We start from the raw sequence: 144,179 nt of genomic DNA, 5'->3' as shown, positions 1-144,179 counted from the left end.
TGGCTGCATATATATACCGATTGTCATTTGCTTACCAATGTGTTCAGTTAGATACTAGTAGTGCATTGCTGCTCCTTTAACAAATGATACCAAAATAATGAAGCAAATTTTATAATAGATGTAAACTGTAAAGTTGTTTAAAATTGTATGTTCTTACTAAATCATGAAAGAAACATTTTGGGTTTCATGTTCCTTTAAGTGGTAACATACAAGCAGACATGTAAGATTTGTTTGTCTTTAAATGATTAACACTTGATATTAATTATATTAGTATGATCCTTCTAGTGCTCCTTTAAGTGCTCCTGTTAGTGGCTTTGAAGAAGGTCATTAGCTGAAATACCTTTTGTTATCATGTGAAAGAAGCTTAGTGAAGCAATTTGTGGACACTTGTTCTCCTGAGTGCTGAAAAACTTCCCCAGTGGCAAACTGAAGCTAAGATAAATATTTCTAAGAAAGCAACAAAAATCAAACTAAAGAGCTTTTCTAAAACCAAACATTTTTTGTCCAAAGCCAGACCAGGCAGACCAAAACAAGTGACCACACAACCAGAAAGCCAGTTTATCAAGTTATTATTTCATAATATTTCAAAATGTTGGAAAAGAACCACATCTGCATCCATAATCAAGCTGAAAAACAACATCCAACCACAGTAAGCAAATGCACAGTCAAAAGACTTTTGGCAAAGTACACTCTTCATTGGCGAGAAGAGAGTAGAACTCTTCAAATTACTTTTTAGAAAAATACAAGTCTAAGCATTTAGAAATTTCACAGCACACGACTGTAAAAATGTCCCATTTGCTGATGAATTAAAAATGTAAAATTATATTTATATTTACAACTGGATATTGTATGTATAAATGGATATCGTAAGTAGAAGTGGTAAGCGTTTTATTTTAAAGAGTTAATCAACAATAAGAACCAATTATACAATGCAGTAGAGAAGAGTACATTTAAACTGTTCTTCCTTCAAATAGCACTACTAAAAAAGGACATATTTAGCTGTAATTAGCTTGCATAATGTATCAACAGTTCTGTTTTTACCCATGTTGGGGAGTGCTGAATGTGCAGTTCCCTGTGTGTGTGTCTTTGTCTGTGTTTGTTTGTGTGTGTGTGTGTATGTGTGTGTGTCTGTGTGTGTTTACATGTGTGTGTGTGTGTGTATGTATGTGTGTCTGTGTGTGTGTGTTTATGTGTGTGTGTGTGTTTGTATCTGTGTGTGTATGTATGTGTGTTTGAATCTTTGTGTGTGTATGTGTATGTATGTGTGTGTGTTTGTGTCTGTGTGTGTATGTTTGTATCTGTGTGTGTGTGTGTGTGTGTGTGTGTGTCTGTGTGTGTGTGTATCTGTGTGTGTGTATGTGTGTGTTTGTATCTTTGTGTGTGTGTGTGTGTTTGTATCTGTGTGTGTGTATGTATGTATGCATGTGTGTGTTTACATGTGTGTGTATGTATGTATGTGTGTGTTTATGTGTGTGTGTTTGTATCTGTGTGTGTGTATGTACGTATATATGTATGTGTGTTTGTGTCTGTGTCTTTGTGTTTTTGTGTGTGTGTGTTAATGTGTGTGCGTGTATGTGTGTGTATTTGTGTGTGTTTGTATCTGTGTGTGTGTGTTTTGTACAAACAAACTTGTACCACTTCAGACCAGTACAATTACATACATATTAAATAATTCACTGAAGACTCACACATCGTTTAAAAGTTCACATGAAATAAATTAAAGTCTATAATTTAAGTGTGAATCATTGATACTTTGGTATTACTGAAACTCATTGTTCATTATATAGTAAATACAAAATGGACCAATTTACTCTCTCCCTATTAGCAAAATTTATGAAAGTAGCAAAATAACAATATATTTAGCCCACAGCATAGGTGGGACTAAACTTCCCTGTAGCCAGATTCACTTTTCAAGAGTGAACAAGATGGACTGTTTTCTAGTACACTAACACTGGCAATAATTCTTGTTTTTGCAGTATACTGCTTTATAAATTGGGGTAATCGTTATTTACTATCTTATAATTCAGTGAAAGAACTTTGCTTAAGCTTATGCAACAGTATCATAGTCGGTTTAACGGTACTTCCTTAGTGAAGTATTATTTGAATATGAAGGTGAGTACTTCTGTACTAGTGTAACTCACTAAGGCCTCGCTTCCATTGAGTCGTTAAAAATGGAGCCGTAAGCTACCGAAGCGGCCGACAGCTAAAAGTAATTTACGGCTCCATTTTAGTACCATGTTTCCATTGAAATATTTTGCGGATAGCGTGCAGTCGCTCTTTTCGTGTAGCTGTAAGTTAACATTGTGTTAACGCTTCCATCTGATGTCGGATTTCTTGAAAATCAATTAGTTGCTAAGGTAACCCGACCTTACGCTATAGAATTTACGTTTAACGTCCGTGCTCCTTACCGGTGATCACCTCTCAAGAAAAATAAAGATACACTTATCCATATGTTTAATAATCAAATACTATTTTTTAATATAATTATATTTACCACTTCATAAATATAAGTAATATGTATTGCTGCCCTAGGCATAGGTCTAGTTTGCATTCTGTAGATATGTTCTTGCATATATTATTATATTGAAATATATACTGATATTTCTATTAGAATATACGTTCAACTATTTCTATACATGAGACAACAATAAATATTACTTATAACAATTTATTTCTACATTAAAACACTTGCATTATTTGCAAGTTTTATAATTTCAATAGAAAATAGGTCTCAAAAAGCACAATTTTCCTCTTTTACACCTAGTTGAGCTGGGTGTAATATTTCTCAATGTATCGACAGCCTCCGACAGTATATTAACGGTTTGCGCTTTCATTGGAATCCTGGTATAATTTATCGATTAACGGCTTCTATTACTTTCTATGGGACGCAAAGATTTTTTCGGCAGCCGGAGTCCAGCTGCCAATATTGAGGTATAACGCGCTATTGGAAACAGTCGATAAACGATATTGCTTTCGACAGCATATTTAACGGTTTGCGAGTGGACGCAAACTGAATTACGACTCAATGGAAGCGAGGCCTTAGATGGTAGGGAATGGTAGAGATAAAGGGATCAGCTTGTCAGATGATTGGTTAAGTAGTAAAATTACCAGAAATGCAATAGACATTTCCTAGGTAATTGGATGATATCAAAAAGTAGATGTTTGATAATGTTGCTATCAGGCATGGCTTAGTATTGTATAAATAGCTACATGGCTGCTGAATATCTGGCATTATTATCTCTTTATACCCAGCAAAATCCTGCCTAGGAGCCACAGCATGCTGTAGCTGCTTAACAATAAACAACCAGGGAACCAATTAGTTGCAGCATACGCATGTATCTGCCAATCGTTTTCCATCTCCTCCTCAGAAGCTGCTGGCTTTCAACACACTCTAAGACAACATTCACAAGCTGTAACAAATTGTAACAAATTGGAACACCCCTAGGCAGCTGCCTCCTTCACCTAATGTACAATACAGCTCTGATTTAGTGTTGTAAGTTTCATGGGCTTTACTCATTACATATAAACTAAACTACTTGTAGAACTGTTGTATGCACTGAGTCACTTTTTATCTAGCTTATATTAGCATGTCAAAGCACTATGCAAGTCTGAGGTGTTATACAAAAACAAAATGGTTATATATATATTTTGTGACAACTTTCAAAGAATGTTGTGGAGACAAAAGCAAAACGAAACAACGAAAAGAAAATACCTGTCAAGCTCGCTGCCTACATTTAATGACTCAAAAACATAGAGATGGGACGTGTGGGCGTTTCGTGCAAAAGCAGAGTTTCTAAAGGTTAATTTACAGGGAGTTGCTACTGGTATCACGCATAGCCTTTGTTGGTGCTTCTACAATGTTATTGAAAATAACCCAAACAGGTTATGTAGTAACTTCGATATGATCTAGGTAAATTTTACCTCAGGGGATTCCTTCAAAGCCAAAAATGTTTTACTCTGTCTGCACGAAATTTGCTGGAGGGTAGTTTTTATAAGCAAACAGGCTGAATACCACAAAAGCAAGCAAAAGAAGTAGAAAGAAAAATCCTTTCACCCTGGTTTCTAATAGGTTTTCAAAGGTTTAGCATAATTAAAACTCAAGTTCAAAACACACAAGTGAACATGTTAGAATGTTTTGTTTGCATTTTTTTTATTAAATTATTTTTCCCTGTGTGTGTGTGTATATATAATATATATATATATATGTAGTTCTGGGAATGTTATCCCCTATGATTTTGGTATACCTTATCTATAAAGTAGCTGTTTGTATTTTCTTTATATATATTATATTTAGTCTGCATACCTTTTGTCTCTATTTTGTAGCATCTCAATATGTAACAATACTATGCACCTGCACTTGTGCATCTGTACCTGCATTATTGCATTATGTAATAACTTTGTTAAAGGGACAGTAAGCTCAGAAAATGTCAAGAGAATCTGGAAAGAAACACAGCGCAACCAGATTCAAGTGTACCGTAATGATATAAAATATATGACACTGTTAAAGATGCCCTTACAGTGTTAAAATTAATTTATTGCATAACATCTTAAAAATGAAATCCTTCCAAGGTATAAGAGTAGATAAATTGATATAAGTTCTGTATGGCAGTCAGCTCTATCTGTGCTGTGCTGGCAGCTCTCGTGCATATGACCAGCATGATACCGATGTCGGGCAGTGTTTCCTTGATTCAGAGGTTGATGACATCAGGAGGCTACGGGTCCCCACTTGGTTCAAAAAGCCTTAAAGCGTTTCTACCGCTAAACATGCGGTCTTTCTCAAGAGGTACAATGATCTGATAGTTGGACAGCCTGTGATTGCCTTTAACCCCTTAACGGCCAATGACGTGTCAGGCACGTCCTACAAAAAAATACAGTTAGTGACCAAGGACGTGACTGACACCTCCTCTAGGGTTTGAAGCTCTGAAAGTGATCATGATCGCTTCCAGCCACTTCCAGCAGCTTCCAGGGTAATGAAGTGATGCCTCCATATTGAGACATCATTTTAATACCATTTTTAAGCATCCAATCCACTCTGTGGCCCTCTCTGCATCGGCCAGCGATGGTGCCGATCGTTGGTGGGAGCCATTGCAGGGAGGTGGGTGGGCAGCACATCGCCTGTGCTTTTTCCGGATTCTGTAACCCAGTGTCCGTGAGCACGCAAGGAGGCAGGGCTCTGGAGTGCACGCACGCAGGGACATTGATCATAAACGAAAGGAGAGAGAGGGATAGGGAAAGGGAAAGGGAGGTGGAAAAATGGTTTGGAAAGGGATCCGGGAGGGGGAGAAGCTACACTACAGAAAATGGGCTGTTTATATATTTTTTATTAAAAGAAAGGGCAAATTTGTTAGTAAACCTAAGATGGCGGCCAATAGGTTGAGGGGGGAGGCTTAGTGAGCTGTTGGGGGGGGGATCAGGGCGGTTGGGGGATAATGGGGGATCCTACACTTTATAAAAATCTTTAAAAAAAAAAAGACCTTTATTTTTATACTTGCAGACTTTCTGCCAGTACTTAAGATGGCGGTGACAATTTTGAGGTGGGGGAGGGAAGAGAGCTGTTTGAGGGGTTCAGGGAGGGATCAGAGGGTGGGATGTGTCAGGTGGGAGGCTGATCTCTACACTAAAGCTAAAATAAACCCTACAAGCTATCTAATTTAACCCCTTCACTGCTGGGCATAATACAAGTGTTGTGCGCAGTGGCATTTAGCGGCCTTCTAATTACCAAAAAGCAACGCCAAAGCCACATATGTCTGCTATTTATGAACAAAGGGGATCACAGAGAAGCATTTACAACCATGTGTGCCATAATTGCACAAGCTGTTTGTAAATAATTTCAGTGAGAAACCTAAAGTTTGTGAAAAAGTTATCGATTATTTTTATTTGATCACATTTGGCAGTGAAATGGTGGTATGAAATATACCAAAATGGGCCTAGATCAATACTTTGGGTTTTCTACTACACTACACTAAAGCTAAAATTAACCCTACAAGCTCCCTTCAAGCTACCTAATTAACCCCTTCACTGCTGGGCATAATACAAGTGTGGTGCGCAGCGGCATTTAGCGGCCTTCTAATTACCAAAAAGTAATGCCAAAGCCATAAATGTCTGCTATTTCTGAACAAAAGGGATCCCAGAGAAGCATTTACAACCATTTGTGCCATAATTGCTCAAGTTGTTTGTAAATAATTTCAGTGAGAAACCTAAAGTTTGTAAAAATGTTTGTGAAAAAGGTAACGATTTTTTTTATTTGATCGCATTTGGCGGTGAAATGGTGGCATGAAATATACCAAAATGGGCCTAGATCAATACTTTGGGTTGTCTACTAAAAAAAATATATACATGTCAAGGGATATTCAGGGATTCCTGACAGATATCAGTGTCAGCTAATTTTGGAAAACAAATTGTTTGGAAGTAGCAACTTGTATTTATTGCCCTATAACTTGCAAAAAAAGCAAAGAACGTATAAACATTGGGTATTTATAAACTCAGGACAAAATTTAGAAACTATTTAGCATGGGTGTTTTTTGGTGGTTGTAGATGTGCAACAGATTTTGGGGGTCAAAGTTATGATAAAAATAATGGTATTTTTTAGAAAGTCCATTTAATGGCAAGAAAAACGGTAGATAATATGTGTGGGTACAGTAAATGAGTAAGAGGAAAATTACAGCTAAACACAAACACCGCAGAAATGTAAAAATAGCCCTGGTCCCAAATGGTCAACAAAAGGAAAAGTGGTCTGGTCACTAAGGGGGTAAATGTCCACAAAAGTTTTCTGATTGGTGCAGCCACGGCACTTAGGAGAGTGAAATATAGTCCTTCTCTTATGACATCGCACATATTACTAGGCCGTGGACAAAAACCTTACACTTCAATATTAAGTTTTAGGCAGCTCAAAATAAACAATATTAAGGCAATTTATGAAAACTTAAAGGGACACTGAACCCAAATGTTTTCTTTTGTAATTCAGAAAGAGCATGCAATTTTAAGCAACTTTCTAATTTACTCCTATTATTAATTTTTCTTCGTTCTCTTGCTATCATTATTTGAAAAAGAAGGTATCTAAGCTTTTTTTTGGTTTCAGTACTCTGGACAGCACTTTTTTATTGGTGGATTAATTTATCCACTAATCAGCAAGGACAACCCAGGTTGTTCACCAAAAATGGGCTGGCATCTAAACTTACATTCTTACATTTCAAATAAAGATACCAAGAGAATTAATAAAATTTGATAATAGGAGTAAATTAGAAAGTTGCTTAAAATTTCATGCTCAATCTGAATCATGAAAGAAAAATTTTGGGTACAGTGTCCCTTTAATATCAAAACCTATTAAACTATAAGTAGTGTTAAAAATAAGATTATATGGATAATGCATGTAATTCGTTAATGGGTTTCATACATATAAAAGTAAAATTCAATTTATCCTCTATAATGAATACATGAAATGTTAAAAATAAATCATAAATGTATATACACACATAGAAACAAGATCCCATTTTATCCCTTATTACATCATGACTTAATTTAAATATGATCTTGTATATCTTACTAGATGACATTATTATAAAAAATAAAATATTAAGAATTAAAAATGTATATATAAAAATATACCTTCTATAGTAAACTGTCACCAAGGAGAGTTTAACCAAATGAATGCCCAGAGTTACATAAAAGCAGCTAAGTCCAGGTCATTTAAGCCCATAGGATGCAAACAGTTTAATTTTTGTATCCAGAAAGTTTCCTGCTTCTTAAGAGTCAATAATCTATTCTTTTTTTGCTGGGGGGTATCCAATCAATTATTTGGACCTTTAAAGTCCTAGAGTCACTCCCATGACAGTGTCTGAAATGGACAGGAACGCTATATTTATCTAATTTGGATTTTATGTTGTATAAATGCTCAGAGAATCTACGTCTCATCTTCCTTTTCGTGCAACCTACACAAATTAGGCCACACCCACATGTTAAAAGGTATACTACAAGTACACCGGCTTTTTATATTAAATGTTGCTGTGTGATCACTATTGTTAAATAAAGGATTCATATGTATATGCTTACACATTGCCCAGTTGTTTTTACCACATTTATACATGCCTTATTTAAGGCTTAGACAGTTGCTTATTGTGGTTTTGTCTTTCTTAATTGGTCTCAATTTACTGGGGGCCAATAGATTTTTTAGGTTTCTTCCCTTTTTAAAAGTTATTAACGGTTTATTATTGAGATTCAGAGCTAGGATAACATCTGATTTGATTAAGATTCTCCAATGTTTGTTGAAAACATCCTTAATACTCTTATTACCCTCATTATAAGTGGTTATGAATCTAACTGCGTCCCTACTATCTTGTTCACTCTCGTTCTTCTTACCACATATATCTTTATTTAATAACTGGTTTCTGTCTTGATACTGTGCTCTAAGACGGCACTCTTCTATACAAACTATAGCCTTTTTCACAGAAATTCCTAGTCATAATTTCGGCTTCTCTATAATCTTCCAAAGAGGAACAATTCATTCTAAGCCTTAGAAATTGCCCATATGGTACGTTTTCTTTCCATTTCTTATGATGGGCATAAGTTAATATAACTGTTCCTATCAGTAGGTTTTCTAAAATTAGTAACTGCACAAACATACTTAAGTCTAGGAACTCAATTTCAGTTTTAGAGTGTTTTTCCGTGAATTTTAAGTTATAGTCATTGTCGTTAATATATTCTATAAAATCCTTAACTGTGGTGATATCTCCTTCCCACAGTATAATGATATTGTTAATGTATCTTTGGTATTTAATTATATTACCATTGAAACGATTATCACTCAGAAAATGTGAATCAAATTTATAAAATGCCCTATGTATTCATAATTTTTCATTAAAATTATATTTTTAGTATAGAAAAACTTTGGTAAATGGGGAGTTTAGCATCCCAAATTATGTAACCATGTTATATTTTATTCCCAAATTATGTTACCATGTTATATTTTATTTCACCTGCTCACTTAGTACCTGTCCTACATCAACTATTTGTGGCGGGATTCCCTTCTCCTTCCCTAATAACATGGCTACATAATTTGACCCCACAGTGGGATTCCCTTCTCCTTCCCTTATAACATGGTTACATAATTTGCCCCCATGGCGGGATTCCCTTCTCCTTTTCTTATAACATGGTTACATGGTTACATAATTTGGGACGCTAAACTCCACATTTACTAAAACTTTTAAAAATCTTCTCTACATGTATAACTGCCTTTCCGCCCACACCTTCGGCATATTTTTTAATTTATTTTTAAAGATTTTACCCCATATCCAAATGAAGACTTATCGATCGCACTGTTTCGGCATTTCGTGCAGGGCAATTGTGTAAGTCTTCAACTCTGATTTTCCTATTGTACTTAATCTGCGCATGCACAAGTTTTCCCGCAGTGTGATCCTGGTGATGCAACAGATGCTAGTGTACTGCACCGGGGTAAGCTGTTATGTGTGAAATCGCACTATTACTCATAGAAGCGCCGATGCTCTGACGAAACTGTATCATGTCATTACTGACCCTTTAAGAATATTCATAAAAACAGGTATTCTAAAAAAATAATGTGTTTTTTTAACAATATAGTATGCCGTGTGACAATTTTGTATTCTTTCGAGGTGCTTTACAGTTTCCTTTTCTAAGATATTCTAATAATAATAAATTATTTAATCCACACAATTTACAAACAGGATATTGCAAGAAAGTCATGTTTTTTTATACTCATATTGAGTAAACAGGTGAAAACTATAATGAACAGACCTCTTTCAGCCTATTTTTCTGCATACCTGTTATTCTGAAAAGCAAAACATGGCATCTAATATAATTAATATATACAGAAGTGTCTTATGAGCTCTATAGTTGGCCTCTGTGCTTGCGTAGACGGTCCCTGACATGCACAATTTGTTTCAAATCCACAAAGTTGGAAAAAAGCACACTTACATGAAAGGGGCATGGAAAAAGACTTGCCAAGTCCAAATCAAATAAAAAAATCTGTATAATTCCAGCCTCTAAAATGTTAACACACCTTTATTTCTTTAGTTTGGGTCCAAAAGCATAGTACAACATTTTAGACCTGCAATAGGCCCTTAGTAATGACTAAGGGTCTATTGCAGGCCTGACACTTTGTACCATTACTGTAATTTGTTGCCATGATGACTTGTGAGCTTACATATCTTTCTTTTCCTTTGTTGAAATTGCATGTAGCATTTTCTTGGTGATGCACTTCGGCAGATATAGGTTGCAGCAATAAGTGAACAAGTGAAGTAATATTGTAAGACACATTTTGGCATTATTTGTTTTTTAATATGGTTAAATGAGAAGTCACATATTAATTGTGGTATTTTGAGGCACACATATTGTAGAACAGAAACTTTCTAGTAAATTTGTTTGGCTCCATTTCATTGCATCATATTATAATTTGATTTTTTCTCTTAGTATTGAAAAAAGCTGTCAATCTAAAGAAAATTTAATAAATGATAAGGAGAAAGTCTTACATTATTTTTTTCAAAAGAATTATTATTTAAAAACCAATAACCACAAATCCACCTTTAAAAATAATATTAGCTCTTGTAGTATTGGAATGTATTTAAAAAGGTATAATAAAAATATATTCCCATTTTTATAAAACAGAAATGCTCTTGTATGAGCCAAAATTTTAATACAACACCTACGGTTATAAATCACCTTCGTATATATAATTTAGTCACTGAGTTAACAACATGAAACCAGATAAACACATTAACATGATCCAGAACAAGTTCTTTATGGAAGTAAATTTGAATGTTCTCATCCTTAACTACACACTTAATAATAAAAATAGCCAATTATAGGATAAGTGAAATATAGAGACATGTTTTTATATAGGAGTCAAAACTTTACACATGGGAATGAGCAAATCAGCTTGTATTTGGTTAATAAAATGATGGATTGAATACTGCATTTTGGGTGGGTCTAAATTAACCTTCGAAGCATTTTTTTCCTGAAGGGCACATGAAAACGTGTTGACACATGATTTTTATGATAGCGTTTTCTGCTTGCTAAAGTTTTATAACAGCTGTCAGTTTATGAAATCAGACTGTAAATCAATGGACTAAAATGCATTTTACTTCTGTGAAACTTCAAGAAAATTAGTCAATAAAAGTTCAATAAAATGCAAGAGAAAATTATTTTAATTTTCCCTATAGGGCATTTATAAAACATAAGTGACATGAGAGTTGTGTTACCACTTAGTTCAGGTGTGCCCAAATAGTAGATTGCAATTTACCACTTGATCGCCAAGGGCTGATGAGTAGTTCACAAGATTGCTGTACGATTTGCCAGTAGAGACAATATGGCCTAAAGTTAAAATAAATATATACAATGAGTTTTGCAGAAGTATTCTCTGTCACAAATATGGCCTCAAGTGGAAACAGGTGTTTTGTGTGACTGAGCACAAACCTATTAGATTATTTAGTACTAAAAACTTTCACATTTATATTTTATTAAGACTGTTACATCCATAAACAGGTTACACTGACACATTTCAGAAAACATGGTTATGTCTCACTAAAGCTTAGGCACTCCTGATTTATTTGTTTGTCTCTGATCCCCAATGGTGGACTTTATATTTGTGGAAATGCTCCATTGGCCATCCGGTATAGTTTAGCTACACCCATGTATGGGTAGCAATGGGTCTTTACTAGAATTGCCAGGTGTCCAGTATAGAACTGGATAGTTTTGGTATTTAAAACAACTACCAGATAAAATATATATAAAAACATAATAAGCACTTAAATGTTCTCAGGTTCTCAGTAGAGATGAGGGCTGATGCGAGGGGGATATGACTTTTGGTGCCACTTATGCTTTTCCTATGTTGTTTGAGTCTGCCTGTCAGCTATTGAATAAGCCAGGCCAGCTAGCTCTTTTATTAGACCCCTCGTACACACAAGTTCCATGTGCATGAGATGCATTTTACAGAAGATGTAGCTATAGATCTTTAGTGTAATGCAATGCATATCTGGTGATGTTGGTACCACTAGCAGGGGCAGAACTACTATTGGTGCAGCAGGTGCAGTGGCATCAGGGTCCAAGTGCTGGGGGGGGGGCATAGAAGCCAGCCAATACATTGACATGAGCATAATGTGTACAATCCTAATGCAGGGGAACATTTTATAAGTGCAAGTTGCTGGTCCATCTAACTATCCTCCATAATCATTATACAGAGCAGCATGAATATTTTTACTATTGCTTACTACTGAGTTATCTTTGGGGGTGCAAAAATATTTTTGCACCAGGGCCCTCTTCTGAGTAGGTCCGCTACTAGCTTAAAGGACAGAGTTTGGACAACCTTACCTAAACTGCTCTGCTGTCCCAGCACTCCCTTTGCACTGCTTCACACATGTGCAAGTCATTCTCTATATTCAAAACTGCAGCAGTGGTAAACAAGTAGGTACAGCATTATATGCCTTTCCCTATATATGTAAAGACACTTCCCGTTGAAATTGTCTTTGCATTAAATCATTCTGTCTCATTCTGAATTTTCATGTCTTCTGTTTATGCCCAGGTGATTGTCAATGCCCTGGCTATCCTGTCTAAAAATGACTGGCCTGTTCCATTATGATGAAGAATTTGTTCTGTCCGGTTCTCTGCTGTCTAAGAATTAGGTTAAGAGAAGAGTGCAATTTATCGTATTACAAGTTGAAAGTAAAAAGTATTCTCACAAGCGCTAACCCTACACTCACAAAAATAGGAAGTTAAAATATAGAGATTGCATTTAACATATTCGCCCATAGAAGTCAATGGAGAAAGAAAAGTTGAATTAAAGCTAACAACCTACTCATGCGCAAACCCAATCACAAGTTTGCAAGCCGACATGAAAATATGAGTACCAGGTTGCAAAATAGGAATAATAAGTTAGCAAAAAAAAAGCACTCACTGGTTTAGAAAAACAAATATTATATTTTACTAGCGGAAGGGGTAAATACCTCGAAACGTCACACTAGTAAAATATACTATTTGTTTTTCAAAACCAGAGAGTGTTTTTTTCTTGCTAACTTATATATATATATATATATATATATATATACACACATATATATACAGTATATGAGTTTTTTGGTACAATCAATATATACTGTGTATATATAGATATATATATATATATATACAAATATATATATATATACCAATGTATAGATGAGTATATATAGGTATAGCTATATACAGATATATATATATATATATAAATATCTATTTTAAAATGCTATAACATATTCCCCTATGTGAAGAACATCAGAATGTGAAATATTTACAGTAAATACACTAAACACTTTATTAAATATGAATATTGCATAATTATTATATTCCATGTTTTTATCTACTTGACTGCAAGGTGCTTCAATGCACTTAAATATATATATATATATATATATATATATATATATATATATATATATATATATATATATATATATATATATATATATATATATATATTTATTTATATATATATGTGTGTGTATACATATGTATTTATGTGTTTATATGTGCATATATGTCTGTAAATACATGTATACACATATAAATATATAAATACATATATATATAAACAAAGTCCTATGTAGAACTGCACACCATATATATTACAGTATCTGCCAGGGTGCAATGTCAAAAAATAGTATTTATAATGCAAAAAAGGCAGCACTCACTGGTCTTCCATGTAGGTCAAATTTAACTTTTAATAGTACAAAAAGAGGTTTAAAATTCAGGGATAAACATGACGTTTCGATGCTTAACTGGGATCTTTATCAAATGTCCCAAAGACAAGCAAGATGGTTCCTAGGAGGTCACATCAGCTATGTGATGTTCCCAATGGGAGCATGAAGATACTGGCTGTGTGCGCTATATATAGCGCACACAGCCACACATGCATTGATAGGCTGAAATACTGTGTGTATTTCAATCTATCAATGCACGTGTGGGTGGGAAATGAATACCAAGAGAATTAATAAAATAATAATAGGAGTAAATTCGAAATTTGCTTAAAATTTCATGCTCAATCTGAATCACAAAATACATTTTTTGGGTACAGTGTCCCTTTAAGGTATCTATTAAGCTATACAAATATAAGCAGACAAAACCATAGATATTTATAGAATTCTGATATATCAGCTTTAAACATAATCAAGGAAATTACTGAATAATAATCAATCTATGTAATCAATAATAAGTTCAATATTGCCAAACCATTGTTTAGCCCAAAATCAAAGCTATATTATAGAATGTGCAGTTAATAATTCTAGAGAGGAGTATGAAAAATACTGGATATTTAAGTTTAATAGTACTAAATTACTATGCAATCATGAATGGTTATCACTTGTATTTTAATGGTTGTCTATTGGGGAGAAATATACAAAAATAAAGGGGGCCAATTTATTATGCTGAGAATGCAACTGTTTCCACGCGAGCCTTCAGGCTCGCCGGAAACATAAGTTAAGAAGCAGCAGTCATAAGACTGTTGCTCCTTAACTCGTCCGCCATCTCTGAGGTGACAGAAAGCAATCAACCCGATAGGATACGATATATATTTGTAATGGATAGTGCAGGGGAGTGTTATTGGTGCACTTACTGCGCTCCTATTACAACTGGTGAGTTAAATGGATATGAAACCCTACATTTAGCCACCAATCAGCAAGCGCTACCCAGGCGCTGAACAAAAAATGGTCCTTCTCTTAAGCTTACTACATTCCTGCTTTTCAAATAAAGATACCAAGAGAATGAAGAAAAATTGATAATAGGAGTAAATTAGAAAGTTGCTTAAAATTGCATGCTCTATCTGAATCATGAAAGAAAAAAATGTGTTTCATATCCCTTTAAGTATTGTACTCAACTACAATTCAAACTACCTCTGTGAAAGGGACAGTAAACAGTTTTTTTTATCACAATGAATTGAGACATTGTGGCTGCAAATACATATACCATGATTTATTACCCCATTTTATACCCCCGAAATCACCAGTGCTAACAAATACCAGGCCACTTCTCTTTTCTTTTATCACTTGTGGGACAGCTAATGATATACATATTTGATTTGCGCTATTCAGCGAAGAGGAGCGCATTCCCGATGACGCAACACCAGGATGATTGCCCGAACATAATTCACACAAGTGCAGTGTGGCTGCCACAGTATAAATAGCAACAAAAGATCTTTTCTCATTTATGCTTTCAGATGTAATTATTTTGATGCACTGATTTGCTGTTGCACTTTCTCAATCATCTGGCGGTGGTTGCCCTCAGTAGTATGCTTTGCGGAATGCTGTAAAAAAAAGCATAAACGGAGGTGCCGGCTTAGTATGTATTACCATAGATTGCTTTGAGGTTTAAAAAGGCGTTACAAAACAATAGTGCTAATCATTTTTCATTCCACTGGTAGTCTAGATTTATTAGGCTATAAGAGTATCTTAAAAAACAGCTACTTCATTTGCAAAAATAAACTTGAAAATGCAATTTCTCAGACATTTTATACTCTGCAGCTGGTATAAGAATTAATTGAAAATACATTAAGGGAAGAACAATTTTACAGTATACTGTCCCTTTAAATTCTGTCTTCAAAGTGTAAGGACACTGGTGTAGAGTTTGTTAGTCTGTTTCCTATGAAATTCTTCTACTTATCGAGTTAAGCTCACAATTTCACCATATTCTCTATCCCAAAATTTTTTTTACATTATGTTTATATGTGTGTACATATGTATTAATATGTGTGTGTATATATATATATATATATATATATATATATATATATATATACACACAGACATATATACACATAAATACATTTGTACATTTGTACACACATATAGACTTATATAGAAGTGCATTGGAGCCCTTTGCAGTTAAGTAGATGAAAACATGTAAAAACATATTTATGAAATATTTATATAAATAAAGTGTTATACTGTGTATTTACTGCAAATATTTCACATTCCAATGTTCTGTACATAGGGCAGTTATGTTCTATGTATTTTTAAATTGATCTATCTATCTATCTATCTATCTATCTATCTATCTATCTATCTATCTATCTATAGGTATAGATATATATATTGTACAAAAATACCATCAGATATAAATACAAATTTGTTTATGAATAAATGTGAAGAACATTGGATTGTGAAACATTCATATTTTCATGTCGGTTATCGCACTCTAGAATATGCACTCGGGTTTGCATGTTAGTTGGATGTTTTCTTCCACACTTTTTTGCTCCATTGACTTCTACTTTGATGGGGGAATACGTTATTGCACATGCAATATTCTGACTTTGGCTTTTTTTTTGTGCATCGGGTTAGTGTGCAATCGAAAACAGTTTACTTTCAACTTATAATACGAGCAGTACCCAACACGCGCAAAAAGCTTACTTCTAGCAGAGTTAGAGTTTGAGCGGGAATGTTAAATACTGCTCCACTTGTAATCTGGCCCTTTATGTGTTTAACCCCCGCAAAGTGGTTAAACACATAGTTAAAATATCAGCAGAAACTATCAATGATCTAATCAACAGCTATGCGACAGTTTCAGCTCTGAACCAGCAGTGTCAAGTGATACTTTAACTATCTGTTTAGCACCCACAAAGGTTGCAGTGTTGCTAGTGAAAAAAAGTTATCACTATAATGCCCCTTTATACAAAAATGACCATCTTTCTATTAGAAGTATAGTAAAGAACCAACTAACTATTAACTAACCTACAAAATCTAATTAACTAAATAAAATACACTTTAAATGCATAAATTATATTTTATATAAATAAGACTGACAAATGTCTGCATAAAAACAGAATTTATGCTTACCTGATAAATTACTTTCTCCAACGGTGTGTCCGGTCCACGGCGTCATCCTTACTTGTGGGAATATCTCTTCCCCAACAGGAAATGGCAAAGAGTCCCAGCAAAGCTGGCCATATAGTCCCTCCTAGGCTCCGCCCACCCCAGTCATTCGACCGACGGACAGGAGGAAAAATATAGGAGAAACCATATGGTACCGTGGTGACTGTAGTTAGAGAAAATAATTCATCAGACCTGATTAAAAAACCAGGGCGGGCCGTGGACCGGACACACCGTTTTCTCCAACATTGGTGTGTCCGGTCCACGGCGTCATCCTTACTTGTGGGAACCAATACCAAAGCTTTAGGACACGGATGAAGGGAGGGAGCAAATCAGGTTACCTAAACGGAAGGCACCACGGCTTGCAAAACCTTTCTCCCAAAAATAGCCTCCGAAGAAGCAAAAGTATCAAATTTGTAAAATTTGGCAAAAGTGTGCAGTGAAGACCAAGTCGCTGCCTTACCTATCTGGTCAACAGAAGCCTCGTTCTTGAAGGCCCATGTGGAAGCCACAGCCCAAGTGGAGTGAGCTGTAATTCTTTCAGGAGGCTGCCGTCCGGCAGTCTCATAAGCCAATCGGATGATGCTTTTAAGCCAAAAGGAGAGAGAGGTAGAAGTCGCTTTTTGACCTCTCCTTTTACCACAATAGACAACAAACAAAGAAGATGTTTGTCTGAAATCTTTTGTAGCCTCTAAATAGAATTTTAGAGCACGGACTACGTCCAAATTGTGTAACAAACGTTCCTTCTTTGAAACTGGATTCGGACATAAAGAAGGTACAACTATCTCCTGGTTAATATTCTTGTTAGAAACAACCTTTGGAAGAAAACCAGGCTTAGTACGCAAAACCACCTTATCTGCATGGAACACCAGATAGGGCGGAGAACACTGCAGAGCAGATAACTCTGAAACTCTTTAGCAGAAGAAATAGCAACCAAAAACAAAACTTTCCAAGATAGTAACTTAATATCTATGGAATGTAAAGGTTCAACCGGAACCCCTTGAAGAACTGAAAGAACTAGATTTAGACTCCAGGGAGGAGTCAAAGGTCTGTAAACAGGCTTGATCCTAACCAGAGCCTGAACAAATGCTTGAACATCTGGCACAGCTGCCAGTCTTTTGTGTAGTAAGACAGATAAAGCAGAGATCTGTCCCTTTAGAGAACTTGCAGATAATCCTTTCTCCAAACCTTCTTGTAGAAAGGAGAGAATCTTAGGAATTTTTATCTTATTCCATGGGAATCCTTTGGATTCACACCAAAAGATATATCTTTTCCATATTTTATGGTAAATCTTTCTAGTTACCGGTTTTCTGGCCTGAACCAGAGTATCTATCACGGAATCTGAAAACCCACGCTTTGATAGAATCAAGCGTTCAATCTCCAAGCCGTCAGCTGGAGGGAGACCAGATTTGGATGTTCGAATGGACCCTGAACAAGAAGGTCCTGTCTCAAAGGTAGCTTCCATGGTGGAACCGATGACATATTCACCAGGTCTGCATACCAAGTCCTACGTGGCCACGCAGGAGCTATCAAGATCACCGAGGCCCTCTCCTGTTTGATCCTGGCTACCAGCCTGGGAATGAGGGGAAATGGTGGAAATACATAAGCTAGGTTGAAGGTCCAAGGTGCTACTAGTGTATCTACTAGAGTCGCCTTGGGATCCCTGGATCTGGACCCGTAGCAAGGAACCTTGAAGTTCTGACGAGACGCCATCAGATCCATGTCTGGAATGCCCCATAATTGAGTTAGTTGGGCAAAGATCTCCGGGTGGAGTTCCCACTCCCCCGGATTGAATGTCTGACGACTCAGATAATCCGCTTCCCAGTTTTCCACACCTGGGATGTGGATCGCAGATAGGTGGCAGGAGTGATCCTCCGCCCATTTAATTATTTTGGTCACTTCTTTCATCGCCAGGGATCTCCTTGTTCCCCCCTGATGATTGATATACGCAACGGTCGTCATGTTGTCTGATTGGAATCTTATGAATTTGGCCTTTGCTAGCTGAGGCCAAGCCCTGAGAGCATTGAAGATCGCTCTTAGTTCCAGAATGTTTATCGGGAGAAGAGACTCTTCCCGAGACCATAGTCCCTGAGCTTTCAGGGATTCCCAGACCGCGCCCCAGCCCACTAGACTGGCGTCGGTCGTGACAATGACCCACTCTGGTCTGCAGAAGCTCATTCCCTGGGATAGATGGTCCAGGGTCAGCCACCAACGGAGTGAATCTCTGGTCTTCTGATCTACTTGAATCATTGGAGACAAGTCTGTATAGTCCCCATTCCACTGTTTGAGCATGCACAGTTGTAATGGTCTTAGATGAATTCGTGCAAAAGGAACTATGTCCATTGCTGCAACCATCAACCCTACTACTTCCATGCACTGCGCTATGGAAGGACGTGGAACAGAATGAAGAACTTGACAAGTGCTTAGAAGTTTTGACTTTCTGACCTCTGTCAGAAAAATCCTCATTTCTAAGGAATCTATTATTTTTCCCAAGAAGGGAACTCTTGTTGACGGAGACAGAGAACTTTTTTCTATGTTCACCTTCCATCCGTGTGATCTGAGAAAGGCCAGAATGATGTCTGTATGAGCCTTTGCTGTTGACAGGGACGACGCTTGTATTAGAATGTCGTCCAAGTATGGTACTACTGCAATGCATCAAAGAAAGTCAATGCAGCACCTGTGTCACAATGCAGGGTAATGTTACTATATTATATTAAACTCACGTCAGTCCCACATGTATGCATAGGTGCCTTGAAAACTCTCTCCCCCATAAACGAGCTCCGTGTGGTCTGTAGTATAAACCTCCGGTATGCACGCTACTGACAAAGGCTGATTCTGGGGACCCACCTCTGATATCCTGCTCCGGATCCTCTCGCGAAGGTATCTGTGCGATCAACAGTATCCTGGAGGTCGAGCAGCCGTGTGGATCCCTACAGCGTGTCAGCGTCTGAGCGGCTGATCCGGGGAAGACGTGACGTCACGATATGGAGCCGGTGAACTAAACAGAACCGGGGAGAGTCCACAGCTTCACGAAAAGATTCCAAATTCTTATGGCACCTTGTGGGGAGAATGTTCTACTGCCAAATCACCTTCCGTGCCTCAACCATATCCAAATGGTATCAATAAGAGAAAAGAAAAGCGTAGGCACCAGAAGGTTTTTCAAAAATGCAAATGTCCTTTATTAGGTGATAAAATGCAATGCAACAACGGATGTTAGGAAAAGCATAAACCTCAGGGCTTAGGTGGAGAAGTGGTCACCCACGTACCCCATTGCTGACATGTTTCGGCTTAAGCCGTAATCATAGCTAAAGGGTAAGAGTTATGCCTGCCTTATAAAAGAACAGTTCACCTGTGATAGGTTAAAAACAAAATTGTCACGTGGTTGATACACACCTCCACCTGTAGGTCAATCTGTAAATTTACACTGCCCTGTGTGGAAGTTAACTCTTTATTTTCCACTTAAACACATGAGGATAGTTTATTTGTTTTCATAATGACCAAAGATCCTACATTAAAATGGTTCAATATATATCTTGTTATTATGTACTACTTTATGTGAAAACATAGCTAGTTTAACATAAGTCATATATATCCGCTTGCTTACTTAGCATTTTGTGCAGTTGTACCATTACAAAAATTGGTGGCTCTATATGAAAACAATCATTACCTATCTATCATGTATTGAAAATATCTAAATTGAGGATATCGAACGATAATCCACATAAGGGAAAGGCTGAAAAAATGGTAATAACAATAACATTTACCCAAATAATAATAATAAAACCCTTTATAAAATGAACTTGATGACTGACTTAGTCTAAGTGAAATATTTATGATAACTGTATGCTATAATGTTTATAGTTCACCCTTTGTAACTATATAAACTTCATCCAATATAACATATAGTATTAATCCTGTATATATAAGGGGACACAGGCTAACACCAGAAATTAATAAGGTCATATTCAGAATTCAGCCCTTTGGGCATTCTGGTGTGCAGCCTGTGTATCCAAAACACCTCCCTTTTAAGAAGCAAGGTGTCCCTGTCACCTCCCCTGTTGTTTGTACCAACAACCTCAATGATCGTCCATGATAATGTCCCTGGATCTTTATTGTGTTTAACCTTGAAGTGGTTCACCAGGGGGGTGGTGAGTATACCCCTTTTGATGTCATTAATATGTTCCCTTATCCTAGTCCTTACTTGTCTAGACGTTTGTCCTGTATATTGAATGTCACAGATATCACAGTTAAGAAGATATACTGCATAAGTTGACCTACAATTAAAGAGCGCTCTATGTGCAAATGTCTCACCAGAGTAAGAGCTTCTAAATATATTACCCAATTTGGCATGACTACATGCTATGCAGTTTCTAAAGCTGCACCTATAGACCCCTTTGTAGCTAAGCCAAGAGGATGTATTTGTCTCACCCGTTTTCAATTGTGTAGGTGCCACATAGTTTCCTATGGTTTTGCCTCTCTTGAAGGCAAATCTCAACTTCTGTGCTGCAAGTCCCTGGAGAATGTTGAGGGTAGACCCATCATTAGTGGGATTGATTCCATGTTGGAGCCATTATCCAAGTGGCTTGATTCGATCCTTCAACCCCTGGTGGGGGAACTTCTTAGTCACCTTAGAGACACCAAGCAACTATTGAAAGAGATAGAAGTAATTCCTTGGAAGGAGGGCTATGGATGGTTATCAGTCGATGTAAAATCGTTATATTCGTCAATCCCACATAGCTCTGGGCTAGAATCCATATCCTTCTTTCTAAGGAGATCCACTGGATATAGTGAGACATTTATTAAATTTATTCTCAGAGTAACTGAGTTCCTGCTTACTCACAACTTCTTTGTATTTGAACGCGTGTTTTATCTCCAGAGATGTGGCACAGCCATGGGGGCCAAATTTGCTCCCTCTTACGCCAACCTATATATGGGTTGGTGGGAGCTGTGCCACATCTTTGGAGATATAAACACTTATAGGGGTAATATCGTCTATTATCGTCGTTATATAGACGACCTGTTGTTTATATGGGATGGCAGTCAGAATGAAGCACAAGAGTTTGTAGGGCATCTCAATGTCAATAATGCAAGCCTACAATTCACTCATGAATTTGGGCACTCTAAAATTAATTTTTTAGATGTCACCCTCATTGGTGAGGGGACTAACTATATAAGGGTAGAGCTCTACAGAAAACCCATAACCAGGAACACCCTATTACACGCACAGAGCAGCCATCCCAAGCAGGTTTTCAAATCGGTACTGAAAGGCCAGTTCACTAGGGTAAAAAGGAACTGTACCAAAACTAGTGAACATTCCAAACATGAGATGGAATTGTGTGAAAAATTCCTCGAGAGGGGGGTACCCCGAACAGGATATTATTAGGGCCCGGGATGAAGTAAGGGCCATAGAAAGGGCCAACCTACTCAAGGATAAATTCACAGAAAGTAATACAAAATCTGAGCAACTTACATTCGTGACCCAGTTCAGTAAACAGTATTACCAAATATGCAATATCATACGTAGACACATGTCCCTTTTAAAGTCAGATGATGATCTAACACATATTGCAGCACAGAAGTTGAGATTTGCCTTCAAGAGAGGCAAAACCATAGGAAACTATGTGGCACCTACACAATTGAAAACGGGTGAGACAAATACATCCTCTTGGCTTAGCTACAAAGGGGTCTATAGGTGCAGCTTTAGAAACTGCATAGCATGTAGTCATGCCAAATTGGGTAATATATTTAGAAGCTCTTACTCTGGTGAGACATTTGCACATAGAGCGCTCTTTAATTGTAGGTCAACTTATGCAGTATATCTTCTCAACTGTGATATCTGTGACATTCAATATACAGGACAAACGTCTAGACAAGTAAGGACTAGGATAAGGGAACATATTAATGACATCAAAAGGGGTATACTCACCACCCCCCTGGTGAACCACTTCAAGGTTAAACACAATAAAGATCCAGGGACATTATCATGGACGATCATTGAGGTTGTTGGTACAAACAACAGGGGAGGTGACAGGGACACCTTGCTTCTTAAAAGGGAGGTGTTTTGGATACACAGGCTGCACACCAGAATGCCCAAAGGGCTGAATTCTGAATATGACCTTATTAATTTCTGGTGTTAGCCTGTGTCCCCTTATATATACAGGATTAATACTATATGTTATATTGGATGAAGTTTATATAGTTACAAAGGGTGAACTATAAACATTATAGCATACAGTTATCATAAATATTTCACTTAGACTAAGTCAGTCATCAAGTTCATTTTATAAAGGGTTTTATTATTATTATTTGGGTAAATGTTATTGTTATTACCATTTTTTCAGCCTTTCCCTTATGTGGATTATCGTTCGATATCCTCAATTTAGATATTTTCAATACATGATAGATAGGTAATGATTGTTTTCATATAGAGCCACCAATTTTTGTAATGGTACAACTGCACAAAATGCTAAGTAAGCAAGCGGATATATATGACTTATGTTAAACTAGCTATGTTTTCACATAAAGTAGTACATAATAACAAGATATATATTGAACCATTTTAATGTAGGATCTTTGGTCATTATGAAAACAAATAAACTATCCTCATGTGTTTAAGTGGAAAATAAAGAGTTAACTTCCACACAGGGCAGTGTAAATTTACAGATTGACCTACAGGTGGAGGTGTGTATCAACCACGTGACAATTTTGTTTTTAACCTATCACAGGTGAACTGTTCTTTTATAAGGCAGGCATAACTCTTACCCTTTAGCTATGATTACGGCTTAAGCCGAAACATGTCAGCAATGGGGTACGTGGGTGACCACTTCTCCACCTAAGCCCTGAGGTTTATGCTTTTCCTAACATCCGTTGTTGCATTGCATTTTATCACCTAATAAAGGACATTTGCATTTTTGAAAAACCTTCTGGTGCCTACGCTTTTCTTTTCTCTTATTGATACTACTGCAATGCCCCTCGGTCTTAGAACCGCTAGAAGGGACCCTAGTACCTTTGTGAAAATCCTTGGAGCAGTGGCTAACCCGAATGGGAGGGCCACAAACTGGTAATGTTTGTCCAGAAAGGTGAACCTTAGGAACTGATGATGTTCTTTGTGGATAGGAATATGTAGGTACGCATCCTTTAGATCCACAGTAGTCATAAATTGACCTTCCTGGATAGTGGGTAGAATCGTTCGAATGGTTTCCATCTTGAACGATGGTACCCTGAGAAATTTGTTTAGGATCTTCAAATCCAAAATTGGTCTGAAAGTTCCCTCTTTTTTGGGAACTACGAACAGATTTGAATAAAATCCCATTCCTTGTTCCTCTATTGGAACTGGGTGTATCACTCCCATCTTTAACAGGTCTTCTACACAATGTAAGAACGCCTGTCTCCTTATTTGGTTTAAGGATAAGTGAGACATGTGGAACCTTCCCCTTGGGGGTAGTTCCCTGAATTCCAGAAGATAACCCTGAGAAACTATTTCTAGTGCCCAGGGATCCTGAACATCTCTTGCCCAAGCCTGAGCAAAGAGAGAGAGTCTGCCCCCTACTAGATCCGGTCCCGGATCGGGGGCTACTCCTTCATGCTGTTTTGTTAGCAGCGGCAGGCTTCTTGGCCTGCTTACCCTTGTTCCAGCCTTGCATAGGCTTCCAGGCTGGTTTGGGTTGTGAGGCATTACCCTCTTGCTTAGAGGATGCAGAATTAGAGGCCGGTCCGTTCCTGAAATTGCGAAAGGAACGAAAATTAGACTTATTCTTCGCCTTGAAAGGCCTATCTTGAGGAAGGGCGTGGCCCTTTCCCCCAGTGATGTCTGAGATAATCTCTTTCAATTCTGGTCCAAATAGAGTTTTACCTTTGAAAGGGATGTTAAGCAATTTTGTCTTGGATGATACATCCGCTGACCAAGACTTTAGCCAAAGCGCTCTGCGCGCCACAATTGCAAACCCTGAATTTTTCGCCGCTAATCTAGCTAATTGCAAAGCGGCATCTAAAATAAAAGAGTTAGCCAACTTAAGTGCGTGAACTCTGTCCATAACCTCCTCATATGGAGTCTCTCTACTGAGCGACTTTTCTAGTTCCTCGAACCAGAACCACGCTGCTGTAGTGACAGGAACAATGCACGAAATGGGTTGTAGAAGGTAACCTTGCTGTACAAAAATCTTTTTAAGCAAACCTTCCAATTTTTTATCCATAGGATCTTTGAAAGCACAACTATCCTCGATAGGAATAGTAGTGCGCTTGTTTAGAGTAGAAACTGCCCCCTCGACCTTAGGGACTGTCTGCCATAAGTCCTTTCTGGGGTCGACCATAGGAAATAATTTCTTAAATATAGGGGGGGGAACAAAAGTTATGCCGGGCTTCTCCCACTCCTTATTCACTATGTCCGCCACCCGCTTAGGTATAGGAAAAGCGTCGGGGTGCACCGGAACCTTTAGAAACTTGTCCATCTTGCATAATTTCTCTGGAATGACCAAGTTGTCACAATCATCCAGAGTAGATAACACCTCCTTAAGCAGTGCGCGGAGATGCTCTAATTTAAATTTAAATGTCACAACATCAGGTTCAGCTTGTTGAGAATTTTTTCCTGAATCTGAAATTTCCCCATCTGACAAAACCTCCCTCATGGCCACTTCAGATTGGTGTGAGGGAATGACAGAACAATTATCATCAGCGCCCTCCTGCTCTTCAGTTTTTAAAACAGAGCAATCGCGCTTTCTCTGATATTCAGGCATTTTGGATAAAATATTTGCTATGGAGTTATCCATTACAGCCGTCAATTGTTGCATGGTAATAAGCATTGGCGCGCTAGATGTACTAGGGGCCTCCTGCGTGGGCAAAACTGGTGTAGACACAGTAGGAGATGATGTATTATCATGTCTACTCCCCTCATCTGAGGAATCATCTTGGGCAATTTCATTATCTGTGGCAGTACTGTCCTTACTTTGTTTGGACGCTATGGCACAATTATCACACAATTTTAAATGGGGAGACACATTGGCTTTCATACATATAGAACATAGCTTATCCGAAGGCACAGACATGTTAAACAGGCTTAAACTTGTCAATAAAGCACAAAAAACGTTTTAAAACAAAATCGTTACTGTCTCTTTAAATTTCAAACAGAAACACTTTATTACTGAATATGTGAAAAAGTATGAAGGAATTGTTCAAACATTACCAAAATTTCACCACAGTGTCTTAAAGCATTAAGAGTATTGCACACCAATTTTCAGAGCTTTAACCCTTAAAATAACGGAACCGGAGCCGTTTACAAATTTAACCCCTATACAGTCCCAGCTACAGCCTTTGCCAAGACCTAACCAAGCCCAGAGGGGAATACGATACCAAATGACGCCTTCTAGAAACTTTTCCAGCTACTTTCAAATCCTCACACATGCATCTGCATGTCTTGCTCTCAAAAACAACTGCGCAGTAATGGCGCGAAAATGAGGCTCAGCCTACAACTGGGAAGGCCCTCCCTGACTGGAAAAGGTGTCTAACATAGTGCCTGCCGTTAAAAAACGTTCCCCAAGTTTATAAATGTGAATTATCAGCATAAACATGTATAAAATGTCCAAATAAAGCAATCGATTTAGCCCATAAAAATGTCTACCAGTTTTATAGCCCATATTAAGCCCTTTATTCTGTTTGAGACTAAGAAAATGGCTTACCGGTCCCCATGAGGGGAAATGACAGCCTTCCAGCATTACACAGTCTTGTTAGAAATATGGCTAGTCATACCTTAAGCAGAAAAGTCTGCTAACTGTTTCCCCCAACTGAAGTTACTTCATCTCAACAGTCCTATGTGGAAACAGCAATCGATTTTAGTTACTGTCTGCTAAAATCATCTTCCTCTCACAAACAGAAATCTTCATCCTTTTCTGTTTCAGAGTAAATAGTACATACCAGCACTATTTTAAAATAACAAACACTTGATAGAAGAATAAAAAACTACATTTAAACACCAAAAACTCTTAACCATCTCCGTGGAGATGTTGCCTGTGCAACGGCAAAGAGAATGACTGGGGTGGGCGGAGCCTAGGAGGGACTATATGGCCAGCTTTGCTGGGACTCTTTGCCATTTCCTGTTCGGGAAGAGATATTCCCACAAGTAAGGATGACGCCGTGGACCGGATACACCAATGTTGGAGAAAAGAGATGAAGGGGCCGAATGCCCCTTGTTTCCGGCGAGCCTTCAGGTCTAAAGACCGCTGCCCCATAACTTGTCCGCCTGCTCTGAGGTGGCAAACAGAAATCATTGTCAGTTGACACCCCCTGCTAGCGGCCGCAAATCTGCAGTGGGTGGTATGGCACAAGCAGTTCTGGTGAACTGCTTGTGCAATGATAAATGCCGACAGCGTACGTATCATGTCCGCTCACACTTTGAAAAATATGCCCCGTAGTACAAGTTGGCATAGCAGTGTACTTTTAGTTTATAGTCTATAAATATATCAACTCATATTATAATCATAATATTATAATCATATATTCAGTGAGGGATCAGTGCTACAAAAACACATAGAACTTTACATTCAAAATCAATAACGTGTTAATTATTCAAAATCAATAACGTGTTAATAACGTGTTCAGTTTATGCAATAAAAGTGTTTGCTTTAAAGGGACATAGAAGTTAAAATTAAACTTCCATAATTCAGATAACGTGAGCAACTTAAAAACAAAATTATAGTTTACTTATATAAGCAAATTAACCTTTTTTTCTTGGTGTCATTAGTTAAACCATAGCTTCTTTATATGGGGATATATTGGGATAGGCTTAAGAGGTTGTGCACGTCTTCTTAAGCACTACATGGCAGCAATGTTTGCAACAATGTTTCTATACACATAGTGCTGAAGACACATAAACCCTCCTGAGCCTTACTCAGTATGCTCTCATACAAAGGATATAAGTTTCAACAAAAGGTTTCAAGAAAGAGGTAAATTAATAAAAGTAAACTGGAAAATTTTTTTGTTTTTATTTTTAACTTGTCCACTCTAACTAAATTATGAACAGTTTAGTTTTGGTTTCTATGTCCATTAACTTTAAAATGTGAAAGCAAAATAGTATGAGAAGACTATGTACACGATTATCAATAGAAAGTGGAAGACCTCGCCAACACTCACAGAGGCTATACTCAGGGAAATCTATAAAAAAAGAGGCTTTCCCTCCAAGTTGCGATATGTCTCACATAGAAATGTATGAATCTTGCTAGAAAGGAAAATGTTGCTGGGGAGAGCAACGTTAGCAGTAAGCATCTTGGGCATTTGAAAAATGACATACTGCAGCCAATACAGATCAGATTACTCTACTGTGAACAATCTCCTCTATTCTCATATACATGTGTTTTTCTATTACGGTAATAAATGTTTTGAGTATTTTTACATAATCTTGCCACCTATTGGTTTGTGAGAAAAAACACTGAATGCCCCTGTTCAGCCCACTATTGGTGATAGAACTCATTTTACAACAAGGAAATTAATACTCTAAATTTCATATTATAAATACAAATTTCACTGTGTTTTTTGCATGTGCAGTGTAGTTTTAGTATGACTTCTACTATGTGCCTTAAAGTGAATGTAAAGTTGAATGAATAAGTGCCCGGTTTTTAAAAACACTATTAAAAACTGGGGCACTTTCATTCATTAAACTTTACATTGCAGCGTTTATTTTTTTAAATACCTTTTTCTTTAGCAAACCCGGACCGGCAATCCTCCGTCCGCTTCTCATGCTGTACTTAGCACCTCAATGACGAAACCGTCTTCCTTCAATTGTTGCGTGGCCTCACCAGAAGGATGCTCTGGGGTGCACGTCATGATTGGAGGAAGCTGGTTTTGCCATTGCTGAGGTAAGTACAGAGGAGCTGCGAGTGGAGGATCACCGGTCTGGATTTCCTAAAGGAAAAGGTAAGTATTTAAAAAAAATGTTGCAATGTAAAGTTTAATGAATGAAAGTGCCCCTGTGTTTAATAGTACTTGTAAAAACCGGACACTCATTAATTTTATTATTATTATTATACTTTATTTATTAAGCGCCAACAAATTCGGCAGCGCTGTCCATGGATACAATTCATTTAAATAAAACAATACAAGACTTGTAAGAGACAGGACAAATTTTACAAACACATACAGGAGGGATTGAGGGCCCTATTCCCGTGGGAATTTACAATCTAGAAGGGTAGGAGGTTGAAAAACAGAAGGTGAGGACTGCAAGATTGAGAAGGATGTTAATACAGAGTTAGATGAGGAAAATGTTAGGTAAGTGAAATTAATTTATTATTGAGTTGGGTGGTAGGCTTCCCTGAACAGAAAAGTTTCCAGGGAACATTTAAAGGAAGAAAGATTAGGGCAAAGACTGGCAGCACGAGGGAGAAGTGTTCCAGAGGGTTGGTGCTGCACGACAGAAGTCCTGCAGTCTAGCATGAGAGGAGGTGATAGTTGCGGATGCAAGGAGCAGGTCATTGTTGGATCTTAGTGGACGGGCTGGAGTATACTTGTGTATTAGAGAGGATAGGTATTCAACTTTACATTCACTTTAAATAGTTTTTTTTCCTACACAATGTCAATAAAAATTTTAGTTTTCCATACAATCCTTACAATTTCTTTATGATTGTTAATGTGATTAAACAATAAAAAATTTTACTGCAAATTTTTATTTTAAGATTTTATTTATTCCTTTTATACAATTTTTTAAATTACAATTCTTTTGCGAGCCTTGTTGTAATGTATGCATGACCTTCACATACTATATGAAACACAAAAATTGCCTTTGTGATTCAGACAGAGCATACAATTTTTAAAAAGTTTCCAATTTACTTCCATTATAAAATTTGCTTCGTTCCCATGATATTCTGTGTTGAAGAGATACCTAGATTGGCATGTGGGGCACCACATATAATGTAGGTGTCGGCGACATTGGGGAAGGCAGATTAGAGGTTAATAAATATAATGTAGGTTTCGGCGATGTTGGGGGCAGCAGATTAGGGGTTAATACATATAATGTAGGTGGCGGCGGTGTCCGGAGCGGCAGATTAGGGGTTAATAATATAATGCAGGTGTCAGAGATGTCAGGGGCGGCAGATTAGGGGTTAATAAGTGTAAAATTAGTGGTGTTTAATCTCGGGTTTCATATTAGGGTGTTATGTGTAAACATAACTTTCATTTCCCCATAGGAATCAAAGGGGCTGCGTTAAGGAGTTAGACTTTTTTTCAGCCGGCTCTCCCCGTTGATTCCTATGGGGAAATCGTGCACAAGTACGTTACACCAGCTCACTGCTGACTTAATCAGCTCTGGTATTGGAGTGCGGTAATGAACAAAATTTTGCTCAATGCTCACTTCTTGTCTTTTAACAACGAGTTTCTGAAAACTTGTAATAACAGCACTGTTGGTAAGTAAGCGGTGAGGGAAAACTGCTCGTTAGCACCGCACAGCCTCTAACGCAAAACTCGTAATCTAGGTGTTAGTTTTTTTTATTTTTCGTTTATTTTATTTTTTTTAAATAGTAATGTTAAGTTAATTTATAGTTAAAGCTTAGGTTTTTTTTATTTCACAGGTACGTTTTTATTTATTTTAAGATAGTTAGATTGTAACTTTAATTTAAAGTTAGGGGGTGTTAGGCTTAGGGGTTATTAGTTTAATTTAGTGTGTCCCGATGTGGGGGCCAGCAGTTTAGAAGTTAATAGGTTTAGTTTAGTAGTTGCTATGTGTGTGTGTGTGTGTGGGGGTGGCAGTTTAGGGGTTAATAGGTTTAGTTTAGTAGTTGCTATGTGGGGGGTGGCAATTTAGGGGTTAATAGCTTTATTATAGTAGTTGCGATGTGGGGGGCCTGCGGTTTACGGGTTAATAGGTTTAGTTTAGTATTTGCGATGTGGGGTGTTGGCAGTTTAGGGGTTAATACTTTATTTTAGTGTTGGCGATGTAGGTAGGCAGCAGATTAGGGGTTAATAGGTTTATTATAGTATTTGCGATGAGGGGGATGGAGGTTTAGGGGTTAATATGTAGTTTATGGGTGTTAGTGTACTTTGTAACATTTTTGTTATGAGTTTTGTGAAACATTTTTGTTTTGCAAAATCCATAACTACTGGTCTCTGATCACGGAATGGATCGTGGCGGTATAAGCTATAACGCTAGCAAAATAGCCAGACTGCACAACCTGTAATATGGGTGAGCTGAAAATCCACACTCAAAAGCCAATTTTTGAGTGCGGAATGGAGAGTTGCAGTACAGGCTAAAACGCTTGTGGCCACTTGTAATACGGTAGACCTGCCATTCCGCTCAAAAAGGCCAATTTTTCAGCGGTATAGCCGTACCGCAAAACTTGTAATCTCCATGATTCTTAGTTCTTTTTTTTTTCGGGGCCCTAAAGATTACTGCAGAGGGCCACATGAAGCCCTAGGGCCACCAGTTGGCAAGCGCTGGTCTAGAGAATGATGACCGTACATTTTCTAAATGAACTTAATATACAGTATTTTCTTTGTTTTCAAAGACCTAATGAACTCTCAAATACCTCTCGTTCATGAGAGAACGCAGCATGTTTGTTTGAATAAAGGAAAAAGTATTGAAGTATTTATAGATCATTTCATGGTTTATATATGCCTGTGGTGAGTGTATGATTTGGAAAGCTTTACAACTTTTTCTTGTATTTTATATCAGGACTTTTTTTTTATTGTATAATTTTTACATTACTAAAGTTAAAACAGGAATTTTTTTGGGCTAATTTATTCTTTTTAAGCAGCAGCATTTTTTTTGCTGAAAATTACCATGATTGTCATGGATGTTATTAGCTATAAGACATGCGTATGTATGACTGTATCTCAATGTTAAAGACATTTGCCTGCTTTATATTTTCAAACACCTGAGACCTAATTTCTTTAAGCCGTTATAACTTCTTTGTGCAATATTTTTTTAATTAATTTTTATGAGATGGTGTTATTATGAGTGTAACTGTACTTTCTAATGCATTTTTGATGTGCTTTGTGACACTTCTTTGTTTCGCAAAACAATTCTGAGGATGTGTTAATAGCAATTGTGCACAAGCGATTGCATCTACTTTCAACTTGTAATACGAGCGAAAAACCTGGGGCGCGATCCGATATACGGCGTAGTTTTTGGCGCAAGCGAGGGAACCCGCGTCGCCCGCAGTTTCAGCTCGCAACTCGAGCTATCCAATATCCAGCGCCGTCAGATGCTAAACTGGCGTAAGTAGGAAAAACCGGCGATCAGCTAAAATGTGCGCAAATACACATTTAAGTCGTCGCAAGTACTTACGCCAGTATTTTGTTCACGTAAAGTCTCAATAAAGTGTAGTTTTATGCAAATTAGCCTACGACTCGTAAAAACTTACGCCAGTTCTAAGAGATGCGCCATGTAATGACGAGATTCAAAATTCATACTTAAACCCCTGCGCAGCCGCCATTTTCTTTAGTGTGTTTGGTCGGTTCTTGGAGCTACAGCACACTACAGTGAGTAGGAGAAAGTCGTTAGAGTAGAGAGAGAGGCGCATTGCATAATATTTAGTTAGGTCGGATTTGGTGGATTTGTTAAGCTTGTACATTACTGTCACTTTTTTACATATTGCACACATTTTGCATACACACATATACAAAATACACCACACTTTTTTTTTTATAACACCTTACACATTTTATTTATCTTTTACAGTGTGAAAGGCTGAGTGTTTGGTTGTGATTGTGTGTGATTGAAGTGGGAGTGAGTGTGTGAGTGTGTGTAGTGTGAGGATGTCAGGGAGAGCTAAGGCTGGGGGGAGGAGGGAAGGGGAGTTGCAGGGAGAGGATTATGGACAGGAGGAGCAGCAGGGTCCCCGTCAGGGAGTGAGCGGAGTGGGGAGAGGGAGAGCTAGAAGGGAGGATGGGAGTGGGGTTGCCCCAAGGCCAGGCACACTCAGAAGAGGGATAGAGGGTGCACATGGGGATAGAAGCGGGGAGGAGGGAGAGGATAGGGAGGAACCCACACCAGGGACATCCCAGGGAGGGAGCCAGGCGGATCAGGACGATGAGCGTATGAGGTGCCCCAACTTCACATTCGCTGAAAACCTCGCTCTAGTCCAGGCTGTCCTGGAGAACCATACCGCTCTCTTTGGCCAAGAGAAGGGCAAAGGAGTTGCCCGTAGGCATAAAGATGCCTGGCAGAAGGTGGTGGAGGCCGTTAATGGTGTGTCCCAGCAGAGGAGGAATGTGGATGGCCAAAAGAAGAGGTGGAACGACTGTAAGAGGAGAGTTAAGTAGAAGATGGGCCAAGAAGCAATGTCCCAGAGGGCAACAGGAGGTGGGCCTCACTATGAGGTGGAATATAACGAGTGGCAGGAGCTGATTCGTAGGTCCCTGAGCATCACAGCAGTCCGTGGACTTCCAGGGGCTCGTGACTCAGGGATTGCAACATCAGCACAGCATGCTGGTGAGTAACATCCCACACACCAGTATTATATGTATTTGAGTTATAACATCCTATATTGTCACACATTCATGTACACAATGAGGAGCATGGTATTTGGCCTACTAACAAAAACATCTACAATTAGATTTAACATTAAAAGGACATGAAACCAAATCTTTTTATTTCATTATTCAGATAGAGAATACAGTTTTCAACAACATCCCAATTTACTTCTATTATCTATTTTGCTTCATTATTTTCTTAATCTTTGTTTATTAAATATCAATGCACATGGGTGAGGCAATCACATGAGGCATTGATGTGCAGCCACCAATCAGCAGCTTCTGAGCCTATCTAGATATGCTTTTCAGCTAAGAATATCAAGAGAATGAAGCAAATTAGGTAATGGAAGTAAATTACAAAGTTGTTTACAATTGCATGCTCTAGCTGAACCATGAAAGAATCAAAATGGGTTTAATGTCCATTTAATGCTACTTAAAACATTGAAATTCATGATATTAGGTGGAATAGTGAAATACTAACATATCTCAGAGTAACACAGGCCACAAGCCACATGTAGAGTTTTCAGTAAATGGACACTATAGTCATCACAACCATAGTGTCACTTAAAGAACACATTTTCTCCATCACTGACATGTACACAGAACTATTGTATGAAACACATACATGTATACTTTGCATATTAAAAACCCTCATATCACAAATCTCAATGTGCACATGCATGTTATAGAGTTTGACATGAGAATGTGTATAGGCCCTAGCATGTACATTGTATTTCCACATGGATATATATCTGACTGTACTAATCCCTCTCATCATTTGACTCCTCCACAGAACCTCCAGTCACCAGGGTGCCAACGCCCATGCATCCCCCTCCACCACCGGAACAAAGTATTTCTCCACCTCGACCACCGGTCTGGAGAGTGCAGCAGGAGTATGCCAGGCATGACCTGGGTTGGACTGCCTCAATTGACAATCCGAATGTCATGCCGCCAGCATTACAGGAGGATACCTGGCAGGAGCCCTGGCCGGAGGACTATTCCTTTGGCTTGGAGGGGGAGCCAAGCCAGCCCCGAAGGGTAGATGCCTTTACCCCCCCCAACAATATCAGGCCATTCCGGGATTCTACCAGCAGGCTGAGTGCGTGCACACCAGCAGGCAATGGGACTATCAGTCCATCCGGACATCTGCACCATCTGCTGCACTTGGAAGAGCTCCACCAGCTGAGATTCCCCAGCCTGCACCACCAGCTGAGATTCCCCAGCCTGCACCACCAGCTGAGATTCCTCAGCCCGCACCACCAGCTGAGATTCCCCAGCCCGCACCACCAGCTGAGATTCCACAGCCCGCACCACCAGCTGAGGATATAGAAATGGAACCGGTGCCTAGAGTCCCTGCTGGGGAAGAGCCCATGGATCCGCTGACTTCCGCCATGGGCGATGAATACATTGCCCTACAGAGGAGGCAAACAGTAACCTGCGAGAGTCTCACATCAACCTGCGAGAGAATGCAGAGGGACCAACGCAGGTTTTACAGGAGTCAACAGACTTTACAGCAGCGTTCCATTGAGCTGCAACGGGACATGGCAGCATCTTTAACTGCTATGGTCCAGAGTCAATCTCAGATGCTGAGAGTAATGTCTGACATGCAGATTCAGAGTGACAACAGATGGAGGGAACAGAACCAACTGTTGGGTGTGTTGGTGGAGCATTTCACCCACCAGCAGGACATTGCCTCCAGCATCTCATCTGTGGCCAGCACTCCTGCAGGATCCTCAGAATCAACACAACCCAGGAGAGGCAGGAGACCCACTCCAGGCCCCTCAGCCCCCTCATCTAAGAAGCCTAAATGAAAATAAATCTTGTTTTATTTAATCCTAAATTTTGTCCTCTGTTATTTACTATATAATTGTCATCCACATCCATGTGAGGGGTGTTTTAGTACACTAATATCTTTGAAAAATATAATAAGGCCTGTGTGGAAATGGCCCAGAAAAGGTAATATCATCATGTTTATGACATGTTCATGTTCTATAAACCACATCACATAGTTGTGTATGAAGGGTACATATAGTGATATTCACTTTTAAGATGTAAATGAAGGTTTCTCACATCCAATAGAAATTGACCCATGTGCAGGGATAGGCATGAGCCAAGGCTGTTGCTGACATTTTCGAAGGTAAAGAGTTTTAGTGAAGGACACCTTGCCTATCCCTGCAAATGGGTATATATATCTAAATAATAATGTTTTTACAGAAGGTGTGAACATAAGGTATAAACATCCATTTTCATTCCTCAAAATGATAGTCAATAAATCATAGTGAACAAAACATGAATTGAACTAATGATATATTTTCAGTAATTAGGGTGGTTAAGGGAATGGGGGTGGGATTTAGTAGTTTCCCTTACATGCAGTGGAACTCCGCAGTATGTAATTCGATGACCAGCTGCAGCAGGGGCAGCACCATCACCATGGACCTCAGCAACAACTATAGATTCAGCATGTGTAGACAGAACAACAGGGGATTGTAGGGCTTCCAGCACCCCTTGGGCCCCATGATGTCCCCCTGGGCCCCATGATGTCCCCCTGGACCCCATGATGCACCTCTGGGCCCCATGATGCACCCCTGGGCCCCATGATGTCCCCCTGGGCCTCATGATGCACCCCTTTGTGATTGGTTTGACAAACTTGCAGGGGCAGGAATATTAAATGCTTTTAAGAGGTCAACTATTGTTATCAAGCTGCTGATATGCATGTTGTTAAGCATGCACTTGTTAGGCCTACCGAGAGTTACGTTGGTTTCTAAGTCAGTGCAAGGGTTCCTGCGGCTGAAATTTGTGGCGAGATGAGATTGGAGTAGATTTTCTGAAATCTGCGCGCGTAAGTACTTACGACGTATATTGTATACCAAACTGCGCATGTTTTGTATGTCAGTCTATGGCCCAAAAAACTACGGGCGACGCCAGAAATCTATGCGCGTAACTTCTAAGTTACGCCGTATATAGGATACCAAACCAGCGCCAATATTGGCGTCGCCAGCTTTTGCGGGCGACGTTTTTATCGGATCGGGCCCCTGATGTGCACAAACAACCATAATAAACCCCTTTTCGTTTGTGTGTAATTGTTAACGTGCCACTCGCAATCTGATCATAAGTGTTGTTAATGATAAAATGATATGCTCTAAAGAATTTAAGCATTTAAAGGATTAGAAAACATTGGTACATTGTACAATGTCTACATGAAAACTATTGGTCTAATAATAATTAAATATTTATAACTTTTTTGTGCAATATTTTTTTAATTAATTTTTATGAGATGGTGCTAATATGAGTGTAACTGTACTTTATAATGCATTTTTGATGTGCTTTGTGACACTTCTTTGTTTCGCAAAACAATTCTGAGGATGTGTTAATAGCAATTGTGCACAAGCGATTGCATCTACTTTCAACTTGTAATACGAGCGAAAAAGCTGATGTGCAGAAACAACCATAATAAACCCCTTTTCGTTTGTGTGTAATTGTTAACGTGCCACTCGCAATCTGATCATAAGTGTTGTTAATGATAAAATGATATGCTCTAAAGAATTTAAGTATTTAAAGGATTAGAAAACATTGGTACATTTATTATAAACAACATGTATATATATATATATATATATATATATTTTTTTTTTAATAACGATAAGTACAATAATGCCAACTTACTTTTAAAACGAAGCTTGGTTTTAATTTAAAAACGCTATTTTAATTTTTAAGATTGACATCATGTTTGATAGCCCACAAAAAAGGGCTGCTGGTCTACATGAAAACTATTGGTCTAATAATAATTAAATATTTTGGATATAATTATCTGCAGGGATCACTATGAAGCACATGCACAGTAGTGTTAACTGATTTACATACAAACGGTCACAGACCGTAAGAAGGACAATTCAGGACAGCTTTAACCACAGCCCAACAGACATAATGTTATCAAACGGATACACTATAAGGTATAAAGGGTTTGATTTTCACTGCTAACCCTTATATAAGCTCGTTAACATCACCAATATACTGTTAATAGACTAGAGAAACCAAGTCACAAAGATTTTATATCAGACATAAAGGAAACGGCCTTATTACGCTAGAAACCACTCTAGTATATCAAGTATATCAAATGTATTTTGCACTATTTAGGAAAATATCCGTTTTATATAGCAATTTGTGATACTTTTTATGTATACTTTTAACGTCTTAATACAGTAGACACATATGAATGTCTTTTAGATTGTTTACTAATACTTAGCCGACACCGGTGTCAAGTTATGTCAATTGTATTTTAATATTTTACTTTAATTTCAATAAATCTGTGTAACATATTTCATACTTACAAATTTGTCTTGTGTTAATTACAAAAGGAATATTCAGATAGAGGGGTGTATAATATCCCACTATTTTTATAAAATTTAATTACAATACTCACATTGGGAATAGCATTTTTTGTGCCACCTCATTCTACATACTATTTCTAAACTATCGGGATAACAGTTTTAAGGTGAGCAATTATTCCCTACCAATCTCGCAGTCTACTCCATTTTTTCTAACTGATTTACATGCGCCTTGTGTTCTGTGAAGAAGAACATGCCAGCATACTTTGGGATTGGCACGTGCCCAAAATGAAGCTGGGGCGGTGACTTCAGAGGCTACGTAAGCTGTGCTGACTGACCTGACTGTGCACGCCATATTCCTACCCAGGTATACCCCCATAATAGGACTCGTATAATGAGTTTCACGGGGGATTTGGAAAAGAAGGCAAAACGTTAACATTCTTTTGAATTATCTTAAGCTTTTTTTTTTACGTTTCATGTCCCTTTAATTTTATCACTATAATGGCTTTTAACAACCAACTTTATTGTTGGGCTTTAAAAGTTGGTTTAAAGGGTAACTTAACTAATGACTTGTACAGAGTAGCTGAATTTTTGAAGAGCTCACTATTTTCAGAGTTCAATTACAGGAAAAGGGGACAAAATAAATAACAAAAGTAAATTGCAAATGTATTTTATTACACATTATTTAACATTTTCAAAGTACAATTGCAAAATGTTTAATCTTTTTTTTAAGCTTAAATTGTTTATCTTTATTTTATTTAAGAATATTGATGTCAACTTGGGCATACTCATATTTATGGTTCTGTTTTGAATAAATTATTTTGAGGATAGTTCTAGAAAAAAGTAGTTTAAAGGAAAGCAGAGGAAGTGAGATGAATATAGAGGGTTGGAGCCTAAATTAGTAGTGAAAATTATGAAACATAAGCACCTTGTAAGACAAAAGAAGCTGACCAAACCCTTGTATTTTTCAACTTGTTTGTTCTAATGCAACATATTAGTAAGAAAAGTATAACAGGGCAATAATAATCAAATCTCTTTACTAATCCTCACTAAAGAGGAAGAGCAATGGGCTGGGTACTTGTAAAAATCTACACAACTCTTGCACTATAAATGGAAGCTTAGAGACTTATCATTAATGATGTATAGAGGTAGCTTTACATGTTTTATTAAATTAGTGTTTGTGTTTGTCCTATGCCTTATATTTTCATTCTTGTTTTGCTATCAAGGGATCAATCTACTTATCTGTGAAAAATATTGAATATTCTTTTTAATTTCAGTACACATTACTGTTATATACCTCTGAATTTGTGCTTTGTAGCTAGTTGATATTTTTTATTGTTGTTTAGTGAATATGATACTCATATAAATAAATATATATATATATATATATATATATATATATATATATATATATATATATAAACATCAATATGGAATGGAGGGCACTCACAGGTCTTGATTGAATTTCAACTTTTTATTATCAATAAAGATTTACATAGGTCAACGTTTCGGCTGCACAAGTGAGCCTTTCTCAAGACAATCTACAAAGATGATATTTACATATTAAAAATAGTTCATTATACATATAATGTATATAGGGGGCAAATAATTATGTAAACAACAAAGTCAGAGGTGCAAGATAATCTGTGACTAATATTACATTTTTTTGATCTATGGGGATGGGAAAACGTGTCATCTGATAATAGGGCATTAAAGGTGACGCAGCTCCCACATTTAAAACAACCTACTTTGCAATTTGGTAGCCAATTTTGGGTTTCACAAGTAATACCATGCTTTACCGACAATGTTTTTATACTATTACCTCTTTTGTATACCATACAGGGACTTAACTCCAGCGAAAGGTAAAGACAGATCTTACCAATTCTTAGCCAAGGTTTTCTTAACTAAAGAGCTAGCTGGAGTATAAGTAGTAATGTAATTAATTACCTTACTTTCTAGTTTCTCCTCTTAAGTCCTAGAGATAAGAGATTGTTGGTCCAGGTGTGCAATATCATTCCATACTCTAATAATATCTGATTCCTAATAACATCCTCTCTGTAAAAACCTGTTTTTCATGAGGTTGTATTGAAACAACTTGTCTTTCTCATCGGAGTTGTTCCTTATGATCCTCATTAGTTATGATTTTAGAATACCAAATTTTAATTATGGTGGATGGTAACTGTGAAATTTCAGAAGAGTGTTTCTATCTGTGGGTTTGGAATATAACTTGGTTTGTAATTTGCAAAAGTTGTTATGTAAGTTTTATAGATACATAGGTCTAAATATTTAATGTCATTTGAATCATGCTCCATAGTAAACTGAACATTAGTTAGATTGCGATTTAGTTTAATATACCATTCTGTTAGCTTAGTCTCATTGCCACCCCACACAATTAGCAGGTCATCTATGTATCTACAGTAGTATATTGGGATTGTTGTCAGAAAAAACATATTTATCTTCATACCAAGCCATGAAAATGTTTGCAAATGCAAGAGCCATTGGGGAACCCATGACTGTTCCTATTAGTTGTAAGTAGCAAGTATTCTCAAATCTAAAATAGTTGTGGGTTAAAAAAATATTTAATAGTTCAATAATAAATATTATTGGTGGACCCATGTACTGCTGGTCTGCCACTAATTTCTGTCTCACTGCCTCCAACCCTAATAGGTGTGGGATAATGGTATAGAGGTTAGCTACGTCTAGAGTAACTAGTATGACATCCTTATTGAACATATGTTGACTGAGTAACTTGATTAGATCCATGGAATCTAAGAAAAAGGCCTTAGTTTTTTTGACAGTATCCTGTAGGTTGTAGTCCACATACTGGGCAATACTCTGGTATAGAGACCCTATTGCTGACACTATTGGACGTCCTGAAGGATTTAACGGGTCTTTATGGACTTTAGGGACACTGTATTTAAAGGGGTATTTTGGATGTTCAGTAATCAAACATTTGTAAACAGTTTCATCTATGTAACCGCTTTACAAAGCCATATTTAGTGTGTTATCTAATACTTTCTTATATTCCCTTGAGGGATTTTTTGTTAGCGTCAAATAAGTAAGTGAGTGTCACTCAACTGTTGTAATAACTCATTACTTTAGTATGAGTGGTCAAGAATGACCACTGCCCCGCCTTTGTCAGCAATGCGAATAACTATGGTATTGTCATCTCTAAGGCCATTTAGTGCTTCTCATTTCTGACTACTCATATTACTATATTGTTTAGTTATTCCTTTACCACCCTGTTGTATTTCCCTAGCACAAATGCTGGTATATGTTTTAATTGCCAGGTGGGTATTGATTGGCTCAAACTTAGATTTTGTTTTAAATTGAAACTTAGGTTGGGCATAAGTCGTATTGGTTTTTTTATACATGTCTTTGAGTTTTTGGATAGGGACATAATTCAAACCTTTACTTAGTAGAGAGATTTCTTGTGCATTTAATACTCTCTGACTAAGGTTAATAACCACACATTCGTCTATTGAGTTTTTGATTTTGTTTTTGTACCACCCGCCCTGTCTGGCATGGCCTCTTTGTCTTTGCCTACCTCCTTTTTTGAATAAAATGGAGGTTTGTTTAGGGACCTGGTCTGTACTCTTCATGTCTCTCTATTTGTATTAGTGTCTGAACCAGTGCACTCAGGGCCACTAGAGTCCCCTCTACTTGTATCTATTGTTAACATGTTCTGTTGGGTACGTTTATCCTTGAACCTTCTACAATAGTGTGTTAGCTTCCCACTTAACCAGGGATAAACCTGTTTCTCTTTATAGTCTAATTCCATAGTGTGTCATTTTTTGTTTTTAAAGTTAATCAAATCGTTTTTATATTTATCAATCTGGATTTTTAATTTAGCTAACCAGTCTTCACTGGTGTCATTGATTAAACAAATTAATTTTTCAGATTCATTTTTATCTATTTCAATCTTAGTGAATTTTTTTAAACGTGTTACTTCCTCGATTACTAATAGTACCCAATCAAAAGAACACTTATTAGCAATATGACATAATTTCTTACAGAATTCCACATTGTTCCTCCCAATGGTAGGCATATTTTTGATTCTAAAACCACGGGGGATATGTTTTTTCTTGAAATAGTCTGCTAAATAGAGTGTATAATATAGTCCACCTATATATATAGTCCAATCTGTGATACAGATTTAATGGTGATTCACCTATTGTTTCCATACCACAGGTTTCTAGGATCCGTTCAGCGTTCAGTATAAGCAAATAGTCTATTATCTTCATCATTTTCTATTAGTACAGTAGATGTTATTCCAGAGGCAAAGGTAGCTTGGTTATCCATATTTTGTTATGTTTAAGGCAAATCCAATCCCCACAATAGATCACAATCAACGAAAACAGAGGTAAGTGGGAAGTGTTTGAAAACAATCACTAGTGGACTGCATCCCCAGTGTGATCCACAAGGAATATCCAGGAATGTAGCCATTTTCCTTTTCTCTTTGGAGGGTGCAATGATCCAAATACTTTGATTTGAGCCTTTCTCAAGACAATCTATAAAGATGATATTTACATATTAAAAATAGTTCATTATACATATAAATGTAACATACAAAAAACAAGCGCAAATTTTATTCCCTACTAATATCCCGATAGCCCTGTGCAAATAAAAAAAATAAAAAAATTCCCAGCTTATCTCTATGATTCGTACATATGACAAATATCTACATATATATTTATGTAAAAACAATTTTATTACCAAGATAACAAGCAACATTAGATTCATCTATCACATTTGTATCTCTTTATATGTATCTTTATATTTCATAGCAAATGTAGAGGTTTTATTTAAATGTAACATAGCACCTTGCATGTTACTAAATTACCTTATGCGAGGTTAGAGAAATTTTAATTATCAATGTCAGGCACACTGCTTAGCCTGTTTACCTTAAGAAACCTCAGCAGTTGTTATAATGTTGTTTCTGTTTTATAATTACAGAGTATGACCAATACGCTCTTATTATTCTATATATATGTGCAACAGTAGCTAATTGTTCTGTTCTACATGTAGCAATAAATACATCTTGGTAAATAATTTGTATCTAAATGCATACCTTATTTTTCGCCTTGGCGTGTTCAAGCCGCCATTCCCAAATGTTGTGTGTCTTTACTTGTTAACAGCTGACTTCAAATACCTGTGATTCAACTATCTGATGTCAAATGCCTCCTGAGTCCTTTGGTCCCCACAGATTACTTATAAAGTCAACCCTGTACTCATTAAATACAAGCTCCTCAGGCATTTGCTGTGTAGGCTTGCTCATGCAAGTGTGCAAACAACGAGTTAGAAGGTCGCATCCATTTGAATGGACAGGCCCTGTTCTCATGTATGTTTGTGCAATAATAAATAGAAGCTTTGCTTGTTAAAGCGACACTGAACCCACATTTTTCTTTTGTGATTTTGGTGGGAAAATGTATCCACCAATCAGCAAGAACAACCCAGGTTGTTCACCAAAAATGGTCCGGCATCTAAACTTACATTCTTGCATTTCAAATAAAGATACCAAGAGAATGAAGAAAATTTGATAATAGGAGTAAATTCGAAAGTTGCTTAAAATTGCATGCTCTATTTGAATCATGAAAGAAAAAATTTGGGTTCAGTATCCCTTTAACTGCATTCTTGCCTGAATGCGGGAGGACAGATTCCCTATCAATAACTTTGTCCATCTCCAAGTTGATAACTGGAACCCAGTGACACTTTGGCAGCTATACAAGCAAGTGAGATCCTATATTAAACAAATGCCCTTGGGTCACTTTCATGCTTCAGCACCCATCTTTATGCCAGCTATGTGCACAAGGGCAGATGAATAGCTTAATAAACCCCTCGATTTCAACTATATGCTGACTGCTGGATACTTCAAGTTGGAGGTAATAGATAGTAGCATCATCCTCTTGCTCTACTCAGTGGGCCTGATAGGTGGTTGTGGGTTGCAGACCCCATGCTGTTGTAGGTTGCTTTTGGATGGGGGTCCACTTTAGTTGGTATGTAAATATGTCTTCCTGTTGTTGTGTGCAGGCTGCTTTGCTGTTGGGGTTAGGTATGCTGGTAGACCCTTCTGCTGCCATGAACATAGGCAGTGTTGCATTGCCTGTTGTTATACCCTTGAGATTGTCTATTTCCTATTACAGGAAATGGATGGCTGCTATTCTTATACCTATTTAGCAATCAAATGATGTATAATTTGCAAATTAAAGAGAGACTGAATTGTAATGTTGTATAAATTTCCCTATAGATGTAATTTCATCAATGCACCTGTATAATATTGGTATTGGACTCACTGCCTAAGCAGTGAATGGAATAAAGTTCAAACTAACCAATGTGAATTAATTGTATCATCAAAAAAATAATACAATGTTTTACACTATATAGGACCATTTTAATAAGATGGATTTTAGCTGAGTATGCATGAATCAATTGAAAAGGGCATGGTGGCTATATTTCAGAATAATAAAAAAATAAATATATAGATATTTTTGGAAACATTTATTTTACACACACTTTGTACACATACTCAAATACAGCAGAATTACAAGACTACATTGAATGAATCAGTCAAACACACACTTTTTTGTTTAAACAGTTTAATTTTGTTTTCTAGTGCAATAGAAGGAGGAAGTAACAGAGAGAGAGTGAAAGGGTGTGTGAGAAGGGGAAAGACCGAAGGGCAGACAGAGGAAGTGATAGAATAGGTATTCTAGGGAAACCAGGGACACGCCCCTTTAGAACCCTTTTCAGAGCTGTATAAACAAATCTTATCAACTTTTCTGTGGCTAACTAAGCACAGATATAAATGTGCTTCTGCACATATCACGTAATAATTGTGCTGCACGTAGGAAGGGTAGGATTCTGCATTCCAGAGGGCATCACTGAGGGAGAGGAAAACCTCAAATATTCAGCTTTAAGTAACAGGAAAAACGTGCAAAATAAATAATTAAAGTACACTGATATCTTTATCATTTTGCATAATTATACATTTTTGGCTAGATTACTAGTGAAGTGCGCAGTTGTGCGCAATACAAAAGGGGTTTATCACATTTTTTTGCCCGCATCAGGTTTTTTACTCGTATTACAAGTTGAAAGTAAATGCGATCGGGTTAGCGTGAACTCAGAGCTCTAATTAACTGCTTTGTTAAAGAAAAAGGGTCACAAAACACATCAAAAATTCATTACAAAGTATAGTTACACTCATAACAACACCATCTAATAAAATTATTTTTAAAAATATTACACAAAAAAGGCTCAAAGTTTCGAGACCTCAGGTGTTAGAAAAAAGAAGCAGGCAAAGGACTTTAACATAGAGATACATACATATACATGTCTAAATATGGATATGCTTGTATATAAATATGTATTTACATAAATATATACACATATAAACACATAAATACATATGTACACACACACACACACACACACACACACACACATATATATATATATATATATATATATATATATATATATATATATATATATATATATAAAATACATTGGAGCCCATTGCAGTTACGTAGATGAAAACATGTAAAATCATATTTATGCAATATCCATATTTAAAAACGTTTTAAACTATGTATTTACTGTAAATGTTTCACATTCCAATGTTCTGCACATAGAGGGATATGTTATAAGTATTTATAAATAGATATGCCTATACTGTATATATACCCCTCACATTTTTGTAAATATTTTATTATATCTTTTCATGTGACAACACTGAAGAAATTACACTTTGCTACAATGTAAAGTAGTGCGTGTACAGCCCGTATAACAGTGTAAATTTGCTGTCCCTTCAAAATAACTCAACACACAGCCATTAATGTCTAAACCGTTGGCAACAAAAGTGAGTACACCCCTAAGTGGAAATGTTCAAATTGGGCTCAATTAGCCATTTTCCCTCCCCTGTGTGGACTCATTAGTGTTGCAAGGTCTCAGGTGTGAATGGGGAGCAGGTGTGTTAAATTTGGTGCTAAACCTCTCACACTCTCTCATACTGGTCACTGGAAGTTCAACATGGTACCTCATGGCAAAAAACTCTCTGAGGCTCTGAAAAAAAGAATTGTTGCTCGACATAAAGATGGCCTAGGCTATAAGAAGATTGCCAAGACCCTGAAACTGAGCTGCAGCATGGTGGACAAGACCATACAGAGGTTTCACAGGACAAGTTCCACTCAAAACAGGCCTCGCCATGGTCGACCAAAGAAGGCCTCGCTTCCATTGAGTCGTTAAAAATGGAGCCGTAAGCTACCGAAGCGGCCGACAGCTAAAAGTAATTTACGGCTGCATTTTAGTACCAGGTTTCCATTGAAAAGATTAGCGTGTTGCGCGCAGTCGCTCTTTTCGTGTAGCTGTAAGTTAACGTTGTGTTAACGCTTCCATCTAACGTCGGATTTCTTGAAAATCAATTAGTTGCTAAGGTAACCCGACCTTACGCTATAGAATTTACGTTTAACGTCCGTGCTTCTTACCTGTGATCGCCTCTCAAGAAAAATAAAAAACACTTATCCATATTTTTAATAATCAAATACTATTTTCTAATATAATTATATTTAACACTTCATAAATATAAGTAATATTTATTGCTGCCCTAGGCATAGGTCTAGTTTGCATTCTGTATATATGTTCTTGCATATATTATTATATTTAAATATATATTGATATTTCTATTAGAATATAAGTTCAACTATTTCTATACATGAGACAACAATAAATATTACTTATAACAATTTATTTCTACATTAAAACACTTGCATTATTTGCAAGTTTTATAATTTAAATAGAAAATAGGTCTCAGAAAGCACAATTTTCCTCTTTTACACCTAGTTGAGCTGGGGGTAATATTTCTCAATGTATCGACAGCCTCCGACAATGTATTAACGGTTAGCGCTTTCATTGGAAACCTGGTATAATTTATCGATTAACGGCTTCTATTACTTTCTATGGGACGCGAAGATCTTTTCGGCAGCCGAAGTCCGGCTGCCGATATTGAGGTATAACGCGCCATTGGAAACAGTCGATAAACGATATTGCTTCCGACAGCATATTTATCGGTTTGCGAGTGCACGCAAACTGAATTACGACTCAATGGAAGCGAGGCCGAAGTTGGGTGCATGTGCTCAGCGTCATATCCAGAGGTTGTCTTTGGGAAATAGATGTATGAGTGCTGCCAGCATTGCTGCAGAGGTTGAAGGGGTAGGGGGTCAGCCTGTCAGTGCTCAGACCATACACTGCACACTGCATCAAATTGGTCTGCATGGCTGTCGTCCCAGAAGGAAGCCTCTTCTAAAGATGATGCACAAGAAGCCTGCAAACAGTTTGCTGAAGACAAGCAGACTAAAGACATGGATTACTGGAACTGTCCTGTGGTCCAATGAGACCAAGATAAACTCATTTGGTTCAGATGGTGTCAAGCATGTGTGGCGGCAACCAGGTGAGGAGTACAAAGACAAGTGTGTCTTGCCTACAGTCAAGCATGGCGGTGGGAGTGTCATGGTCTGGGCCTGCATGAGTGCTGCCGGCACTGGGGAGCTACAGTTCATTGAGGGAACCATGAATGCCAACATGTACTGTGACATACTGAAGCAGAGCATGATCCCCTCCCTTCGGAGAATGGGCCGCAGGGCAGTATTCCAACATGATAATGACCTCAAACCCACCTCCAAGAAGACCACTGCCTTGCTAAAGAAGCTGAGGGTAAAGGTGATGGACTGGCAAATCTTGTCTCCAGACCTAATCCCTATTGAGCATCTGTGGGGCATCCTCAAATGGAAGGTGGGGAGCGCAAGGTCTCTAACATCCACCAGCTCAGAGATGTCATCATGGAGGAGTGGACGAGGACTCCAGTTGCAACCTGTGAAGCTCTGGTGAACTCCATGCCCAAGGGGGTTAAGGCAGGGCTGGAAAATAATGGTGGCCACAAAAAATATTGACACTTTGGGCCCAATTTGGACATTTCCACTGTGTACTCACTTTTTGTTGCCATTAATGAAATTAATGGCTGTGTGTTGAGTTACTTCGAGGGGACAGCAAATTTTACACTGTTATACAGGCTGTACACTATGTTTATATCTATACTATACCAATATATTTCCATGTATATATAGCTAAAATATATATTTTACCAAAATACATTTATATTTATATATATATATATATATATATATATATATATATATATATATATATATATATATATATATATATATATATATATATATATATATATATATATATATATATATAAATAAATAGAACATATTCTTCTATGTGAAGAAAATTGGAATGTGAAATATTCATATTTTCATGCCGGGTTAGCACACTTGAGAATATGGGATCGGGTTTGCACCCAAATAGGGTGTTAGGTATTTGCCACTTTTTTTGCTCCGTTCACTTCTATGGAAGAATAGGTTTCACTTTTTATGTGCGTCTGGTCAGCGCATGAGTGAAAACAGTTTACTCTCAAGTTGTAATATGAGCACAACCCGATGTGCGCACAAAGCCTATTTCTAGCACAGGTAGCTTTAAATAGCACTTCACTTGTAATCTGGCCTGTTATGGAGAATTAAATTTTGAGTTCATTGTTTGTTGAATTAGTCATTAATTATAGCATTATCTTCATACATAAGTTAACAACTAAACTACCTGATTCATGTTCTATATTGTTATATGAGGTAATGCAATGCAAATATAACAGGAAATTTGATAATCTATGACTAAAGTATACTGCTCTTTTTATAGTTATTAAAAGTGCATATGATTTTTTTTTCACGTTGACAAAAAACATAATATCCTATAAAATAATTGTTATATTTATATGGAGTTTAATGACATGTATAAGATAATTAATGGTTAAAACAAACACTTGAAGCCTAGTAAGTTAATTTAAAAAAGAATAAGTATTTCCCAATAGTCTTTTGCTAATACATACTAAGGGGCCGATATATTAATGTGCGAGCTGTCTGCATTTATCATTGCGCAAGCAGTTCTTGTAAACTGCAAAGAGTTAATGAAGAAAAGAGGATATGCAAAATAAGCAGTATCAAAAAGACCATGGGCCCTGGTCTTTTGGATACTGCTTATTTGGCATATCCACTTTTCTTCATTAAAGGGACACTCAGGTTAAATAAACTTTTCATGATTCAGATACAGCATGTAATTTTTAACAACTTTCCAATTTACTTCCATTAAAAAAAACATGCACAGCCTTTTATATTTACACTACTGAGCATGTGCAAGAATTCACAGACTATACGTATATGCATTTGTGATTGGCTGATTGCTATCACATGGTACAAGGGCAGTGGAAATATACATAACTTTGAAATTTGTTATAAAAAAATCTACTACTCATTTGAAGTTCAGACTAAGTGCTATTGCATTGTCTTGTTATCTTGCATTTGTTGATTATGCAAATCTTATGTGTTGACTGGTCCTTTAACTCTTTGCATAAATTGTTCCCAGGTGGCACCTCCCTTGTATATTTTATTATTATTATTATTATAGATGAGCGAGCTACTTTCTCACTGTTTCTGTTTACATAGTTATTGTGACCCGCTTCTGCAATGCCGCCCCCTGCAGATTCGCTAGCAGAGGGTGTTAACCAGCCCGATCGTATAGGATCAGGTGGATTGATGTCCGTAGCCTCAGAGCAGGCGGACAAGTTATGGAGCAGCGGTCTTTAGACCACTGCTTCATAATTGCTGTGTCCATAATTGCTGTTTCTTGTGTGGAAACAGGGGCATCAAGCTCCATTCAGAGCTTGATCGGCTCCTAAAATTAGTTTTTAAGACATCAACATTGGAACATTATTGGTATATGGGCCAAATTAAGCTATCAAAGTACAGCAATGTGATTTTGTTATACATGCAGTATTTACATTGCATTATTTAAATACTCTGGGGCCGATTTATCAAGGGCTGAATGGCCCCTGATGCCCCTGTTTCCGCGCAAGTCTTTAGGCTCGCCGGAAACAGCAGTTATGAAGCAGCTTAAGACCTCTGCTCCTTAAATGGTCTGCTGCCTCTAAGGCTGCGGACATCAATCTGCCCGATCCTATGCGATCGTTTGATTGACACCCCCTGCTAGCGGCTGATTGCAATGATTGACAGCGATGTCTATCGGACATGATACGCTACAGCGTATCATGTCGGACAGACATTGATAAATCGGTCCCATAGAATATAAGATAAAAAGCTACACTTTGCTTACAATTAACAATTTTTACAACAAATTTACAAGATTTACAAAATAAGTTAAAAGAAAACAGTATAAATAACAGAGAGAAAACAAAATTAATTGTGCATACCAATGTAGCATTTCACATTGATTCTGTAGCACAGCCATTGAGATAGAATACATTTATATATATATATATGTGTGTGTGTGTGTGTGTACAGTATATACATACAGTAGGACGTTGTATGTGTAGATTACCACAAGACAGATATGACAATGCTCCATGCCACACAGCTAGGTCAATCAAGGTGTGTATGGAGGACCACCAGATCAAGACCCTGTCATAGTCAGCCCAATCTCCAGACCTGAACTCCATTGAAAACCTCTGGAATGAGATCAAGTGGAAGATGGATGGTCACAAGCCATCAAACAAAGCTGAGCTGCTTGAATTTTTGTTCCAGGAGTGGTATAAAGTCACCTAGCAGCAATGTGAAAGACTGGTGGAGAGCATGTCAAGATGCATGAAAGCTGTGATTTAAAATTAGGGATATTCCACCAAATATTAATTTCTGAAATATTGCTATATTGACAATATTTTTATTTTGAATTTGGGAGAAATGTTGTCAGTAGTTTGAAGAATAAAACAAAAATGTTCATTTAACTCATACACATACCTTTAAATAGTAAAACAAGAGAAAGTGATAATTCTTGTGAGCTGCTGGTGCATCGCCACCCCCTGCAGAGTTGGCCGCCAGCAGGGGGGTGTCAATCAACCCAATCGTACTCGATCGGGTTGAATTCCGGTGATGTCTGTCCGCCTGCTCAGAGCAGGAGAACAGGTTATGGAGCAGCGGTCTTTAGACCGCTGCTTCATAACTGGTGTTTCTGGTAACTCGCCTGAAACATGGGCCCTCAAGCTCTATACAGAGCTTGATAAATAGGCCCCAATGTGTGCTTAAGAGGTCATGGCTGTCAAAATGGAAAATCTGAAAATCACATGAAAGCTTATTAAAAAGTGTTTTTTGGTGGTTTGAAAACCTGCTGTTAAAGGACCAGTCAACACATTAGATTTGCATAACCAACAAATGCAAGATAACAAGACAATGCAATAGCACTTAGTCTGAACTTCAAATGAGTAGTAGATTTTTTTATAACAAATTTTAAAGTTATGTATATTTCCACTCCCCTTGTACCATGTGATAGCAATCAGCCAATCACAAATGCATATACGTATAGTCTGTGAATTCTTGCACATGCTCAGTGGGATTTGGTGACTCAAAAAGTGTAAATATAAAAGGCTGTGCACATTTTTTTTAATGGATGTAAATTGGAAAGTTGTTTAAAATTACATGCTGTATCTGAATCATGAAAATTTAATTTAACCTGAGTGTCCCTTTAAATAATATCTATGCAAGTACTGGTGGAGTTTACACATTATAAAGCTACTCAAAATCTACATGACATACATGCAGAGGTGTTTTTAGTTTTTGTGCTGTCCTAGGCATTGGACAATCTACTGTCCCTGAAGACCCAACAGAACTATTTTGGCTCAAATTTACTCATATATTTCTCACAATTGGAGGCTGGGGACACATGGAGGGGTCATGTACAACCACAGATCTTGAATTTGTAACAATATTATTAAATAAATCATATAAAGAAGAGCAAAACAGTGGGAAGACATCATGCCATATAACTTCCCCTTAAAATCTGCTGCCATCCCTAAATCCCTAGGCCAAAACACCACCCCTGTGCCTGTGCATATCGATTGGAAAATTCATGAAGAGAATTCCCACCACTTCCCGTAGGTTTTATTATAGATTTAACTAAACCCTTTGGTTATTCCATTGCTTTAGCTACTGTACCATTCTTTTTTTTCCCCTTATGTCATAGATCTCAAAACACAGTCTGATTTGTATTTGTTATTATTATTTATGAAGTGCTGCTAAATGTGTCACTGTTGGGTATGTCGGTAGGCACACTCAATGACACTGATTTATGGTAAAAATAAAATTACAGATACATAAATACAGATTCATACATCAGACTAGACAAAAACAAATCTGAAGGAGGAGGAATCTGCTCCAAAGAGCTTGCAATCTATCCTCAAACTCTCTATTAATATTACAATTCTAAAATGTTTAGTACATTTGTTCTTCAACATAAAAAAACTCAAATTGAAAATAAAAATCATATGATAAAAATCAATCCTTTCTTGACTAAACGTAGGATATTATTATTTTTTTAAATGCCAGTGAATAATGAAAGGAAGTAGAGACATTGAGATATCATAATGACACCAAAAGAGTAAATATTTTCTGATGTGATTTAATTAATTTTTACAACGTTGAAGTACTTATTTAACTTGATATCTATCAAACATTTGTCTGAAATATTGGTCTACAAACAATATTTAGCTGAGCTGATCAATACTTTGCTTGAAAAGTAATTACTGTGACATTTGTATTTGATTTCAGAATTGCTGAGTATTTAAAACAAAGAATGGTATAAGAGTGATCAATAGAGAACACATGTTCCTCCCTGTATGATGTATCTCGGATGCTTTGATAATTATGTTTTACGTGAATTGTTACTAGGCGCACACTTAGTTTTATACTTAAATGCTATTTACGTTTAGATTATGGTGAAGGACAATTGCCTACAACCGGATTTAAAGGATTCACAGACCTGCTCTGGCAGATTGCATTTGAACCATTTCTGCATCATGTATTAATTTATTTCATTAAAATTATGCCAGCTGCTAAAAAATAAATATGGGTGATTTCTAGAGGTCATATTAAATTAAGCATCATAAATGTCACTTTGAATTGAACAAAAATGAAAGCCAAACGCATTAATTTTTATGGAAGTCTGCAAATGTATGAATATATATATATATATATATATATATATATATATATATATATATATATATATATATATATATATAGCGTATTGATATGGTTGCTATTTGCCAGCATTATTTTAGTACCAAAACTCTACTCAAGGGCTTTATTGCTTGTTGAGCTGCCCTTTCAGACAGCCTGTCAAAATCATTGCTAATTCTGTGTCTGTGCGCCCAATAGTACTAGAAGGAAGAGTAAGTCATGATCTACCTGAAATTCATTGACATTTCATCAGGGCCTAGAGATCTAAAGCTCTCTGATCTGGCAATATTATCTAGGAAAGTACTGTGAGGTCCCTAATATTTATTTAGAAAGGTAATGTTAGCTGGAGATTTGTTTATCTTTCTGTGCAGGGTTCTGAATGTGAAGGAGAGACACCTATATTACAATCTAAGATGTAAAAATAAGCCAAATTTTTTTTGTGTTATGTCTTTCCATGCTGGCAAGTTCATCGGCCTTCTGAGACAGTTACTCCTCATTTCCTTGGCTTCTAAGTTATATCAAGTATCAACTATAGAACTAACAAGTTTTACTTAAGTTAACACATACAAAAAAATAGTTCATAAGGTATTCATAAGAATGTAAGGGAAACCAAAACAAATAATTTGAGCAAGAGCTAAACAAGTATCTAAACTTATCATTATGACTTTGTGAGTCACACATGTAAGACAGACATTAATTAAATAAAGCCTCCTGAATGTAGTTATTTAGTACTTGTCAAAGTAATAGTATGATAGACTAATAATATTTAATATGAGCCATGTTTGTAAGTTTGACATGTGCTAAGTGATTACATTCCATATGCAAATTGACAAGACAGTTATAGTGAGTCTTTTTAAGGTACGGCACCTATACATATGATAGTGCACATTACAATAAACTTACTGTGAAATTAAATGCGCATATGTGAATATCAATAATCAATATAGTACCATAATTAACACATTTTTATCACAAGCTATTGGCCTTGCAAAATGTCTTACTGTTAAGCAAAATTGGATAACAATCAATATCATAGGATGATACATTTATAGGTGAAAATTAATGCTTAAAACATTTTTTCTGTAGCATTTTTCATATAGTTACACTTTCCTATTTTTAATTGTTCATTTGCGTTAATTAAAGTTATGTTTTAATTAAGTAGAATCCCTCTACACCACAATTGTTGTCAATTCCCCCTTTATTTAGGCAACACAATTGCTGCTACTTGCAGGTGTATTACTATATCAACTTAAGAACAGTTGTACTTTAATTAACCCATTGAGTGCTATAAATGTAGTCTTTCTAAAGAATAGGTCTCTCTACCTATCTTTATTCTGTTGTTAACTACATAGCACCGTTATCCACACTACAAATTCATCACCATAAAGTGTACATAAGGGATTTGAAGGGCTAATTTTATAAACAGTATAGTGCCATTGGTTCCTCTGCAGTTCTTATATTTCTACATAAATATGATGGCATTTTGGTACAATATATATCTATACCTACAGTAGATTATACAGGGAGTGCAGAATTATTAGGCAAGTTGTATTTTTGAGGATTAATTTTATTATTGAACAACAACCATGTTCTCAATGAACCCAAAAAACTCATTAATATCAAAGCTGAATAGTTTTGGAAGTAGTTTTTAGTTTGTTTTAGTTATAGCTATTTTAGGGGGATATCTGTGTGTGCAGGTGACTATTACTGTACATAATTATTAGGCAACTTAACAAAAAACAAATATATACCCATTTCAATTATTTATTTTTACCAGTGAAACCAATATAACATCTCAACATTCACAAATATACATTTCTGACATTCAAAAACAAAACAAAAACAAATCAGTGACCAATATAGCCACCTTTCTTTGCAAGGACACTCAAAAGCCTGCCATCCATGGATTCTGTCAGTGTTTTGATCTGTTCACCATCAACATTGCGTGCAGCAGCAACCACAGCCTCCCAGACACTGTTCAGAGAGGTGTACTGTTTTCCCTCCTTGTAAATCTCACATTTGATGATGGACCACAGGTTCTCAATGGGGTTCAGATCAGGTGAACAAGGAGGCCATGTCATTAGATTTTCTTCTTTTATACCCTTTCTTGCCAGCCACGCTGTGGAGTACTTGGACGCGTGTGATGGAGCATTGTCCTGCATGAAAATCATGTTTTTCTTGAAGGATGCAGACTTCTTCCTGTACCACTGCTTGAAGAAGGTGTCTTCCAGAAACTGGCAGTAGGACTGGGAGTTGAGCTTGACTCCATCCTCAACCCGAAAAGGCCCCACAAGCTCATCTTTGATGATACCAGCCCAAACCAGTACTCCACCTCCACCTTGCTGGCGTCTGAGTCGGACTGGAGCTCTCTGCCCTTTACCAATCCAGCCACAGGCCCATCCATCTGGCCCATCAAGACTCACTCTCATTTCATCAGTCCATAAAACCTTAGAAAAATCAGTCTTGAGATATTTCTTGGCCCAGTCTTGACGTTTCAGCTTGTGTGTCTTGTTCAGTGGTGGTCGTCTTTCAGCCTTTCTTACCTTGGCCATGTCTCTGAGTATTGCACACCTTGTGCTTTTGGGCACCCAGTGATGTTGCAGCTCTGAAATATGGCCAAACTGGTGGCAAGTGGCATCTTGGCAGCTGAACGCTTGACTTTTCTCAGTTCATGGGCAGTTATTTTGCACCTTGGTTTTTCCACAAGATTCTTGCGACCCTGTTGACTATTTTGAATGAAACGCTTGATTGTTCGATGATCACGCTTCAGAAGCTTTGCCATTTTAAGAGTGCTGCATCCCTCTGCAAGATATCTCACTATTTTTGACTTTTCTGAGCCTGTCAAGTCCTTCTTTTGACCCATTTTGCCAAAGGAAAGGAAGTTGCCTAATAATTATGCACACCTGATATAGGGTGTTGATGTCATTAGACCACACCCCTTCTCATTACAGAGATGCACATCACCTAATATGCTTAATTGGTAGTAGGCTTTCAAGCCTATACAGCTTGGAGTAAGACAACATGCATAAAGAGGATGATGTGGTCAAAATACTCATTTGCCTAATAATTCTGCACTCCCTGTATATAGGTATAGATATATACAGATAAATATATATAGGAATATCTATTGATAAATATGTAGAACATATTCTGCTATGTGTAGAACATTGAAATGTAGAATATTCACAGTAAATGCACATTATAACACTTTATTAAATATAAATATTGCATGAATATGCTTTTACATGTTTTCCTTTACTTGACTGTAAAGGGCTCCAAGGCACTTATATATAAGTCTATATAAGTATACTATACATATGTACTTATGTACATACATATAAAAAAATATATATACAGTATATACAACCCCAATTCTGAAAAAGTGACAGTATGGAAAATTCATTAAAACAAACCAAAAGAGTTATTTGAAAATTCTTTTCACCCTGTACTATATTTAAAACACATTATTAACACATTATTTGATATTTTTGAAAATATACACTCACTTCAAATCTGACTGCAACACGTTCCAAAAAAGTTGGGACAGGGGTAATTAAGGACTAATAGCGATGTGACAAGTTGAAATAAGAAGGTGATATGAAACAGGTGAGGCAATCGTGTAATCATAGTATATAAAGAGACTCCAAAAAAAGCCTAGTCCTTTCAAGAGCAAGGATGGGTTGAGGCTCGCCAATCTGCCAACAGATGCGTCAGCGAATAATCCAACACTTTGAGAACAACATTGCCCAAAGACAAATCAGTAGGATTTTGGGCATTTCACCTTCTACAGTGCACAAAATAATTAAAAGATTCAAGAAATCTTGGTGCGTTAAGGGCAAGGCCGAAAACCACTTCTGAATGCGCGTGATCTCCGATCCCTCAGATGTTACTTTTTTAAAAACCGTCATGAGTCTGTAATGGATATCCTGACATGGGCTTGTGAATACTTTGGTAAACCTATGTCAGTCAACATCATTCGCCGCTGCATCCACAGATGCAAGTTAAGGCTTTATTATGCAAGGCAGAAGCCATACATCAACACTGTCCAGAAGCACCGCCGACTTCTCTGGGCTCGGTCTCATCTGAGATGGACCGTAGCACAGTGGTCTGACGAGTCAACATTTCGAATATCTTTTGGAAAAACGGCCGTCGTGTTCTCCTGGTCAAAGAGCAAAAGGACCATCCAAGCTGTTATCAGCGTCAGGTCCAAAAGCCAGCGTCTGTCATGGTATAGGGGGGGGGGTTGTCAGTGCTCATGGCATGGGTAACTTTCATATCCGTGAGGGCACCATTAATGCAGAAAGATATGTATTCATTTTGGAGCAACATATGCTGCCATCCAGATGCTGTCTTTTCCAGGGACGTCCCTGCATTTTCCAGCAGAATAACGCCAAACCACATTCTTCCCGGATTACAAGCAAATGATTGCATAAGCAGAAAGTGCTGGTGCTAGCATGGCCTCCTGCCTGCAGTCTTGACCTGTCTCCAATTGAGAATGTGTGGCGCATTATGAAGCGCAAAATATGGCAACAAAGGCCCCCGTACAGTTGCGCAGCTGAAGACATGCATAATGGATAAAAGGAAAATTCCGCTTGCTAAACGTAACCAACTGGTTTCTTCTGTGCCCAAATATTTAATAAGTGTTTTTAAAAGAAAAGGTTATGTTACACAGTGGTAAGCAGTCGACTGTCCAAAACTTTTTTGGAGTTTGTTGCAGTCATCAGATTTGAAATTAGTGTGTATTTTAAAAAATACCTTAAATTCACAAAGTAAAGCATCAAATAATGTGTTAAAAATAAATTCTTTATAGTACAGGGGATATTGAATTTTCAAATGTCTCTTTTTCTTTGTTTTTTTTGCATTTTCTAAACTGTCTCAACTTTTTAGGAATTAGGGTCTTAAAAATTCTTTATGACAAACACCTGAGACCTCATTTCTTTGAGCCACTTTAACTTTTTTGTAAAAATTATTTTTGGAATAATTTTTATTACATAGTGTAACTGTACTTTGGAATGTATTTTTGATGTGTTTTGTGACACTTTTTTTGTTTCGCAAAACAGTTAACCAGAGCTCTGAGGACACGTTAATCATTCTGGCGTAAATCGCAATTGTGCTCAAGCGATCATGTATATTTTCATCTTGTAATATATACAGGTAAACCCGACAAACGGTAACCCCTTTTCACTCACGTGTAACTGTTAACGCGCCACTCGTAATATGGCCCATTATGCCTTATGATAATAAATATGACCTTACTTTCTTTCTTTTTTTACCTTGAAGTGAGAAACTGTAAGTAAATCGGGGAAGTAAACCAGAATCTATAAAAAATATTGTTTTATTAAAAAGCTCCATATATAACAAAAATGTAATTGTTGGGAATAAATATAGACTTAGTTAAGTATCTTAACTTATCCTTGAACTTGTTATCACAAGGCAAATTGTATTACCTGACATCATAACTAATCAATGCGAATTAGAAAACCAACATACAGCTAGGGAAATGTTTTGCAACATTCGAAAAATGAAATGGATTTTAACAAATTCCTTCATTCGTTTTAAATGTTTGTACAACATTCTAACATTTGTTTAATGTATTGGTATTTCTAATGCTATCTTTAAATGTAATATTCAATTTGAATTTTTCTAATTTCAATATTGCATAATTCGAATCGAATTATGCAATATTCGAATTAGAAAAATTTGAATTGATATATTTGTAATAGTATTTCTAATAATCTCTTTAAATATAATATTCAAATTATGCAATATTCGAAATAGAAAAAATTAAATTGATATATTTCTAATAGTATTTCTAATGCTTTATTTAAATACAATATTTGAATTATGCAATATTCGAAATAGAAAAATCTAAATATTTGTATCTAATATGTATCAATTTACTAAATTCCCTACTACATGAACTATTGAACTTCTGAACAGTATTTGTTAAATTGAATTACATTCAACATTTAGAATGTGGATATTCGATCTAATTCTGAACATTCAAAAACTAAAGTAACATTCAAAAAACTAAAATAACATTTGATTACCAAATTTTAATGGATTTTTGTTCTTATCCACATGTGGTTGTCCAAAACGAATGTCCACAGGACTATTTGTTCTACCAAACGAATTGCACTTTCACCACATGCACCCCTCGCTAAATACAACTTATACAACAGGGTACTCAGATTTGCAGATAGCACCCTAATGTGCTATTAGAGGCGCGCTAGTGTCTTGCAGTACACCAGCTCACTGACACCTGATTGATCAGGAACTCCAGAATAGTGGATCTTGGATCATCCTGGATAGCCAACTGTTGTACTGTTGTGGTTATAACTAGTTTATTAAAACGAACATAAAATGCTTCATGATAAAAACACAACTCAAAAGTAGCACACTCAGGATATAAAGATCATTCCCCTGTTTAATATGCAACGCATTTTGTCAGTTATATTACTAGCCGTTTCTTCAGGCATACTTTTGGTTTGTTTTTTAAAATATGAATATTTTGCCTTCCAATGTTTTTCACATAGTAGAATATGTTCGATTTGTTCATAAATACATATTTTTATATATACCTGATGTTTTTTTGCACAAAAATATATTTATGCCTATATATATATATATATATATATATATATATATATATATATATATATATATATATATATATATATATATATATATATATATATATATATATATATATATATATGTGTGTAACAGGTAAAGCACTCACTGGACTTCAGACTTCAAACGTGATAACAACATTTATTTGATGTGACGTTTCGGGACTTGACACGTCCCTTCCTCTGACAAGTGAAAACTCCAAACAAACAGACTTATAAAGGCATACAAAACCCACCCCCAGCTGTAACACCAATCACTGGAAACCGTGTGCAAAACACTATGGTCAAAACTAATAATTTATACATGTGTGTTCAATGTATATGTATTCACAAATTCATAGTGAAAAAAATAATAAGCAGTTGCTGCAACATTAATAAAAGTTAATACAAAGTGTAAAACATGTGTAAATATAGCACAAATATTGCCCCATGTACTCAGTATAAAATCACAATACAGTTCGTATTCCCCATTGCACCCCTATGTCAAAAATGGACTCTCCTCCATCCCTCTCACGTCACATTGGGATACTAACATCAAAGAGGGATACTCCCCTCAAAGCAATCAATTCAAAGTTCACAAATCAGAAACTCTGTGGTTACTTCTAATCAGCGGCAATCATTTCAATGATATTCAACATCACCATTCACAAACTATTGGATAAAAAAGCTAAATAGATCACTGCCAGAAGCTCACGTAATATACCTATCCTTAGTTGTTGCGCCACAACATGCCCCATCGCCTCCTATTGAACTAAGCGCCATGTTGTCATAGTAACATAAAAAACAAAGGCGTGCCCCAACAACAGCGGAATGATTGTGCTAGAATCGGAGATTTCAATACACGCCCCCTGTGGGCGTACCTCCTCTTCTACAAAACAAACACTTAGGTTGCTATTAGCAACAAAGGAAACAAAAGCATAGAATAAAGGCATAGAAAAATAAATGGCAGAGGATCCCAACTACCGCCCCTTGTCAGTATTCCTATTGTCCCTATTGGTCATCACACACACACCCTACGGGCGTGTAACATCTCACCTAAACACAGATATTATTCAATGAATAAACTTCAATCAGTGAAACGAACCAATCTGATATGTCAAGAGTTAACAACCCATCAGGTGCCCCAGAGTGTGCAACGAGCTCCACATTGGAAGCTAAAAAGACAAGAAGAATACCATAAAAAATATATATACATACCTAGAAAAAAATTACAAATGATAATCATAAAACACAACCACCCCTATAGTATATTTTATTCCTCAAGCACTGTCAAATCTTCTTACTTAAAAATAAAGGAATATGCGCAATCGTCTAAGAGTAATTGTCCTAAAAAACCCAGGCAATCCAATACTGGATCACAGAAAATATACTTATATCATCAGAAAATATTATGACTCTATCAGGGGCAAAACATCTACTAAGCTATGCAACAAAAAAACTTATTTAAAGAAAGACCAGAATAACTAAAAGAAAATCCACATGTCCATAATTATGTCATACCACCCATATGAGTGAATAGACATTCTACAAACAGCAATAAAAATAAAAAATGATAAAAAACTTAAGAGACAAGAGGAGCCCCCACTAAGACACAGGGGTGTCAGTAACAAGAGGACAAGGGCATATATGAGGCTAAACAATTAAAGTGTATGACGTGCACAAGTGTCTCAACTACACAGTGTATGTGTACATTAAAAACTGGTAAAAAAAAGGCAATTAAAAACAACACCATAATGTAACTCCTGGCAGATATAATTACCGGCTCATAAAACAAAAATAGAGCCTACATGGTAATATACTCACTATAGAAAAGGGGTGGGGGGAGGGGAGAAAGAAGGGGAGAGGGAGGAAGAGGAAGAGGGGAGGGAGAGAGGAGGGGAGGAGGAAAAGGAAAGAAGGGAAAGGTAGGGGAAGCAAAAAAAGGGGGGTGGAAAAAAGAAAAAGAAAGAACAACAGAAAAAAAGGAGAAAAAAGAGAGAAGAGAGAAAAACGAGAGAAAAAACGAGAGAAAAAAAAAAGAAGAAAGAGGAGAAAAGGGGGGAGGGGGAGAGGACAAGCCTCCTACTGTACCGGATCATGTACTCTCATCAAAAACTGAATCTAGTGGACTCTCCATGGAGTAATGGTCAACTGCAATCACAATTAAAGTCAAACTCAGCCAAGATATGCTTGCCACCCTGTGTGGGTATTCAGGCCTCTTGGGGTCAGTGTTTCCAATTCATGGATCCAACGGGTCTCCTTCTGTAATAGTATCTTGACTCTGTTTCCTCCTCTCATCATACTTGGCACATGGTCAATCAAACGGAATCTCATGTCGGTCACGGTATGGTTCTTCTCAAGGAAATGACGAGCCACCGGTTGGTCAGCCTCTGCCATTTATTTTTCTATGCCTTTATTCTATGCTTTTGTTTCCTTTGTTGCTAATAGCAACCTAAGTGTTTGTTTTGTAGAAGAGGAGGTACGCCCACAGGGGGCGTGTATTGAAATCTCCTATTCTAGCACAATCATTCCGCTGTTGTTGGGGCACGCCTTTGTTTTTTCTGTTACTATGACAACATGGCGATTAATCCAATAGGAGGCGATGGGGCGTGTTGTGGCGCAACAACTAAGGATAGGTATATTACGTGAGCTTCTGGCAGCAATCTATTTAGCTTTTTTATCCAATAGTTTGTGAATGGTGATGTTGAATATCATTGAAATGATTGCCGCTGATTAGAAGTAACCACAGAGTTTCTGATTTGTTAACTTTGAATTGATTGCTTTGAGGGGAGTATCCCTCTGTGATGTTAGTATCCCAATGTGACATGAGAGGGATGGAGGAGAGTCCATTTTTGACATAGGGGTGCAATGGGGAATACGAACTGTATTGTGATTTTATACTGAGTACATGGGGCAATATTTGTTCTATATTTACACATGTTTTACACTTTGTATTAACTTTTATTAATGCTGCAGCAACTGCTTATTATTTTTTTCACTATGAATTTGTGAATACATATACATTGAACACACATGTATAAATTATTGGTTTTGACCATAGTGTTTTGACACGGTTTCCAGTGATTGGTGTTACAGCTGAGGGTGGGTTTTGTATGCCTTTATAAGTCTGTTTGTTTGGAGTTTTCACTTGTCAGAGGAAGGGACGTGTCAAGTCCCGAAACGTCACATCAAATACATTTTGTTATCACGTTTGAAGTCTGAAGTCCAGTGAGTGCTTTACCTGTTACACATCTATTGAATCTTTTGAGAGCACCCTGGCAGTTGAACTGTTGGTGAGAGTGCATATACCTATGAACTTTTATATATATATATATATATATATATATATATATATATATATATATATATATATATATATATATATATATATATATATACATAATTATATATAGGGATAGATATATACAGATATATATATATAGGAATATATATTTATAAATACATAGAACATATTCTGCTATGCGCAGAACATTGAAATGTGAAATATTTACAATAAATACACAGTAAAAAACTTAATTAAATATGAATATTGCATAAATAAGATTTTAGATGCTTTCCTCTACTTAAGTGCAAAGGGCTCCAATGCACATAAATATATATATATATATATATATACATACATATTTTTATATATATATATATATATATATATATATATATATATGTATGTATGTATTTTTGTGTTTATATGTGTATATATGTCTGCAAATACATATATAGACGTAAAAACATACATATACATATTATACATTAAATGTATGTAATTCCGTGTTAAAGCCCTTTGCCTGTCTTTTTTTTTCTCTAACACCTGAGTAGACATGTGCAATTAGTTTTGGCCGAATTTAGTTTTCAGACGAATTTTGGACGATTCCGAGATTCGAATGAATCTGAATTTCTGAATCGGCACCATAACTTGCCATCCGAAGAAACATCCCAACACAAACCTGCAATCTCCCAACTCCACTCCCAGTCACCCCCTCTGCCACTTTCTGCACCCTCCTCCCAACCATTGAGAGTGAAGTGGCTTCCCTTTTGTCTTCCTCACACCTCACTACCTGCCCACTTGACCCTATTCCTTCACATCTAATTCCTCCTCTGTCTCCCACCCTCACTCCGGCTCTTACTCACATATTCAACCTATCCCTTTCTACTGGCTTATTCCCTGCCTCCTTCAAACATGCAAAGCTCACCCCCATCCTCAAAAAACCCTCCCTTGACCCTTATTCCCCTGCAAACTACCGCCCCATATCACTGCTCCCGCTAGCTTCAAAATTCCTTGAAAAACTAGTTTTCAATCTCCAAACCGACTTCCTGTCCTCCAACTCATTGCTCGACCCCCTGCAATCTCACTTCCATCCCCAACACTCAACTGAGACTGCCCTCACCAAGGTTACTAACGAACTCCCTTCTGCTAAAAACAAAGGCTACTACTCTATACTCATCTTACTTGACCTCTCTGCTGCATTTGACACTGTTGACCATCCCCTTCTACTATGGACTCTCAGCTCTCTTGGTCTTTGTGACACTGCCCTCTCCTGGATTCACTCTTATCTCTCTAACAGATCCTTCTCCGTCTCTTTTGCTGGTGACTCCTCCTCTCTATTGCCTCTGTCTGTTGGAGTACCTCAAGGCTCTGTCCTGGGTCCTCTACTCTTCTCTATTTACACTTTTTCACTGGGTAAACTTATCAACAGCTATGGCTTCAGCTATCACCTCTATGCTGATGATACCCAGATCTACCTTTCCACCCCTGCACTCTCTCCTTCTGTCAATTCTCACATCAGCGACTGCTTATCTGGCATTTCCTCCTGGATGGCCTCTCACCACCTAAAAATAAACATGTCCAAGACCGAACTACTTCTAATTCCCCCCTCTTACTCTACTCCAGTTTCTAATTTTTCTATCACTGTTGGCGGCACCACTATCTCCCCATCACCCCAAGTCCGCTGCCTCGGAGTCACGCTTGACTCAAATCTGTCCTTCATTCCCCACATCCAACTGCTCTCTTCATCCTGCTGCAACCACCTACACAATATCTCCAAAATTCGTCCGTTTGCTAATCCACTCCCTGGTAATTTCCCGACTTGACTACTGTAACAACTTACTAACTGGCCTCCCTCTCTCCCACCTCTCTCCCCTCCAATCCATCCTAAATGCTTCTGCCAGGCTAATCCACCTCTCTTGATGCTCTGTTTCTGCTGCACCTCTCTGTGAGTCCCTTCACTGGCTCCCCAATCACAGCAGAGTTAAATTCAAAATTCTTACCCTGACCTACAAAGCCCTCACTAATGCTGCCCCACCCTACCTGTCCTCACTCATCAACAAATATACTCCTGCCCGCCCCCTAAGATCCAAAAATGACCTGCTTCTTGCGTCCTCTACCATCACCTCCTCTCATGCTAGACTACAGGACTTCTCTCGTGCAGCACCAACCCTCTGGAATGCACTTCCTCGAGCTGTCAGACTTGCCCCTAACCTCTCCTCCTTTAAACGTTCCCTAAAGACCTTTCTGTTCAGGGAAGCTTATCACCCGACTTATTAACAAAATAACTTCACTTAACTAACAGTTGCCCTCTATCTCCTCACTAATATCATTCTCACCTTTGCAGTCCCCCTCCTGTTTCCCATCCTCCTACCCATCTAGATTGTAAGTTCCCACGGGAATAGGACCCTCAATCCCCCCTGTATTTGTCTGTAAAATGTTGTATTTTATCGTATTGTTTCTCCATTACCCATGGGCAGCGCTGCGGAATCTGCTGGTGCTTTATAAATAAAGAATAATAATAATAAGGTCTGTGTATTGCGGACTATTTTATATGATTATTTAATAAAAGTTAAATTTTATGGAGTTCTAAGTTGTGACTTTCTCTACCTATATACCCTTTAGAAGTTAGGGCTTTTTATGGTGCTTCTGTCTCTCTTTGTTTATAATATTATATTGGCACTGAGCACCCTCCACACTCTCTTGTGTGGGTTCACCCCAAATATTGATTCACACAATAAATTTTGTGAAATTTACCCCAGAAAATTTGCCCCAAGTGGCCAATAGGCTCATAGACCCCTAGAAAAAGTGGCCCCTGCTTGCCAATATGTTCCCAGGCATCCTGGAAAAGGGGCCCCTGCTCACCAATAGGCTCCCATACACCACAGGAAAGTGGCCCCTGCTAGGCTTCCAGGCGCGCCAGGAAAGTGTCCCTTGCTAGCCAATAGGCTCCCAGGCCCCTGGGAATGTGGTGCTTAATTAGGCAAAATGCTTTTGCCTAGGCTAATGGTTTTTAAAACAATGTTAGCCTATTGGCGAGCAGGAGCCACTTTCTTGGTGTCCTGGAAGCCTATTCACAAGCAGGGGCCACTTTACCAAGGGGCCTTGGTGTCTATTGGCAAGCAGGGGCCACTAGGGAGAGAGAGATAGAGATGAGAGAGTGTGCCTGGGAAACTATTGGCAAGCAAGGGCCACTTTCCTGGTGTGCCTTGGAGCATGTTAGCAAGCTAGGGCCCGGGTGTACCACCTGGAAGCATATTGGCAAGCAAGGGCCAAGGTATTGATTTAGACCTATTTTGGTATTTTTGATGCTACTATTTGGCCGCCAAATACGATCATATAAAAAAAACTGTATGCATGGATTTGCCACAGTGTTTTGGCAATTAGAAGGCCCCTAATTGCAGCTGCGCCCCACACTTCTGAAACTCCCAGCAGTGAATGGATTATTAGTGAATGGCTTAATCTGGTAGCATGTAAGGTAAATATTTGCTCTAGTGTAAGAATTACTCCTCCTCCTGACACATCCCACACAATGACCTTGCCAAACAGTTATATTCCCTACCCCCACTGGTCACCACCATCTTAGGTAGTGGCAGACATTCTGTCAGTATGCTGTTTTGGAATTGTATTAATTTATTTTTCCAAAAATATATATTTGTTTTCCTATTCTTGTAGGGAAAGCAGCCCTGGTAGTTAGTAACAAATTATACTTATTTTTTTATTTTATGTTTTCTTCTATGTTGTTTTCTTTAGTGTAGGGGACCCCCCTCACCGTCCCCTCTCCAAGGTCATTTTGCTTCAACCCCCCTCCAGCCCATATTGTGCCATAGTGTAGGGCATACCCATCTCTCCCTTGCCTTACATTTTTTTCCATAGTGTAGGGAATCCTGCCCCTCCTACTTTTCGCTGGGCTGATCCACTCGCCTACCTTCTTCCCCCCCCCCACCGTTCCCATTTGGCACCAACGATTATCGTTACACACACAGCAGTCTCCGTTGTCAAAGTACGCCACAGTGTTGGATATAGGTACTACGTCAACTAAGTACGCTGGGAAAAGTACTGTGTGACGTAAAACCTATGTCCAAATGGCACAAGAAGTTAAAGCAACATGAAAACCAAATTTTTCCTTCATGATTCAGATAGAACATGAAATTTTAAACAACTTTCCAATTTACTTCTATTATCTAATTTGTTTTGCTTTCTTGATATCCATCGTTGAAAAAAGACACAGACAGACCCAGTAGCTGCTTATTGGTGGCTGCACATATATGCCTCCTGTTATTGGCTCACTAGGTGTTCAGCTAGCTCCCAGTAGTATAGTACTGCTTCTTCAACAAATGATACTAAGAGAATGAAGCAAATTAGATAATATAAGTAAAATGGAAAGATGTTTAACATGATATTCTCTATCTGAATCATGAAAGAAAAGTTTTGGGTATCATATCCCTTTAAGGGTTGTGATCACTGAAAATACCTGCCTTGCAACCACAGTAATCTCTGCATGCAAGTAATTTGCACAAACAATACCACTGTGGCCCTAATATGAATAATTACATAAATGTATTTAAATATTGGACATATTTACATGACTGCCTCAATCTCCATGTCATGTTTCAAGAAAAATAAGATAGTAGACTTTGTTGTAGTTCTGCATATTCTCACAGTGCAAAAATGGGAAGATATATTTTTCTATTGTAATTACTCAAATATTACTTAGTGGGTTTAACCCCTTAATGACAAGAAACACCCTGCACGTCCTGGTCCATAAGGGTTTATCTGACCCACCAGCAGCAAGTCTGTGCTATTACAACCTCCCTCCTACAGGCCTCATGTTATAGGGCTATCTCATTGCTGGTGCCGAAAGCCACTCTCAAAAATACAAGCCCCATTACAAGACCAGCGGTATGTCTCTGGTCATTAAGGGGTTAATTTAAGGAAGAGGCATTTTAGCTAAACTACTGAAGTTGTGTTCAAAATATATAAGCATTTTAAAAATGTATTTAAACAGGCATTACATTCATTGTTTTTCTCCATCTGCAGGAGGTTATGTTAAAATATTATACAATAGATTTAAGAGAGTTGCCTACATGAGAGAAGTTTATACTTGTTGTTTCAGTAAAGGACCTCTAACTACAGCAGAATTGAATAATTGGCAATGGCAAATACACAATAAAAAGAAAATGCAATAGCTTTGAATTTAAAATAAGCAGTAGAATTTAATTTGTCATCCCCCTGTATCATGTGATAGCCATCAATGAATCACAAAATGCATATACATATATTCTGTGCATTTTTGCACATGCTCAGTAGGAGCTGGAGTTATAAAAATAATGTGCACGTTTTGATCATGGAAGTATATTGGAATGTTTTTTTTAAATGACATGCTTTATGTAATTCATGTAACTTTAATTTAGATTTTGAAGTTGATCTTTTCAAGCAAAAATATTTGAATATGCCTTTTACAACCCTATTAAAAATGAAGAATCATTGCAAATTTGTTTTGAAACACAGGAACCGCTATTCAATACCTCACATAGCAGCAGAAATACCAGGTGTATTTTGTCATGAAACAACATACTTCCCCAGGCTGCACTTGCATTATTTCACTGATTCTTCATATGAACTCGCTACAACAAACATTATATATATAACTGAAGCATAAAAGGGAGTGATTTCACACCTTTTGTATAACCTACTTTTATAACAATTCTAAATAAATGACAAATTGGCGTAGACACAATAATACACGCATGTGTTTTGGTTTCACACAAATTTATACGCTTTTGCATAGATTCCACATAAAGCGATGAGTTTCCTAAGTATAATATGCTCTAATTTTTGTGAATTATAGGTTACTTATTCTGTTGCATTTCTTTTTGAATAAGCATGAAATACATGGCTTGAAGCATATGGTTGTAAATTGTAGGAGATTCTACTGACAAACATGCAGCATGTGTTTTTGAATTTAGCTGTTAATCTCTGTTTGAAATGGAACCCCAGTCCTACTGAAGTAATGTGTTTGCATTAAAATGAAAAATTCTGGTTAGATTATGTATCCCATCTAAGGGCTATATTGTGAGTGGCACGCTAACTGTTGCACGTGAGCGTTAAGGGGTTTATCGTGGGTGTTTGCGCATCAGAAGTAGCCCGCGTATTACATGTTGAAGTTAATGCTTTTGCTCAATCGCAATTCAATTTATCACGCGTCGGGTTAGCGTGACTTCAGAACTCTGGGTAACTGTTACGCTTGAATAAAAAAATTGCACAAAAAACATTAAAAAGTATAGTTACACTCATAATAATGCCATCTGATAAAACTATTTCTCCAACATTGGTGTGTCCGGTCCACGGCGTCATCCTTACTTGTGGGATATTCTCTTCCCCAACAGGAAATGGCAAAGAGTCCCAGCAAAGCTGGTCACATGATCCCTCCTAGGCTCCGCCCACCCCAGTCATTCTCTTTGCCGTTGCACAGGCAACATCTCCACGGAGATGGTTAAGAGTTTTTTGGTGTTTAAATGTAGTTTTTATTCTTCTATCAAGTGTTTGTTATTTTAAAATAGTGCTGGTATGTACTATTTACTCTGAAACAGAAAAGGATGAAGATTTCTGTTTGTAAGAGGAAGATGATTTTAGCAGACAGTAACTAAAATCGATTGCTGTTTCCACATAGGACTGTTGAGATGAAGTAACTTCAGTTGGGGGAAACAGTTAGCAGACTTTTCTGCTTAAGGTATGACTAGCCATATTTCTAACAAGACTGTGTAATGCTGGAAGGCTGTCATTTCCCCTCATGGGGACCGGTAAGCCATTTTCTTAGTCAAAAACAAACAGAATAAAGGGCTTATTATGGGCTAAAAAACTGGTAGACATTTTTATGGGCTAAATCGATTGCTTTATTTGTGCATAGTATTCAAATTTAGGCTAATAATTGACATTATAATCTTGGGGAACGTTTATAAAACGGCAGGCACTGTATTGGACACCTTTTTCAGTCTGGGGGCCTTTCTAGTCATAGACTGAGCCTCATTTTCGCGCCATTAATGTGCAGTTGTTTTTTGAGAGCAGGGCATGCAGATGCATGTGTGAGGATCTAAGAATCTCTGAAAAAGCTTTTAGAAGGCATCATTTGGTATAGTATTCCCCTCAGGGCTTGGTTGGGTCTTAGCAAAGACTGTATCTGGGACTGTATAGGGGTTAAATTGAAAAACGGCAATACTTTTAAGGCTTTAAGACACTGTGGTGAAAATTTGGTAATTTTTGAACAATTCCTTCATACTTTTTCACATATTCAGTAATAAAGTGTTTTCTGTTTGAAATTTAAAGTGACAGTAACGGTTTTATTTTAGCCAATGTGTCTCCCCATTTAAATTTATGTGATAATTGTGCCATAGCGTCCAAACAAAGTAAGGACAGTACTGCCACAAATAATGATATTGCCCAAGATGATTCCTCAAATGAGGGGAGTAAACATGATACTACATCATCTCCTACTGTGTCTACACCAGTTTTGCCCATGCAGGAGGCCCCTAGTACATCTAGTGCGCCAATACTTATTACCATGCAACAATTAACGGCTGTAATGGATAACTCCATAGCAAATCTTTTATCCAAAATGCCTACTTATCAGAGAAAGCGCGATTGCTCTGTTTTAAACACTGAAGAGCAAGAGGACGCTGATGATAATTGTTCTGTCATACCCTCACACCAATCTGAAGGGGCCATGAGGGAGGTTTTGTCTGAGGGAGAAATTTCAGATTCAGGAAAAATTTCTCATCAAGCTGAACCTGATGTTGTGACATTTAAATTTAAATTAGAACATCTCTGCGCACTGCTTAAGGAGGTGTTATCTACTCTGGATGATTGTGACAATTTGGTCATTCCAGAGAAATTATGCAAGATGGACAGGTTCCTAGAGGTTCCGGTGCCCCCCGATGCTTTCCCTATACCCAAGCGGGTGGCGGACATAGTAAATAAAGAGTGGGAAAAGCCCGGCATACCTTTTGTTCCTCCCCCTATATTTAAGAAATTATTTCCTATGGTCGACCCCAGAAAGGACTTATGGCAGACAGTCCCCAAGGTCGAGGGGGCAGTTTCTACTCTAAACAAACGCACTACTATTCCTATCGAAGATAGTTGTGCTTTCAAAGATCCTATGGATAAAAAATTGGAAGGTTTGCTTAAAAAGATATTTGTACAGCAAGGCTACCTTCTACAACCAATTTCATGCATTGTTCCTGTCACTACGGCAGCGTGGTTCTGGTTCGAGGAACTAGAAAAGTCGCTCAGTAGAGAAACTCCATATGAGGAGGTTATGGACAGAGTTCACGCATTTAAATTGGCTAACTCTTTTATTTTAGATGCCGCTTTGCAATTAGCAAAATTAGCGGCGAAAAATTCAGGGTTTGCTATTGTGGCGCGCAGAGCGCTTTGGCTAAAGTCTTGGTCAGCGGATGTGTCATCCAAGACAAAATTACTTAACATTCCTTTCAAAGGTAAAACTTTATTTGGACCTGATTTGAAAGAGATTATTTCAGACATCACTGGGGGAAAGGGCCACGCCCTTCCACAGGATAGGTCTTTTAAGGCTAAAAATAAGCCTAATTTTCGTCCCTTTCGCAGAAATGGACCAGCCTCTAATTCTGCATCCTCTAAGCAAGAGGGTAATGCCTTACAACCCAAACCAGCCTGGAAACCAATGCAAGCCTGGAACAAGGGTAAGCAGGCCAAGAAGCCTGCCACTGCTAACAAGACAGCATGGAGGAGTAGCCCCCGATCCGGGACCGGATCTGGTGGGGGGCAGACTCTCTCTCTTTGCTCAGGTTTGGGCAAGAGATGTTCAGGATCCTTGGGCGCTAGAAATAGTTTCTCAAGGTTATCTCCTGGAATTCAAGGAACTACCCCCAAGGGGAAGGTTCCACAAGTCTCACTTATCCTCAAACCAAATAAAGAGACAGGCATTCTTACATTGTGTAGAATACCTGTTAAAGATGGGAGTGATACACCCAGTTCCAATAAAGGAACAAGGAATGGGATTTTATTCCAATCTGTTCGTAGTTCCCAAAAAAGAGGGAACGTTCAGACCAATTTTGGATTTGAAGATCCTAAACAAATTTCTCAGGGTACCATCATTCAAAATGGAAACTATTCGAACGATTCTACCCACCATCCAGGAAAGTCAATTTATGACTACCGTGGATCTAAATGATGCGTACCTACATATCCCTATCCACAAGGAACATCATCAGTTCCTAAGGTTCGCTTTTCTGGACAAACATTACCAGTTTGTGGCTCTTCCATTCGGATTAGCCACTGCTCCAAGGATTTTCACAAAGGTGCTAGGGTCCCTTCTAGCGGTTCTAAGACCAAGGGGCATTGCAGTAGTACCTTACTTGGACGACATTCTAATACAAGCGTCGTCCCTGTCAAAGGCAAAGGCTCATACGGACATTGTTCTAGCCTTTCTCACATCTCACGGATGGAAGGTGAACAAAGAAAAGAGTTCTCTGTCCCCGTCAACAAGAGTTCCCTTCTTGGGAACAATAATAGATTCCATAGAAATGAGGATTTTTCTGACAGAGGTCAGAAAATCAAAACTTCTAAGCTCTTGTCAAGTGCTTCATTCTGTTCCTCGTCCTTCCATAGCGCAGTGCATGGAAGTAATAGGATTGATGGTTGCAACAATGGACATAGTTCCTTTTGCACGAATTCATCTAAGACCATTACAACTGTGCATGCTCAAACAGTGGAATGGGGATTATACAGACTTGTCTCCAATGATTCAAGTAGATCAAAAGACCAGAGATTCACTCCGTTGGTGGCTGACCCTGGACCATCTGTCCCAGGGAATGAGCTTCCGCAGGCCAGAGTGGGTCATTGTCACGACCGACGCCAGTCTAGTGGGCTGGGGAGCGGTCTGGGAATCCCTGAAAGCTCAGGGTCTATGGTCTCGGGAAGAGTCTCTTCTCCCGATAAACATTCTGGAAATGAGAGCGATATTCAATGCTCTCAGAGCTTGGCCTCAACTAGCAAAGGCCAAATTCATAAGGTTCCAATCAGACAACATGACGACTGTTGCTTATATCAATCATCAAGGGGGAACAAAGAGTTCCCTGGCGATGAAAGAAGTGACCAAAATAATTCAATGGGCGGAGGATCACTCCTGCCACTTGTCTGCGATCCACATCCCAGGAGTGGAAAATTGGGAAGCGGATTTTCTGATTCGTCAGACATTTCATCCGGGGGAGTGGGAACTCCATCCGGAAATCTTTGCCCAAATAACTCAATTATGGGGCATTCCAGACATGGATCTGATGGCGTCTCGTCAGAACTTCAAGGTTCCTTGCTACGGGTCCAGATCCAGGGATCCCAAGGCGGCTCTAGTAGATGCACTAGTAGCACCTTGGACTTTCAACCTAGCTTTCGTATTCCCACCGTTTCCTCTCATTCCCAGGCTGGTAGCCAGGATCAATCAGGAGAGGGCCTCGGTGATCTTGATAGCTCCTGCGTGGCCACGCAGGACTGGTATGCAGACCTGGTGAATATGTCATCGGCTCCACCATGGAAGCTACCTTTGAGACAGGACCTTCTTGTTCAAGGTCCATTCGAACACCCAAATCTGGTCTCCCTCCAACTGACGGCTTGGAGATTGAACGCTTGATTCTATCAAAGCGTGGGTTTTCAGATTCGGTGATAGATACTCTGGTTCAGGCCAGAAAACCTGTAACTAGAAAAATTTACCATAAAATATGGAAAAAATATATCTGTTGGTGTGAATCCAAAGGATTCCCATGGAATAAGATAAAAAATTCCTAAGATTCTCTCCTTTCTTCAAGAAGGTTTGGAGAAAGGATTATCTGCAAGTTCTCTAAAGGGACAGATCTCTGCTTTATCTGTCTTACTACACAAAGACTGGCAGCTGTGCCAGATGTTCAAGCATTTGTTCAGGCTCTGGTTAGGATCAAGCCTGTTTACAGACCTTTAACTCCTCCCTGGAGTCTAAATCTAGTTCTTTCAGTTCTTCAAGGGGTTCCGTTTGAACCCTTACATTCCATAGATATTAAGTTACTATCTTGGAAAGTTTTGTTTTTGGTTGCAATTTCTTCTGCTAGAAGAGTTTCAGAGTTATCTGCTCTGCAGTGTTCTCCTCCTTATCTGGTGTTCCATGCAGATAAGGTCGTTTTGCGTACTAAGCCTGGTTTTCTTCCGAAAGTTGTTTCTAACAAAAATATTAACCAGGAGATAGTTGTACCTTCTTTGTGTCCGAATCCAGTTTCAAAGAAGGAACGTTTGTTACACAATTTGGACGTTGTCCGTGCTCTAAAGTTCTATTTAGAGGCTACTAAAGATTTCAGACAAACATCTTCCTTGTTTGTTGTTTATTCTGGTAAAAGGAGAGGTCAAAAAGCGACTTCTACCTCTCTTTCCTTTTGGCTTAAAAGCATCATCCGATTGGCTTATGAGACTGCCGGACGGCAGCCTCCTGAAAGAATCACAGCTCACTCCACTAGGGCTGTGGCTTCCACATGGGCCTTCAAGAACGAGGCTTCTGTTGACCAGATATGTAAGGCAGCGACTTGGTCTTCACTGCACACTTTTGCCAAATTTTACAAATTTGATACATTTGCTTCTTCAGAGGCTATTTTTGGGAGAAAGGTTTTGCAAGCTGTGGTTCCTTCCGTTTAGGTGACCTGATTTGCTCCCTCCCTTCATCCGTGTCCTAAAGCTTTGGTATTGGTTCCCACAAGTAAGGATGACGCCGTGGACCGGACACACCAATGTTGGAGAAAACAGAATTTATGCTTACCTGATAAATTACTTTCTCCAACGGTGTGTCCGGTCCATGGCCCGCCCTGGTTTTTTAATCAGGTCTGATGAATTATTTTCTCTAACTACAGTCACCACGGTATCATATGGTTTCTCCTATATATATTTCCTCCTGTCCGTCGGTCGAATGACTGGGGTGGGCGGAGCCTAGGAGGGATCATGTGACCAGCTTTGCTGGGACTCTTTGCCATTTCCTGTTGGGGAAGAGAATATCCCACAAGTATGGATGACGCCGTGGACCGGACACACCGTTGGAGAAAGTAATTTATCAGGTAAGCATAAATTCTGTTTTAAAAAATTGCAATACAAAATGTATAAGGGCTCAAAGATATGAGGTCTCAGGTTTTAGAAAATAAAGTCTGCAAAGGGATAGAGATAGAGATACATACATACACATGTCTAAATATGTATATATGTCTATATGTGTGAACATATGTATTTATCTATTTCTATGTGTATTTATGTATTTACAGATATATATACACATATAAACACATAAATATATAAGTAGATACATATAGACATAGATATAAGTGCATTAGAGCCCTTTGCAGTCAAGTAGCTGAAAACATGTAAAAACATATCTATTTAATTTTCATACGGCTAGATTACGAGTTTTGCGTTATGAGTGAAAAAGCAGCATTAAGGCTCTTTTTCACTACTGCTGCTATTATGAGTCTTGCAAGTATAGGTGTACCGCACACTTTTTTGGCCGTAACTCAAATTAACTTACGCAATTTGCGTAAAGTCTTTTTTCAATGGGACTTCCATAGCACCAGTATTACGAGTCTGTCTGGGAGGCCAAAAAGTGAGCGTACAGCCTATACCGCCAAGATCCATACCGTAAACTGAAAGTCAGTAGTTATGGGTTTTACGCTACAAAGCTGAAACATAAAACTCATAACTAAAGTGCTAAAAAGTACACTAACACCCATAAACTACCTTTCTTTCATGTACTTAGCAAGAGTCCATGAGCTAGTGACGTATGGGATATACATTCCTACCAGGAGGGGCAAAGTTTCCCAAACCTCAAAATGCCTATAAATACACCCCTCACCACACCCACAAATCAGTTTTACAAACTTTGCCTCCTATGGAGGTGGTGAAGTAAGTTTGTGCTAGATTCTACGTTGATATGCGCTCCGCAGCAGGTTGGAGCCCGGTTTTCCTCTCAGCGTGCAGTGAATGTCAGAGGGATGTGAGGAGAGTATTGCCTATTTGAATTCAATTATCTCCTTCTACGGGGTCTATTTCATAGGTTCTCTGTTATCGGTCGTAGAGATTCATCTCTTACCTCCCTTTTCAGATCGACGATATACTCTTATTTATATACCATTACCTCTGCTGATTTTCGTTTCAGTACTGGTATGGCTTTCTACAACATGTAGATGAGTGTCCTGGGGTAAGTAAGTCTTATTTTCTGTGACACTCTAAGCTATGGTTGGGCACTTTTTTATAAAGTTCTAAATATATGTATTCAAACATTTATTTGCCTTGACTCAGGATGTTCAACATTCCTTATTTCAGACAGTCAGTTTCATATTTGGGATAATGCATATGAATCAATCAATTTTTTTTTTCTTACCTTAAAATTTGACTTTTTCCCTGTGGGCTGTTAGGCTCGCGGGGGCTGAAAATGCTTAATTTTATTGCGTCATTCTTGGCGCAGACTTTTTTGGCGCAAATTTTTTTTTTCTGTTTCCGGCGTCATATGTGTCGCCGGAAGTTGCGTCATTTTTGACGTTCTTTTGCGCCAAAAGTGTCGGCGTTCCGGATGTGGCGTCATTTTTGGCGCCAAAAGCATTTAGGCGCCAAATAATGTGGGCGTCATTTTTGGCGCTAAAAAAATATGGGCGGCACTATTGTCTCCACATTATTTAAGTCTCATTATTTATTGCTTCTGGTTGCTAGAAGCTTGTTCACTGGCATTTTTTTCCCATTCCTGAAACTGTCATTTAAGGAATTTGATCAATTTTGCTTTATATGTTGTTTTTTCTATTACATATTGCAAGATGTCCCACGTTGAAACTGAGTCAGAAGATACTTCTGGAAAATCGCTGCCTGGTGCTGGAGCTACCAAAGCTAAGTGTATCTGCTGTAAACTTATGGTATCTGTTCCTCCAGCTGTTGTTTGTACTGTTTGTCATGACAAACTTGTTAATGCAGATAATATTTCCTTTAGTACTGTTACATTACCTGTTGCTGTCCCGTCAACATCTAATACTCAGAGTGTTCCTGATAACATAAGAGATTTTGTTTCTAAATCCATTAAGAAGGCTATGTCTGTTATTCCTCCTTCTAGTAAACGTAAAAAGTCTTTTAAAACTTCTCATTTTTCAGATCAATTTTTAAATGAACATCATCATTCTGATTCTGATAATGGTTCTTCTGGTTCAGAGGATTCTGTCTCAGAGGTTGATGCTGATAAATCTTCATATTTATTTAAAATGGAATTTATTCGTTCTTTACTTAAAGAAGTCCTAATTGCATTAGAAATTGAGGATTCTGGTCCTCTTGATACTAAATCTAAACGTTTAGATAAGGTTTTTAAATCTCCTGTAGTTATTCCAGAAGTTTTTCCTGTCCCTAGTGCTATTTCTGAAGTAATTTCCAGGGAATGGAATAATTTGGGTAATTCATTTACTCCTTCTAAACGTTTTAAGCAATTATATCCTGTGCCATCTGACAGATTAGAGTTTTGGGACAAAATCCCTAAGGTTGATGGGGCTGTCTCTACTTTTGCTAAGCGTACTACTATTCCTACAGCAGATGGTACTTCCTTTAAGGATCCTTTAGATAGGAAAATTGAATCCTTTCTAAGAAAAGCTTACTTGTGTTCAGGTAATCTTCTTAGACCTGCTATATCTTTAGCGGATGTTGCTGCAGCTTCAACTTTTTGGTTAGAAGCTTTAGCGCAACAAGTAACAGATCATAATTCTCATAGCATTATTCTTCTTCTTCAACATGCTAATAATTTTATCTGTGATGCCATCTTTGATATCATTAGAGTTGATGTCAGGTATATGTCTCTAGCTATTTTAGCTAGAAGAGCTTTATGGCTTAAAACTTGGAATGCTGACATGTCTTCTAAGTCTACTCTGCTTTCCCTTTCTTTCCAGGGTAATAAATTGTTTGGTTCTCAGTTGGATTCTATTATCTCAACTGTTACTGGAGGGAAAGGAACTTTTTTACCACAGGATAAAAAATCTAAAGGTAAATTTAGGTCTAATAATCGTTTTCGTTCCTTTCGTCACAATAAGGAACAAAAGCCTGATCCTTCACCCACAGGAGCGGTATCAGTTTGGAAACCATCTCCAGTCTGGAATAAATCCAAGCCTTTTAGAAAATCAAAGCCAGCTCCTAAGTCCACATGAAGGTGTGGCCCTCATTCCAGCTCAGCTGGTAGGGGGCAGATTACGTTTTTTCAAAGAAATTTGGATCAATTCCGTTCACAATCTTTGGATTCAGAACATTGTTTCAGAAGGGTACAGAATTGGCTTCAAGATAAGGCATCCTGCAAAGAGATTTTTTCTTTCCCGTGTCCCAGTAAACCCAGCGAAGGCTCAAGCATTTCTGAAATGTGTTTCAGATCTAGAGTTGGCTGGAGTAATTATGCCAGTTCCAGTTCTGGAACAGGGGATGGGGTTTTATTCAAATCTCTTCATTGTACCAAAGAAGGAGAATTCCTTCAGACCAGTTCTGGATCTAAAAATATTGAATCGTTATGTAAGGATACCAACATTCAAAATGGTAACTGTAAGGACTATCCTGCCTTTTGTTCAGCAAGGGCATTATATGTCTACAATAGATTTACAGGATGCATATCTGCATATTCCGATTCATCCAGATCACTATCAGTTTCTGAGATTCTCTTTCCTAGACAAGCATTACCAGTTTGTGGCTCTGCCGTTTGGCCTAGCTACAGCTCCAAGAATTTTTACGAAGGTTCTCGGTGCCCTTCTGTCTGTAATCAGAGAACAGGGTATTGTGGTATTTCCTTATTTGGACGATATCTTGGTACTTGCTCAGTCTTCACATTTAGCAGAATCTCATACGTATCGACTTGTGTTGTTTCTTCAACATCATGGTTGGAGGATCAATTTACCAAAAAGTTCATTGATTCCTCAGACACAGGTAACCTTTTTAGGTTTCCAGATTGATTCAGTGTCCATGACTCTATCTTTGACAGACAAGAGACGTCTAAAATTGATATCATCTTGTCGAAACCTTCAGTCACAATCATTCCCTTCGGTAGCCTTATGCATGGAAATTCTAGGTCTTATGACTGCTGCATCGGACGCGATCCCCTTTGCTCGTTTTCACATGCGGCCTCTTTAGCTCTGTATGCTGAACCAGTGGTGCAGGGATTACACAAAGATATCTCAATTAATATCTTTAAAACCGATTGTACGACACTCTCTGACGTGGTGGACAGATCACCATCGTTTAGTTCAAGGGGCTTCTTTTGTTCTTCCGACCTGGACTGTAATTTCAACAGATGCAAGTCTTACAGGTTGGGGAGCTGTGTGGGGGTCTCTGACAGCACAAGGGGTTTGGGAATCTCAGGAGGTGAGATTACCGATCAATATTTTGGAACTCTGTGCAATTTTCAGAGCTCTTCAGTCTTGGCCTCTTCTAAAGAGAGAATCGTTCATTTGTTTTCAGACAGACAATGTCACAACTGTGACATACATCAATCATCAAGGAGGGACTCACAGTCCTCTGGCTATGAAAGAAGTATCTCGAATTCTGGTATGGGCGGAATCCAGCTCCTGTCTAGTTTCTGCGGTTCATATCCCAGGTATAGACAATTGGGAAGCGGATTATCTCAGTCGCCAAACGTTACATCCGGGCGAATGGTCTCTTCACCCAGAGGTATTTCTTCAGATTGTTCAAATGTGGGGACTTCCAGAAATAGATTTGATGGCCTCTCATCTAAACAAGAAACTTCCCAGATATCTGTCCAGATCCAGGGATCCTCAAGCGGTAGCAGTGGATGCATTGTCACTTCCTTGGAAGTATCATCCTGCCTATATCTTTCCGCCTCTAGTTCTTCTTCCAAGAGTAATCTCCAAGATTCTGAAGGAATGCTCGTTTGTTCTGCTGGTAGCTCCAGCATGGCCTCACAGGTTTTGGTATGCGGATCTTGTCCGGATGGCCTCTTGCCAACCGTGGACTTCTGTCACAAGGTCCTTTTTTCCATCAGGATCTCAAATCCTTAAATTTAAAGGTATGGAGATTGAACGCTTGATTCTTAGTCAAAGAGGTTTCTCTGACTCTGTGATTAATACTATGTTACAGGCTCGTAAATCTGTATCTAGGGAGATATATTATAGAGTCTGGAAGACTTATATTTCTTGGTGTCTTTCTCATCATTTTTCCTGGCATTCTTTTAGAATTCCGAGAATTTTGCAGTTTCTTCAGGATGGTTTGGATAAAGGTTTGTCTGCAAGTTCCTTGAAAGGACAAATCTCTGCTCTTTCTGTTCTTTTTCACAGAAAGATTGCTAATCTTCCTGATATTCATTGTTTTGTACAAGCTTTGGTTCGTATAAAACCTGTCATTAAGTCAATTTCTCCTCCTTGGAGTTTGAATTTGGTTCTGAGGGCTCTTCAAGCTCCTCCGTTTGAACTTATGCATTCATTGGACATTAAATTACTTTCTTGGAAAGTTTTGTTCCTTTTGGCCATCTCTTCTGCCAGAAGAGTTTCTGAATTATCTGCTCTTTCTTTTGAGTCTCCTTTTCTGATTTTTCACCAGGATAAGGCGGTGTTGCGAACTTCTTTTAAATTTTTACCTAAGGTTGTGAATTCCAACAACATTAGTAGAGAAATTGTGGTTCCTTCATTATGTCCTAATCCTAAGAATTCTAAGGAGAAATCATTGCATTCTTTGGATGTAGTTAGAGCTTTGAAATATTATGTTGAAGCTACTAAGAATTTCCGAAAGACTTCTAGTCTATTTGTTATCTTTTCCGGTTCTAGGAAAGGTCAGAAGGCCTCTGCCATTTCTTTGGTATCTTGGTTGAAATCTTTAATTCATCATGCTTATGTCGAGTCGGGTAAAACTCCGCCTCAAAGGATTACAACTCATTCTACTAGGTCAGTTTCTACTTCCTGGGCATTTAGGAATGAAGCTTCGGTTGATCAGATTTGCAAAGCAGCAACTTGGTCTTCTTTGCATACTTTTACTAAATTCTACCATTTTGATGTGTTTTCTTCTTCTGAAGCTGTCTTTGGTAGAAAAGTACTTCAGGCAGCTGTTTCAGTTTGAATCTTCTGCTTATATTTTCAGTTTTTTTCTTTATAAGATTTAAACTTTATTTTTGGGTGTGGATTTTTTTCAGTGGAATTGGCTGTCTTTATTTTATCCCTCCCTCTCTAGTGACTTTTGCGTGGAAGATCCACATCTTGGGTAGTCATTATCCCATACGTCACTAGCTCATGGACTCTTGCTAATTACATGAAAGAAAACATAATTTATGTAAGAACTTACCTGATAAATTCATTTCTTTCATATTAGCAAGAGTCCATGAGGCCCACCCTTTTTTTGTGGTGGTTATGATTTTTTTGTATAAAGCACAATTATTCCAATTCCTTATATTTATGCTTCGCACTTTTTTCTTATCACCCCACTTCTTGGCTATTCGTTAAACTGATTTGAGGGTGTGGTGAGGGGTGTATTTATAGGCATTTTTAGGTTTGGGAAACTTTGCCCCTCCTGGTAGGAATGTATATCCCATACGTCACTAGCTCATGGACTCTTGCTAATATGAAAGAAATGAATTTATCAGGTAAGTTCTTACATAAATTATGTTATTAACCCCTAAACCGAGGCTCTCCCGCATTGCAAACACTAAAATAAAATTATTAACCCCTAATCTGTCGCTCCGGACATCGCTGCCACTGTAATAAACATATTAACCCCTAAACCGCCACACTCCAGCATCACAAACACTAGTTAAATATTATTAACCCCTAATCTGCCGCCCCTAACATCGCCGCCACCTACCTACACTTATTAACCCCTAATCTGCCGTCTCCAATGTCGCCGCCAATATATTAAAGTTATTAACCCCTAAACCTAAGTCTAACCCTAACCCTAACACCCACTAACTTAAATATAATTAAAATAAATCTAAATAAAACCTACTATTAATAACTAAATAATTCCTATTTAAAACTAAATACTTACCTATAAAATAAACCCTAAGCTAGCTACAATATAACTAATAGTTACATTGTATCTAGCTTAGGTTTTATTTTTATTTCACAGGCAAGTTTGTATTTATTTTTAACTAGTTAGAATAGTTACTAAATAGTTATTGACTATTTACTAACTACCTAGCTAAAATAAATACAAATTTACCTGGAAAATAAAACCTTACCTGCCTTACAATAAAACTTAACCTTACACTACAATTAAATAAATTACATAAATTAAATACAATTACCTAAATTACAAAAACCCGTCACTAAATGACACAAAACAAAAAAAGAAATTATCAGATATTTAAACTAATTACACCTAATCCAATAGCCCTATCAAAATAAAATAAAAACCTAGCCTAAATACCCTTTAAGGGCAATGCCCATCCAAATGCCCTTTTCAGGGCAATGGGGAGCTTAGGTTTTTTTAGTTAGGATTTTATTTGGGGGGTTTGTGTGGGTGGTGAGTTTTACTGTTGGGGGGGTGTTTGTATTTTTTTTACCGGTAAAATAGCTGATATCTTTGGGGCAATGCCCCGCAAAAGGCCCTTTTAAGGGCTATTGGTAGTTTTGTTTAGGCTAGGGTTTTTTTTTTTTTTTATTTTGGGGTTTTTTTTTTTATTTTGATAGGACCATTAAAGTTAGGTGTAATTAGTTTAAATATCTGATAATTTCTTTTTTTATTTTGTGTAATTTAGTGTTTGTTTGTTTTTTGTCATTTAGGTAATTGTATTTAAAGGGACATGAAACCCAATTTTTTTCCTTCGTGATTTAGAAAGAGCATGTCATTTTAAACAACTTTCTAATTTACTTCTATTATCTAATTTGCTTCATTCTCTTGATATCACTTGCTGAAAAGCATATCTAGATATGCTCAGTAGCTGCTGATTGGTTGCTGCACATAGAGGCCTTGTGTGATTGGCTCACACATGTGCATTGCTATCACACATGTGCATCCTTCAACAAAGGATATCTAAAGAATTGAGCAAATTAGATAATAGAAGTAAATTGGAAAGTTGTTTAAAATTGCATGCCCTATCTGAATCATGAAAGTTTAATTTTGACTACACTGTCCCTTTAATGTATGTAATGTATTTAATTGTAGTGTAAGGTTAGGTTTTATTGTAAGGCAGGTTAGGTTTTATTTTACAGGTAAATTTGTATTTATTTTAGTTAGGTACTTAGTAAATAGTTAACTATTTACTAACTATTCTACCTAGTTAAAATAAATACAAACTTGCCTGTGAAATAAAAATAAAACCTAAGCTAGATAGAATGTAACTATTAGTTATATTGTAGCTAGCTTAGGGTTTATTTTATAGGTAAGTATTTAGTTTTAAATAGGACTTATTTAGTTATTAATAGTAGGTTTTATTTAGATTTATTTTAATTATATTTGTTAGGGGGTGTTAGGGTTAGGGTTAGACTTAGGTTTAGGGGTTAATAACTTTAGTATAGTGGCGGCGACGTTGGGGGCGGCAGATTAGGGGTTAATACATGTAGGTAGGTGGCGGCGATGTTAGGGGCATTAGATTAGGGGTTAATAATATTTAACTAGTGTTTGTGATGCGGGAGTGTGGCGGTTTAGGGGTTAATATGTTTATTATAGTGGGGGCGATGTCCGGAGCAATATATTAGGGGTTAATAAGTATAATGTAGGTGTCAGTGATGTCAGGGCGGCAGATTAGGGGTTAATAAGTGTAAGATTAGGGGTGTTTAGACTCAGGGTTCATGTTAGGGTGTTAGGTGTAAACATAAATTTTGTTTCCCCATAGGAATCAATGGGGCTGCGTTATGGAGCTTTATGCTGCTTTTTGCAGGTGTTAGGCTTTTTTTCAGTTGTCTTTCCCCATTGATGTCTATGGAGAAATTGTGCACGAGCACGTAAAACGAGCTCACCGCAGCTTTCAGCAGCGCTGGTATTGGAGTGCGGTATGGAGCTCAATTTTGCTCTATGCTCACTTTTTGCCTGTTAACGCTGGGTTTTTATAAACCTGTAATACCAGCACTGTAAGGAAGTGAGCGGTGACAATAACTTGCAAGTTAGTACCGCACCCCTCATAACGCAAAACTCATAATCTAGCCGATATTTAATCAAGTTTAAATATTTCACATTCCAATGTTCTTCACATAAGGGAATATGTTCTATGTATCTATATATATCTGTATATATCTATATATATCTATATATAATTATATGTATATATTCTGATGTGAAGAACATTGGAATGTGAAATATTCATATTTCAAACACTTGAGAAAATGCAATCTGGTTTGCAAATGAGTAAGGGTAAATTGTAATATGCATGGTACCGAAGCTCAAAAAGTTGAAATAGAGCGCAGTGATAAATAGCGCTCCACTCGTATTCTAGCCCTGAGTGTTGATAAATCTTGGTCAATGTTGCACTACAGAAATAATTTCTAACATTTTTATTACATCAAAATAAGTATAAGTGTATTACAGCTTTTGTATCTTGAAAAAAGGGATATTGCTGTACCGAGGAAACAAAAATATTATTTTGTAGCATGTCCCTATCCATACGTACTTCCTGTTAGCTTCAAAATCAAAATGAAGAGCTTTAACAATTTTTTCTTTAATGTGAACATTTTTTAGACATCTCAAAATAGTGCTCTTTCATTTTGCATGATATAGTTTTGCAGCATTTACTTCCTCTTTAAGCAGAACAATCAGAACACTTTTAAAACAACAGTTTTAAACACATCAATAGGTTGAAGTAATGTTATTATGGTAAATATTTATCTATTTGTACCACACAAAAATAAACCTTGAAATAAAGCAGGCATGCTAATTAGATTCCCGGTAATTATAATTAATGTTAATAATTTTGAGCAGTGTTCAAAAATAACGTTGGACAATTACTTATAACAAGTTGTAATTAATTATCTTTTACTGCTATTCTATGAAAACATGTTGGTCCCCAAGATTTACACAGAGCAATACTACAAACACTAGCTCTGAGTGTGCACATGTCTTAAGCACTCTATGTAAAACATAATTACAAACCTTGTTGTCAACACAGTGCTTAAAGGGACACTGAACCCAAATTTTTTCTTTTGTGATTTAGATAGAGCGTGAAATTTTAAGCAACTTTCTAATGTACTCCTATTATAAAATTGTCTTCATTCTCTTGGTATCTTTATTTGAAATGCAAGAAAGTAAGTTTAGATGCCAGTCCATTTTTGGTGAACAACCTGGGTTGTTCTTGCTGATTGGTGGATAAATTCATCCACCAATAAAAAAGTGCTGTCCAGAGTACTGAACTAAAAAAATACCTTAGGTGCCTTCTTTTCCAAATAAAGATAGCAAGAGAACGAAGAAAAATTGAAAATAGGAGTAAATTAGAAAGTTGCTTAAAATTGCATGCTCTATCTGAATCACGAAAGAAAATTTTGGGTTCAGTGTCCCTTTAACAGTGCATATCTCAGTATAACCTTATATATATATATATATATATATATATATATATATATATATACTGTGTATATATATATATATATATATATATATATATATATAGACTGTTAGTAGAGATGGAGGGCACTCACAGGACTTCATACAAGAGATAGCTTTTATTATTGTAGTTATACAAATATGGTGTCGACGTTTCGGCCTTTTCTTAGGCCTTCTTCAAGACAATATTCATAGTCTAAAAATATAAACAAAAACAATACAATAAGACACAAAACAAAAAATGCCATATCCAAGTATGCACCAAAGTGTGACCCTCCACCAGTGGAGATCATAGTAACCCGAGTGACATCTAAAAAGGCTTCAACCAGAGTAGAGAAGCCATATCAACCAGCTGCCAGGGAAGAATAGAGAAGAAAGTCCCAAGAAGCACAGAACAAAAGATAGAAGAACAGGAGGGCAAACATAGGGAAACAAGTAACAACCTGAGCTACTGAGCTACAGTCAAACACTGCCACAGTCCACATGGTATAAGAGCCACCCTAATCATTTAATAAGATATGATAACACCTAGTAGCAGGCAGATACCAATACAATCTTGCATAATGGTCAAAGAACATGATGGTAATTGGACAGACAGACTGGACATTCACAGATCCAACATCAATTAACCGCCAAGATTAAGAAACATTACTGAGGGCTGATGATGGTCAAGTGCCATTCACCACATCATTAAATGTACTATCATCATCATACACAGCAGAGTGTCAGAGAATGACTAAACCATAATTGTAAGTGCACTATCCCAATCAGGAAGTATGTCAATATACCCGCTTAGCCACACTGGTAAACTCGCATATTCACAGCCACAATAAGCTCAAAGTATTGAATGCCCGCAACCTGCGTGCCACTCACCACAATATTGAATATACAATCCTCATCATACATAGCAGCGTGTCAGTAAATCACTAAACCATAATCGTAAGCGCACTATCACAATCGGCAAATATGTCACTAAAACTGTTTAGCCACAATCGTAAACTCACATACTCACAACCGCAATAAGCCCTGAGTGTTGAATGCCCACAACCTAAAGTGCAACTACTATCAATCCTACCCCTGCAAAGGTGTCCGTAACATCTCTTAGCCATAATAATAAACTCAGATATTCACAGCCACAATCCGCCCTTAGCCTAGAATGCCCACAAACTACTATCAATTCTACCTCTACAAACAACAGGTCGCCTGTCCGTGAAACAACTAGCCATAGCATAGAGCTCATCTACAAACAGCCGAAATTAGCATATAGAAATGGGGAGCCACGGAAGTAGCCTTCACCCTTCTTACCTTAACTAATGCGGAACACGGCCTCCGCGTAGAACTCCCAGAATGACAGAATCAAAAGGGGGAAATAGCCGCGAAGCCAGCCTTTAAAAACAGGGCGGTCCCGCCCCCTTCAGAAGCCAATCAGACCACACGCAATGAACACAACTCAGCCGGGCGCATGTCAGTACCAACATTAAAGGGACACACACAACGTAGGGAGTGAGTGGCAGAAACCTGCCCCATATGCACCAATCAAAACCCCCGAAACCAGTCCCATGGGCACATATGAAAGAACGCAAACACCTCAGCAAATGCAAATGCCCAGAGCCAAAACACAATATGCAGAAAGATGTCACCCCCAGTCCATTCAAACACAGGGGGGCCAGACGGGACACATATCCAAGTGCTGATGTTATTGAAACACAAACAAAAAGGGGAATTCAGAATAGCCCCTATAGATCAGATCAAACATGAAAATATGTAAAACCTGTAACAAAAACAATAAACAATAACAACTGAAGACAGGGGAAACTAAAGACGACAATACAGGCCGGATGTCCAACATACCCCGACCACATGTGTGGCAAACCCAATCAGACTTATAACCATAGTGTACAATAACACAAAAAGTGGGAGCCTAGCATCTTAAATCATATCTGATGAGAACGGATCCCTGGAAGAAAGAGAAAACCTGGCTAAAACCCCTCAGAAATGGATGTTACAAATGTGGGAGCTGCGTGACCTGCAGCTCCCTCATAACTGGCGAACGATTCCACCATCCAACCACCAATAAGAGCTTTGCTATAAAGCATAGACTGACTTGCACATCTGATTTCGTGGTCTATCTACTGTCTTGCCCGTGTGGACGGTTCTATGTGGGTAAAACCATCACCCCGTTCCGGGAGAGATTGGCCAATCATAAGAGCGCCATTAGAGCAGCCCTCAAGGATGGCCACGCGGATCAGCCCGTGGCAAGACATTTCCTAGAGCAACGACATGCAATATCTACCCTTAGGGCTATGCTCATTGACAGGGTGGCCCCCCTGAAACGGGGAGGAGACAGGAATTCTGAACTCCTCAGGAGTGAAGCCAGATGGATACATAGACTGAACACTCTAGCTCCAAATGGCTTAAACGCTAGTATTGACTATGCCCTATTTTATTAAAGTCTTAATTGCAATTGCCATTCATATGTTGTCCTCCTGTCATATGTGGTGTTCCTATACACTCTCTTTGCTCTGTTTTGACATCTGTTCATTCTTAGTCTGTCCCTTTTTGTGAAACCAGTCCTCTTCTCCATTCGTGACACTATTCTACTCCATATCCTTACTATCTGGCACTTGGTGCCATGGTGCTAGGCTCCCACTTTTTGTGTTATTGTACACTATGGTTATAAGTCTGATTGGGTTTGCCACACATGTGGTCGGGGTATGTTGGACATCCGGCCTGTATTGTCGTCTTTAGTTTCCCCTGTCTTCAGTTGTTATTGTTTATTGTTTTTGTTACAGGTTTTACATATTTTCATGTTTGATCTGATCTATAGGGGCTATTCTGAATTCCCCTTTTTGTTTGTGTTTCAATAACATCAGCACTTGGATATGTGTCCCGTCTGGCCCCCCTGTGTTTGAATGGACTGGGGGTGACATCTTTCTGCATATTGTGTTTTGGCTCTGGGCATTTGCATTTGCTGAGGTGTTTGCGTTCTTTCATATGTGCCCATGGGACTGGTTTCGGGGGTTTTGATTGGTGCATATGGGGCAGGTTTCTGCCACTCACTCCCTACGTTGTGTGTGTCCCTTTAATGTTGGTACTGACATGCGCCCGGCTGAGTTGTGTTCATTGCGTGTGGTCTGATTGGCTTCTGAAGGGGGCGGGACCGCCCTGTTTTTAAAGGCTGGCTTCGCGGCTATTTCCCCCTTTTGATTCTGTCATTCTGGGAGTTCTACGCGGAGGCCGTGTTCCGCATTAGTTAAGGTAAGAAGGGTGAAGGCTACTTCCGTGGCTCCCCATTTCTATATGCTAATTTCGGCTGTTTGTAGATGAGCTCTATGCTATGGCTAGTTGTTTCACGGACAGGCGACCTGTTGTTTGTAGAGGTAGAATTGATAGTAGTTTGTGGGCATTCTAGGCTAAGGGCGGATTGTGGCTGTGAATATCTGAGTTTATTATTATGGCTAAGAGATGTTACGGACACCTTTGCAGGGGTAGGATTGATAGTAGTTGCACTTTAGGTTGTGGGCATTCAACACTCAGGGCTTATTGCGGTTGTGAGTATGTGAGTTTACGATTGTGGCTAAACAGTTTTAGTGACATATTTGCCGATTGTGATAGTGCGCTTACGATTATGGTTTAGTGATTTACTGACACGCTGCTATGTATGATGAGGATTGTATATTCAATATTGTGGTGAGTGGCACGCAGGTTGCGGGCATTCAATACTTTGAGCTTATTGTGGCTGTGAATATGCGAGTTTACCAGTGTGGCTAAGCGGGTATATTGACATACTTCCTGATTGGGATAGTGCACTTACAATTATGGTTTAGTCATTCTCTGACACTCTGCTGTGTATGATGATGATAGTACATTTAATGATGTGGTGAATGGCACTTGACCATCATCAGCCCTCAGTAATGTTTCTTAATCTTGGCGGTTAATTGATGTTGGATCTGTGAATGTCCAGTCTGTCTGTCCAATTACCATCATGTTCTTTGACCATTATGCAAGATTGTATTGGTATCTGCCTGCTACTAGGTGTTATCATATCTTATTAAATGATTAGGGTGGCTCTTATACCATGTGGACTGTGGCAGTGTTTGACTGTAGCTCAGTAGCTCAGGTTGTTACTTGTTTCCCTATGTTTGCCCTCCTGTTCTTCTATCTTTTGTTCTGTGCTTCTTGGGACTTTCTTCTCTATTCTTCCCTGGCAGCTGGTTGATATGGCTTCTCTACTCTGGTTGAAGCCTTTTTAGATGTCACTCGGGTTACTATGATCTCCACTGGTGGAGGGTCACACTTTGGTGCATACTTGGATATGGCATTTTTTGTTTTGTGTCTTATTGTATTGTTTTTGTTTATATTTTTAGACTATGAATATTGTCTTGAAGAAGGCCTAAGAAAAGGCCGAAACGTCGACACCATATTTGTATAACTACAATAATAAAAGCTATCTCTTGTATGAAGTCCTGTGAGTGCCCTCCATCTCTACTAACAGTCTATGTATATCATTTGAGGATCGCACCCGGGCACTAGAAGTATTGATGTGGATGGAGTGCTAGGCCACCGGCTACTACATATATATATATATATGAGCCTAAGTTTTAAAGGAACAGCGTACTATAAAACAGTTTTAACATTGTTTATAATGACTTGTTCCAAATTTATAAGGAATGTAACAAAACATGCAAAAAAGCAATCAAATTAGCCAAAATTGAAAATGAAACATTTATTGCAAAGTCAAACCCTAAAAGGTTTTTTAAGTACATAAATGGCAAAAAAAATCTAAGAAGGTAAATATAGGTATATTAAAATGCATGATTGCATTTTAAAAAATGCAGTAACAGGGAGAAGGCTGAGGTACTAAATTAGTTATTTTCTTCAGTAAACACAAGAGAGGAACTAATGGGAGATACTTTAAAACAATGTAGAACATACAAGCCCATTCCATTTACTCAGTTATCTCTAGAGGATATCAAGAAAAACTGGATATTACTGGAATTTAGCACTGTTATATCCAAACCTCTACTCTTACATTTATAAGACTCATTATCTTAAGGCATAATATCCCAGGACTGGCGTGAAGTTGATTTGGTGCCACTTTTTAAAAAGGGAAGCAGGGCTGATCCAGAAAACTATAGACCAGTTAGTCTGACATCAATAGTAATGAAGATACTTTAAGGGATTATAAAGGATTATGTTGATTATATTCGTGTAAATAAGATTAGCAGTTCAAATCAGCATAGTTTTATGAAAAATAGATCATGTCAAACTAACCTTATTAGATTCTACAAGGAAGTAAGTAAAATATAGATAATGGGGAATCAGTTGTGATATACTTGAATATACTTTGATACGTGCCACATGAGAGATTAATGTACAAAATGAAGGGACTGTGAATAGCTGAAAATGTTAGCTCATGGATAAATAACTGGATAAAAGACAGGGTAGTAGTAAATTAATAATAATCAGATTGGACAAAGGTAGTCAGTGGAGTCCTCCATGGATCAGTACTGGGCCCTGATCTTATTAATTATTTATTAATGACTTTGAGCAATCATTAAATAGCAACATTTCATTTTTGCAGATGATACAAAGTTGTGTAAAGTCATTAGGGCAGTGCAGGATGAATTTGCTTTACAAGGGGATCTACAAAAATTAGAAGAATAGACAGGTACATGGAAAATTAGATTTAAAACTGGAAAATGCAAGTTTCTACATGTTGTAAGTAAAAATAAGCAGGGAACCTATTGTTTAAATGGGACTAGACTTAGCACAGCAGAGGAGGGAAGGGATTTGGCAGTAGTAATAGATAACAAGCTAAAGATGCAAATGTTCATAGAAGGGCCACAGACAGAACTAATAATGGGAATTGATCATTTAAGCTATGAGGAGAGGTTAGCCAAACTGGGTCTGTTTTCTCTAGAAAAAAGACGCTTGAGAGGTGACATGATTACTTTATAAAAATATATTCAAGGCCCATTTACAGAGATGGTGGAAGCTCTGTTTATTCCAAGAGATTTATTTGTGACAAGAGGTCACAATTTAAGGCTTGAGGAAAGGAGAAATGTTTTTTTTTCACTGTAAGAGCAATCAAATTGTGGAACTCATTACCTAAGGAGGTAATAAATGCCAAAACCTTAGATGCAATTAAAAATCGTTTAGATACATTTCTGGATAGAAACAAAATTCAGGGGTATGATTGCTAGTTTTAAATAGGTTACCTTTTTAATGGGATTGATTTAAGCTAAACTGGAGCTTTTATTGTAAATATATTAAGATTTGTAAAGATTGAACTCGATGGACTCCTGTCTTTTTTCAACCTCATCTACTATGTTGCTATGTTGTTAGGTCAGCAGTATAAAATTTATGATAAATTGCTCCTTTAGGTTTTTTGTACATGAAATAGCTGTCTTTGTTCTTTGAAACCACAACCCATAAAAACACTTGCAGGGGCAGCCCGCATGGAATTCTATAAAAAAGGGGGCTATACCTGTGAGTGACGAGATGTCTCCCATAGAAATTAGAATACTCTGCTATGTAAAAGTTTGCAACGGAGGACAAAGTACTCTGGGAGAATCAGCGTATGTTTAAACTTTAATATTATGCATAATGCAAATCAAATTATGCTATTTTTCAGCGCACTGTACCTTAAAATCATTGTGGATTCATATACCCCATGGAACTCCCATATTTAGCCAATTTTACGAAAAAACAACAAGTACAATTTGTATTTTGTAATAATAAGCATGAATTTCGACGTGTTTTTTGCACATCAAGTGCACTTAAATTACGATTTACGCTGTGCATATTTAATACAATTTATTCTTATGTAATTTACATACAAATTTTACATTTTGATAAACAACGATATATGGCAAACAATTTTGCTACGATTTTTGATGCAGCTTACATTTTTTCCGGTGTAATTTTTTAAAGACAATTTTCATTGTGCACTTTTGTAATTTATGCATCTTCTTCTCATACGAAAATGCAGTATACACCCCTTAGCGAGACACCCTGTTTGAACGGTAAAAAGTGGCTTTATAGAATTCCATCAAGGAAATAGAAGTTTTGTCAAGCATTCTTTAAAGATTTCACCAGCCCAGAGAGCTTTATAAAATAGGGCCCCTAGAGAGAACAATTTAAAATTAACATTTTATTAACTAGCTCTTCTACTTGCCACTGGGAGTGTAATTTATTCTACTGGCTATGTTTGCACAGCTTTTCTATAACCAAAACTAAAGTATTGACATTTTCAGTATAGGTGGGGATACCACAAGTAAAAAGTTATTTCAAATAAAAAAAAAAAGATAAAGGAGATATTTGTAAACTATTTAATACTCTACAGCAGGTAAATGGATAACTGGGAACAAAGTAAAGGGGAGATCATTTTACAGTAGAAAGTCTGTTTAACAAATTATACCAGGAGAAATAGATACATTTGATTACAGAAATACATTGGAAATATATATCTATATATATATTTTTATTGTATGCTTTGTTATAAAATGGAAGTTGGACTTTGACTTCTAAGCTATGATTATGTATTCTTTATAAATGTTAAATGTTTGTTTCATTTTGCAAATAAGGTACCAGTTAAATATCCAAATATTAATATTTAAATGTTGGTTCTCATAGACTTTTACAGTTATAGAAATTAATATCTGTACAATAGAAAAATTAAAATGGTTGAATATTTAGGGGAACATTTATTTTATCATTTGTTAAAAAAATGGAGACTCATTCATCCCAACTACATATCACAAGTCATTGGCAATTCCTATTACTTGGAAAAGTTCCATAACCCAACACAGTTTAAGTTCAAACTTAAGAGAAATAACATAAATCAATATAAAAAGATTATATCTTTATATAGCAAAGAAGCTCACATCAATTTAGTTAGTATTTTGCATAGGTATATGGGATAGTCTCTGACGGCTTTAATAATTAATTAGATGGATTTGCATTTTTCCTCTTAAAACAGAATTGTTTGTTTCCCTAGCTTTATAAAGCTTGTATTCAGCACAGCATCAGGATATTCATCATTGTGTTTTTAAGCCAACAAATAATAGAGCTAATTAAATAGAATTATGTAATTTTCTGGAATGCTTTCATAATAAGTTGATTAGTGCTTCACCCAAAAATTCCAAGAAAGCATTGTGCAAATGTTACACATACATGCAGAGACTATTATTAAATTACCCATACTACTATAATCTCCAGCACATTGCATAAACCAATATGACGTTGTGTAAGGTGTGTGTTGATCTCACAATATAAAGCCAAGTCAAGTGGGAGGATAGTACAACCAGAAAAATAACAGGTTATTTAAAAAACAGCTTTCATAGAGTTTATTTTTCAAATCTTGGGTGTCAGCAAGAAGTCTTAACTTTAAACATAAGCTTTCATTGTTTATGTCTTTATAGGTGTGGCGCTGAAACTACAAAATGGATGATATATTTCCACATCAGCAGTATTTGAATGACATTAAATAATACACAGACAATGCAAAAAACAAAACAAAAAACAAAAAAAAACAAATGGCTGAATGATGAAATATTCAGGGCTAAGGGGCCGATATTTCATTGTCTGTCCGACATGATACGATGTAGCGTAAATGTCCGACAGACATCACTGAATGCCGATAGCATATGTTTTCGGCATTTAACATTGCACAGGCAGTTCTGGTGAACTGCTTGTGCAATGCCGCCCCCTGCAGATTCGTGACCAATCAGACGCTAGCAGGGGATGTCAATCAACCCGATCGTATAGGATAGGGCGGATTGCAGAACGCAGCCTCAGAGGCAGCGGACCAGTTATGGAGCAGCAGTCTTAAGACCGCTTAAGGCTCGAGCCGAAACAGGGCATCAGGGGTCATTCGTCCATTGATAAATCGACCCCTAAATCTTAAAAGTGCACATGTATCAGAATGATATGCAATTGGACCAGAAACCTTTGACTTACAAGTCAAGTAATAACTATGGGCACGATTATCTTAAATTTCGCTGGATGGGATGGGAAAAACCTCACCAACACTTACAGGGGCTGCCTCAGGTAATTCTATAAAAAATAGGCTGTCCCTGCGAGTTGTGAGATGTCTCTCATAGAAAGTAATAAAGTTCACTAGAAAGGAAAACGTTGCTGGGGAGAGCGAAGTTTGCAGAAAGCAGGGGTGACCACATTAAAAATTAAATGCTGCAGCCAATACAAATTATTACTCTGTTTTCAGTGCATGGTGTCTTATAATCTCCTCTATAGCTTTCTATTAGTATTCTGCATATTTTTAAACAATCTCCCTAACTTTCATTTTGCAAAATAATAACTGTGAGATCTGCAGGGTAAAATGTTTAGGGAAGACCTAACGTAGAACTTTCAGCTACGCCCATGGAACGCCCCTGTTCATCCCACTAACGGAGGCGGGAAACTCATTCTACAATAAAAATACAATGTGCTTTGAGTTTTATGTTTTTTGCACATGCAGTGTAGTTTTATTATAATTTATATTGTAAACATTAAATATGTTTTTTTCAAAACAATTTTTTTTTCATAAAATACAATTATTGCAGAACAATTTTACAATTTTTTATGTGATATAACAACAATGCAGTTTTTTACTGCACCTATTTATTTCAATATTTCATTTTTTTTCTTCATATTATGTTAAGTTAGGATTTATTTATTATTTATTGTTTATAATGTATTAATATTCTTCATATACTTAAAAGGCCATAAAATACCGTAGAATTGTACAATCAGCAAGTGCATAATAAAAAGACAATTGAAATAGCACTGAATCTGAATTCAGCTGTAGATATTTCTTCTGACAAATTTCAAAATGTGCTTCAATTTGCTGACCCTGTATAATGTGCCAGGTATCAGCCAGTCACAGACCCAAATAAATATACACTCTAAACTTGTGCACATGCTCAGTAGTAGTTGATGCCTCGGAAAGTCTGCATATAAAAAGACGGTCACACTGCAATAATACAAGTAAATTGGAAAGTCTCAAAACAGAATGCTCTGCTCATGCATGCTAAATAATTGTTTAAAGGGACAGTAAAGTAAAAAAAAATATTTCATGATTTAAATAGGGCATGTAACTTTAAACAACTTTCTAATTTACTTTTATTACCAATTTTGCTTTGTTCTCTTGGTATTCTTAGTTGAAAGCAAAATCTAGGAAGTTCATGTGCTAATTTCTTAGACCTTAAAGACTGCCTCTAATTTTGACAGTTTTTCCACCACTAGAGGGCTATGTTCATGTGTTTCATATAGATAACATTGAGATCAGGCACGTGAAGCTCCTAGGAGCCAGCACTGATTGGCTAAAAATGCAAGTCTGTCAAAAGAACTGAAATAAGGGGGCAGTTTGCAGAGGCATAGATACAAGGTATTTACAGAGGTAAAAAGTATATTATTATAACTGTGTTGCTTATGCAAATTGGGAATGGGTAATAAAGGAATGATCTACCTTTTTAAACAACAAAAATTCTGGTGTTTACTGTCCCTTTAAATATACACAAACACTTCCTAGTTGATAGTTAATATATAAACATATAAAGGACACTTTTAACATGTTAAACATATACAAAACTTATCTTTTGAAAGACTATGTATACATGTTTACAAAGTGCTTAATAATTCTATGTAATATTATGACGATATTAAAAGATTTAGGGTCCAATTCTCTAAAGTTATCTGCTCAGGTGAGATTATCTAAAACGATCCATCAGCATTGTAAAATCCCTCACAAAATTCCATACAAGCAAAATTTGCTTTATTTGTCTAAGGACGGGGGTTCTCTTCATTTCTGAATGTGTGGAACATAAGTACACAGATTTTTAAAGGTCTCTGGGGTTGCCAGATTCTGTTAAAAATCTCCTCAGTACTATGAACCCCTGTAGTAATTTTCTAAAGGCACTTTTTACCTAACTTCACTCTTCCAGCAATGTTTTCTTTTCTGAAGAGCTCTATTACTCTCTATGAGAAGCATCTTGCAAATTGCAGGGATAGGCCCTTTTTTTAATACTATACCATGAGGGCGACCCCTGCCAGTGTCAGCATGTATTCTAAGTCTACTCTGATAAATGAAAGATATTTGGGCCTTTACAGAAGCAGTTTGTGAAATGGGCTGGGCCAAGAAAACAAGGAAGAGTGAGAGGGGCACGGTCAGGTGAGATTAGCATAAGCAGGTGAGAGTGACACGGGGGCCTATTTATCAAGCCTGATTCGCCTTACTAATCAAAGGCTACAGACCGGCAAAAGTAGAAATTTGTGACGTAACATACGATCCGCCGGTCTCAGTCCGACACAGATCGATGCTTACGTCACTACAGATGTTCCGAATGCAAATTCGGCACTATCTGACTACTTTTGCTAGTTAATAAAATTTCTACCAGGTACGCTCGGCACTATTCCAGCCCAGCATACCTGGTTTTCAATGCCATAGGAATTAATGGGAGTCTGAAAGCAGCGAAAGCTCATGTTCGCTGCTGTCCGATATCTCAATAGGATTGAGCTTGCATTCTATTGGCTGTTCCAATCAGCCAATAGGATTGAACTTCAATCCTATTGGCTGATTGCATCAGCCAATAGGATTATTTCTACCTTAATTCCGATTGGCTGATAGAATTCTATCAGCCAATCGGAATCTAAGGGACGCCATCTTGGATGACGTCACTTAAAGGAACCTTCATTCGTCGGGTAGTCGTCGGAAGAAGAGGATGCTCCACATCGGATGTCTTGAAGATGGACCCGCTCCACGCCGGATGGATGAAGATAGAAGATGACGTCTGGATGAAGACTTCTGCCTGTCTGGAGGACCACTTCTGCCCAGCTTGGATGAAGACGTCTCCCGGTAAGTCGATCTTCAGGGGGTTAGTGTTAGGATTTTTTAAGGGTGTATTGGGTGGGTTTTATTTTTAGGTTAGGGCTTTGGGCCGCAAAAGAGCTAACTGCCCTTTTAAGGGCAATGCCCATCCAAATGCCCCTTTCAGGGCAATGGGGAGCTTAGCTTTTTTTAGTTAGGGTTTTATTTGCGGGTTGGTTGTGTGGGCGGGGGGTTTTACTGTTGGGGGGGGTTGTTTGTATATTTTTTTTACAGGTAAAAGAGCTGATTACTTTGGGACAATGCCCCGCAAAAGGCCCTTTTAAGGGCTATTGGTAGTTTAGTTTAGGCTAGGGGTTTTTTTTTATTTTGGGGGGGCTTTTTTTATTTTGATAGGGCTATTAGATTAGGTGTAATTAGTTTAAATATCTGATAATTTGTTTTTTATTTTCTGTAATTTTGTGTTTGTTTGTTTTTTTGTACTTTAGATAATTGTATATAACTTAGTTAATTGTATGCAATTTATTTGTTAGTGTAACTTAGGTTAGGTTTTATTTTACAGGTAAGTGTGTATTTATTTCAGCTAGGTAGTTATTAAATAGTTAATAACTATTTAGTAACTATTCTACCTAGATAAAATAAATACAAACTTGCCTGTAAAATAAAAATAAATCCTAAGGCCTAGATTTAGAGTTTGGCGGTAGCCGTCAAAACCAGCGTTAGAGGCTCCTAACGCTGGTTTTAGGCTACCGCCGGTATTTGGAGTCAGTCAGGAAAGGGTCTAATGCTCACTTTTCAGCCGTGACTTTTCCGTACCGCAGATCCCCTTACGTCAATTACGTATCCTATCTTTTCAATGGGATCTTCCTAACTCCGGTATTTAGAGTCGTGTCTGAAGTGAGCGTTAGAAATCTAACGACAAAACTCCAGCCGCAGAAAAAAGTCAGTATTTAAGAGCTTTTTGGGCTAACGCCGGTTCATAAGGCTCTTAACTACTGTGCTCTAAAGTACACTAACACCCATAAACTACCTATGTACCCCTAAACTGAGGTCCCCCCACATCGCCACCACTCGATTAAATTTTTTTAACCCCTAATCTGCCGACCACCACCTACGTTATCCTTATGTACCCCTAATCTGCTGCCCCTAACACCGCCGACCCCTAATCTGCCCCCACAACGTCGCCTCCACCTGCCTACACTTATTAACCCCTAATCTGCCGACCGCAAAGCGCCGCTACTTACGTTATCCTTATGTACTCCTAATCTGCTGCCCCTAACACTGCCGACCCCTATATAATATTTATTAACCCCTAATCTGCCCCCCACAACGTCGCCTCCACCTGCCTATACTTATTAACCCCTAATCTGCCGAGCGGACCGCACCGCTATTATAATAAAGTTATTAACCCCTAATCCGCCTCACTAACCCTATAATAAATAGTATTAACCCCTAATCTGCCCTCCCTAACATCGCCGACACCTAACTTCAAACATTAACCCCTAATCTGCCGACTGGAGCTCACCGCTACTATATTAAATTTATTAACCCCTGAAGCTAATTCTAACCCTAACCCTAACACCCCCCTAAGTTAAATATAATTTTATTCTAACGAAATAAATTAATTCCTATTAAATAACTTATTCCTATTTAAAGCTAAATACTTACCTGTAAAATAAACCCTAATATAGCTACAATATAAATTATAATTACATTGTAGCTTTTTTAGGATTAATATTTATTTTACAGGCAACTTTGTAATTATTTTAACCAGGTACAATAGCTATTAAATAGTTAAGAACTATTTAATAGTTACCTAGTTAAAATAATAACAAAATTACCTGTAAAATAAATCCTAACCTAAGTTACAATTAAACCTAACACTATACTATCATTAAATTAATTAAATAAAATACCTACAATTATCTACAATTAAACCTAACACTACACTATCAATAAATAAATTAAATACAATTCCTACAAATAACTACAATTAAATAAACTAACTAAAGTACAAAAAATAAAAAAGAACTAAGTTACAAAAAATAAAAAAATATTTCCAAACATTAGAAAAAATTACAACAATTTTAAACTAATTACACCTACTCTAAGCCCCCTAATAAAATAACAAAGACCCCCAAAATAAAAAAATGCCCTACCCTATTCTAAATTACTAAAGTTCAAAGCTCTTTTACCTTACCAGCCCTGAACAGGGCCCTTTGCGGGGCATGCCCCAACATTACAACCCACCACCCACATACCCCTAATCTAACCCAAACCCCCCCTTAAATAAACCTAACACTAGGCCCCTGATGATCTTCCTACCTTATCTTCACCATACCAGGTTCACCGATCGGTCCAAAAGAGCTCCTCCGATGTCCTGATCCAAGCCCAAGCGGGGGGCTGAAGATGTCCATGATCCGGCTGAAGTCATCATCCAAGCGGGAGCTGAAGAGGTCCATGATCCGGCTGAAGTCATCATCCAAGCGGGAGCTGAAGAGGTCCATGATCCGGCTGAAGTCTTCTATCAACGGCATCTTCAATCTTCTTTCTTCCGGATCCATCTTGCAGACCTCCGACGCGGAACATCCTGCTGGCCCGACGGACTACCGACGAATGAAGGCTCCTTTAAGGGACGTCATCCAAGATGGCGTCCCTCGAATTCCGATTGGCTGATAGGATTCTATCAGCCAATCGGAATTAAAGTAGGAAAATTCTGATTGGCTGAAGGAATGCGAGCTCAATCTGATTGGCTGATCGGATCGGCCAATCGGATTGAACTTGATACTGATTGGCTGATTCCATCAGCCAATCAGAATTTTCCTACTTTAATTCCGATTGGCTGATAGAATCCTATCAGCCAATCGGAATTCGAGGGACGCCATCTTGGATGACGTCCCTTAAAGGAGCCTTCATTCGTCGGTAGTCCGTCGGGCCAGCAGGATGTTCCGCGTTGGAGGTCTGCAAGATGGATCTGGAAGAAAGAAGATTGAAGATGCCGTTGATAGAAGACTTCAGCCGGATCATGAACCTCTTCAGCTCCCGCTTGGATGATGACTTCAGCCGGATCATGGACATCTTCAGCCCCCCGCTTGGGCTTGGATCAGGACATCGGAGGAGCTCTTCTGGACCGATCGATGAACCTGGTATGGTGAAGATAAGGTAGGAAGATCTTCAGGGGCTTAGTGTTAGGTTTATTTAATGGGGGTTTGGGTTAGATTAGGGGTATGTGGGTGGTGGGTTGTAATGTTGGGGGGGGGGTATTGTATGTGTTTTTTTTACAGGCAAAAGAGCTGAATTCTTTGGGGCATGCCCCGCAAAGGGCCCTGTTCAGGGCTGGTAAGGTAAAAGAGCTTTGAACTTTAGTAATTTAGAATAGGGTAGGGCATTTTTTTATTTTGGGGGTCTTTGTTATTTTATTAGGGGGCTTAGAGTAGGTGTAATTAGTTTAAAATTGTTGTAATTTTTTCTAATGTTTGTAAAAAAAATTTTATTTTTTGTAACTTAGTTCTTTTTTATTTTTTGTACTTTAGTTAGTTTATTTAATTGTAGTTATTTGTAGGAATTGTATTTAATTTATTTATTGATAGTGTAGTGTTAGGTTTAATTGTAGATAATTGTAGGTATTTTATTTAATTAATTTAATGATAGTATAGTGTTAGGTTTAATTGTAACTTAGGTTAGGATTTATTTTACAGGTAATTTTGTTATTATTTTAACTAGGTAACTATTAAATAGTTCTTAACTATTTAATAGCTATTGTACCTGGTTAAAATAATTACAAAGTTGCCTGTAAAATAAATATTAATCCTAAAATAGCTACAATGTAATTATAATTTATATTGTAGCTATATTAGGGTTTATTTTACAGGTAAGTATTTAGTTTTAAATAGGAATAAGTTATTTAATAAGAGTTAATTTATTTCGTTAGAATAAAATTATATTTAATTTAGGGGGGTGTTAGGGTTAGGGTTAGAATTAGCTTTAGGGGTTAATAAATTTAATAGAGTAGCGGTGTGCTCCAGTCGGCAGATTAGGGGTTAATGTTTGAAGTTAGGTGTCGGCGATGTTAGGGAGGGCAGATTAGGGGTTAATACTATTTATTATAGGGTTAGTGAGGCTGATTAAGGGTTAATAACTTTATTATAATAGCGGTGCGGTCCGGTCGGCAGATTAGGGGTTAATAAGTGTAGGCAGGTGGAGGCGACGTTGGGGGGGGCAGATTAGGGGTTAATAAATATAATATAGGGGTCGGCGGTGTTAGGGGCAGCAGATTAGGGGTACATGGGTATAATGTAAGTAGCGACGGTTTACGGAGCGGCAGATTAGGGGTTAAAAATAATATGCAGGGGTCAGCGATAGCGGGGGCGGCAGAATAGGGGTTAATAAGTGTAAGGTTAGGGGTGTTTAGACTCGGGGTACATGTTAGGGTGTTAGGTACAGACGTAGGAAGTGTTTCCCCATAGACAACAATGGGGCTGCATTAGGAGCTGAACGCGGCTTTTTTGCAGGTGTTAGGTTTTTTTTCAGCTCAAACAGCCCCATTGTTTCCTATGGGGGAATCGTGCACAAGCACGTTTTTGAGGCTGGCCGCATCCGTAAGCAACTCTGGTATCGAGAGTTGCAGTGGCGTTAAATATGCCTGTACGCTCCCTTTTTGGAGCCTAACGCAGCCATTCTGTGGACTCTCAATACCAGAGTTATTTTAAAGCTGCGGCCAGAAAAAAGCCAGCGTTAGCTACGCGGGTCGTTACCGACAAAACTCTAAATCTAGGCGTAAGATAGCTACAATGTAACTCTTAGTTATATTGTAGCTTGCTTAGGGTTTATTTTATAGGTAAGTATTTAGTTTTAAATAGGAATAATTTAGTTAATGATAGTAATTTTATTTAGATTTATTTATATTATATTTAAGTTAGTGGGTGTTAGGGTTAGGGTTAGACTTAGGTTTAGGGGTTAATAAATTTAATATAGTGGCGGAGACGTTGGGGACGGCAGATTAGGGGTTAATACGTATAATGTAGGTGGCGGCGGCGGTGTAGGGGCGCAGATTAGGGGTTAATAACATAATGTAGGTGGCGGCGGTGTAGGGGGCGGCAGACAGGCCCGGACTGACCATAGGGCATACCGGACATTTGCCGGTGGGCCGTCGGTTACATTAGCACCGCCCACCACTACCACCCACTGTCACAGAGTGGTTCACTGTGGTTATGCTTGCTCACAACTTTTATTTATTTAGCCCCACCCCCACGTCTAGCAGAGAGAGCAGCACTTCTTACTGTGTGCTACGTGCCTATGTATTGAGGGCGGGCTGTGCAAAGTGCGGTCCGGAGGTAAGAGTCAGAGACATCTGTTGAGTGAATGCATGCCAGGCTAGCTCTCATCAGAGCTTTTACTTAACAGAGTGAGTCTCACATCAACTTCTTATTTGGTTTGAGGAAGAGGATGGCCGGCAAATTATGAGCGCTCAACAAGTTTGTTATAAATCTAAGGGCACAGATTTTTTAAGTGTGATATGTGTAGTTATGGGGTTAAATTATTGCAGTGTGCAAAGACAACGTATCACGTTATAAGCTATTTTTTTAATTCCATGATATGGTTGTGTTGTACTGCAGTAGCAGGATCAGGGACCTTCACCTGGCCGTTTTCCCGGCATCCTGGTGCATGGGATTTTCTGAGCACTCTTGTGTATAGGATGTGTGTATGAATATATCTACGCGTATGTATACATAATATACATTCATCAGCAACTCACCCACAAAAGCAGCAAAAACTAAATGATGCTAAACATGCACTACAGCAGTCAAATACTTAAATCCTTTCCAAGAATAAACTGTGCACACCTCTGACTTCCCAGTTTCTTTATTATGTAGAGGCTAATGAGCAGAGAGTGGCGGGAAGCAGGAGTCACAAAACGGGAAAAATTGTGTAGCTGCAGACAGAGCAGGCTAGTTTACAGCATAGCCGTGTTGTGAAATACAGTGCCGCAGAGGCAGACTAGATTCAGGGCTGGAGGATTTACTACAGCCTTCTCTGGCTCTGACGTTTTTTCCTCATTTTTGTTTACAGTATGTTTGCCATAACTGGGCATTAATAGTGTTCTTCACTGAGCACAGGGCTGAAATCTCTCCCAGTAGTCTAAAATGTAAGCAACCTGTCAATGTTTGCGGTGCTGCTGATCGGCACCTCACAGCCTTAGATGAATCTGCAGTTTCCTCCCACATGTGAAAGGTATGTGCAGCAGCAAGTTTATTTTGACAACCTTTGTCCTTCTGCAGCTTATTTAGGTTTGAATTCATAAATCTGGGCAATATGATCCCCACTCATTCTGCTGTTTTGGCCAGCCTCTCTCTAAGCACTGTTTTTTTTTTTTAACTATTTCACTGCCAGCCTGAACCTTCATTCATTGAAATGAGTGCAATCTATTGACTAGAAATCTTATTACCTCTCAGGAAACAGAGTATAGATATTATTTAATACACATGCACTACAGAAAAAACAATGAATACAAATTTTCTAAATCCAGCTTTAAGATAAATAAATTCATAGAGACATTCACACCTGTCTGGCTGAGTATTTTTTCCTTTTGTACAGTGTGTGTGTGTATGTGTGTGTGTGTGTATGTATGTGTGTGTGTGTGTGTGTATGATAGAGATATACAGTATATATATATATATATATATGTTTCAATCTCTGATATTTAGCAGCTTTCACATGGCGTGCTAATTCAAGCTAATTTTTACTGTTTTGTCAGACCTGTGGTTCAGTACAAGGAGCAGCTATTTTACCCGTATTCTCAAACTGTGAGTTAACAAACTTTTCTTTTCATTGAAGCTACATCTCTTGGTTTTCAGTTTTTTTTTAAGTTATTTCAAAATATTTGTATCTGTAGTGTTTTTTTTTTTTTGTGTTTAACTGCCAAGCTAAAATAAGCTCCAAGCCATGGAAATCACTACTGGGAGCTAGCTGAACACATCTAGTGAGCTAATAAGTACAAATGTGTGTAACCACCAATCACTAGCTAGCTCCCAGTAGTATATTGCTTCTGAGGATATGTACATGTTTCTTTTTTAACAAAGGATACCAGAAGAACAAAGTAAACTTGATAATAGTAGTGCGTTTAAAAAGAGTTTGAAAAGACATGCTCTATCTGAATCGTGAAAATTAAATACTATTCATTACTGATTGAATTGCTTATTGCTGCCTTGGATGACCATTGTTGATCTCTTCTCTGTTTATTTTGTTGAATTAGGCTAGCTACAACTAGTTTTATAGATTCTGAGTCTGCCGTGTTTCACTGTCAGAGTGTCAGCAGTCTCAGTTCTCACTTCTTGGCATTTATGGTTGAAGTACCAACAATCCACTACTGGGAGCTAGCTAAATGCATTGGGTGAACTAATAACATGAGGAACACACATACACACATACGTATATATGTATATATGTATATATATATATATATATATATATATATATATATATATATATATATATATATATATATATATATATATATATATATATATATATATATATATATATATATACATATACACACACACACACCACTCAACAGCTCCTGAGCCTACCTATGAACCCTTTTCAACAAAGGATAACTAGAGGACAAAATAAATAAAAAAAATAGAAGCAAATTGTAAGTATTTTAAAATCACATACTCACATATATTGGGTTTCATGACATTCTATTGGGTTTTACATTCTATTGGCTGTTCCAATCAGCCAATAGGATTGAACTTCAATCTTATTGGCTGATTGCATCCGCCAATAGGATTTTTTCTACCTTAATTCCGATTGGCTGATAGAATTCTATCAGCCAATCAGAATCTAAGGGACGCCATCTTGGATGACGTCACTTAAAGGAACCTTCATTCGTCGGGTAGTCATCGGAAGAAGAGGATGCTCCGCGTCGGATGTCTTGAAGATGGACCCGCTCCGCGCCGGATGGATGAAGATAGAAGATGTTGTCTGGATGAAGACTTCTGCCCGTCTGGAGGACCACTTCTGCCCGGCTTGGATGAAGACTTCTGCCCATCTGGAGGTCTCCCGGTAAGTCGATCTTCAGGGGGTTAGTGTTAGGATTTTTTAAGAGTGTATTGGGTGGGTTTTATTTTTAGGTTAGGGCTTTGGGCCGCAAAAGAGCTAACTGCCCTTTTAAGGGCAATGCCCATCCAAATGCCCTTTTCAGGGCAATGGGGAGCTTAGGTTTTTTTAGTTAGGGTTTTATTTGGGGGGTTGGTTGTGTGGGTGGTGGGTTTTACTGTTGGGGGGTTGTTGGTATTTTTTTTACAGGTAAAAGAGCTGATTACTTTGGGGCAATGCCCCGCAAAAGGCCCTTTTAAGGGCTATTGGTAGTTTAGTTTAGGCTAGGGGTTTTTATTTTGGGGGGGCTTTTTTTATTTTGATAGGGCTATTAGATTAGTTGTAATTAGTTTAAATATCTGATAATTTGTTTTTTATTTTCTGTAATTTAGTGGGGGGGTTTTTGTACTTTAGATAATTGTAAATAACTTAGTTAATTGTATGTAATTTATTGAATTGATTTAATTGTAGTGTAAGGGTTAGGTGTTAGTGTAACTTAGGTTAGGTTTTATTTTACGGGTAAATGTGTATTTATTTTAGCTAGGTAGTTATTAAATAGTTAATAACTATTTAGTAACTATTCTACCTAGTTAAAATAAATACAAACTTGCCTGTAAAATAAAAATAAATCCTAAGATAGCTACAATGTAACTATTGGGTTCAGTGTCCCTTTAATAGGCGATTTTAGGCGAGCGTATTGGTGCCGTCGAATGCAGCATAGTTGACGGCTTGATTAATAGGCCCCATAGGCCAGTTAGAGTGGCATATGCATAGACAATGACAGTAGCTGAGCCAGGAGTGGAATTAGACTGTATGAACTAGACATGTGCAACACTAAAAAATTGGTTTTGTTTCGTTTTCATTAGTTAAATAAATTATTTCTTTTTGCCAAAATTGTTTTGTTAAGTTTAAAAAAAAAAAATAAATTGCTTCGGCAAATTAGTTATGTTAAGTCAAATAGTTTTTTCAGACTCGTTCCTTTTTTTGAATCTATTTTTTATTCATATGCATTATTCTATTCTGAAGTTTAGAATAGAATAATGCATATGAATAAAGAATGGAACCCAAAAAAACGATTTAACTAAACATAACTAATATGCCAGTGATTGCCGAAACAAAATTATCTAAAATCACCGCCGCCACCCACATCGCCGACACTAAATAAAGCTATTAACCCCTAAACCGTCGCCCCCTCCCACATCGCCAACACTACCTAAACCTATTAACCCCTAAACCGCAGTTCCCCGACATCGCCGACACTAATTAAATCACTAAATAAAGCTATTAACCCCTAAACCGCAGTTTCCAGACATCGCCGACACTAACTAAACCTATTAACCCCTAAACCGCCATTCCCAAACATCGCCGACACTAACTAAACCTATTAACCTCTAAACCGCAGTTCCCCAACATCGCTGACACTAACTAAAACACTAAATAAACATATTAACGCCTAAACCCACATGTCGCCAACACTAACTAAACCTATTAAAGGGACACTGAACCCAATTTTTTTCTTTCATAATTCAGATAGAGCATGCAATTTTATGCAACTTTCTAATTTACTACTATTATCAATTTTTTTTGTTCTCTTGCTTTCTTTATTTGAAAAAGAAGGCATCTAAGCTATTTTTTGGTTCAGGACCATGGACAGCACTTGTTTATTGGTGGGTGAATTTATCCACCAATCAGCAAGAACAACCCAGGTTGTTCACCAAAAATGGGCCGTCATCTAAACTTACATTCTTGCATTTCAAATAAAGATCCTAAAAGAATAAAGAAAATTTGATAATAGGAGTAAATTAGAAAGTTGATTAAAATTGCATGCTCTATCTGAATTACGAAAGAAAAATTTGGGTTCAGTGTCCCTTTAACCCTTAAATCTCAGTTCCCCGACATAGCCGACACTAACTAAAATGATTAACCCCTAAACAGCCAGACACCCTCAAACTCCTAACACTAACTAAAACACTAACTAACCTATTAACCCCTAAACCGCAGTACACCCACAAGGCCAACACTAACTAAACCTTTTAACCCCTAAACCGCCAGCCCCCACATTGCAACAACCTAAATTAAACTATATTAACCCCTAAACCTAACACCCCCTAACTTTAACATAATTAAAATAGACCTACATTAAAGTTACAATTATTAACTAACTACCTATTTAAAAATAAAAATAAACTTACCTGTGAAATAAAAATAAAACCTAAGCTAGCTGCAATATAACTATTTACTAACTATCTAGTTAAAATAAATACAAACTTACCTGTGAAATAAAAATAAAACCTAAGCTTACACTAATAAAACCTAACATTACTAAAAATAAAAATTACAAAAAATAATAAACACTAAAATTATAAAAAATAACAAACGAAATTATCCAAAAAAATTAAAATTATTCCTATTCTAATATCCCATTTTTAAAAAACCCCACCCCAAAATAGGGCATTCAGCTCTTTTTTGGACCATTAAAAAAAAAATGCCTAATCTAAAAAAAATCAACAAACACCCCAAAAATAAAAAAAATCCCATTACAAAAAATAACAAACAAAATTATCTAAAATAATAAAAAATATTCCTATTCTAAGACCCCGTTTAAAAAAAAAAACACCCCAAAATAAAAAAACCCTAATCTATAATAAACTGCCAATGACCCTTAAAAGGGCCTTTTGTAGGGCATTGCCCTAACGTTAACAGCTCTTTTGCTAAAAAAATGCAACAAACACCCCAAAAACAGTTTAGGGGTTAATAGGTTTAGTTAGTGTTGGCGATGTTGGGGAACTGCGGTCTAGGGGTTAATAGGTTTAGTTAGTGCTGGCAATGTCGGGGAAGGGCAGTTTAAGGGTTAATAGCTTTATTTAGTGATTTTAGATAGTGCCGGCAATGTCGGGGAAGGGCAGTTTAGGGGTTAATAGCTTTATTCAGTGATTTAGCTAGTGTCGGCGATATCGGGAAACTGCGGTTTAGATTAGAATAATGAAAAATTCCGAATATGAATAATGGATCCGAAAATTCGTAAACTGATTTATTCATTTAGTTATGGTGCTGATTCGGAAATTCGGATGCATTCGAATCTCCGAATTGGCAAAAATTGGTCCTAAAATGAAATTCGGCCGAAACGCACATGTCTAGTACGAGCCTGTGTCATGGTTCCTCTTTACATTCCTATGTACGTTTAGCTGTTGTGGCATTGTTGGAGTGACCTTGGAGTGTGTCAATTCTCTATTATTAAATTTTTGGTGGAACTTTCGTGAGTGTTGCATCAAGTTTGCATTTTTAGTGTAGATTTTACATTTAAGGGGCATTCTATGATGTCTGTATATAAAACAAATTGTGTTTTTGATATTTTTCTCTACTTATATAATGGATTTATTTTTTCCCTTGTGCCTGGACTTTTAACCAATCTTTGTCCATTCTGTCAGTCAATATTTCAACCCATTTCTGGAACTCAGTTGATTCTTTTGCTTATTGGATTATTGACAGTTTCCCTTTCTGGATTTGAGCCTGCGCTATTCCCTTTTTGCTATTGGATACTGGAAGAATTGTATTTGCTTGACTAGCACAACACATAACTCCCCACTTAATATGAGCAATAATAACACACTCAGTGCTATCTATTGAAAGTATAGTGCATGTTAAAAAAATGTCAGCTGCATTAAGATTCTCTGGTAAATCATTTTTACCAACCAGTTGTAATACCAGATTTGCGCAATTCTTAGCTCCTCTGGGTCACAATGTGGATAACGCTCCATTTGTAATCTAGGTCTTTGTTATTTTAAAAAACTAACATAATTCGCTTTTTGACATTTCAAGGGAGTGTAGAGCAATCACATTTTTTATATAAAAGCAAGAGGTGCTTATGTTCTTTTAAAGGCTAAAACAAAGCAATGACAAACCAAGCTGCATGCTCCATTTACAGTCACCTGTCTTCTTCCTCCTTTCAGAAAGTGAGTCTCTAATCAAACTAGGCAGCACTTTGTAGCAGCTTTCTAGAGGTAAGTACTTTCTAGAGGCAAGTACTTTCTAGGGTTAAGTACTTTCTAGGGGTAAGTACTTTCTAGGGGTAAGTACTTTCTAGAGGTAAGTACTTTCTAGAGGTAAGTATATATTTGGACATTTGATATGCAACATTTTCATAGGTTTTATTAGAGAACATGGACATACAGATTACAATACAGTTTGTAAACAGGGGTAAGAATACACTTTGTATCCTAAAATTAGTTTAATGCTCTATTTGAATTACTTGTGCCTTTAAACAATGATATATGTATCATGAATAAGAAATAGAATTTTCACTGATTGTATTTTTGGATTACTTAAAGGGACACTGAACCCAATTTTTTTCTTTTGTAATTCAGAAAGAGCATGCAATTTTAAGCAACTTTCTAATTTACTCCTATTATCAATTTTTCTTCGTTCTCTTGCTATCATTATTTGAAAAAGAAGGCATCTAAGCTTTTTTTTATTTCAGTACTCTGGACAGCGCTTTTTTATTGGTGGATGAATTTATCCACCAATCAGCAAGGACAACCCAGGTTGTTCACCAAAAATGGGCCGGCATCTAAACTTTACATTCTTGCATTTCAAATAAAGATACCAAGAGAATGAAGAAAATTTGATAATAGGAGTAAATTAGAAAGTTGCTTAAAATTTCATGCTCAATCTGAATCACGAAAGAAATTTTTTGGGTACAGTGTCCCTTAAGTCATGGTTCTTGGTTTGGACCATTCGACTGGTGGTAAATGTTACTTTCCCAGAAGGTCATTGATATCTAATTCAAGATTTTTACCACTTGAACATGCACACTGCACGTCATGTCTCCACCTCTGAGCTACCAAAATTCTACCCCTAGTCTCTCAGTCCCCAACACGTGCCAGGAATCGTTGTAAAGTATTTAGCTCTATGACTTTAGCATTAATACCTTCTAACAGCAGTATTTTTCCAGAAGACTGTAATATATTTACAGTTTTTCTAATGGTCTTTAAAGTGCACTTTTTTACATATACAACTTCTATGTTCTTCAATCTATGTTCTATGTTCTTTTGTTCTGGAATCCATTATACTGCACTCCATATTCTCTATTACACAACTAATTGTTAAACTTTATCACCTGAAGAAACCATAAATCTACAAGGTATTTTACTCATCTCTATTCTAAATCATCATTTAAAGGGACATACAAGTCAAAATTAAACTTTCATGATTCAGATACACAATACAATTTTTAAAAAAATCCAATATACTTCCATTATTAAAATGTGCACACTCTTTTTATATGCACACTTTCTCAGGCATTAGCTCTAACTGAGCATGTGCAACAGTGCATAGTATATACATATGTGTTTTATGATTGTCTAATGGCTGTCACATGATATTGGAAGAGGGAAAGTGTAATTTACTTTAAAATTTGCCAGAAAAAAATGGACCTTTTATTTGAAAATGTAATTAAGTGCTATTGCATTGTCGTTTTATTATGTATTTGTCAATTATGCAATTCTGTTGTATTTAATGGTTATTTAACTATATATTTGTGCAGTTATATAGATCTGTTATTACATTTATCTGTTACAAAGTATATTGCTGCCTTTTTTTATGGATTTTATTCTACCGCTAGCTTTATGATAGTGAGAATATGAGACACACATTGAAAACAGTAAATCCGATTTTGTGAATTTTACACAGTTTCATCAAAATCAGGCCACAGGTCCAAACAACATTGCCACTTTGAACTTCACAACTTCACTAAATAAATGTTCTTTGAATTTATAAAATTGATAGATAGGCCCCTATTTTAGAAAGTCTGGCGGACCTGATCCGACAGTGCGGATCAGGTCCGCCATAACTCTCTGAATACGGCGAGCAATACGCTCACCGTATTCAGCATTGCACCAGCAGCTCACAAGAGCTGCTGGTGCAACGTCGCTCCCTGCAGACTCGTGGCCAATGGGCCGCCAGCAGGGGATGTCAATAAACCCGATCATACTCGATCGTGTTGATTTCCGGCGAAGAGCAGGCGGACAGGTTATGATTTCCGGCTCAGAGCAGGCGGACAGGTTATGGAGCAGCGGTCTTTGTGACTGCTGCTTCGTAACTGCTGTTTCTGGCGAGTCTGCAGGCTCGCCAGAAACACCGGGCATTGAGCTCTGATCAGAGCTTGATAGATAGGCCCCTTAGAATTGTTTCTCATTGTATCTCATTAAAATTGGGAACCAAATTTTAGCTAACAAAAGAAAACTAGTCTCATCTTTCCTGAAACTAGCAAATCCCAAACGTTCATCTTGAAATATTACTATTACACAAATGAAACAAGACATACAACTTTGGAGTTACTCAATCCACCATATAAAACTTGTAGATGGTGTGGTTCCGCCAAAATAAATATACATTCATGTACAAACATCTAAATGATATTATAGTTGCTACATGATTAATCATACTGCTTCTCTTGTAACAGCATTAGAAAGATTAAAAGGATATTGTGATAGTTGTTAATTAGTTTCATCTAAAAGAAGGTATTTTAAAAATGTTTAACAGTCATTTTGTTTTGTTTATTTTGTTTAGATTAAAGGCATGTTTCTGCCATGAATAAACCGAATTGTTCTTGTCAGGTCATCTCAACATGTACTGCTGTGGAAGATGTACACGTTCAGATGACATTCAAATTTAATTTAAAATGCTTTTACTTAAACAAAAGAAAACATACATATATGTTTACATATTTAAATACAGCTCTTTCATAATTACAATAAGTACAATGTCCCTTTAAAAGGGACTAGAACATATCACAACCAATGTGTTGAGGACCACCTCATTTTTTGCATCTAGTTTAATTTACATATTTAATATTTTTACTCCACTCTTAAATAATGATAATGACCCTATACTAGACACTCATTTCATTCTAAAGAAAGACCTGCACACAAGAGAATGAAGTGCAGCCAATTTTATTAAAATTTCTTATTAATATTTTCATAACAAAATAACTCTGCGGAATCTTTTGACGCTCTACAAATAACTGATAATAAAATAATAATAATAACTTTTTGAACATATAACTTATAAAAACATCAATAAACAGGAAGGTGCTTGCCCTATAAGATGTACCTTCCACCAGCTTACTCGCAGGTACAATCCCAAATCTCTCCAACCTCTTTACAGAGGTACCAATTCAGCCACAATCTAAAAGTAATTCAACAAGCACCCCGCCAAAGCTGCAACATAAATAACCAAAAGAAAAAGGGGGAGGGAACTTCACCTTGCAGTTGCAGAACTGCAAGAGGGGAGAGGAACTTTCATTCACCCCTTATATGCCGTTAACCCTGCCCACCCATTGGCCATAACCCACCCACTTCATAGCCTTAAAGGGACAGTCTACACCAGAATTTTTTGTGTTTAAAAAGATAGTCCCGTTGCTACCCATTCCCCAGTTTTGCATGACCAACACAGTTATATTAATATACTTTTTAAATCTATGATTGCCTTGTCACTAAGCGTCTGCAGACTGCCCCCTTATTTTGACATGCTTACATTTTGACAGGCTTACATTTTAGCCAATCAGTGCTGACTACTACGTAACTCTACAGGCATGAGCATAATGTTAACTATATGACACGTATTAACACCCTCTAGTTGTGATTTTTTTTTAAAAAATGCATTCAAATAAGAGGCGGCCTTCAAAGGCTGAGACATTTGCATATGAACCTCCTGGGTTCAGCTTTCAGCTAAGAATACCAAGAAAACAAAGCAAAATTGATAATAAAAGTAAATTGGAATTGTTTAAAATGATCTGCCCTATCTGAATCATGAATATTTTTTTAACTAGACTGTCCCTTTCCTTTAATGGGGTAAAAAAAAACCTCCGTCCAAAATAACTCTCAGAACATATAACTTATAAAAACATCACTAAACAAGAAGTTACTTGCCCCATAAGATGTACCTTCCACCAGCTTACTCGCAAGGTAAAATCCAAAATCCTTTAGGGAGGTACCAATTCAGCCACAAAAGTAACTCAACAAGCACCCCGTCACAGCTCGACCTACAGACAAGCCAGCCCCAAACAGGCTAATGCCTTTAACACCCCTTCTCTAATGTTGAAATTAAAAAGGTTAACACCATCTTTCAAAAAGAAACGTTGGCCCATTTCCCCTTCAAATTCAATATGCTTAATGCCAAACACCACTATCTTAGCTATAAACCCACTGAATATTTTGTTTACATGATTTCTGGAGGCCATCAGCTTCTGCAAATCCCAAAATGCTCTCCACACCGAACAAGGCTCAACGTCAGACCATACTATAAGTAAAATGAGGAGGAACAACACCTTCGATCTGCCCACTATGTCCTTCTAAGACATAAAACCCAAATAATTCCCCCCCGGCATGAACCACAAGGATAGCTGGATACCAAAACAATCTTGCATAATCTTCTACCTTCCAAATAACCTGGTACCACCTTCAACCTCAGACCCCACACCATCTCAGAACCATCCCCTCTTCAGAAAAGTTCAACTGGAGTCCAGGCTTAACTGCAGCTGCCTTACATGTCCAATAAATATAGGAATGGCCCACGATCCAACAATGAACGTAACCTGTCAAAACAAAAGTAACACTAAACTTTTAACTCAGGTCTAACATACAATCTAAAGCACCCAGACTTCCATCTTCCAATCCTTCTAATCACACTCTCACCCAAACCCAGGCTCACTTTATCTGTTGCTGCCCCAATTCAAAAAGATTTCATACCAAAATCACTATCTACATACTCCAGCTTAGACAACACCCGACGGAAAATCAGCAAAAACTGGAATTGAGACTTTACCCTATACGCTCCTACTGCAGCCACTGGACAACAAACCCCATGCACCTCAAAAATCCTAATCCAAAAACCAGCCCCTTCCTGATAGGTTTTAGATTTACACATCCTAATACTCCAAACCCTGTCCCTAATAGGAACATCTCTCCCCTGAAGGCCCCCAACATCCTGTCTATTAGCCCCTACTAACTTGGAAATTTGAAATGCTCCGAAAAAAGCCAAAACAAAATCCGTCCTAAATAACAAAAACTCAATCTCAGACGAATACACTGAAGTCAAATTCTAGACACAACCTGTCCCCTTGAACTGCCCTCTTACAAATCCGCTTAACTGCTAATTTTACCACAACCAACTTAATCAAATTCACTATATTCGGTAAATTAAACAAAAATGCCGAAGCTGCAACATTCTTAATGGCAGATTGTGATAAACCCCTAAACCCCCCCCCCATTCCTCAATCTAAGAAGCAAACATTCCAACCAGCCTATAGATGACTCACCTACCACTTTGCTCTTAAAATCTCTAGCCATTGCCCCCATGTTCTCACATAAACTGACCAAAGTTCCCCTCGCCACCTGTGCTAGTCTATAAAACTAAAACCCCACAAATTTGATGGGCATCTCTTCCCTTACTTTTCTGCCTCTGGTGCCAACTCACTGGAAATGAGAGTGCATTAGCAATGACATTAATTCGGCCAGGAATATGCACAGCACGAAAATACACATTCCGTCTCATTCCATCTATGCACTCCAACACAAACATCTTAAGCAGTCACACCACCAGGAGCGAGCTACATGACAGGTGATAAATCTCAAAAACCACCCCCCAGGTTATCTGAATAAAAAAACACCTCTTATTTTGCAACCAAGAAGACCATACTCTCAGGGCCACCACCTATGAAAAAAGCTCCAAGAACACCAGGTTCTTAGTAAGCCCATTCCCCTTCCAGCTGTCCGGCCACTCCCTCACATACCAAAGTAGGCCCCAAAGCCTTTCCCCCCCGAAGAATTCCAAAGTCATCCGCTACCTCAAAAACCTGTTTTTCATCAGGGTCCTGCAGTCCCCGAAATTAGCTCCCCCTACAAATAAGAAGTCATCCAAATAATGAATAACTGATGAACTACCCATTCCACAAAGGAGCTGAACTTCCCAATATAAGCACACAATACCGAACACCTTATATAAAAAAGGAACCGCACTGCTGTCAATGCAGGATGAATACTGTGATTAACTGAAGCACCTTTTGGGTAAGAAAGATGATGGATCATATAGAACTGGCCCTGTACCTTTTTTGGGTTCTGCTCCTAGTGGAGAAACCCTCAAATTCTCAAAGGGGGGCTGAACAAAAGGGCCCAGCATTCTCCAAAGCGTGACCTCATTATACAACTTCTTCTGGACCACTTCAGGCAATTCTTTAGCCTAACAAAGATTACCCTAAATTTGCCACTACCCCCCATCCATGAACAGAATCCAAAAACCAGAGTTTAAACTTGTAAGCAGCAGTCTTGCACCCTACGACTTACCTTTGACCCTAGTGTATTGTTCGAGCCATGGCACCATTCTTCTTACTCTCACTGGCGGACTTGCTCTTAACAGCATTTTTTCCAGCCTCCCCTCTCCTTATTGAGGTAAAAAATCATAAACATATTAATGTACTTGTATATTTGTCCAGAAATTTAAGAAAAATAAGAAGAGTACACCAAAAAGCAAGGATACACAATACACAAGATATTCATACATATCTTATCAGAAAAAAGAGTTACTCCTATATAATTTAAGAAAGTCCTACCACTTTATACAAAACTTATCCTGTCTCGTTTCTGTGTTATTGGAACTATCAAACTGTTTAATTATGTACTGATTTTGTAACAGAAAGGTTAGATTATTAAAAATTGGTTCCCTTTTATTTGTCCAATTCTTAAGGATAAGGTATCTCCCCGCCAGAATAGTTGTATTTATAAAGTCAATGTTATAACATTCGTTCTCTTTATCAAATAAGAAAAAGATATAATTTAACTCCAACCTAATGTTAGCTCTTATCACTTTCCTCAGCCAAAATTGAATACGTTGCCAAAATTGTTGTATTTTGGGGCAACTCCAGAACATGTGAACCAGGTCGGCCCCAAGTGAGCAACACCGAGGATATAAATTATTCAGCAAGGGGTACCATTTATTTATTCGGGAGGGAGGTAGATATATCATGTTGATCAGTTTAAAGTGGGACTCTCATCATACTGCAGAGAGGGTAGCGTTCTCTATGTTTTTATTACTACCGTAGAGACAGACCGCCATTTTAGGCCGATGTCTAGCATGTTGGGCTCACCAATATTAGTTAATATCATTTTATACCAGTAGCTGATAGAATGTTTGCCCATTTTAAACAGAGATAGGCCCATCTTTATGCCTGGATGTGACCAAACCATATTAAAATCTTTAGTTATTTTAAAAAAACAATGACGTACCTGTAGATATGCACGTTCTTAAGACCAAAATGTGCTTTAAGAATTTCGAAAGTAAACACTCTTGGAGTATTCATTTCATTAAATTGCCACAGATATATCAGCCCACATTTAGCCCAATGGTTAAATAGCTTACTAGTAATACCTCCAATAAAACACGGATTGTTTGCAATAGGCACTAGGTCTGAGATAAACGGATTACAGTTTAAGGTTATTCCAATGTTCTGCCATGCTTTAATAATATAGAGTATAGTGTATCTTTTCTTAATTTTTTTAGGAATAAGCCAAGTAGGACAGTGTATTAAAGCACTTAAAGAAAAAGGATAAACTAGTTTTTGTTCCGCTTCCAAAAAGGCAATATAGTCCCCTCCATTGAGCCAGTCCATAGCTACTTTAGCTAGGCAAATATAATTATATATGGATATTAGGGGAAGCACCAGTCCTCCATACTGCCTTAGTTGAGCTAACTTTGACAGAGCTATACGACTTCTGCCAGTCCCCCATATAAATGACCTAATACCCTTATCTAGAGCCTTGATGTCTTGTTTAGTTACCGGAATGGGTATATTTTGCATTAAGTATAGAAGTTTAGGCAGAACAATCATCTTAACTAAGTTAACCTTTGCCGTGATAGAGATTAGCAAAGTGGCCCACTTCATTAGATCTTGAGTGATTTTCGCAAGTAGGGGGGAGTAGTTTAACTTGTACCAATTCGAGGGGATTGTACCAATATTTATCCCAAGGTACGTAATGTATTCTGTGGCCATCTTAAATGGGAAGTAGGGAGCAACCTGTGTTGGTCTCTTAATCCAAAGAATTTCTGATTTGGAGACAATAATTTTATAACCAGAAAAAGAGCCACATTCTAAGACTATGTCTAGGATCTTAGGTATCTCTAATTTTGTATTGTTAAGAAATAGAAGCAGATCATCTGCGTATAGCAACAATTTAAGTTGTTTACCTCCCAAAGATATCCCCCTCAGGACTTTCCTAAGTATTATAGCCAATGGTTCAATAGCTATATTAAAAAGAAGTGGAGAGATTGGACATCCTTGATGTGCTCCTTTAGCCATAGAAAAAAACTCTGTGAGAGAGCCATTTATAAGTAACGATGAAGAAGCATTTATACATATAATGACTGAATACAGTTTAAGAATTGGTCTTTAAAACCAAACTATCTCATAGTATAGAATAGGTGGTCCCATGTGATTGAGTCAAACGCTTTTTGAGCATCGACAGAGAGCATAACAAGGTCATGAGAAAATTTGGTGCCCCTCTGGGCAGTAGAATCTATGACAAATGCCAATAAAAGAAAGATTTTTCTAAAATTAGCAGAGGGATTTCTATGGGTCATGAAACCGACCTGGTCAGCATGTATCAGAGAGCCCAAAACTGCTTTTAATCTATGTGCTAAAATAGCTGTCATTTACTTGTAGTCTATGTTTAACAAGGAAATTGGGCGATATGAATCCATTAACTCTGGGTCTTTGCCTTTTTTTGGTATTAGCATAATCCTAGAAGCAGAAAAATAAGAGGGGACTTTACCATTACAAAAATAATCGTTAAAGAGGTTCAACAGGGTAGGGGTTATTTCAGATTTGAGGATTTTATATAACTCCCCGGGTAATAAATCTGGCTCTGCTGCTTTTTCTAGTTTAATCCTATCTATTGCCTGATGTATTTCACGTTCTGTAATGGGTGCGTTTAAGATATCTATCGCCTCTATAGAAAGCAGGGGCATAGAGATTTTCTGCAAAAACTTACTTTTATTATGATTATTTATTTCTTGAGCAGAATGCAATTGTTTAAAATAGTTAAAAAATGCAGAATTGATTGCTTCAATGTTAGTTATTCTAACTCCGTCTTTCTTAATTACCTTTATAAGCTTATATTGCTCCTGGGTTTTAGCAAACATAGCTGAGAGCTTCCCTATCTTGCTACCAATTCTATACAATTTGGCTCTAGATCTAAGTTCCTGGATAGGTGTGTTCTGCGTATTGATAATTTCCCATTCTAGCTTGGCTTTAATATAACTATTCCAATTCACCTGGTTGGGCAGAGATATATAAGAATTATATTTATTTTTGAGATAGTTTGATAACTCAACTTCCTTAGCATAGTATTTCTTCCTCAACCTAATAGAATATTTCTTAACTTCCCCTCTTATAACAGCTTAAGCCGTTTCCCAAAATATCTCCAATTTGTGCGAATATGACTCATTTAGAAAAGCATATTCGTGCCATAAAGCAACAAGCCGTTTTTAAAAGTTTAGCTTATTAAATAAATAATGAGGGAAGCTATAACTTCTAGAAGGCTCAAAACTCATGTCACCCCACATCAGATCTAATGATATATGTGCATGGTCCGAAATAGTAAAGTCCCAGATCTGCGCTTTGAGATTAAGCCCAAAAACCTTATCTGAAAGTAAAATATAGTCAATACGAGAGAAGGATTTGTATTGTTTAGATTCACATGAGAAGGCACGTTTATTTGGGTTATAAAATCGCCATACATCTTTGATCTTTAGGGTACTACAGAAAGTTTTAAAAATTCTAACTTTTTTTACATGCTCTGACCCCATAGTTGTTCGTTGTTTGCAATCTATCTAACGCCTAGATTTAGAGTTCTGCGTTAGCCGTCAAAACCAGCGTTAGGGGGTCCTAACGCTGGTTTTTACCGCCCGCTGGTATTTAGAGTCAGTCAGGAAAGGGTCTAACGCTCACTTTCCAGCCGCCACTTTTCCATACCGCAGATCCCCAAATGTCAATTGCGTATCCTATCTTTTCAATGGGATCTTTTTAACGCCGGTATTTAGAGTCTTGGCTCAGCCGCAGAAAAAAGCCAGGAGTTAAGAGCTTTCTGGGCTAATGCCGGTTCATAAAGCTCTTAACTACTGTGCTCTAAAGTACACTAACACCCATAAACTACCTATGTACCCCTAAACCGAGGCCCCCCCACATCGCCGCCACTCTATTAAATTTTTTTAACCCCTAATCTGCCGACCGCACACCACCGCAACCTACATTATCCCTATGTACCCCTAATCTGCTGCCCCTAACATCGCCGACCCCTACATAATATTTATTACCCTCTAATCTGCCCCCCCCCCCACGTCGCCGCTACCTACCTACAATTATTAACCCCTAATCTACCGACCGGACCTCACCGCTAATAAATCTATTAACCCCTAAAGCTAAGTCTAACCCTAACTCTAACACCCCCCTAAGTTAAATATAATTTAAATCTAACAAAATAAAATAAATCTTATTAACTAAATTATTTCTATTTAATGCTAAATACTTACCTGTAAAATAAACCCTAATATAGCTACAATATAAATAATAATTATATTGTAGCTATTTTAGGATTAATATTTATTTTACAGAAAACTTTGTATTTATTTTAATCAGGTACAATAGCTATTAAATAGTTAATAACTATTTAATAGTTACCTAGTTAAAATAATTACAAAATTACCTGTAAAATAAATCCTAACCTAAGTTACAATTAAACCTAACACTACACTATCAATAAATTAATTAAATAAACTATCTACAATTATCTACAATTAAATCAACTAAACTAAATTACAAAAAAAAACATTCTATTGGCTGTTCCGATCAGCCAATAGAATGCAAGCTCAATCTGATTGGCTGATTGGATCAGCCAATCCGATTGAACTTGAATCTGATTGGCTGATTCAATCAGCCAATCAGATTTTTCCTACCTTAATTCCGATTGGCTGATAGGATTCTATCAGCCAATCGGAATTCGAGGGACGCCATCTTGGATGACGTCATTTAAAGGAACCTTCATTCGGACTTAGGACATCGTTAGAAGAGGATGGATCCGCGTCGGCTGCTTCAAGATGATCCCGCTCCGCGCCGGATGGAAGAAGATAGAAGATGCCGCCTGGATGAAGATATCTACCGGTCCGGATGCCCTCTTCTTGCCGGATAGGATGAAGACTTCGGACCCTCTTCTGGACCTCTTCTTGCCGGATAGGTGATACCTGGCATGGTGAAGACAAGGTAGGAAGATCTTCAGGGGCTTAGTGTTAGGTTTTTTAAGGGGGGTTTGGGTTAGATTAGGGGTATGTGGGTGGTGGGTTGTAATGTTGGGGGGGGGGATTGTATGTTTTTTTTTACAGGCAAAAGAGCAGAATTCTTTGGGGCATGCCCCGCAAAAGGCCCTTTTAAGGGCTGGTAAGGTAAAAGAGCTGTTAACTTTTTATTTTAGAATAGGGTAGGGCATTTTTTTATTTTGGGGGGGCTTTGTTATTTTTTTAGGGGGCTTAGAGTAGGTGTAATTAGTTTAAAAATCTTGTAATCTTTTTTATTTTTTGTAATTTAGTGTTTGTTTGTTTGTTTTTTTGTAATTTAGTGGGTTTTTTTTTTGTAATTTAGTTTAGTTGATTTAATTGTAGATAATTGTAGATAGTTTATTTAATTAATTTATTGATAGTGTAGTGTTAGGTTTAATTGTAACTTAGGTTAGGATTTATTTTACAGGTAATTTTGTAATTATTTTAACTAGGTAGCTATTAAATAGTAAATAACTATTTAATAGCTATTGTACCTAGTTTAAATAAATACAAAGTTGCCTGTAAAATAAATATAAATCCTAAAATAGCTACAATATAATTATTCGTTATATTGTAGCTATATTAGGGTTTATTTTACAGGTAAGTATTTAGCTTTAAATAGGAATAATTTATTTAATAAGAATTTTTTTTTTTGTTAGAATAAAATTATATTTAACTTAGGGGGGTGTTAGGGTTAGACTTAGCTTTAGGGGTTAATACATTTATTATAGTTTATTATAGTAGCGGTGAGGTCCAGTCGGCAGATTAGGGGTTAATAATTGTAGGTAGGTGGCGGCGACGTTGGGGGCGGCAGATTAGGGGTTTATAAATATAATATAGGGGTCGGCGGTGTTAGGGGCAGCAGATTAGGGGTACATAGGGATAACATAGGTTGCGGCGGTGTACGGAGCAGCAGATTAGGGGTTAAAAATAATATGCAGGGGTCAGCGATAGCGGGGTCGGCAGATTAGGGGTTAATAAGTGTAAGGTTAAGGGTGTTTAGACTCGGGGTACATGTTAGGGTGTTAGGTGCAGACTTAGGAAGTGTTTCCCCATAGGAAACAATGGGGCTGCGTTAGGAGCTGAACGCTGGTTTTTTTCAGCTCAAACTGCCCCATTGTTTCCTATGGGGGAATCGTGCATGAGCACGTTTTTGAAGCTGGCCACGTCCGTAAGCACCGCTGGTATTTAGAGTTGCAGTGGCGGTAAATTATGCTCTACGCTCCCTTTTTGGAGCCTAATGCAGCCCTTCTGAGAACTCTAAATACCAGCGTTGTTTAAAAGGTGCGGGGGGAAAAAAACCACGCGTAGCTAACGTACCCAAAACTCTAAATCTAGGCGTAAGTTATTAAAGGCACCAGCAACAATTATGTTTTAATTTGCATATTCAAACGATTTTTTCTTTAATTGTACCCAAAAGTTTTTGTCAGTTTTGTTGGGTCCATAGACATTGCATATGGCAAATAAACCTTTTCCACAATTGATTTTTAAAATTATAAAGCGCTCCCTAGGGTCTAGCTCCTGAAATTTAATTTGATAATCTAATCTTTGTCTGAACAAAATTGCTACACCCCGTTTACGTGACGAGCAAGGTGTCGCGATAACTCCCCCCACCCAATTAGTTTTAAGCTTTCTATGTTCAATTTCTGAGAGATGTGTCTTTTGTAGGAGAGTTATATCTGCTTTGCTTTTCTTAAGTTGACCTAATATCTGTTTCCTTTTCATCGGGTTCGTAATCCCTCCGACATTTCAAGATACAAGCTTTAATTTGGTAATTTCAAAATATCACCCAATTTTGTAAATATAAAGAGGGGAAAAAAAAGGGAGAAAATCCCCCCGTCCTCCCCCCTCCCCCAGGATACCCAAAAAAGAAAATAAGAAAACAAATAGATAAATAAAAAAAGAGAAAAGCAAACCTAGAACATTTAACTTAGCACCTTTTAAACAGAAATCTGTATACCAATTACATTTATATATACTACTCGTGATAAATAGAAGATATAATCCTTATAAGATTAAGGAGGCAGAGTTCAACTCACCTATGTATTTATCTGTGAATACCTTAGAGTTATGTAATAATTTCATTTTCAAGAAAAACTTTTAATTTAACCGGATAAATTAGTCTTGCAGAGAGACCAAAATTGATCAGTGAGGTACAGAATGGTGCCATCTCTTTATGTTTTGTAGCTGTCTGTGCTGAGAAATCTTGGAATAGGAGTATTTTATTATGGTCAATTTCTAGATTTTGCATTTTTCTGTATGCTCTCAAAATATTAATTTTATCCTGAAAATTTAAATATTGAATCATTACAGGCCTTTTCTGTGGAATATTCTCCTGTGAGTTTCTCAGGCTGCCAATCCTATGGGCTCTTTACACACATATTGTGTGTTCCTGTATATTAATACCGAGCATTTGAGGTAAAACTATAGCAGCAAAGTATCAGGTCCTGAAACTTAGGACCCTCTGGAAGACTAATCACTTTTAAATTATTCCGGCGTGACCTGTCTTCCAGGTCTTCATGTTTATCACTAAGTTCACAGATTTTATTTGTGTGTTCCTGAATAATTTGATCATGCTTAATTGAAGAGTCCTCAATATCCAAAATTCTAGACCCAGCCTCAGCTAGTCTAGAAGTAAACATTTTCATATCACTGGAGATTGAGGATATTTCATTTTTAATTTGATCAAATTGCGGTAATAATGTGAGTGCAACTTGTATTGAGATCTATTTCCATAAAGAAAGACAGTAGTGCATTTATTGAGCCTAAACACTGTACAGCTGTTATGCATGTATATAAATTATGCGCTAGTATGTTTGAGGCTTTCTTTTCACCAACCAGCAGCCGTGTTCAGCCACCTCATGCCTGTTACACCGAAAAATTCTGTCATAATTCAAAGAGAAAATCCTCCTGATTGAAAGTATCATGTCCCGCTAAGATAATTTCCTTTATATTAGGCAATTCAAGTACCTCCACCCTTAAGCAACTATAGGGCGTAGGAGCACATAGGCCATCAAAAAAAGAAGTAAATAGCTAGGATAGGGTAGAAGAAAGTCCAATATAGATATAGGGCCGTCCTTTTTGTGTTCCTTTATTTTACGCCCACCTTATCTCAGTTAGCCTTTAATATCAAGCTGGGATTAGGAATTTAAGTGTGGCGTCCACACATCAGTGACAGTTTCCCACAGAAGTCATTCTGTATTTCCAAGTGTAAAATTTACATCGCTGAAGCATACAATACCACAAATCCTAATGACGGATTATAAACATATGACTGAGCTGCTCCATATAATACTGAGCTGCCCCAAACGGATGGACCAAGATGTATTAAACAGGCGACACAGAATAAAAACTCCTCTCTTCTTACCTTCACCCTGAAATGAATCAGGGACTTATTGTTTGGATTTTTACGAAGTAGCCTGCTCTTCCCCTTGTGCACTTCCAAGTCGGCCTGACATGAGGGTTTATTAATTCTTTGGGTTAAGAAACTTTCAAAACAGGGGCAATACAAGCGTAGTAGCTGATGCAGTTCAACAGATTGGGACTCCCTGGCAATGCTCCGCTTCCATCTGAAGTGGCTTGCGTCCCAGGCCATACGATCTAGGCTGTTTCCGCCTCCTGTGCACTTGCGGCTTGTTTTTCTCCCCCCAGTGAGGTCTCTTGGAATATGGCCGCGGCAATCCGGCCTCTAGCCGTGAAGCAGGTTCCACACGCCAATGTCTAAGCGTCTATAGGATCCAGGCCATAGCTGGCTTTCCTCGGCCAAGGAAAAATAGCGTGTTGGTGTGAGTGTTGCACACCAGGGCTAAGGAGCACGCAGCTGCTGTGCGCGTAGTGTCTCCTCCCACCGGAACCTCTTTCTAGCGGCCTCCCCTCTCCTGATACCTCACTTGAAACATCTTGACCAAGGATAGGCCCCTTCTCATCCGGAACAGGCATGTTTATACTTACATCCACCCTGAATTTATACTGTCCTTCGTTAAACTGGAAATATAAGCCTTTTCGTATGGCCACCACTGCATTTCTCCATTGGCAACATTTCCACAAACTACTCTGGCAGAGTCTCAAAAGGAATGCCCCAATCTCAACAGTGTCATCAGCTCTAGCCAAATCCCCATGTCCCTATCATCCCGATACTAAGGAATGAAGAAGCTGCTCCAACGCAGCCTGGTCCCCTACCTGCATGAAGCCTCCTGTCCCACTGATGTTCCTTCCTCTGTATCCTAAAATTCAATATCACTGTATGTGTGATCCACCCACAGCGCATCACTCTATAGGTCCCATACTGGCGACTCTGCAGAAACCCCTGCCCCACCATCCTGGCACTCCTCATTCAAGTGCTGCATACCTGTGGAAAGTATAGGCAGATCAACATTATAACCCCTCCTACCTACTTCTCCAACTCTTCAAACCTTTTTCTCTTGTCAACTTCCCCTACACCCCTGGTACTACCAAAAAGGCACCTGCTGCTATGCCTTACTCTCTCTATGGCCCCCTATCCCACGCTCTCTCACTTCTATCAAAACTCATATGCCCCTGATTGTCCCCCCCTACCCTGATCTCCAATTATGGCCCCTGCATTGCTCCCTTTTTCACTCCCCCTACTACCTCCCCACTATACATTCCCACTACCCTCTTGTCCTTGCCTTTCACTTGTTGCCCCATTTTTCCCCAGTGACTGATGCCCCCCTACAACACGCCCTGAATCATTTTCCAGTCTTAATTCCTGGCAGGGGAAAGGATCTCTCTTGCAATCACTGCCAGTACTGCTCCCGTTGATCTCCGGGCCCATCCCACATGTGCAGGCCTTGAGTCTCCAGCTCCCTGATCCAGGCCCAGCTCACTCACTCCTGCAGTCTCACCTGCCATGTCACATGTCCGAACCTGCCCTTCCACTGCACCAGTGGCCGCCGCACTGACCGATCCCTTCTCCTGTTCCTGTGCCACACGTCTCTTCCTACCGCTCCTGTGAGCACCGTCGCCAGGCCTCACCTCCGGTCTATTTCCATTGCCACTCCTCCTCCTTTCACCATCATCTGGGGACAGGGGCTCTAGAGGTCTCGACTATCTCTGCGGCCTCACACGTTGCTCCAAGCCCACCCGTACTTCCTCTGGACTCTCTGCATTGCTTCCCGGTATTCAACCAGCCGCCACACTACTTCCAACAGCTCCTTCCATTCTGCCATCCTGGTACATACATGGTCTTCAAATGCAAGGAGGTCATGAAGCTTAATTTCACCTTTCAGTTGCAAAACCGCAAGAGGGGAGAGGAACTTCTGCTCACCCCTTATATGTCGTTCACCCAGCCCACCCCTTGGCCATAATCCACCCACTCCATATCCTTAATGGGGTAAAAAAACACTCCTTCCAATTCCTCATCTGAGGTTGAATTTATTGTCCTATGGCTACAATATATGTCTATGTGAACTTGGAGTCTAGCTTTAGACTCTCCTTTAATGCTCTAACATAGCTATCCTCAAAACTAAAATGCATGTGATTTGAACCCTGCCAACAAAAATGGATTCATATACATTCTTTAAGAGACATTCCAGTCCAAAACGGAACCCACATGGAAGCATTTTAGTTTTGAATAGAGGCATTTTTGTAGTATACATGTAATAGCAAAAATGCTTCTAATAAAAGCTATAGCTGTTTCAAAAGTGTATTTAAGTATGCACCAGCATTCTAAACACGGCACTTGCTCATAGAGCCTAAGGTGCTTGTACCATCTAGTAATGACTCAGGGTCAGATTACGCGTGAGTGATATCGGGTTTATTGCAGCTGTTTTTGAGTGTCAGATGTAGCGCTTGTATTAAAAGTTTAAAGTAAATGTGATCGCTTGAGCACGATTAAATTTAACGCAAGTAAGGATAGCATGACCTCAGAGCTCTGGCAAACTGTTTGACAAAAAAAGTGTCACAAAACACAACAAAAATACATTTATCAGTACAGTTCCGCTCATAATAGTACTATCTAATAAAAAAATATTTTAAAATAATATTGCAGAAAAATATGAGGTCTCAGCGGTGTTAGAAAAAAAACTGCAAAGGGCTTTGACATAGAGATATATACATAGATCTAAATATATATAATATATAATGTACATATATGTTTATATGTGTGTACATATGTATTAATGCATTTATATGTGTATATAGGTATTTACAAACATATATACAAATATTAACACAAAAATACATCTATAGACATATAAATAGGTGCATTGGAGCCCTTTGCAGTCAAGTAGATGAAAACATGCAATATTCATATTTAATAAAGGTTTTAACTATGTATCTAATGTAAATATTTCCCATTTCAATGTTCTGCATGTAGCTAAATATGGTCTATGTATTTATAAATAGATATACATATATATATATATATATATATATATATATATATATATATATATATATATATATATATATATATATATATATAATGTGTGTGTGTGTAGACATATATTGTACCAAAATATCATGATATATGTAGAAATATTTATTCATGAATAAATAGAACATATTCTTCTACATGAAGAACATTGGAATGTGTCAGGTTGGCGCACTTGAAAATATGGTGTTAGTTTTTTTTTTGCTCCATTAACTTTTAGGGGGGAATATATTAACGCACATGTGATATTCAAAGTTCGGCCTTGCATGTGATCGAAAACGTTTTACTTTCAATGTGTAATACGAGCACTACCCGACACAAAAAGCTGCAGTATTTAAAATGCTGGTGCACTGAGAATATCTAGCTATGCTTCACATGCATGTACAGAGAAAAATGTTTACACTAAAACAGTGATGACTTTTACTAGAAGCATTTTTGCCAATACATGTATATTGCAAATATATTTTTATTCAAAGATGTAATTTAGCTATGTGCATTTCAATTTTACTGGAATGTCCTTCGTTAATGCATCCTACGGCCAAATGAACCTAGAGCTCTAACTACAATAGAGATTGCCATGAACAATGTAATTTTAATTTATGAAAAATGTTCAACAGTATTCCTTGAATATCTGTATAACATAAGCAATGATATAAAGAAATCATGACATATTTATTTTATTCAATGTTCAATGTTTTTCAAACAGAATTATTTGGCAAAGAGCTCCATTTAGTATTCAGTTTTAAATACTAACTATATCCTAAATTCTGCTTTTTGTTGAATAATTTTACCCCTAATATTAAACTGGTAATAACATAATATAGGGAAGTTCTAGATTTTGATATTATGGAATGCTAACAAACTTTGCCAGGAGATAGATCAAAACATTTGGACCATAGGCATTGTCTTTTTGGAACAAATTATATAGCCTGTGTAAAAGCATTTAGTTACATGATTATTTGCAGGAAATTGGAGAATGTAAATTAGACATAATAATCCCTATTAGATACATTGTTATTCTGTATGTGCTGGTCCTAACTCTTTATTTTATTATCCCCATTTCTCATTTCGGCATTTGGAATAGCTGATTTAGCCTGTGGTATCCCCACTTAAAGGGACAGTCTACCATAGAATTGTTATTGTTTTAAAAGATAGATAATCCCTTTATTACCCATTCCCCAGTTTTGCATAACCAACACAGTTATATTAATACACTTTTTACCTCTGTGATTACCTTGTATCTAGGAACCTTCTTCCAGCCCACTGATCACATGACTGTGACTGTTTATTATCTATTGTCTTAAATTTAGCATTGTGTTGTGCTAAATCTTAAATAACCCCCTGAACACAGTGTTATCTATATGGCCCACGTGTACTTTCTGTCTCTTTGTGTTGAAAAGAGATTTAAAAAGCATGTGATAAGAGGCAGCCCTCAAAGGCTTAGAAATTAGCATATAAGCCTACCTATGTTTAGTTTAAACTAAGAATACCAAGAGAAAAAAGCAAATTTGATGATAAAAGTAAATTGGAAAGTTGAAAAAAATTAAAAGTCCTATGACTGAATAATGAAAGTTTAATTTATACTAGACTGTCCCTTTAAACTGAAAGTTTCTATACTGGAGTCTAGGCTATTGATAAGCCTAAGTAAACACAGCCAGCAGAAGAAATTACAATCCCAGTGGGGTGTCCAGTGGGGTGTAGTGTAGAAGAGATAACTAATAAAATGATAATTTCCCATTGTTCTCTCTAAGTATTGAGTTTACAAACAAATATAAGATAAGGAAGGATTTGTGTGTACACAAAGTGATAACATAATGAGATCTGATTTTACCTGTAAGATCAACCCATTGTAATAGGCTGTGATTTCAAAGCACAAAAACAGCTATTTCATATACACAAACCTTAAAACGCAATTTCTCAGACATTGTATACTCTGCAGCTGGTATAGCAAGTCATTGGAAATACATTAAGGGAAACACAATTTTACTGTATACTGTCCCATTAATAAACCTTGTGCAAAAATTATTTTCATTATATCAAGTGGCCTATTTAACAAAGGTCTGTTGGACCTGATCCGACACTGCGGATCAGGTCCGACAGACCTTGCTGAATGCGGAGAGCAATACGCTCTCTGTATTCAGCATTGTACCAGCAGGTCTTGTGAACTGCTGGTGCAACGCCGTCCCCTGCAGATTCGTGGCCAATCGGCCACCAGCAGGGGGGGTCAATCAACCTGAACGTACTCAATCGGGTTGAATTGCGGCGATGTCTGTCCGCCTGCTCAGAGCAGACGGACAGGTTATGAAGTAGCGATTCTTTAGACCGTTGCTTCATAACTGGTGTTTCTGGCGAGCCTGCAGTCTCGCCAGAAACACGGGCCCTCAAGCTCCATCCGGAGCTTGATAGATGGGCCCCCAAGTCTGGTGAATAAGATAACAATCTGAAATTAAAAATCATGTGAAAGTGTATTGAGTAATTAACCCTAGTTCAAAAAAGAACCAAACAAGAAAACACATAGAAAGCACTCTCTGCCCATATAAATCTTAGTGGGCTGATTAAATAATATAAAACATAACATTTAGTGATTCAATGCTATACATATCACTGATTTGAATTCAGTAATATTATTCCCTATCTATATGATGATTAATAAGAGAAAAATCTATATAGCAATCTAATATACACACAGCAGAACTGAAACAATATAAATATTAATCAACTATGGGCTAGATTACAAGTGGAGTGCAAGTAAAGCGCAATGTGAAGGCAACCACGTGTTTGCATTGCATGGAAGCTTTGTGCTCACGAGAGTACGCTTCCAAAGGCTCCAATGGGAGCCTTGTTCTGATGCCAATAGACATGGCAAAGAACCTAGCGCAACGCAGAGGGTAAGTCGCACAGCGTTGGGCAGCGTATTTAAAATATATATGACTATATCCATATATATTTATGTGTTTATCTGGGTATATACACATATGAACACATAAACATAAATGTATATAAGCATATACATATATATTTATGTGTTTATCTGGGTATATACACATATGAACACATAAACATAAATGTATATAAGCATATACATATATATTTATGTGTTTATCTGGGTATATACACATATGAACACATAAACATAAATGTCCTTAGACTGCAATGTAAAGGCATTTTTCAGTGCTGTTTTTTTTTTTTGTAACACCCCACATCCCCTCGTTTTAAACCCTATAACTGCTTTGTGCAGTTCTTTAAAAAAAAAAAAGATTCTAATATTTTTAATTTATATAAAGGAACTGTCCATTTTATTTGAGGGGCAATTGTGGGATATTTTTTTTATCTAACCAAAGATCTGACCTCTGGTTAATTTTGCTTAGAGTAAAGTGCTACCACAAGCTCATGGTAGCATTAACCAGCCACTTGTAATGGCTGGTTATTAAACGTGGCCCGTAAAGGGGCAAATTTGCCCCTTTACAGGTGCACGTTATATTATTGCTTCACTTGTAATCTAGCCCTATGTTTTTTTGCAGTGAAAAATTCTTAAATTAGCCAGAATAATATAATTATAATAAATATTATAAAAATGGGATATGATTTGACCTCTAATCTAAAGCATTCTGCAATGATCTCTTAATTCAGATAAGTTTATATTGCTGGATCATATCCAAGTATTTAATTGAGCATTTTTATTGGAATACGATTGGTGAAGCTTCTCAATGGAAAATATGAGATTTTTTTTTAATTCTAAGTAATAGAGATGGAGATGATGGTTTGGAGAGAATTGAAATCTGCATAATCCTTGTGTATTGGCTTTTAGTGATGTCCTCTCTATGCAATATTTTTATTTCATACAAACAGGAGCCCATAATTCTATTATATTTATTTTGGCAAAAGTACATCAATGTATATCTCTACTGAATGTAAATTTGATACTATAAAATGAATACTAGAAATGACACATAAACTAACTTGTTCTTCTACACGTTGATCAAGCTGTTTATCCCCTATAAAATGGCACTAAGTATTGTTGCCAACCTCTCCCAGTGAATAAATTCCTAAATTGGTATGTTGTCTTTTATTTAGGGAGTTACATGACAGCAGAATAGTGTTTTTTTAAAAAATTTTTTTATTTTAATTACTCCCTAGTCACTGGATGAGCCAATTCAGCTTATAGAAGTATTAAGGTAATTTGCCTAGTACACAGAATTAATATCCCACAACTTTAATACATGTCAGGTTTGCTTGTTATGTCTAAATTTTATAACTTATAAAATATTTTATTTTTACATACACTATACTTATGGTAATTTAAAACAATCAAATGATGAATATTCACAATGCTTATATGGCTAGTATATATTTTTGCTACTTCTTAAATCATCTCAATGCAAAGTTATAAATTGCGTAATATAGATTAGGCAATGTGACTTTAATAAAAAAAAAAAATCTTACAGAATATGAATTAATTTATTTGCTTGTCGCAACTAGGTCAGGGGACTGTATTTTTCACTGCAATACTCCATATACGATGCTATGATTGTACTTAAACATTTATGGCAAGCAATGCATCTAGTTTCACTATAGTCTACTTCAGACATGATTCCCTAACAATGGGCTAGATTTTAAGTGGAAAGCATTATCTATACTCAACATTTTTTACCATCACTTACCAAGTTGCACATATATTACAGGTCGCAAGTAAAAATGTTGTGCTCTCATGTCGCATCCTTGTGCAAAAAAAAAAAGACTTTGTGAAGTTGCGAACGCAGGATTCCCCCCCCCCATAATGTAGCCTTATTTTGAACAAAAAAAACTTCCTGCCAGCCCACACAAAAAGGAGCGCAGGATTGCATTGAGATATACAGTCATGGCCAAAAATATTGTCACCCCTGCATTTCGGTCAGATAATGCAGCACTTTGCCCAGAAAATTGTTGCAATTACAAATGTTTAGGCATTCTCAAGTTTATTTCTTTTGTTTGTATTGGTATGGCACAAAAAAGTGGAGAAAAAAAAAGTCAAATCTGACACATTCCACGCAAAACTCCAAAAATGGACTGGACAAAATTATTGGCACCTTCTCAAAATTGTAAGAAATTAATGCATTCCAAGTTAGTGATGCTCCTTTAACTTGTAATTAAACTCACCTGTATCAATTAACAGGTGCTGACAAAATATAAATCACACCGGCAACCAGTTAAATGGTGAAACATTTACTTAACCTTTCTGTTGTGTGTCTCTGTTATCCACACTGAGCATGGAGAAGAGAAAGGGCAGCAAAGAATTGTCTGAGGATTTGAGAACAAAAATTGTGGAAAAGTATAGACAATCTCAAGAGTACAAGTCCATCTCCAGAGATCTTAATGTTCCTGTGTCCACTGTGCCCAACATTGTCAATAAGTTTACAGCCCATGGCACTGTAGCTAATCTCCATGGACGTGGACCAAAGAGAAAAAAATAATCAAAGATTACAACAAAGGATTGTTCGAATGGTGGATAAAGAACCTCGATCAACTTCCAGACAAATTCAATCCGACCTTCAGGCACAGGGTACAAATGTGTATGCTCACACTATACGTTGCCATCTGAATGAATAGGGACGCTATGGTAGGAGACCCAGGAGGACCCCACTGCTGACACAGAAACATAAAAAGCCAGATTGGAGTTTGCTAAAACTTACCTGAGGAAGCCAAAATCCTTTTGGGTGAATGTGCTGTGGACAGATGAAACAAGATTACTGCTTTTTGGTAAAGCCCATCAATCTACTGATTTCAGAAAAAGAAATTAGGCTTTTAAAGAAAATAATACAGTCCCTACAGTCAAACATGGTGGAGGTTCACTGATGTTTTGGAATTGCTTTGCTGCTTCAGGCACTGGGTGTCTTGACTGTGTGCATGGCATTATGAAATATGAAAAATACCAAATAATTATGTGGTGCAATGTAGGACCCAGTTTTAAAAAGTTGGGTCTCCGTCAGAGGTCATGGGTCTTCCAGCAGGACAATGACCCAAAGCACACATCAAAAAGCACCCAGAAATGGTTTAAGACAAAGCGTTGGAGAGTACTGAACTGGCACGCAATGATTCCAGATCTCTATCTCATAGAGTACTTGTAGAGAGATCTCAAACAGCAGTTGGAAAAAGTAACCCTTCCAATCTGAGATTCCTGGAACAGTTGGCGAAAGAAGAGTGGTCCAAAATTCCAGTAGAGAGGTGTAAGAAACTCATTGATGGTTACAGGAAGCGATTGATTTCAGTTATTTTTTTCCAAGGGGTGTGCTACCAAGTATTAAATTGAGGGTGCCAATAAGTTTGTCCAGTCCATTTTTGTGTGGATGTGTCAGATTTGTCTTTTTTTCTCCACTTTCTGTGACATACCAATACAAACAAAAGAAATAAACATGAGAATACCTAAACATTTGTAATTGCAACAATTTCCTGAACGAAGTGGTGCATTATCTGATAGAAATGCAGGGGTGCCAATATTTTTGGCCATGACTGTATGTATGTATTTCTATACATATTTATATCTGTTTTTATATGTGCACATATGTACGTATGTAAATACATATATACACATATAAATACATATATACATATGTATATAAAAACATACATATATATTTATAGACATACATATATTTATACATGTGTTCATATGGATCCCTATGTTAAACCCTATTTGGCAAGTTTTTTTTCATAACACCTGACATCTCATATTTTTGTGCCCTTATAACTTTTAAATGCAATATTTTTTTATCAGACAGTGCTAATATGAATTTAATTATACTGTTACATGTATTTTTTTATCTGTTTTGTGTAACTTTTTGCAGTCAACCAGAGATCTGAAGTCATGTAAATCATAACTTACTGCATTTACCGTACTTTTAACTTGTAATACAAACAGTATTTTACGTGCACCCAAAAGGGCGTAAACTTGCGTGTTAAAAATAGCACGCTACTTGTAATTTAGCCCAATATCTGCAATGCTCTTACTTTTAAAACATCTATTTAAAGAACTGTGTAAGTGCTTTACATTGGTTTTTATGTCCAATCCATTAGAAAACTATTAGAAAAGCAGATTATTCCTTTGCACTGTGTAAACCAATACTTTGTATGTATGTGTTTTACTGTATATATACTGTACATATTTAACATTCCAAAGTTCTTCACTTACAGGATAAAGTCCTTTTTATTGTAAATACATATTTATATGTATATATCTATACCTGTATATCTATTCCTAAAGATATATAGGTATCATATGAAATATTTAAAAAAATATTACAAATTATTAAACATACTGTAAAATATTCTACATAATCTATAGTATATATCTAATCTATATTTTTTAAAGTATGTTTAATCATTTTTAATAATTGTATTAATATTTTATATGTAATATTTCAATAACGTGCCTTATGATTACAAAATTTTCATATGCGCTAACCCGACCATGTTAAAATCTAAATTGCAAAACACTATGCGCAAAATGCATCTTTTACATTCCTATGTTCTTCACATAGAAAAGAATGTATTTTTAATTATTAAATATTTATTTCTATATATATATAAAATTGTTCATGTAAAATACATATCTATACCTCTATATGTATAGGAATAGATATACCGGTATAGATTTATTTAGAAATAAGTATTTACAATTAAAAGGATATTATCCTTTAAGTAAAGATCATTGGGATGTTAAATACAGTACAGTAAATACACAGTAGAACACATAAATATTTAATTACATATGTACACACATGTATACACATATACTGTATGTATATATATATATATATATATATATATATATATACACATCCATATTTAGATATGTATATGTATGTATCTCTACGTTAAAGCCCTTTACCTGCCCTTTTTTAAACCTGACACCTCATATCTTTGAGCCCTTATAACTTTTTAAAGCTACGTGTTAATATGTAAGTGTAACTGTACTGTTAAATGTATTTTGTGCAACTTCTTTATCTTGCATAAAAGTTAACCAGAGCTCAGAAGTCACGCTAACCCGATGCACATTAAATTCAGTTGCGCTCAAGCAAACGCATTTACTTTCAACTCATAATACGCATGCTATTTCTGATGCGTGCAAAGAGCCACAAAATACCCCTTATTGCTAGCACGCAACAGTGCGTAATCTAGCCCAAAGTAAATCAGAAATGTACCATATCTCTTTAAAAAACTTTAAACACATTTTTTTTATAAATGTATTTATTTAATTAACATATACAGTATATATGTTTTAGTTTTCAAAATAAGCTTTATTAGCGAAATGGTATAACAAAAAAAAATAAGGCAAACATATAAACACATTCATTACAAAACAATATTAAGTTGCTATGCAACATTTGCAGTGGTATAGTTATTCAGAGACATTTCGCGATGTGTTAGATGTTCAAATCTATTCTAACAGTCTAGATAATGTCATCCGGTACATAAGGTATAAAACCATCACATACCGTTTATACTTATTGAAACTCATCACATAGACTGTTTACACGCCGAGAACCATTGCAGCAGATGATTCTCTGTTGAAACAATATGAAATGCATAATGAAAAATATAGCTTAACGAGAACAGTACAATTCTAACAATCTCAAATCGACAGCTTACTTTTACACAGCGCTGTCGGATAAGTTGTTCTCGGTGCATTATATCTCTAACAGATAGGAAAAAGAGTTAGGAGTAAGATAGATTAACCCTCCGATGAAGGGGGGAGAGAAAGATAGGGGAAAGAAGAGAAAGTGAGGAGACGAAAAACAGAATTAAAAAAAAAAAAAAAAGAAAAAAAAAAAGGGGGGGAGTGGTGGAGAAGGGGAGGTGGGGGGGTGAGGGGATTGTTGTGTGAGTTATGTAATATAAGAAGTGGACTCCCTTTTCAAGTTCACCTACAGTATTTCTCTACAGGAAAACTTAGATTCCACGTCCCTCCCAGGTTAATAACATCATTTCATGTATACCCAGTTTCCCAATTTTAAGGTAATGGTATCTCTCAAGCCTCAGTAAGTCAGTTACTTTATTTTTCCATTCTCGGATATTGGGGGTGCTCTGTTTTTTCCAGTATAAGGGAATTAGGCCTTTTGCGCCATTAAGCATCAACAGGAGGAGAAGATATTTATCCTCTCCAATTATTTTGGGTAACTGGTGGTATAATAAATAGCAGGGATTAGGAGGTATAATAATATTCAGTACCCTACTCATTTCAGCTAGTATATCATTCCAGTAAGGTCGTATCAGTGGACAGGTCCACCATATATGTAAAAGGGTTCCCTCTTCTCCACACCCTCTCCAACAGTTCCCGCTAGTGTGTGGGTATATATGTTTCAGCCTGTGGGGAGTCAGGTACCACCTACTTAGCAATTTGTATTGTGTTTCTTGTATCTTGGCTGAGACTGAGGCTCGTCTCGTTCGGTCAAAAAATTTTCCCCAGTCTTTGTGGTCTATCTCTAAATCTAGTTCGTCTTGCCATGACCGTGTAAAGGATGGGAGGAGGTAGCTGTCTCCCTGAAATAATAATTTGTAAAGTTGAGAGATCAAATGAGTCGGGTGTTGGGTCATCATACATAAAGTTTCAAAATGAGTCTTACGTCTTGTCAGATTATGTTTGTCTCTGTGCGTATCAAAGTAGTGTCTAATCTGAGCTAGTCTAAACCATGAAGCGAATACTCCATTATCCCATGTCTTTAATTCTTCCTGAGTTTTCAACCTGTCCTGCTGGAGTATATTAAACATATAGTCAGCAAGATCGTAGGACCCCTTCGTGGAGGGGAGACCAGACATGAAGATCAGGTCAGGATTCTCTCTGAGCGGGGTAACGGGTGATATAAAGGTAGATATGTGAGAGGTTTTCTTAAGCAATTTATCCCAGTTCATTAGTACACTGTCCATGAGTGGATAGAGCTTAATCTCAGAGGGTCTGTGGGCGGGAGAAATCCACGCCAGGGCGCCTGAGTTTCCTCTTTTTAGGATAGCATTGTCTACATGTATCCAAGCCTTTTGGTTTGAGTTTTGACACCATTCTACCAATCTCTGGAGGGATATTGCCCTTTGGTACGTCAGCAAATCAGGCACTCCCAATCCTCCTCCACTCCGAGTCAAGAATGTCGTCGTTCTACTGATTCTAGGTTTTAGATCTCTCCAGATATATGACTCCATAGCCAATTGAATTTGGTGTAGGATATGGGAGGCTGCAGATGACGGGATAGTCTGCATGATGTAAAGAACTCTGGGCATGACATTCATTTTGACCACTCCTATGCGGCCTAGCCAGGAGATGGTTTTATTTCTCCAATTGGACAGATCCCTACAGATCTCATTTTTGATGTTCTTATAGTTTAGGGTCACCATTTCTTTAATACTGGGTGTCAAGAATACACCCAAGTATTTCAGTTTATCTTTCGCTATTCTCAATGGGCAGCCTCTTTTCAGTTTATCAAACTCAGCCTCCGGGACCGTAACGTTCATGATCTCGGACTTTGAGGGATTTAGGAGAAAGTTTGATACATCCCCGAAGAGTGTGAACTCTTCAATAGCCGTTGTGAGGGACTGCCCTACATCTGATATCAGCATGAGGACATCATCAGCGTACATGGCAAGCTTATGTGTATTGCCCCCTATGTTGATTCCTTTAATCTCAGGGTTCGCTCTAATTCTGGTCGCTAATATTTCAATCGTCAGAGCGAACAGAAGGGGAGACAGGGGACAACCCTGTTGAGTCCCATTGCGAATATCGAAGGGATTTGAAAGTGTTCCATTCACTCTTACCCTAGCATTGGGTGTTGAGTATAGTGACATTATCCAATTTGTAAGTTTAGGCCCGAAACCGAACTTTCCCAGTGTGAGTTGCATAAATGTCCAGCTGACCCGATCAAACGCTTTTTCAGCATCGGTCGAGATCAGGGCCAGCGGGACTGAATTATTGTGCGCAAATGTTATCATTTGAAGGACTTTCAAAGTATTATCCCTCGCTTCACGTCCTGGGATAAAGCCTACCTGGTCGGTAGAGATAAGGTACGGAAGATGTTTATTGAGGCGGTTGGCAAGTACCTTCGCCAATATCTTAACGTCTGTGTTAAGCAGCGAGATAGGGCGGTAATTTTCTGGGTTAGTTTCTGATTTGCCTGGCTTAGGGATCACGGCAATGTGGGCCTCCAGCATTGTGTTAGGTAGAAATGGGTCGTCTGATAGTTGATTAAAGAGATTTATCATATTCAGCGCAAGTATGTCGCCAAACATTTTGTAGTACTTGGCTCCGAAACCATCAGGTCCTGGGCTCTTGCCCGAAGATATATCCCTGAGAGCTTGCTTAAGTTCCATAGGAGTAAGCGGGGAGTCCAGGGTCTCGGAGTCCTGATTCGAGAGCTTTGGGGTATCGACACTATCAAGATACTCCAATATCCTGCTTGTCTCTTGCTCCCGAGTAGGGGCATCACCTTCAGCCTTATTCGTATTCTGGATATTGTATAGGGTTTCATAGTAAGATCGAAAGATCTCAGCGATAGATCTCCCATCTTCCCTAGTCTTCCCATCCGAGTGTATCATACTATGTACATATTGTTTCTTTTTTTTCCGGGCAACAGCCCTGGCCAGTAATCTACCAGCTTTATTACCCTGTTCGAAGAACTGTTGTCTCAGAACAAGGGCTGCTTTCTGATAATCTTCTTGTAGGAACTGCAAGAGTTCTGTTCTCGCTTGAGTCAGGTTCTTATCAAGCGCTGCGTCAGTAGGCATAGCCTTGTGTGAGTGCTCAGCGTTCTCTACTTCAGAAAGAAGCTTCTGATATTTTAATCGTCTACTGTTTCAGAAAGAGACCTCGGATAGTACACTTATGGGCTTCCCATACCATGTTTGACGGTGTTTCCGTTCTTTCATGTATCTGAAAGTATTCTGTCAGAGCCTTCTCTATTTCTAGTTTAAAGATTGGATCATCCAACAGGGTATCATCCATTCTCCAAATATAAGGCGTGATAGGCGCGTCAGACCATAGGATTGTACATGTGACTGGGGCATGATCTGACCATGTGATAGGAAGTATATTGCTTGACGTGGCAACTGTGAGGCCAGTAGCGTCTGTAAACCAATAATCTATTCTCGAGTATTTTTTATGGGGGTGGGAGAAGAATGTAAAGTTCTTAGATGTGGGGTGGTGTGATCGCCATATGTCGTGCAATGCTGCTTCCCTGAGCGATGATGTTATACGTTTGAGGGTCTTGTGGGGCACACTAGAGATACCATCTGAGGTGTCTAGATTAGGGTTCAGTGGTGCATTCAAATCCCCCCCAAGGAATACTTCACCAGTCTTTAGTTCGAGTATTTTATGGATGACCTTTTGAAAAAAGGTTTGCTGGGATTGGTTAGGGCAGTAGACGTTGACTAAGGTTATGGGTCTGGCATATAACAGTCCTGTTAGCAACAGGTATCTACCTTCTGGGTCTCTATGTGCTTGTGAGAGTTGGAATGGTACGTCCTTGCTAAAAAGAATGCCCACTCCATTTTTTTTATGTGCTCCAGATGCAAAGAAAGCAGTGGGATACTGTTGACTATACCAGCGGGGCTCATGGCCAGCAGCAAAGTGTGTCTCTTGTAGGTAGATAATGTGCCCACCCTGTCTGTGTATGTCTCGTAAGACCATAGAGCATTTAGATGGGCTGTTAAAGCCCTTTACATTTACAGAGAGTAGCTCTATCCTTCGGGGGCAGGTTTCTTTGTGTGGGGGCGTCATGTTAGTGGTAGTGGGGGTGGGAAAAAAAAAAGGGGGGGGAGAGAGTGAGGGGAAAGCAAAGAGATGAGTAAAGGTGAATGGGGGATGAGGATGAGAAAAGGGAGAAGGGGAGCAGACGACAGAAGTCGTCTAGCAGTGGAGAAAAGTAAGAACAAACCTATGCAATGAACAATTCAATCAAACTATGGTTCAGTAGTATAACTTACACAGGTATGTATCTGGAAGGTATACAATTAAGACAAACTAAGTAAAACACAAGCAGGGGTAGTGTTCCCTGCTATTCTACACTTTTCATATAACTTTTGTATTACGTTAAATAGAAACAAGTACAGTAGGGCGTTGCATTATTGCAACTTACTCTTTATCTATTCAAAATGAAGAGAAGAACTCTAATAACAAACATTTTTCATAAAAGTTAACTGCTTGGTGCACAGTGTTATAAAACATTTGTAACAACTTAAATTGAGGCCTAAGTATATCATATAGGAACAGATTCTGATTTCACCCCTCATTGTTGTTGTGTAAATTACACATCACACCACCACGACTCCCGCCACTCTTAAGGCATTTTCCTTATCCAACCCGGATAAGTCTTTTAGCTTAGTTCGGTCATAGAGACATGTGATGTGCATTAAACCCCCAACAATGGGGACCGCAACCGGGCTCAGTTAAATCATAGCTCGGTTGTATCACAGAAATGTAGCGGTCTATGGAGTGACCTATGAGACAGTTTTACCATCTTAAGTTTTCTAATATTTATACACCTGTATCACTCTTAAATATAGTATATGCAGTGGAAATGGGGTAGATATTAAGTAATTTTAGTCATCTTGGGACTAAATCTTTTCAAAGTTTCTAACAAAAATGGGCAATCTCCTTATAATGTTTGGAAAGCTCATGGTGTGTGTCCCAATCAATATGTTAACATCTGAATAGACATTTTTTTAGTTAAAGCTATGGGGTTATTGCAATTACATCAGAAGACCTCATATTATATAGCATGGGTCCCTAGCTTTTCTAATCAGCTCATGGGCAGCATCTAGGTAATATCCTTAGCCATCATATTGTTATCTATCCTATCATCTACATGCATACAGGCGTCTTGGCAATGATAGTGCATTTGTTAGTAACAATTATCTATTTGGGCACAATCAGTGTATCCCTGATAGTCATTGTAGAGCTATACATGAAATCAGCATAAGATGTCCACAGTTTGTAAGGGTTAACCTATCTGAGTCGTCTTCCCATTGTTCATTTAGCAGAATTAAGTCCACCAGCTCATTGTAAGAGCTGGGCAGTTTGGAGCAGCTGGGAAGGTGGGCACCAGGAGGTGTCTGCTGGTCATTCCGGATGGCGTACCTCGTTAGGTTCCCCCATAGCCTGACCCTCTGACACTACAGGGGCCCGGGAGGGAAGTCTAATGTTGATGCCTAAGGCTTGGCTGAAGGCAGGCAGGTCAGCAGGGGTCCTGAGGATGCGCGTTGTGTTATTTTTAGAGACAATGAGGCTTGTAGGGAAGCCCCATCTGTACGGGATTTTGTTGGCTTTTAATGTGGATGTGACAAATCTGAGTTCTCTCCTTTTCTGGAAGGTAGTTGGGCATAAGTCCGAGTAGACCTGTAATTCCACACCTCTAAATTCAATCTGTTGTTTGTTTCTGGCCAAACGTAGAATATCTTCTTTCTCTTTAAAAGACAAAAGTTTTAGTATAATGTCTCTAGGAGGGGCCCTTCCTGGGGGTTTAGGGCGTAAAGCCCTATGTGCTCTTTCTGTTTGGATGTCTGGGCTAAAATCCTCATTTCTGAGGTATTTTACAAAATCTTGGATGTATGCTTGGATAGCGGCAGGTTCGACTGATTCAGGCACTCCTCGCAGTCTGAGGTTATTCCTCCTGCTGTGGTTTTCGAGGTCCTCGGTTCTATCTAATAGGGTGTGTACAGTATTTTCTTGGGCCTGTAGGAAGCTGGTCTGGTGCTGTAAATCAGAGCTAAGTGTCTCTTGTTTTTCCTCAATCTGTGTTACTCTTTGATCTACTGCTGAGATGTCACTTTTTAATTCCTGGAACATAGATTTAAAATCTCTCATCGCCTCTTTTATATCCTCTTTAGAGGAGAGGAGTTTAAGATCGTCTTTGGTAACACAGGCCTGATGAGAGGACATTGTGTCTGTGTTATGAACCTGCGCTGCTGTAGTTTTCTGGTTAGTGTCTGACTTTGCAACTGTGGGGTCGTTATTTATCAAATAATTTTCCAAGATGGTGGGCTGAGAGCTTTTAAGAGGTCTAGTATTTCTTTTACTAGACATTACATGTAATGGAATGGGCTGTTTTCTATAGTTGGGGTCTACCGGCAGGTAATTCCTTACGTCTCTTATCCCTCAGAAGTATAAAATGCTGTTATGAGGTATCAAGGAGCTGAGAGAGCAAGCAGACCCAAGTATAGTTATATTTTCTCCCCGGGAGACGCCGGGTAGTGTTGTAGAGGCCAAGAGTGTTTATTAGGGTAACTGTGTCTTGGGCAGTATTAGTCAACTAGTCCACCCTTGAGATGTTAGGAAATTGTATTGCCCGACTATATATGTATGATCGTGCCACCAGATCCCTGTTTTGGCGTTGCGTGGGCTAGCAGTGAAGAGCCTGTTTACGTGTCCCCCTACTACCTCTAGTACTTTAGTAGTTCGTAACCCCTCAGGCCTGAGTCCAGTGTTATCCGGTAATATGTATTACCTGTCCGGTAGTGGGATCTGACTGCTGTGCTCCCCTGTCACCTCTGCCGTGTAGACCCGGTGAATTCAAACTATCGGTGAGTACCCCGCACCGCTTCTGGGGATAGTCACCCTCTCTGCACAAGTGTCAGGGCTCAATACACCTATCGCGGAGGTCCAGTTCTTCAATCCGCTTTGGAGCAGCTCTGCGTCGGACGGACTCTGCAGATCCCACGTGGTAGGCCTCACCGCAGCTCGACAAGAAAGTCTGTGTTGAAGTGTAAGTGCTTCGCTGCGGTCATGCGATCTCCTGTTCTCACCTCTTGGGGTTAGTTGTAGAAAGCTCCGGGTCGATACTTTCACACAGTGATCATGCGATACAGTTAGGGATATTAATTTGGGCCCGGTGGATGCGGTCTGTTTGAAAGGCCTCCAACTCACGGCTCTCCTCTGTCACTGCTCTGACACGCCATCTGGTCTCAGAATTTGTGTATAGTTAGTGGGTTATGTTTAGAGCATAATGGTAAACTATTTATATATTAGTTTATGCCATGTGTGCACTTGTTTTGAGTGTAGATATAGCAGGGACTGCAGAGCTTGTTTAGAAAGCAGCCATTTCAGTCCGTGGCTAGGCTCCACCCCCCTACAGTATATATGTTTTAAACGTGTTTGTTGTTCTTTTCTTGTAGCCCTTACACTTTACTTCAGGTCTCAATTCCTACACCATTTTCCTTTTTAGAAAGCCATTTTGCCTGTTTCCAATGACATTTCAGAGCTTTTCATAAATCTTTTTATTTTTATTTTAACTTGACGTTCTTGCACATCCTTGCATTTTATTGAACATCATTTTTCTTTTCTTTTTAATTATTAAAGCTATTGCCCAAATCACACTTTTAAACTTGTACACACTTTGGGGTATATTTATCATAGTGCGAGCGGACATGATACAATGTAGCGTATCATGTCCACTGCACATCGATAAATGCCGACAGCACATTTATCGTTGCACCAGCAGTTCTTGTGAACTGCTGGTGCAATGCCGCCCCCTGCAGATTCACGGCCAATCGGCCGCTAGCAGGGGGTGTCAATCAACCCAATCGTATTCGATTGGGTTGATTTCTATCCACGGCCTCAGAGCAGGTGGACAAGTTATGGAGCAGCGGTCTTTAGACCACTGCTTCATAATTGCTGTTTCCGGCGAGCCTTCAGGAAACAAGGGGCATTCAGCTCCATATAGTGCTTGATAAATCTGCCCCATAACATGTAATCATCAGAAAGTTAATGTTTGGAATTTTAAACTTTTAAACTATAAAGGACACTTGTATGTAATTATTCTGTGCTATTATCAATATTCACTTAAATTTTTAGCTAAATGTAAAAAAAACTGTTTTCAGATATATAAGGTAGTAACCTTCATTACTGAATTGATAAGCTGCTTTGTTTTGCTTTGATTATATTTTGCTTCCTTGAAGGTCTTTATAAATCTTTTTCAAAATCTCCTTTAAAATCCTCATATTTCGTTTAGCTTTTCATTTGTTTTTCATGTGTTTAGCTAGGTGTTACTCTTATATAACATTTTCTATTACAAGCAGCTGTACTATTTCAAATGAATTGAAATGGTTAAGAAAAAGGGAAAAATCACTTGGAATGACATAATGTTTTGCACAGGAATTATGATAGATTTGAAATTAGTCTAATAATTTTAAATTGTAGGTGTTATGGAGTTGATAAAGTCTGTCCAGGAAGGACCTGAAGGTTGGGAAGTGACAACACACACGCCCCAGCGCAGAGCGTTAAACCCAGGATGTGACATATCTTAGAGAAACTCATAGTCCACACCAGGGGAGGGGTTAAACTGTGTGGGAAAACAACACCAAATCACTATACAGAAGAGTAAACTTATCCAGGCCAGAGGTCAGAAACTTGCAAGCAAAAGACAGTATAGAATCAGGATA

The sequence above is a fragment of the Bombina bombina genome, chromosome 5 (assembly GCF_027579735.1).
Source record: "Bombina bombina isolate aBomBom1 chromosome 5, aBomBom1.pri, whole genome shotgun sequence".
Classification (NCBI taxonomy): domain Eukaryota; kingdom Metazoa; phylum Chordata; class Amphibia; order Anura; family Bombinatoridae; genus Bombina; species Bombina bombina.
This window is presented reverse-complemented; position numbering follows the sequence as displayed.